Here is a 144,179-nt window from a genome sequence, read left to right as displayed (position 1 = left end):
AAAGGAAACCAAAAACAAGACCAAAAGACAACCCTCAGAATGGGAGAAAATATTTGCAAATAAAGCAACTGACAAAGGATTAATCTCCAAAATTTATAAGCAGCTCATGCAGCTTAATAAGAAAAAAAACAAACAACCCAATCCAAAAATGCCCAGACTTCTAATCTATCAAACTCTGGAGATAATAAATGGGTGCTTAAACCGTTAAATTTGAGGATATTTTTAAACACAGCAATAGGAAACCAATAAAGACAAGACAGAGGATTTTGTTCTACCAGGTATCATATTACAGATCTATTGAAGTTAAACTGAAATTTGTGTCAGAAAATAAGATTTTACTGGAACAAGATAAAGATCACTAAGCAAACCTGTGCATATATGAAAACTTGGTGTTTGAAGTGGCAAGCAAGATCAGTGGAAGAATAATGATTTATTCGGTAAATGGTTTTGAACTAATCAGTAATCTGAATAAAAAAGAAAAAAAAAAGTACTGCATTCCTCTCTTACATCACACCTATAAATATTCTGGATTAACAACTTAAGTATGAAAAGCAAACCTTAAAATTTTAGAAGTATAGAAAGAATAGTTTTATGTCCTGGGGAATGAATAGATATCTTAAGATATGTAAAGCATAAACAATAAAGAACAAAATTATAAAGTGGAAAAGCCAGATATGTGAACTAATTATTTGCAAGGCAGAAGACTAAAAATTCAAATTAACACAAATTAGAGAGCATTTTGGTGTGGTCTAGAAAAGTAGAAAATGTGGGCATTTATTATCCAGCAATCTATTCCCACATATATCTTCCAGAGAACCTCTTTGACAGGTACACTTGGATATGCATAAAAATATATAGCAGCATTGTTTATAATAATAAAACAATTAAAATAAACTAAATGACCATCAATCTTAGCAAAAATAAAGGTCAGCTTATGTACCAAAAGGAATAATAAGCTTTGAACATAAATGAATTTGAATTCTGCAAATCAACAGGATGGGGCTCACAATACATCATATAACATATCACATTATAGAAGAATACATGTAATATAATATGTTCCATTTAACAAAAATTAAAAACATGTGAGATAACATCTATGGGAAAATGCATATGTACTGCAGTATAGAGAATTTCATGATAACAATGAATATCAAATTAGGCCAGTAGTTATTTGTGTAGGGGTGAGGGGGGTTGTGAGTAATTGGTGTGGGGACAGGAAAGATACCCATGTGGTTGGTTCTCATTACAGTATTATTTTTAATTTCTGAAGGTGAATTATTGGCACATAGGTACTTTACATTTTATAAATTGGTATGCCTTACATATTTTTATATCTGAAATATGCCATTATTTTTAATAAAATAATTCAGATTGCTTTTATCCTACATAGGTTTTGAAAAACTTTAAAATTCATTATCATATTTAACCATCATAAATCTTAGCATGATCTGTCAGTCAGATACTCTTACTACCTATTTTTTAGATAGAGAAAAGACAGTTTAAAATGGCGGTATCCAGCAGAATTTTCTGATTGGAAAGTATACATACAATTCAACGTACTGAGGTACTTCTTTTAAAAGGAAAGAAAACAAATATTACTGAATGTCTACAAAGTGCCAGGATACTTACATATTATGTCAATAAATCATGACAGCAATCCAATGAACTAAGTATCACTAAACCACCATAAAAATAAGGAACCTGAGATTTGGAAAAGTGAAGTCACTTGCCCCAGAATTCTTCCCCAGTGGCAAAGCTATATTTGCCAAGTTGTTTGTACGACTACAAACTCTGCATTCATTTTACATATTACTGACTCTCTAAAGCACCTGGCTTCTTGGGTAGTAATCGAATTATTGTATTTCATAAAATAAAGAGCCCATGATTTGCTTTCCTGCAAACAGACAATCTCTAAATTCTTTTGAGACTTTTCAAAATAGTCTGTTCTCTGTATGAACACAAAATCATCTATAATTACAAAATATACTTTTCTATCCTCAAAAATAACACTCTTAGATAATTTTTTCCTCCAATTTCACTATTCCTTGCAGTGGCAGTACTTTAACTTTGAAAATGTCCACATTGAGAGTCATTTCCTCACAGACCATAAATCCATAGGGCTGGAGAGTAATTCTGTTTTCTTACTTATGTAACATCCAGCTCCATGCTGAGTGCTGGCTACTCTTTTGGTTCCGTAAGGCTGCATACGGATCCTAAGCTTGGTTTCCTTGAAAGGTAGACCTTTCATGTCAGATTTAGTAATTGACCCAAGTACTATAAAAAGAACGTTTTAAATCATTTGCATACTAGTTAAATTAAGGCCGCCAAACACCTCCTGTCTGTTGACCTTCATTCTCCTTCAGTTGAGGAGCTCTCCCTTTGCTTTGATAGAAGAGGCACAGAGAAATATCAAAGTCGTTATTTTGACTTCAGCTATTCAACTCTGTGTCTTAATCCTTATAAGCCTGCCATTCAAGAGCTTCCTGGAAAGTCAAATAAAATCCTTTTGAACTAAAGAATTGAAGTTCTAACATCATAATGTCCTTGAAAAACTGGAGAAACAGAGAAGACCTCCCTCGAATTATTACCTACTGTTCCAGATATTCTCAGATAATAGTGATAAGAAAAATGATTCTAAATGGTTACCAAGATTTCAAATTGGTGGTATTTTTCACAAGATATACTTCTTTTCCTAGTTCATTATCTATATTCTTCAACGAATCCTGTCATTTTGTTCCTCTCTGTGGAACATCTATGCAAATTACAAGAGAGAAAATTCTACTAATAAACAATGAATTAATTTTTAGATTTTTTGCAATGTATTTTTACAAAGCAACAACAATGTATATTAATCAATTGTGTGATACTGTAAATAATGATACATTCCCTGACGTTTCTTTATGTGTATAAGGGGCAAAACCCGAGTATAGTGTTTTCTCTAACCTCTGTGTAAAGTCAAAAGATTGATTTATTACTTTCAAATATTTAACAGCATCCTGCAATTAGATACTAAGAGAATAAACTACACAATTTATTTAGTTAATCTCCCTGGAGTTATCTTAATGTTATGTGAAAGGTAAAGTTTCCAGGTCTCAGTGATGTGTTTTAAGTACTGTTTCGCCATAGAAAACTGATCATATATTTTTCATGATATTTTGCTCTTTATAGAATGTCACAAAAGTGAAAATATAGTAGGTAATAACGGAATGCCTTTCAAGGCCTCTGGTTTTACCTGAGTTGCAGGTCTCTTTCTACCTCTTTGAAATGTTTCTAAATACACATACAGAGGTGCACACACATTCCCTATACACACAACTCTAAAAATAAAACTTGAAGATAGCATACCTCATTCATTTTAAGTTACACCATTCTAAACATGACTCTCAAATTTGTGAAGAAGTATATTGCTTGCTGCTTCCCCACTGGGGTACAAAAAGGAACAGATAAGCAGAGGAAATTACTTGAAACTAATAATTAACTGCCTTCAAATGGCTAAATCTAATATAGTCAAACTTGTTGTCTGTGAGGTGTTCAATATCACTGACCACTTTGGCTTTCTTGAAATCATCCTCCCTTGGATTCCTTGGCTCTGAGATACTTTACAAGTTTTCCTTTCAAATTTCTTTAACAAATGTCCTTACGTTCCTTCATCGGTTATTCCCCTTCTATCTGTTCCTAACAGAATGCTGTTCTCTACCATTTCTTGTTCTTTTATTTTCCTTTTTTCACTCTACAGATCTCCCAAGAAAATCTCATCCATTAACAGTTATTGATGTTGTACACTGTGCTCATAACTCCAATTTCTCCTCCTATTATTCTTACCCACACTCCTACGCCGCAGCCAAACTGGCCCTGTTTCCATCCCTGGAATGCCTTGGAATCAGGTTCTACCAAAGGGCTTTTCTAGTAGCTCTCTGGGACAGTGTCCTAATGCTGCCTAACAAACTACAACACACATAGCAGCTTTCAACAATACCCATTTATGAGCTCACACTATTCATTCTAAATAAAGCCCCTCCCTGCCCAGTCACTATTTTAACAAATTATCTGCTTTTTAGAATTTTAATGACTTCAAAATTTCTCCTGTATTTATATTTTCATTTGTATATTTATGAGTTTCAAATCGCGAGAGTCAGAGGAGAATCCTTGTCAAACCTCAATGCAGTTTTATCCCTAGACTATAGAATGGCAGTGAAATTTAATAGAGCCTTAGGACCAAATATGCAATTCCCAAATTTAACATTTACGAGAGAAAATTCTATCCTGAACTGCAAGCCAATGTTTTTAACTGCTGCCTGTGCAGATCTACCTATGTGTTCTCCACCCACTTCAAATGTAATCTGTCAGAATAAAAGTAATTGTATATAATTCCAACACTCTCACCTCTACTTACACTTTAATTAATGGCCTCAGAATTGGCAGCGTTGGAGGGAGCACAGACTAATCTATAGCAAATTAAAAAGATATTTAATCTCTTAACACAAAGCCTCTCTTTTCATAAATGCTGAGTTTTCCAATTTTTCTAATTTTATAAATACGATGAAATATTTGACCTTGGACAACTAAGTCATCACATACTGCTTCCTTCATTAGTTCCAAAATGTTTAAAATGACTATCACTCACTCAAAGTAGGAGTTTCATAGAAAACTTGAAGATAGACTACCTATATGGTTACTGTAAAAAATCATATTCTAGTTCTGCTTAGAGAGCTGGATTTGATGATTTTATAAATATGTTCTATTCTGGAATTACAGTCAAATAATAGTTTCCAAATTGGCTGGGTAAGGAGAAGTGGAAACTATGGAAGGCAGAGTTACTAAAAATAGGGAAGGAAAATTAAAAATAAAATTATAAAACATATACAGTTGACCCTTGAACAACACATGTTTGAACTGCTTGGGTCCACTTACATGCAGATTTTTTTCATTAAATACAGTACTGTATGAGCCACGGTTGTTTGAATCCACAGATGTGGAACCTTGGATACGTAGGGCTATCTATGGGACTTGAGAATCCAGGGATTTGGGTGTCCATAGCGGGTCCTAGAATCAATCCACTCCAGATACCAAAGGACTACCATATATTATTTTTTCAATATTCAACATAAAGTCACAACTTTTACAAATGAAAAGTAATTTCCTACAATAATATGATCAAAGCTGCATTCTCAACAACACACAAATTACTTTTAACTTATAAAATAATATATACTACACCTAAATATAGAAATAGAGGTATAGATAGATATCTTTATCTACATATTTGTAATAGGTGCATGTTCTTCCTTTGAGGCACAATAAATTGTTTTTATATATTTGATATTTTAAAAATTTTCAACATAGAATTTAAATCCTAAATTTACCTTAAATTTAGTAAAGTTAAATGCCTGTTTAAATAGATAATTAAATGAGTCTAAAAAGTTATTAATTAGCTGGAATCCTACCACCAAATGCTTCATTTCCCTCTTTTTTTCTCCGTTTCTCTTCATTTAAGTTGTTTTTTTTACATTAATTTTGGCATCACTCTTATTGAAGATACTTTATAATTCCATAGTTTATTGGCCATGCACAACTTCTGGAGGACGACAGTAAAATATTTCAAAAGAAAAAAGCACAACACAATGGCATGCTCCTGAGCACATGATTCAACTTTTAGATTGCAGTTTGAATATAAACTTATGCTTGACATTCTTTTCTGTATAACCTGAAGAAGTAATTTCCTGTTGCTAATCTTTATACATAGCCATGCATCAATGATTGCTTCTCTATCCCAGATAAAACGTAGATATGAACCTCTCTTATTATTTGTAGCAAGGCACAATAATCGTAGTTAACATCTTAAACTTAGGATCCCAGAATTTTTTTATTTTGTTGTCAGAATACTGACAGAGTACCTGCTTTTGTGCCCAAACCTCCCATTTATTCTAAAAAAAAAGCTAGGCCCACAAATTATATGGGTTACATCATGGAAATAACACTATAGGGAACCATATGCTATGGGCCTGATAAACAATTTCATCACCTACCACATTTTGAGCTGTTCCACAAAAACTTTTTATGACTTATTCTATGTCTGTTTTGTATGTAAATGTATTAAACAACAATCAGAAACTGGAATGGTGTCCATTAGTTATCCTAAAATTACACAAGGAAGTGGAAAGTGAAGAAATTCACCTTTGTTGGTTCTATATACAGGTAAAAATTGGAGCAGCGCTAATTTATTTATCCTACAATGAAAGTGCAAAGTGATAGGATTTAGGGATACATGCCTCAACAAAGACCAAGGATAATTTGATATGTTTTTCTCTGTGGTATGATTTGAACAGAACAAATTGAAGACCCCATTTCTAAGAAATCTCACTTGTTCAAATTCCTGAAATTCCATCCAGTAAGGATGGAATTCATAGGATCACTCATTTGGATTTAAGAATTATAGCTCTCATTGTCTCCCGTTAAATTTTAGTCAATTCCTGCCATGTGATTATTAGATCACGCTTCAGGACTCCGAGGGATGAGATGGCAGGAGTATCCAGATGAAGGGCTAGATCCAAACCACCCTACCAACTGAGGATGAGGTATCACAGAGGGGTCTGTCAGGCAGCCAGGAAACAGTATTGCTGCACCATGTGCTGGCGGCATGCAGTCTCTATCGCTTGATCATGGGGACAAAACACGTGGCCAAGTGCCAAAAGAGTATATGTGCTTAATAATTCTACTTAGCAGTGGCTTGGCAAGACCCATTCCAACAATGCAGGCAGTATGGTGAACAGATCAGAAACTGAAAATTCCGCCTAGTGTTTTAGAATGTACAAATGCTTCTAATAAATATCATCACATTTGAGGCAGTATAAAATGAAGCTATGCAATAAGACTTATGTTAAAATTCTAGTATCAACATTATATATGTAGTCTTTGCTAAATAACTATATTTCTTTTATATGCTGTTTCCTAGATGATATAAATAAGGATAATAACAACAGCACTGTGTATACCAAATAAAAACAAACCTGGACTTAGGTAAGGAGAGTCTTTTGGAAAAAAACTTTTGTAATAGGAAGAGATCTCTGACCACAAGACCTGCAAGCATCTCAAAATTAAACAGAAGAAAAAATCTTATTTATGTATTAATTATTGTGAGAGGTAAGTAGGACCAGCAGAATTTTGTTAGGGAGGTAGTAAATAGTGGGGATGAACAGAAAATATGACTGGGTATATTAGCAGATGTTTCTCTCTTTGGTCAGCTAGTTCTTGGAATGAGTTGTTAAGAGTGCATTGCTATATACCTTAGTGCTTATTGAAGCTTAGCGGCAAGCCAAAGTTTCAGGCTCTGTGGGGAGATGAGAAGCTTGACTAAAATCTGCTCAAACCAAGTAAGTGGGTAAGTAATGGGCAGTTGTAAACACTCGGTCAGGTAGCTGGAAAGACTAAATGAGATATTTTGCTGTGTTTGCTTGGTTAGCGATTGTTATCTGATACTTATGGATATCATGTGAGTATAAAGATATGTTTGACCCAATTTTAAAAAGTAAAAATTTATAATATAGGATTAAGATAGATAACTAATAAGAACCCACTGTATAGCACAGGCAACTCTACACCATACTCTATAATGACCTATATGGGAATAGAATCTAAAAAAGAATGGATATATATACGTATAACTGATTCACTTTGCTGTACAGCAGAAACTAACGTAACATTGTAAATCAGCTATCCGCCAACAAAAATTAATTTTTTTAAAAAAGAGGGTATCACTTTAATTATTTATGTTTGTTCTGCTATGCACAGAATCAAAGTTTCTCATTTTTTATGGCACAAAGACAATGATTCAGTTGAGCTGATTATAGTGTAAGCCAAAGGAAAAAGTTATCAAAATCCTTTTAAATACTTGGTTTAACTGCAGGACAGACCCTGCTTAAGAATAAATTTTACAAGTCTTTTGAAAGTTGAGATTTTATTAAGTCCATAAAAATATCATTCCTTTTTATGGCAACATATGAGATATTATTTTAAGCGTCTTCACTTTTAAACATGTTTTCTCCACTTTTAGGTATAAAATATCTTCATGTTGAAAATGAAGCTATCACAACATCTAATTTGAAGGAACATTTCACATTTTCTTTTCTGTATAAATGTTCTTTCTATACCTCCATTCTGCATCCATGTTATGTTAAAGATAAAGCAATTATTTTCTGCTAAATAGAACATCCTCTGACTATTGTGTTTATGTAATTACAGTCTTCTAAATGAAACACTGTAGATGCAAGAGGATGTCATTTATTTTAAAATTTCAAGAACAACATTGAAAGGAGAAACCAAATATATATGCCAAATATAGTAAAAGAAGTATAGTAGTAAAAAATAAACCAGCTTGAAAAATTTTATAGCAGGAATATACTTGGTTCCTAGGCCAAATGCTGTTCAGAAATAATCATAAGCATAATATGGCAAATCCAATATTTTTAAAAAGTGTTCTTTGAGTGCCATCATTTCAACACTAATACTGTTCAAAATATATTTGGTATAAATTTATGAGATTGTCACTAAAAATTAACCTATGAACTCCACTGGTATCAAAACAGTTCCCTAATATGTGAGGGGCTACTGAAGAGTTATACAATAGAATTGTTGAGATAGGATTGTATCGTATTGAAATTCAAACTGCTAAGGCAGAGGAGCTCATTTAACTTGTTTCTTAGAAAGTTTTGTGGTTTCCATGGTTCTATCAGATACAAGGCCAGTTTTTAGCAAAAGCCATTCTCTAAAATCAGTGAGGGAAAAAATAATTCTCTCATCATAGAATCACCAGGGAACATTCAGAGGAGGAAGAACTAAAAAAGACACACCATATAGGATTCTACTAATAGGAAAATAAGTCATTCAAGTCAATAACTGGTGGAAAACAATTTTCTTTGAATTGGTGAAAGTCAAATATTCCCTGGAGATATTTTGATGAACATGCTATTTCTTAAAATCTAATTTTTAGGCAATTACAGACTGATACTGAAAATATCTTCTTTTAGAAGTACTTTATTCCTTTAAAAATTTAAACAAATCTCTGATTAATTTAGTCAGGCATAAAAGAGTGAAGCCACGGGCTTCCCTGGTGGCGCAGTGGTTGAGAGTCCGCCTGCCAATGCAGGCAACACGGGTTCGTGCCCCGGTCCGGGAAGATCCCACATGCCACGGAGCGGCTGGGCCCATGAGCCATGGCCGCTGAGTCTGCGCGTCCGGAGCCTGTGCTCCGCAACGGGAGAGGCCACAACAGTGAGAGGCCCGCGTACCACAAAGAAAAAAAAAAAAAAAAGTGAAGCCACAAATGAAGTGAAAAGTAGGAAAGGAAATGCAAAACAATTATATCAAAATATAAAATCAGATCACAGAGTTGAGTATTGCTATACTTGTAAATTTATGTTACAGGTAATGTTGAGGGGCCGAGATGTTTAATGGAGTACTACTAAATAATACTAAGGCACGTCAACAACTTTAATATCCAACCTAGCCAATTGGTTAAGTAAAATATCTCTAGCATAGTTAATAACTTTTTAATATAATCTACTCACCAACCTTGAATTCATAAAAATGCTAAATAATAGGTGAAAACTACAGAATACAACATTGGTAATTTTCTTAACTATTTATTAGGATTTATGTATGGAATTGTTATGAAAACACTTTCATATTTTGATATCAGCAGTCATTAGTGATTAGTTTTCTTTCTTCACTTTTTTCTGTATTTTAAACAGTTTTATTTTAAGTTAGCATATAGTTTGTTAAATGTGTTTATTAAAACTGAGAGAAGAAAGGATAACTGAGTGCTTATGATCATGGTCTTTAGAGTCAGACACGCGTGGTTTCTAGAAATGCTGTTACAGTAACATTATTAATCATCACCAATAACTAGTTGTCTTCTCTTCCATGCGTACAAAGGACTACACTTTCTAGTGCTCTTAGGTGGGGTTATTTGATTAACTCTGGCCAATGGGTTGTGATGAAAATGGCAGATGTCACTTATGGAACAAAATATAGAACTGCAAATATAAGCTATCCATGTTCCCTCTTTCCTTGCAGGGGTGAATCTTGAAGCCATGTGTTAAGAAGAAAATGTTGTTTTAAGGTATTGACAGTTTGGGGGCTGTATGTTAGCTCAATATAAGTTTAATCTATACTAGCCTATATAAAAATTAGTAATGGAAGTATGATCCTATTGTTAACTCTAAAATAGGTAGCATTGATGTAGCATCCTGGCTAAATGCATAACTTATTTTCACGAACTCTAAGTTTTCTTATACATAAAATGATGTTAAAATTATTACTTAAATCATAGTATTTTGACTGTCTAAATATGTCATGTAAAGTACTTAACATGGTTCCTGACATTATAAGCATTAGATTAATTTTAACTATTATTAATATATAATAGGTGCAACAGCCTCGTATATCTCAGTTTTGTTACAGTTCAGTGCCTGGGAAATTGGATGACAGAGTTTGAAAAAAGTAACTGAGTAAAATAAGGATTATAGAGTATAAGACAAAGACCTAAAAGTGACTCTAAACTCCTATAAACAGAACTCAGGAAATAGATATATTTGGACTCCTGCTCATCATGGTTTTAGTTACCTGAATCCGCTTCTCTTTTTAAAATTAATTTTTATTGGAGTATAGTTGTTTTACAATGTTGTGTTAGTTTCTACTGTACAACAAAATGAATCAGCTACACATATACATATATCCTCTCTTTTTTGGATTTCCTTCCCATTTAGGTCACCACAGTGCATTAAGTAGAGTTCCCTGTGCTGTACATTATGTTTTCATTAGTTATATATTTTATACATATTATCATATTGAGTGAGGAGAAGTCACGCCAAGAAGGTGTCCTTTAAGACAGGGATATTGATTGTCTCCATGATGGCCAAATTAGATAAAGTAAACATAAAGCTTAATTGGTAGGAGACAGAGGGGTCAGTTGACACACAGTCTTTCTAGGGAGCCATGTTTCAAGCCAAATACATGAAATCTATGCACAATTTCCAAAAGACAAGAGTACCAACACAAATGAGAGGCAGATCCAAGATTCAGGATATAGTCAGAATCTACAGCTGAATGAGAAGATATCCATCTAGTCAAATTAAAGAGGACCCACGTTTAGTCTTTCCTAGCAAGGAAATCTGGGATGAATAGAAAGTTTATAGTTCCTACCTTTGAAAGTAGTTGGCAAAAAGATGGAATTTATATTAGCTTATAACAATAAGCAAAGTAACTAAGTTTTACAAGAAAATAGGAAAAAAGCCAACATCCTTCAAATCAAAGGAGGGAAGAAAGCTAGAAAACAAGCAGAGAAAAGAGACTCGATTAATGATAAATGTTACAAAAGACCAGATTATTAGAGTTTCAGAAAGCTGAAGAAGCACAAGATATAACAGGGCTTGTTACCAATTTGGAAATGTTATCAAATTGAAAAAAATAAATGCAGTCTAGGGCCTGTTATGGCAGCCTGAAGTGCAGGAGGATAAAACAGAAGACAGATTAATTAAATGACTGAAAATCCCCACAGACCTAGAGGAATCATCAAGCTGAAGCCATCACAAAACAGACAGTCACATTTGATGCAAAATATGCTCTAGATCCGACATAGCCTCTTAATATACACTGAATTTCATTTGTACAGGTCATCACTATCTTACCTGATTTAATGAACTATGAATCCACTTGGAATCTTTCCTTCTATTCTGCCCCCATCCAACCCATTTCCATATATTAATTACAGATTCCTTTTTTAAAAAGTAAACATTGATTCCAATTCAAGATAATGGACTGGGCACACAGATGCTTATATTTAATTTCTACTAAAACTGTGTTAAAATAATGGCAAAATAGTTTTTAATTCTGCATTAAAAAGGAAGACATTCAGGAGATACGATATTTTTAAAAATAAAAAAAAAATTGAAAACACAGTATATTTGTCGGTTCTCAGAGAAAAAGAGCCAGTAGGATATGTAAATATATACAGAGAAATTTACTGTAAGGAACTGGCTCACATGATTACAGAGGCCAGAGAGTATAAACTTTGCAGTGTGGGCTGGCAAGCTTGAGACATAGGAGAGCTAATGATGCAGCTCTAGTCTGAAGAACGGCAAGCTGGAGACCTAGGAAAACTGATGGTTCAGATGAAGTCCAAAGGCAGTCAGCCAGAGAATTCCCTCTTGCTTGCAGAAGCCAGACATTTTGTTTAGTCAGGCCTTCACCTGATTTGATAAGGCCCACCCACAATATGGCGAGCAATCTGCTTACTCAAGGTTCATTGATTTAAATGCTTATCCCATCCAAAAAACCCTTCATGCTGGCACATAAAATTATTACATATAATAAAAACAAGTACAATAAATATAAATAAGTACATTGGTAGATGAATCAAAGCAGGGGATCCGGCAATCCATTCCTCATGAGAAGTCTTACAATTTATGAAGATACCCAAAAGAAACTCAAAATATGTATCTAAAAGAGTGAACAATGGGTGAACATCAGAAAAACCTATACAAATTACGTGTATGAGGCAATGGGTATGTTTCCCCTTCTTTTCTCAAAAGGTAACATGTAGAATGCAGCTACCATGTACTTACTCTCTAGAAAATAAAAAAACAAATCTAAAATATATAATGAGAAAGATTTTTTGTTCTTTACTCATGAGATTTGAATAAACTGTATAGCATGTAATGGAGGAAATGAGAGAGACCCAAAGAGACCCCATGCCTTCAGGAATTTGGAGGTTTTTAAAATAATGGCCAGTTCTTTGCTCACTCACCTAATAACAGGCCTGACATTGATGAACACAGACCTACTCAAAGAGTTTCCAGCAGCTCTACTGTACATTTTAAATGGACAAATAAGGATTCATATGCATGTGTAGAATGTCAGCAACATAATAAATTTCAACAACCAACTGACAACAACAAAAATGATAAGAGAAGAAAAGAAACATTATCCAAGAAGAATAGAACTGAACTGTTAAAGACATAAATTATGGCCTCCTGAGATATAAAATAAAACAAATCATAAAATATACATAGAGAATCAATTCAATACATAATCATCCTACTAACAAGAGTTTCAGAAAGGAAAAACAAACAAACAAACGAAGGAAATTAAGGAAAAAGAATAGTAGAACAGCATTTCCCAACTCTTCAAGCTTTAAGTATTCATCAAGATATTTGAGGGGTGAAAAAAAATCAAACAAAACTTAAAACTAGATACAACCCTATGAAATTTAAAACAGCCAGAATAAAGAGAAGTTTATAAGAGATTGTAAAGAGGAAAAAAAAAAAGAAATGACATATATTCAATACAAAGTCACAAGAATCACGATGGCCTCAGGTTTTTAATCAATGATATCAGGTGCTGAATGCAATGCAGCAAAGACTTAAAAAGTTCTTACAGGCAATACTGAACCTAGACTTCTATGCACAAATTATTAACCAAATTTGAGGAAAATGTAAAGCAGCATATGTCTGTGTGTGTGAAATTTAAAGTCTCAGAAGTTTAACATCCTGCAACTCCCTTCTTAGGATGTTATTTGAGAATATGCTCTTCCCAATACTGAAGAATACACAAAGCACAAAGGAGGAAGAGGAAGACAGAAGACATGGAACACTGTTGACATGACCCAGGACTTGTAACTGGCCTAAAAAGCAACTGATCCAGATTGCTCTAGGAAGGAAGTCGCTGGGATAAGAGCAGATTACAGAAAACAGCAGATGAATGTACAGACATGATAAACAGACAAATCAGGGAAAACATAATAAAGGTGATGAAAACACCATTTAAAAATTTACAAAATGATTGTCAAGAAAGAAAATATAACCACAGCATGGTTTTGAGTATTTAGAAATGAATATTTAGATATTCATTACAACTTAAACTGAGTTACTACTCATAGAAAAAGCAAGTCAAACAGATACAGCTTTGTGTCTGAAAATCAAGATCATCATGTCACTTGCACTTGGCAACTTACAGATAACAGATGATGGAACATAAAATAAGGAGGTAGAGGGAAAAGGAGGTAAAGGAGAATTTATGAACAGATCAGTGGGGATTCAAGGTATAATTGCTATAATTCATAAAACATGAACTACCTTTTAAGCATATTATTTACAGTTTCAAAGATAACCAACAGAGAACAAATTGGAGAGGGGGAAGAGAAAGGGGGTGGTATAAGCTAGCCAATTATTTATCAATAGATAGAAAAATGAATAAATAATGTTTTAAGTCAATATATATCATGCTATAATATTTATAAACTGTCATCGTTTTGTAAGGTTAAATTTGACTAGATTGAACTACATTTTCCAAAATTTTCTTTCTCGTGTATTTTCTATTTAGGGTGTGCCAAAAGAAAGACACTTGGGATAAAACTGGATGGAGGAAGGGAAGCAGCAGCCATTTTGCAACTCATACACATCGTTAAAGATCTGCTGCCTCACCTCACTGGTGTGAGGCAACAGCTGGCCTATGATGCTCTACTTGTCTCTGGATCTTCTTTCAGCATCTTTGACTCCTGGGTCAGGAGTGTATGTTTAGCTCTGTGATGGGTGGTTTAAGCTGCTTAGGATGCCCACACAACCACTTAACGTACTTTCTGTTTGTCCTCACGAGCTCCAGTCTGCTCTTGATCTCTCCAACCTTCCATTCATGCTTTTATCCTGACTTCCTACCCTGTGGACTTCAGGCTCCAACATCAGACATGAAACAACAGCCTTATTGACGGAGATTGCCTAACCATTACCACAACTTCATACGGTCAAACTCTATTAGAAATCAATGCACATGTATTTGTACATATCTCCAAGTGATTCTGCTTCTCTTGATGAACTTTGATTGATATAATAATCCAATCAAGAGGTATAACCAATTACTATGATATCTGTGATTTACTTTTAAATAAACAATGGGAAATTACATATGCCTTAGTTTTAAGCTACATTATGGGCCAGTTATTTTTCCTAATTAATAATTAATTCATATTAGTAATTAATGAATATTCCAAGAATGGTCATTTAGCATTAAATAAGAGAAACTATACCCTAGAAGTACTTACTACAGTTTGATTCAGTGTCCTTCACCTTCAAGAAATATACAATTGCATTTACAGATTTTCACATTGGTCAAATTTAATGGCATATTAATTTACAAAATGTGTATTAGAAACATATTCTCATTGGTGAAATCAGTTATATTTGAGATATTTGCCGTGGTTAAAATCTTTAAGACATACTCCCTTTTCCTGATAAATTAGGTACAAAACTCTCATAAGTATTCCACTCTTCCCCTCCTATAATGTGCCTGAAGCACGATACTGTGTCTAAGTAAAAGTTTGAAGTATTTGTTTTTCATGACGTTGAACATAAAGTTGATTGAATCTTTCCTTTATACCAGTGCTTTGTAAGCACTGGTATAAGTGCTTACAAAGAAAGCCCTCGCACAGAAACGAAGACCCAACACAGCCAAAAATAAATTAATTAATTAATAAACACAGCCAAAAATAAATTAATTAATTAATAAACCCCTACGCCCAACATCTTCTTTAAAAAAAAAAGAAATTTCTCTCCATAGGGGAAAAAACCTCAGAAGATTCTTACAATTAGTTAGCATAGTTCTAAGACTATTTATTGCACACAGAAAAAGAAATCAACACAAAATTTAGGTCAGAAAACAGAAAAGGAGAAAAAATACAACACAAAAAAGTTATGAACATACTCAAGTATGTATGCATATAGATTCCTAATTCTAAATTTTGAGACCCTGGAGAAGAGAGAGAGTTTGTATTTCTTTATATTTCTATATTAATACAGTCAGTGATTGATAAAAAATATTTTTTCATAAGTTATTTAAAAGAGACAGCCGTTAACTGACAATAATGTACTAGTGGGTATTGCATAACATTGTGGTTAAAAGCATGGACTTTAAATCCAGATACCAGAATTGAAGTGGGTTTCATAAGAGATCCTACCTCACGTGGTTGTTATGAACATTAAGTAAGCCACTGTTTGTGAAGCGCCTGAAGATATTCACACAACATAGCATATGTTTATAAGTATTGTTATGATTATTGTTATTAGTAATACTGAGTGAATGACCTAGGCTTTATCCTCAATTTTTTCTTTGGATAGTGGAAGAGACAAACAGGTAAATCTACTAGGATGGATTAGAAGAATTTTGAGCCATAAATATTTCTATTTAGCAATAAATGTCATGATAGTTGCTCAGTAATACCGTGCTCACAGTATCACTGATTTAGATCCAGGAGTGTGTTTGATTGTCTTTCATTTTCCATATCATTCAAGTAATTCTGTTAACTTAAAGAACAAATAAAAATGTTTCTTATTAGGGTCTAAGAATTCAGAGTTTCATTGAACTTAATTTTTTTTAACTTCCTGCTAATAAAAAGAGTCCCTTTCAGTTCATTATTTTTATAACCACGGTTTGATGGAAGAGTCTAAAGTAGTGGATACTGTGAATCACTCAATTCCAAATGTAATGTAAAAACAAATGAGTACATTAGCAGTAAGAAGACATTCAGTCTGTCAAAAGAATAATACATTACTTTAGGCTTGTAATACATTTTTAAATGACTTGGTGGTTTAGTTTCCTCAAAGGAGTGAAAATGAAAAAAAAATCTAGGCTCAAAATACAAGATATCGACTTGCCCATTGGCTGTGATATTAAAATGCTCAATTTCACCATATGAATACACAACCTTATTTGTCTAAACCGTCTATTTTCTATGGTTTTATTCCTGAGTAATACATCATAATTACATAGGATTCAATAATAATGATGATAATAATAATAACAATAGTAATAAATAATACCTTCTAGTAAGACTTCTTATGCCTGCAACTGTAAAGGGTCACACAATTTTAAAATAAAACATTTTAGAAGACCATTCATTATATTGCTGTTGATGCAATTCACATTCAAGGATCTCTGGATGTCTGAACACTTTCCACATGGCTCATATAAAAAGGGAAACCATATTTATCTATAGTTATGTTATTTCCTCCAGAATTCTAATTTGATCTTTATATCATAGTATTCCCTATCACATGTTATTTCAAGTAGTTATAATGCATTTCTTATTTCAGATTTCAAACTTCATGAAAGCAGGTACTTAATCTATTGTTTTCATGTATTACATATTTAATAAATCCTCAAGGCTAGCCAGGTTTACCTCTGTAATAACTTTTACACTATATTTCTCCTTTGGACATTTCCAGGCTCTTTTTGATTGACATACGGACACCAACAGGGCAAAATGGCTCTGATCCCAGGTTCACGATCTGGATTCCTGTCATCCTCTAGGATTCAGTAATCCCTCACTGCTATTATAATTTCAGTGCTTTTCAAAAAATTTTTTCTTTCAAGTTTTTACTTGTCTTTTGAAGGAGGACTCTTACAAAATATGAACTTGCTATTTACAATTGTATAGGTTTCTATGTGTATTTTAACTTAATGTAGGTGATTAAAATTTTTACCTGCAATATTATACAAAATTGTAAAATACTCGAATATACTGTTGGCAATGGTGGGGCAAAAAGAGTTATTTACTGGTTTTGCTTTATAAATTGATAGAGGACAATTCTTATATATGTATATATCTGTAATTTATTTACTTTTTTTCACTTTGAATATGTATTTCACATTTGGTAATTTATTTCAGGGACACAATAATAAATGTATACAAAGAATCTAGTACAGGGACTTCCCTGGTGGTCAGTGGGTAAAACTCTGTGCTCCCAATGCAGGGGGCCCAGGTTCAATACCTGGTTGGGAACTAGATCCTATATGAATGCCACAACTAAGAAGTCCACATGCCGCAACTAAGAAGTCTTTGTGCTGCAACTAAAAGATCCCACATGCCACAGTTAAAGATCCCGTGTGCCACAACTAAGACCCAGCTCGGCCAAAATAAATAAACATTAAAAATTTTTTTAAAAATAAATAAAAAGAATCTAGTACATTATAAAATATAAAAATAAAATCAGTGTTCATATCTAATGAATCCAAAGATTAGGATATTTAGAAACATAAATAGGGGGAGTATTGTGCGTGTGGTGAAACAGCCAATTTTGCTATTACTCTTACTAAAATAAAAATCAGTTAATTTTGCCAATGTTTATCAAAGTTAAGACTGTTATTCTAAGAGAGTTTATCAATTTTAGGTTGAACTAAAGAATTGAGGCAAAAGTATAAACAAGGACAATACCAGGAACATCTGAGTTACATGATTTGGTAGAGATATATACCTTTGCTTTATCCTCATTAAAACATTTATTTACTTGTTTGTTTAAAACATGTGAGTAAAAGAAGTGATCTTAAAGTCTATGGATAGTGATTATATCACTGTTTCCCTGTTACCCATTCATAACACACTTTCAACAAATGTTCTCTTCTGCCCTTCTCTAGTTGTTTAATCTCAATATCTTATTCATGGAACAGTCAGATCTTGTTGACTCCTTGTAGACTTACTTGACTGGTTCACCTTCAACAAATATGATCTAAACCATCATTATAACTGACTACTGTTATTAGTTTTTCCCAATATGTGGATAAAGAATGACCAATAATTTCCCTGAAACAACTGTTGTTAACTTGCACAAATTTTTAAGCCTTCTATGCATATAATCCATTTTTTATTAATACTCTTATCTCTAGGATAATTGAGAAAAACTTAAAAATATGTATTTTAATATGACTTTGATAAGATGATAAAGTTTAGTAGTCAACTTCATTCACTCATATTTATTGTCAAGGTGAAATATACTTATTAAGCAACAGCAGGAGACATCATGTACCAAGCATAGGATTGACAGTGAGAATACAGGGAAGAGAATTACTTTAGGCGTGGTTACTACATTCATGGATCTATGAGTATAGCAGAGACTAAATCACCATGAGTTGTTGATCATAAAAGCAGTTTCTACCTCAGGTTCATCTATGACCTAAGCAACATTATGCTGCTACAGAATTTGAATAAAAGGTAGAGAGAGAGGAAAAGAAAAGTCTATTTACAGTCTTTAATATTTTTAGGAAACAACTACTTTGATTAGGGTCTCTTGTATTTGATTACATCAAAAATCAGAAGTCTAATAAAATATCATGCAAGGTCTATAGTGTTTAAAATTGAATTAACTTCTATCTTCTGAGATATTCTTTTCGGTAATACATTTCTATTTCTGATTCTACAGAATAAGTGATCTAGCCAAAGATACTGATAACATTTGCTAACCTCAAACCCAGGGATGTTCTGTGAATGCCATTACTTGGATTATTTAGCCTCAGTAAGTTGCACTTTAGGACTTAAAATAATGCTGATCTCACTACTATAATATGCTTCCCATTCCCATAAGTTCTTGCACTTATAGAATAATACCACAGGGAGACTCATAATTGTTTGTCTCTTTAATGTAATTACCATAAGAACTGCCTTGCTTGGAACACTGAGAGGATAGTTTCAGAACTTGTTGGCCTCAATGGTTATAGGGTCTGTGTACTTAATTGTTTAAATACACATCACTCTATATTTTGACTCAGGACTAAAACTATACCAAGGCCAGTAGAAGATGGTTAAAAATTTCTGGACAATCATTAGAAAATAAAACAAATCTAGTTTAAGATATTAACATCAAAGTTTGTACATGATTCATTAAATGAAACCAAAAGAGGATATTATAAAATGATAAAAAAAATAAAATCCACATTGAGGATTGAAATGCCATGAACCCTTAAAAACTAAATTACTGTTATAAAATATAGGAAATATAAAAACAAATTCTGAAGAAACACAATGGAAATAAAAAAACTTACTTGCCTCTATTATGTTAGAGAATATATACCTTAAAGAAAGGATATTGAAGAATTAAATGATATTTAACCAATAATGTAGGTTTAAAAATATATATTGAATTCTATGCCCTGAAATACAAAACTCCCTATCAAATCCTCATTAAACATTTTTAAATGTTGTCTATATATTATTCTGCAAAGGAAATCTCAATTTCAAAAATTATCAAATAACATAGGCCATGTACTTTGAACAATATAAATAAATGTAGTACAACTATAAAAGCATAAAAAGAATATCAAAACAAAAATACAAAAACTATTAAAAAGTCAAAAATAATGTTGGTGCCCAAAATGGAAATTACCACCAAAATTGCTAATTATCTAGAAAAATGTTTTAATATAAAGATTACATAGCTAAATTTACAGATATTTAAATTTTTTCCTAAAAAAAAAAGTCACTTTTAACCTGTTTCAAGGCTACATGAGAGAATAAAATTGAATTACTCATCTACTTTAAGAATTGAGACATAATATTAAAGAAAAAATAGTGGATTAAGAAATGGAGACTGGGGACTTCCCTGGTGGTCCAGTGAAAAAGAATTTGCCATCCAATGCAGGGAACACGGGTTCGATCCCTGGTTGGGGAACTAAGATCCCACACGCTGCAAGGCAATTAAGCCCGTGAGCCACAACTATTGAGCTCGCGCACCTCAACGAGAGAGCCTACGTGCGTCAAACTAAAGAGCCCATGCACCCTGAAGCCTACATGCCACAACTAGAGAGAGAAAACCTGCACACCACAGCTAGCGAGAAGCCTGGACACTGCAACGAAGAGCCCACGCACCAAAACGAAATATCCCGCATGCCTCAATGAAGGTCCCGTGTGCCGCAACTAACACTCAGTGCAACCAAACAATAAATTAATTTTTTAAAAACAGCACTGACCATCAAAGAAAAAGATACAAGTAAATCTGACCTAATCAAAAAAAAAATTTTTAATGGAGAATAAGTAGAATAAAAATATACAAGAAATAATCCTATCTAAAAAGAATATATTCTAAAAAAAAATAAGACACGGAGAAGCCACACAATGCAGTGAAATAAGAATAAAAAAAATCACAACATATGCAAAGTAACTTGAAAGGGCCAATGAGTGCTCTGTAAAACTCATGCAAATAATTTGAAGCATTAGATATAACATAAAGTGCAATTTTTAAAATGTCCTTATGTGACAGGAAACCTAAACAGTCAAATATCTTGGAAGAAATTGGTAAAACTGTCAGAGTAGTACCATTAATAAAACTAATTAACATTTACTGAATGCCAAACATTTCAAGCTCTGATTAAAGAGGTTTACACAGCTTATCAAATTTGCTTCTAGGGCTTCCCTGGTGGCGCAGTGGTTGAGAGTCGCCTGCCAATGCAGGGGACACGGGTTCGTGCCCCAGTCCAGGAAGATCCCACATGCCACGGAGCGGCTGGGCCCGTGAGCCATGGCCGCTGAGCCTGCGCGTCCAGAGCCTGTGCTCCGCAACAGGAGAGGCCACAACAGTGAGAGGCCCGCGTAAAAAAAAAAAAAAAAAAAAAATTTGCTTCTAATAGGGTTTCTATGAGGAAGTTACATGATTTTTTCAAGTTGTAATGAACAAAATAATATACAGTGTAATTTTTTAAGATTAGAAAAAAATACTTTGTCATTTATTTTGTAAATTAGTTGATCTAGCATTAGTACCAAATTAGTGAAAGATGGAATGAAGATGAAAATTGCCAATCAATTTAACTGAAAAAAGTCCATGCAAAAAACTGAAAGTACTAGCTTATTAAATTCAGTGTGTACATATCCGTATACTGCACGTAAATGAGGTTTCTCTTTGGGTTACAATCTCATCTCAAGGCCTGACTGAGGAAGGATCTTTTTGAAGATCACTTGGTATTGGCAGAATTTATTTCCTTTGGACTTTTGGACTAAAAGCATCAGTTTTTCTCTGGCTATCCAATAGAGGTCACATTCAGTTCATTGCTATATGGGCCTTTACATAGAGTATTGCACATATCAATTTGTTTTATCAAAGCAGGCAAGGGAGAGGGTCTTCTAACATGGTAGAAATTACAACCTTATGAAGCATAATCATGGAAATGCTATTCCATCACCTGTGAAATATTCTCTTGGTTAGAAGAAAGCTGTAGGTCCCACCCATACTAAAGGAGAGGGAATTACAAAAGAATGTAAATACCAGAAGATGGGGGGGGGCATCTTATCACTTCCCATCCTTTGAAAAACAATATATAAGCAATGTTTATGGGTTAAAATACTAAATATTTAAAAGCATCAATTCTCCCAAAAAATACCAATATTTTGGACTTAATACCAACTAAAATAACCTTTTACTTTTTTCTTGGAAACTGACAAAACTATCCTAAAGTTGCCTGAAAATTAAGCATGTAAAAAGAATCAGGACATGGTCAGGATAAAGGCAAATAATAGAGTAATAAAAGACCTGCCAGCTACTAAAATATTTATTATTATTGACAAAAAATAAGTTTGTCACTAGAGAAAAAATGGAGTCTGTAAACAGTCCCAAATATGTACTGGGTTTTACTACATGATTAAGAGGACATTTTAATACCAACATAAATTCTAAGTGGCTAAAAAATCTATGGTGAAAATATGATAGGGAAGTATAAACTATTAGAAGAAAGTCTTGTTAAATAATTTTATAAATTTGAAGTATAGAAGACCTTTCTATGCTTGACCTAAAACCAGAAGATCATAAAGTAAAAAGTTGACAAATGAGATTCTATAAAATTTTATAAAATTATTTATAAAAATTTTATAAAAATTTTAATAAAAATACCAATAACAAAAAAGAAATCTAGTAAACTAGGGAAGTATTTGCAAAACATGTATTAAATGAGGTACTTGTTTCCTCAAATAACAACGGTTTTATATAAAAAAAACAGGAAACAACTTGACAGAGAGCAAAATTGTTAAACGTTTGTTTGAAAAGATTCTAAAACTCAAACATAATTTAAGACATGCAAACTAACCAAGCACTAAAAAAAACCCAGCTGAATTTGAAAAAAACATTAAAATAAGCTGACATCCACTATATGTAAAGCAATCCAAAAGTAAAAACTTTACCTTATTCAAAATATACAATTTGCAATTCCTAACTTATAATTAGATGATTTTTCCTCAGTGCCATACTTGTCACTGTGTAGGGTCCTGAAAGTACCCAGGGAGCCATAAACAGATGTGAAAGCCTATGCTTGGCAGCCAGATGGAATCAATAAAAGGCAGGTTCACTGAATCCTTAAACTGGGATAATCTCATAGGAAGAAGTTAACAAGATTTATGAAAGGAAAAGCTTGCCTAACACCACTCAAGTATTTGAGTTGATATATAATGTTGTAATGGATCAAAATAATGAATAAAAATTTGTAGATTTTTAAAAGAATTGTGAAAGGTATATATTAAGCATATGTTTTTATTTTCTGTAATTTTCATGCTCTGACATCTGGGGCCTAGCTGACACTGGAGGAAATGCCTCTTGCAGGATCAGCTACTTCTTAGATCAAAAGACTTGCCTGTGATTGTGACTTTCATATGCAAACCAACCTTTCCAGAACCTGCACCCCAAGCACCAACTCTACTATGTGGTGTTAGGCATTTTTCTATGTGCTAGTCCATTACAAATTATTTTAAATTAGTACAATTTTTGCAAAGTAATGTGAAATATAATTAGGCCATATTTACCGTTATTCCTAATCAGGGAAAATCAGTTTTCTAATAAACATGCCAAAACTACAGTGTGAAAAGAATGTAGGAACTGTCTCTTAATATAAAAAGAAATAAAACAAAACAAACAAAAAAACCCAATTTAAAAATGGGCAGAAGAAGGACTTCCCTGTTGGCGCAGTGGTTAAGAATCCTCCTGCCCGTGCAGGGGACACGAGTTTGATCCCTGGTCCAGGAAGATCCCACATGCCGCGGAACAACTAAGCCCATGTGCCACAACTACTGAGCCTATGATCTAGAGCCCGCGAGCCACAACTACTGAAACCCGCGTGCCTAGAGCCTGTGCTCCACAAGAGAAGCCACTGCAGTGAGAAGCCCACACACCACAACATAGAGTAGCCCCCACTTGCCGCAACTAGAGAAAGCCCATGCACGGCGATGAAGACCCAATACAGCCAAGAATAAATAAATAAATTTATTAAAAAAAAAAAATGAGAAGAACTGAATAGGTATCTTTCCAAAGAGGAAACACAGAGGCCAACAGGCTCGTAAGATGCTCAGCACCACTAATCATTAGGGAAACGCAAATCAAAACCATAATGAGATATCACCTCATACCTGTCAGAATGGCCATCATCAAAAAGAACACAAATAACACATGTTGGTGAGGATGTGGAGGAAAGGGAACCCTTGTACAGTGTTGGTGGGAATGTAAACTGGTGTAGCCACTGTGGAAAACAGTATGGAGGTTTCTCAAAACACTAAAAATAGAAAGACTATATGACCCAGCAATTCCACTCCAGGGTATACATCTGAAAAAAACAAACACACTAATTTGAAAAGAGACATGTACCCCAATGTTCATAGCAGCATTATTTGCAATTGCCAAGATAGGAAAGCAACCTAAGTGCTCATCAATAGATGAATGGATAAAGAAGATGTACACACACACACACACACAGACACACACAGACACACACATATACATACAATGGAATACTACTCAGCCATAAAAAAGATTGAAATTTTGCCATTTGCAGCAACATGGATGGACTTGGAGGGAGTTATGCTAAGTGAAATAAGTCAGACAGAGAAAGACAAACACTGTATGTCACTTATATGTGGAATCTAAAAAATACAACAAACTAAATATAACAATAAAGAAGCAGACTCACAGATGTAGAGAGCAAACTAGTGGCTACCAATGGGGACGGGGCGGGGGGAGTGGGAGCACAAACTATTGGGTGTAAGATAGGCACAAGGATATATTGTACAACATGGGGAATATAACCAATATTTTGTAATAACTGCAAATGAAAAGTAAACTTTAAAAATTATATAAAAATTAGAAAGAAAAAACATCAGCAGAACTGCCCATAAAAATGTGATACTTTAAAATTTATAGGTTAAATATTGTTAGTGACCAGACTCACTACAGGAAGAACACAAGAATCTACACAAACTGAATTATATTTCTAATAATACCAAGCTAAAGCAAAACCAGTTTTTGGCGATGCTATTTTTTTTCATACTTTTAAAAATACTATGGCTTAAGAATGAAGACTACCATAGACCTGGAGGTAAAATCAACACCAAAGTATTAAAGTTCACTTGAACTTTAATACTTCAAAATATGCTTATCCTGTTTGGGGGATGGTAAAGAGACATGTCATAATTCACCAGTAACTAATCTTATTTCTACAACTATACAATATAGAACAAAAAGTTTATGTGATTCTAGCAGTGTTTTCATCTTGTAAATGAATCTGTGAATGAGCTTCTGCCTTATGCCTCTTCTAATGGCACTGTTGTTAGATTTTCGTTAACTGTTTCTGATCCAGAAGCATGTGGGTTTTATGTAAATTGTACTAGAAAATCCTATGAGATTTATATCTTATGAGATGTAATATATTATAGTAACTTTCCCTGGTGGAGGATGGGGAAATTTAACGTATAGGTTTCCAAGTAATACAGTAACTTGAAAAACTTAGGTTTACTTACGGTTTCCAAGATTGACAGTGTAATGACTAAGAGAGTAAAAATAATGAGCAAACTTGGGATTGGTCCCCGAAACACTTTAAACTCCAAATTCCATGTGACTACTTTAGAAATTCTGCTATCAACAGTACATATAGGAAAAGATTGAAAGGAAGCTTAACTTGGGTTACATCTCTCTTTAGTCTACATTTGAAGTTAATGGAAGTGGTTTCAATAAAACACTCCCTCACCCAGAGAAAGAATGAAGACAAATTTGAGGACATGAATGTGGGCACAAGTTTTCAGTGGTCGTTTTCTGAGCTCTGACAACCACACCCTACCTAAATATGCTCCTTTTGTTATTTTATTTCTTTTTGTATTTAAATTTAAAATAGTTTATTATCATCGTCTTCATCACCCTATCATCATCATCATCACATACATCAGTCATTTGGAAACTCCTATTGAAGCACATTTTAGTTTAGACGGAATATCCTTCTTTACTTTCTTATATCTGGAGACCAAGAATTATAAACACTCAGTGAACATTTGATGATATGTCCCTCATTCCCACCATGCCAAAAAGAGGAAACCCTTGAAAGTCTAAACATTCATATTCAACTTGGCATTACAAAACCACAAGACAACTTCATGTATCACCTTGGAGTGTCTCAAGTCTACTTCACCAACTTTACACTGACTTAGTTTTATGTGAAATGCCAGAAAAGTGTAGGTGACTGCATTTTAAGTATCTGGAGTGACTCTTCTACCAGCTTTAAATTAGTGGCTATTGCTAACCCACAGAGTTCATAACACACACACAGTCCACTTGGTAGGCAGATTAATAAGGATGTCCCCAGGGTTGGCATTATCAACGGCTCCTATTGAGTTCAATTCTGTGGGATCCTCAAAATAATGTGCTGTTTAAATAGATTTGTCTCTGTGTGTTTCCACCCAGGATCTTTCTTAGAAGTAACTTCACTTTAAGTTTTACGTTAAAATGCCAATTATAATCTCAATTAGCTAATCAAAATGGGAATGAAGCTCATGCAAAATCAGTTACTTAAAGAATGACATTACAGATGCTATACTGCAAGATTCAAGGAAATGCTATAAATTTGGAAAACTTAGCCTGATAATTCCAAATCTAGAATTTTAAATTAATAAAATCTTTATTTTACTGATAAATCCCCAAATGATAATTTTAACCAATGATTAATTTCTATATACCACATTTATATAATACTATTTTCATTAGCTGCTATAAACTTTAATAGATCAATACTAATAACAGTATCACTATAGAACCATCTATAAAATTCAGCATGTGACTCCGTGAGCTTAATTTTCTGCATGTTTTAACAGGCACTGGTGTCATTTAAATAACAATCTACCAATCGCATAAAAATGTAGCACTGGAAAATGCAGCCAAATCAAAACACAAAATGAAAATATCCAATAATTCCTGATAGTATTATTTGATAATTTAGCAACTGGTAGTATGATTTCAACTATGGCTTAAAGAATGAAAATGCTGATTTTGGAGGTCAGGGAGAAATATATTTACTGTATGCATTAATAAGTATTTGTTCTCTATTGATAGTGTCTTTAAAAATAAATATTATCTTATTAAAGATTTTTTTAATGTCACCCAAAGAAGCAGAAAGGGTATTATAAAACCACAGAGATAATTTGAAACTATCAATTTTAAGGACAAACTTAGGATAGGAAAGGAATATAAAAATATTCTAAATGATTTTTCACTGCTCTCCAATTCTAAGATATATATTAAAAAGCAGTCTACTGCCTTATTAAAAATATATCTTGGATATCTCACTCTTTTGTAGAGTGCAACTAATTGAGTAGCCACAAAATTAAGTGGAGGAGTTTATGGATTATTTTAAGGGGAGTCAAGAATAGGGATCTATGAGCTTTTTTAAGAATGAGCTTCATAGTTTATAATGCCTAACAATAGAATTCAGGTTTAATGCATTACCAAATCAATTGTACTTTGAGTAAAATATCCCGAGAACATTTGGAAGAATAAAGAGTAATGGAAAGATTATTGAACTTGGAATCAAGAGAGCTGGATTCACTCCAAATTTTGGCATGAAAGGTATTTAAAGCTACCCCCAGTTTTGATAATTATTAATAAAATATTTGAATCTAAAGAAAAGTAGAGATCTTTTTAAAGAGTTTTTAGAACTAACTTTAGACTTGGAGAATAGTTTAAAAATTCTACAGAGAGTTTTCATATATCCTTCCTTCTCCTTTCTCTAATACTTCCATTTGACATAGCCACAGTGTTATTGTCAGAACCAGAAAATGAACACTGGTACAATACTATGAACTAAACTAAAAGTTTTATTCAAATTTCACCAGTTTTTGCACTAACATTTTCCTTTTGCTCCAATATCAAATCCAGGATCCCACATTGCATTTAGTTATTATTTCGCTTTAGTTTCTTTTAGTCTGTAAGTTCAGACTTTCCTTGTCTTTCATGACCTCGACACTTTCAAAGAATATTGATAAATTACTGTAACGAATGTCAGTCAATTTGGTTGAGTGTGAGACTTCTTCATTACTCTGTATTTTTGTCAAGAATATCACAGGGCTGATGTTGAGTTCTTAAAGCATCACTTCACAAGGTTCATATTGCTGTTATGTGTTATTACTGTTGATGTCGTCCCTCCTATTTGTTTCACTCTAAAGCTATTGTCTTTCTTTTTTGGTTAATATCTATTTTAAGAGTGGTATTTTTATATTTACGGATCCACTATTATTTTGGCTTTATGGGTAAGAATCAACTTCTATCATATATTTTTTTTGCTCAAATTGGTCATAGCTACTTCAATTTGGCACCTGTGTTTTCAACAAGCCTGCATCTTTTTTTGAGAATGTATTTTCTGGCATTGATGGAAGGATAAACCAGAAACTAAAGGGTTTAGTTTCCTATCAGAGGTGGATAGGAATGGAATGGAAAAAAGCAGGTATTGGTAATATAATAGCCAAGATTAGGAGGAAGTGACATTTCTCATTATCTTTTGTATTAGAACCATAGCCATATTTCACATGCCATTAACATACCCCCAAAATAAATGAACAATTAAAATCAACCTGGATGTGGGAAAACTAAAAATAAAATACCAACAATAATAAACCTAACTGTTACCATGCTGTTCAGTACAACAGAAAAAGCAATTTTAAGTAACTTCAGGAAACAGTACCTTGACTGAAAACTGAATAAATATGTTTCAAGCAGAAGCATGGAAATATGGGTAGCAATTCTTAAATTGCTTTGTAAGTACACTGTAGTTAATCAAACAAGTATATTGTAGCAAATAAGAACCAGGTTTCTCACTGTTGGAGAAATAATTCACAAATAAAGGAAGGAGGCAGGCTACATTAACTCTGTGATGTTGGATTTGGATTCGACTTAACTAGTACAAAGTTATATATATATATACACACATATATATATGTATATATATATACACACACATATGTATATATATTTTATATATATGGTGAACTTATGACTCATAAAATGCATTGTGTGTATACAGTTGACCCTTGAACAACACGAGTTTGAAATGCATGGGTCCACTTAAATGCAGATTTCTTTCAGTAAATATTATGGTACTACATGATCTATCATTGGTTGAATACATGGATGTGGAATTGCTGATACGGAGGAGCTGAGTGCAGAGGGCCAACTGTAAGCTATACGTGGATTTTTGACTGCATTGAGGGTTAGCTCCCCAACCCACGTGCTGAAAGGTCAACTGTGGGGATATATATTTATATCCACACACAAATAATTAGATATAGACATGTTTATTTATATGGGTTAGTATATGTACTTATATTCCCTAACACTATACACTGAGAGGACCTAGAAGCAATAGCACCCACGTGGTACAGAGCACACCCAGAGCCCAGATGTTGGATTCTAAATGCCATTCTCCATTTAGATACATTTAGAATGTACCAAGACTCCTTGTGGTTTCTAGGTTGTAGCAGGAGAAATACTTAAAGGTATTTTAATAACGTAGCTCAAACATATTGCTTTATTCACCAGTGTAAAAGCATCTGTACATCAAGCAAATGCTTTTCTACTAATTTTAAAGAAATTTAGGAAAACATCTCCTCAATATCAGCGGTTTAGAGCAGAGGTTTTCTAATCACAGTAAAGGAACTTGATGTTGATGGCAAGTCAAAACCAGCTAAGGAGCTCTCAGCTCTGTAAGTCAAAGAGCCCAAGACTGCTCTGTAATGTATTTAATTTATGCTTATATTTGCTCGTATAATAATTGACGTATTTCCCCATCTTACCCCTCTAATAGAGCAATAATAGGCTTCTATTTTTGATTAGGACTCCCCAATACATTGCTTAATATATATTTATTCATTGCAAAAATATTTATGAAATATTAAAAATAACCAATATCCAGATTCTAAAAACTAAGAATAGTGACATAAATGTGATACAAACCACTCTTCAGAGGTAGAATCCAGAAGTAGATATATGAAAAATACACAGATATAATACAAGGTATGATTTATTAGTGTTGTAAAACAACACAAAAATTGTGCTCGGGGAAACAGATATAAGTTGATAAATAATTGATGCTTTCAGAGAAATGTGTCATTTGAAGAGGACCATGAAAGATAAGCTTTAAAAAGGTATGAGGATGCTAGGCTAAGGAAATCTAATGTGTCAAGACATTGTAAAAAAGATGAATGTTTCAGTGTGTCTTGAATTCAGTGCTATCAGTTAGCTATTGCCATATAAAGGCAGCAAAATTCTTAAAGGTCATTGTGTTAAAACCACTGCCATTTATTCAGAATAGATTTAGGCTAGGAAAAGATAGGAATAATGATTTCTGCCCCCAAAGTTTATATCTTTCTCCTGGGCTCAGTAGTCAACATGGACATGATTTTCTCATGGTTGTGAAAGAGATGTGAGAGCAACTCTCAGCTTTTGTCACATCTGCCAACATCCAATCATTCAAAGCAAGTTATATGACCAAGTCCAGCATCAAAGAGTAGCAAATATTACTTAACCCATGTAAGTAGTAGGCAGAGTGAGTATTTACAAAAATAATATAGTGCAAAAACCACATCATTACTAGTTTTCTTTCAATAAAATATCCTCCGTGCATTCTACTGAAATTCTTATGGCTTTCTCTTATCTGAATATGTTTCTGCATTAAAGAACACTTATTAAATTATATTTTTGTACCAGTTATCACAGTCCACTACCTTGATTTCTAATATTTTAGCTGCTCATAGAGCAGATGTTTGTAATAATGTAAGTTTACCTTATTTGCAGTAACTCAAGGCAGTATATCAAGTGCTCACTTGCACAGCACATATGCTAAAATTAGAATACAGATTAGCATGGTCCCTGAACAAGGATGACATGCAAATTCATGAAGCTTTCTTTTGTTTGTAACAAGTAGTAAATAAACTATAGAATAATAAATATATAGAGTAACATTATACTACAGTCAAATAATATGATAAATGTTGCTTCAATGGCAACCATGTTACAATATACAAATGTATCAAAGTAGCATGTTATATACCAACTTACAAAATGTAACATGTTAAATATGTCAAATTTTTTTAAAAAGACAAGGTATTGTTTTTACATTTCATTGTTTTTTCTTTATTTTGAAATGTTTTCTTTATTTTTCTTTATTTTGAAATGTTTTTCTTTATTTTGAAATGTAAAACTGAAACTGAACAATGACCAGTGGGAGAAACTTATTTAAATGATTCATTTTACCTAGAAAATACCATGATAGCTGAATATGGTTCTAAACAACATTTTCCACTCAGTTCTTAGAGAGAACTGTAACTTCAATTAAAAATACACCTGAAAAAAAGAATACTTTTTGATATAATAGGAAGCAGTTAGGCAAAGTAATATAGTCCAATCTTAGCATATCTAATAGCTTGAAACACAAGGTGCATCTTCTAAGAAGAAACTCTATATCCCAAAGTCAGTGTCTATGTGCAGGATTTCAAACTTGTGTCTAGTTATTGATGTTCAGAGAATCATATTCCACTGATAGAAACTTCTGGCTTTCCTAATATGTTTCCATGGAACATAATTCCATGCATACTCTCAGGTACTTTCCAGGGAGAATATCGGTAGGTTTAAAAATGTGGTATGTTAAAATATATTGCACTGATGTGCAGGTTCATCTTTCTGTTAGGTTGCCATTATTTGCTCAGGGGAGACTTCAAATGCTAACATAAGGTGCTTTGAACTTGTAAGATCTGTAAGGTTGAGATTTCTCACACAAATCATAAGAAAAATAAGCTATCTGGCTCCAAATATATGTAAATGATGGAAATCATCAATCTCTCTAAAAGATATATTATGTTTTCTAATAATAACTCCAGAATGTGGTTTTTTTGTTTGTTTGTTTGTTTGTTTTGCGGTACGCGGGCCTCTCACTGTTGTGGCCTCTCCCGTTGTGGAGCATAGGCTCCGGACATGCAGGCTCAGTGGCCATGGCTCATGGGCTTAGCTGCTCCGTGGCATGTGGGATCTTCCCAGACCGGGGCATGAACCCGTGTCCCCTGCATCGGCAGGCAGACTCTCAACCACTGTACCACCAAGTAAGCCCCGTTGGAAGATTTTTAATCACAGCTTCAATTTCATTACTTGTAATTGCTCTGTTCATATTTTCTATTTCTTCCTGCTTCAGTCTTGGAAGGTTATACCTTTCTAAGAATTTGTCCATTTCTTTCAGTTTGTTCATTTTACTGGCATAGAGTTGCTTGGAGTAGCTCTTAGGATGCTTTGTATTTCTGTGGTGACTTTTGTAACTTCTCCTTTTTCATTTCTAATTTTATTGATTTGAATCCTCTCCCTCTTTTTCTTGATGAGTCTGGCTAATGGTTTATGAAGTTTGTTTATCTTCTCAAAGAACCAGCTTTTAGTTTTATTGATCTTTGTATTGTTTTCTTTGTTTCTATATCATTTATTTCTGCTCTGATCTTTATGATTTCTTTCCTTCTACTAACTTTGGGTTTTGTTTGTTCTTCTTTCTCTAGTTCCTTTAGGTGTACGGTTAGATTGTTTGAGATTTTTCTTGTTTCTTGAGGTAGGCTTGTACTGCTATAAACTTCCCTCTTAGAACTGCTTTTGCTGCATCCCATAGGTTTTGGATCTACGTGTTTTCATTGTAATTTGTCAATAGGTATTTTTTAATTTCCTTTTTGATTTCTACAGTGATCTCTTGGTTATTTAGTAACATATTATTTAGCCTCCATGTGTTTGTGTTTCATACGTTTTTTCCCCTGTAATTGATTTCTAATCTCAGAGCATTATAGTCAGAAAAGATGCTTGATATGATTTCAATTTTCTTAAATTTACTGAGGCTTGATTTGTGACCCAAGATGTGATCTATCATGTAGAATTTTCCATGTGCACTTGAGAAGAAAGTGTAATCTGCTGTTTTGGGATGGAATGTCCTGTAAATATCAGTTAAATCTATCTGGTCTATTGTGCCTTTTAAAGCTTGTGTTTTGTTATTAGTTTTCTGTTTGGATGATATGTCCCTTGGTGTAAATAGGGTGTTGAAGTCCCCCACTATTATTGTGCTACTGTCGATTTCCTCTTTTATAGCTGTTACCAGTTGCCTTATGTATTGAGGTACTCCTATATTGGGTGCATATATATTTATAATTGTTATATCTTTTTCTTGGATTGATCTCTTGATCAGTATGTAGTGTCCTTCCTTGTCTCTTGTAACATTCTTTGTTTTAAAGTCTATTTTATCTGATATGAGTATTGTTACTCCAGCTTTCTTTTGATTTCCATTTGCATGGAATATCTTTTTCCATCCCGTCACTTTCAGTCTGTATATGTCCATAGGTCTGAACTGGGTCTCCTGTGGACAGCATATAGATGGGTCTTGTTTTTGTATCCATTCAGCAAGCCTGTGTGTTTTTGTTGGAGCATTTAATCCATTCACATTTAAGGTAATTATCGATATGTATGTTCCTATTACCATTTTCTTCATTGTTACGGGGGTTTTTTTGTAGGTCCTTTTCTTCTCTTGTGTTTCCCACTTAGAGAAATTCCTTTAGCATTTGTTGTAGAACTGGTTTGGTGGTGCTGAATTCTCTTAGCTTTTGCTTGCCTGTAAAGCTTTTGATTTCTCCATCGAATTTGTATGAGCTCCTTGCTGGGTAGAGTACTCATGGTCATAGGTTCTTCCCTTTCATCACTTTAAATATATCATGGCACTTTCTTCTGGCTTGTAGAGTTTCTGCTGAGAAATCACCTGTTAACTTTATACTTGCTTTATATATATATATATATATATATATATATATATATAGCAACAACTGGTAAAAAATATATGTATATATATGTATGTATATATATTGCAACATATATATGTATATATATTGCAAAAACTGGTAAAAATCTGAGAACTTTGAAAGTACACAAATAATTTTACATTTGTATGTATGATATTTCGACTCAATACATATTAAATCCATAGTAGATATATGTCAGTAATAGGTGTTGTGAATGTGAGCATTTATCTTTCATCTGTATTTCAGTGGTGTTGGAAGTTTCTCATTTCGTATGAGATTGTACTATATTGATTTCAAAAGAAAGATTTTGTGAATGTTGTTGTGCAAAATTATATAAGAATCGCCTTAAAATAGGAGTCTCCTTTAATATATATTTTGCCCCGAAAAATGAATCATGTATGAAACATGAAAAATGAATGTTTCACGAATTATCAATTTACATGCAAATTTCATCAACTTTCCTATTATAATCATGACTCATTCTGTAAAGCCAGTAGCCCAGAATAGATTATCTATGACAGTGTATCTGTGAACTTCTATGCATTCACAAAAGGTTTTTTAAATGATTGCTGATCCCTGGATATTACAGACACACTTTAGAATGTAAGAAGTAAAATGTGGTACACAACACACTGATTGTTTCTTGTTGAAAATATAGTATTTTTACTCCTTGAATTTAAGTATTAAAAAATCGTACCTTGAGTAAATGGCCAGCATACAAGGCAAAACATTAGATTCTGAGCCATTAAATTATTTTATCAAAAAACAGCTCTTATTATATTTCTAGTATGTCCAGGCTATGCAAAAGACATATATTATCCTTGTTACCTAAACACTGTGATTATTTTCCTTACCATCAAAACCATGTTTTCCTTGGCACCCCCATGCACTCATGTTAGCTTGAATATCCTTGCCCTGATTCCTGATAGTCAATAAACATGAATTCTGTGTAACTTCTACAGTATTGATTTTAAGCATAAGAGCTTTTGTTGACAATTATTTTAAAAAACTAAAACATTAACTCTTATGAGTATGGAATTTATTGCATTTCACCCAAAACAGTCTCTCTTATGAATAGGTCTTTTTTCCTTCCTTGTGAATTCTAACTTTTAAAAGAACATTTGGGTTTTCTCCTCAACCTTCATCTCAAATTCTCTTCAAAGCTTTGAGGATGAATAAATGCTGTCATGGTTACTTAGATCCTGAAGTGGTGAACAGCAGGGGGGAGAGCAGACCTGACTTCCTCTTCATGGTTATAACCACATGACAAACACAACTGTATTTCCCGTAGTGTGCAAGGGAAATCAAAGAGAAATATTTCTTCTTCATTCCTTTATGTCCCACAGAGATGGAAATCCAAATTTAATGTCACTTCTGTTTATGAAATACCTTTGTTGTGTGTGAGTCAATAGTTCCATGGTTAATAGCACTCCCATTCAGTGGGCTCTGGCTTCTCATGTATGTCCCAGCTAAGGGTCCTTTAAGAACAAAGAACCTGAGAACTTTCTCTCTTTACATAATTTAGGCCTAATTTATAGCAGCATCGCACCTGGACTTTGAGGTTTCTGTTGCAGGAGGATGAAGCAATCTCTTTTGTGTGTGTGTGATTATGGGAAAAGCCATCTCCGTGTATCTCCCCAATCTTCTTCCCCATTCTGCCTGTTCACAGTCGTTTTTTTGGTCATTGTTTTTGTTAAGGCAAAATAAAGGGATTAATATATTAAGCCATATTAGTCATGAATGCACTAAAAATTGTTTTTTTAATTCATTTAGCAAGTAATTTATTCAATTCACATCTATCTTGAACTAATAATGGTAAGCACTTAATCTAATTTCTGGAATTACATCAGTGAGAAAGACAAACCTACTCCTTGCTCTCATGGAGCTTATGTCTACTGAAAGAGATAAGACACACCAGTTTAATCAACAAACAAAATACAGGGGCTTCCCTGGTGTTGCAGTGGTTGAGAGTCTGCCTGCCAATGCAGGGGACACGGGTTCGAGCCCTAGTCTGGGAGGATCCCACATGCCACGGAGCAACTGGGCCCGTGAGCCACAACTACTGAGCCTGCGCGTCTGGAGCCCGTGCTCCGCAGCAAGAGAGGCCGCGATAGTGAGAGGCCCATGCACCGCGATGAAGAGTGGCTCCCGCTTGCTGCAAGTAGAGAAAGCCCTCGCACAGAAACAACGACACAACACAGCCAAAAATAAATTATTAATTAAAAAAAAATACAGTTAAAATTATATAATTGAATAGTGTAGAGGAAACAAGATGGATGAGAAGGATATGGCCAATGAGAAAGGCAAAGGGATTAGATTACAGAGAGAAGAACCAATATATTAAAATTCCTCGATGTGTGACAGAACTTGGCAAATTTTTGGGATAGAAAGAGGGCTACTTGGTGGAAGGTGGAATTACTTCCCAAATTAGAGAAAGCCTCTAATGTACTTATAGGTTACTTTTAACTTATATGAGTATATATATCTAAAACAGATCTCTGTAGACAAAATACACAGTCACCCCTCCCCATCTGTGGGGAGGATTGGCTCCAGGACTCTCCGTGGATATCAAAATCCACCCATGCTCCAGTCCCTTACATAAAATGGCCTAATACAGTTGCCCCTCCGTAACCATGGATCCACCTGTGGTTCACTGAATCCGTGGTGGCAGGAATCCATGAATATGGAGGGCCAATGGTAATTGGTTCTTCTTTGTTAATTCAATCTGACAAATTATAAATTTTAATTATATTTGCACCATTCACATTTATAGTGATTATTAATACATTGATATCTCTTATGTTTGCCAATATTTCTGCCTTTTTTGGTGTAAATTGAGCATTTTAAATGGTCCCTTTTTATGTTCTTTCTTAGCATACCAATTATTATTAAATTTTTACTACATGCCCTAGAGTTCACTATATAACTACTGTAAATCAACCTACAAATAACACTGTCATTTCACCTGAATTTCAGGAAACTAAGAATAAAATATCCCCAATTCCTCTTGCCCATGTATTGTGGCATTGCTGTCATTCATTTCACCTGAACAAATGCTATTGCAATGCAATGCATTTTTACAATTATTACTTTAACTAGACAGTTATCTTTTAAATCCGTTAAGAAAATAAAGGATTCTATTTTACCTTGATTTATTCCTTCTCTGGCCTTCTTTCTTTCTTTATATAGATCCAAGTACCTAACCTATAACATGTTCTTCTGCATGCAATATACAAGCTCTTTACTTCACAGAACTGAAACCTTACTTGCATATTTTTAATTAATGAGACTGTGAAAAAATATAAAAGGTATCATGAAATTATTGACTTGCTTAATGCTACACATTATAAATATGATATGAAGGCACAAGAACACCATAATCAATATCATTTCATATAAGAGTATTCAATAAATATTGACTTATATTTTAAACTTTTATTAAATGCTGTAGCTGTTATAATTTGAGCTTTTAAATTCATCAACAAATCCGTATTTGCCACATTCTCTTGCCCTTAGTACCTGTGTGTTATTCCCTTACCTGTAACTTCCTTTCATCATATTTACCACTTGCCACAAAATTAATATAACTCAAGAGTAGTGCCAAATTGACAGAGGGGTGTCCACCAAAGCTATTCATCTACTTTTTAAACTAATTTGCACCTCAATTTAATAAGTCCTTAAATAAGCCTCTATCATCTGCAACATAGCACCTTCTCAAATTTTAGATGATGCAGTATATATTTTTATTACATTTTGACCTGCAGACCCACTTCCAGCACAGAAAGAAGAGAATATAACCTCTGATATAGGTCTGGTACTTTAATCACTTTGGCAAAATCAGAAACTACTTGGAACAGCACACTGACCAATTTGCTACTAAGTAACCAGTTAGTGCTCATGGAAAATAAAAATATGCTTTGTTATATTATGTTTACAGAATTTTTTGGCCTTCAGAAGGTTTGTTTCCCCTCAAACTTTATTTTAATATAAACAAAGAGAGACTCAGAAAATAAACATTAGCAAAACAGTAAAAAAAAAAAAAAAATCCCTTTATAGGAAACGTCTTATCCTGAAAGAAAGAACCACATCAAACCCAGCAAAAGGCCAAACTCCACCTTTCTGTTTGCTACAGTGATTCCATCTGCAAAAGGCAGACATGTGGCGATTTTGAGGCGATGGTGAGGAAAACAGATTTAAGAGGCTAGGTCTTCTCAACAAATTGACCAAATGCTGTATACAGACAGGAAAATTGTATTAAATTCTTACTAGAAAAACCACAGTATACTTAATAGAGAGAATTGAGACAAGTAAGATTATAGATATATTTAATGAGAGTAACATAATCCATAATTATTAACTGGGAAACATTATGAATGAAATCAAAAAGAACAGCCAAAAATGACTGTAGGCATGATTGTAGGCTGTCTGGGTTTAAAAGTCTCAAGTGCCCATGATTCCACCACATTCATTTTATGTGAAAATAACCTTTTCTGAACCTTTTATATATCTTTCAGAATGCCAGAGGAAAAATTATTTTAATTACACACTTTTGCTATTATTTAAAAAATAGCACTTTTCATTTTTATTTTCCTCGTTATCCCTCAATATCATGGAAGTCTCACCATTCGTCTTAATCTCGAAAATTATAATTCATATGCTTGAAAAACAGGAAATTGAAGGCTAATTGATGAGATCAGTCCTTTTTAGTTCCTATGGCTCTATTTCATAAATATAAAATTTTTAATTGGTCATAAGACTAGAGGGTTTTAATTTAGAATTTATAAAGGAAAAGGAAAGAAAAATAGATATTCCTTAGGATTGAATAACTAAATTTCTGGGTAAAACTTAGTAGGAATAAGGGTTCTAAATTCCTTAATTCACAGTTGAAGACACCAAGACCTAAAGAAGGGAAGTTATGGATTAATAACTCAAATCCCCATGTGCTGACTCCCAATTCAGTGCTCCTATTGTCATAAAACTGTGGTGCATTTTTTACTCTCTTTGGCCATTCTTTTCTCCTTTCTGCCTTTAATTATGTCCTTCAACTGAGGTACAAGACATTGAACACAATACATTGACCACTATTTTCCCTGTTTATTTTGCATGGGTGTATCTGAAATAAGTTTACCTGAAAATTATGAACTGTAACATTTTGACCACATCATAAAATGGAAATTGCTAAAGTTTTCCAATTTTTTTTCGAAAATCCTATACTCTCCAATACAAGAATATGATTTAGCTCACTGAACCAGCAGCTTTTCATAATAAGTTGCTCTTCTTCTCTCTTCATTCTGCTAAAATTTCTCAGAATTCCCTAAATCTGTGTATTGGAACAGTCTACACAGGCTAGAGTATACTTATGAAGGGCAGCAGGGATGGAGATCTTGGAAGGCACTGAATTGTTCTGAAATTAAATAGCCAATATCTTGGAAATTGAGTCCATAATATACTAAAGAAAAATGCATTTGAAATGTCACTGCCCTCCAATAAACACTCATTGTGCTAAATTCTAGCTTGGTGCTGATTTTTAACAGGCAATCATAAACCTTTTGAAAATAGGGTTTGTATTTAAAATGCTTACATTTAATTATTTAAAAAACTCAGGTGTCTGAATAGAGAGAAGATACATATTTCCTTTTGTTTTTCCAAGAGAGTAGGGAACTTCAGTGATTGTTTTTGTATGATACAATAATTTTGACTCATTTTCTTTAAAAAATGTTATTAAATACAAAAAAAGAAAATAAATGTATTAAGAGTGCACTTATATGCATTAAATTTCAACAACAATAATTGCTGGAACTGGGTCTTTTTACTTAGCTTCTGGGCTACTTGTCATCCACACGCAGAAACTCCAAATGTCTTTTCACTCCTTTCTTCTTCTTATGCCTTTTAAAAAGAAATGAGGCTAGCTAGATTTGTGTGTACCATCCAAAAAGCTTCCTATGTCTAACTGGTTTCCACAGACAGAGTGGCAGAAGTTTTATACAGCAGAATTGCCCATAGATAGCAACACAATGCAATGAACTATTTTTAGATCCCCTCCTCTATTCTCTGTTATAGCATAGTCTATCCATAATAGCAAAGTCTCACAAAGTGAGATGTCCATTACTGTGAATTTCAAATTGCACACTGCTGCAGTCTCTATATCCTAAAGTACTATGTAACCTATCCTAGGTAATCATTTATATTTTCCCATTCCTTTTTGTTTTTAAATCTGGCCTGTTACCAAGAGAGCAAAGCACAATTGAAGCATGACTACGTGTTTTACTGATCAAGCTGTTGCTTGAAGTTCCCTGAACCATCCAGCTATAAATCCATAGCTTAAAAAATCTGGCATATAAACAACAGATCACTGTCCAATGGAACAGAGATTGTTACTGCAGAGGAGGAAAGAGGTTGAAAGGTTGGGAGAAAGCATTTGATTCAGCAAAGGAATTGAACCTGAGAATAGCTAAGGGACGCTAGGCTTGCTGCATAGTTGAATACTATATTAAGCATACTGTAAGAGTAACTGCAGTGAATAAGAACTACAATCTTCATTTCTTCTTTATCATTCATAGGCAGAAATTCTGTTTGGGCTGACAGGACCAATAAAGTAGACACAAGAAATCATTTACTAGTGAGATATGAAATCAAAAGCATAGTGACCTAATAAATAGCTAAAATATGGGCATTTTTAGCTGTAAACACATTATTAACTCTGACACATATATAATATTTTATAATTTGGGGGAATTTATTGTTATATTCCTCAAGACTCTCAATATGCTGGGATGATTATGGGATAACATAATTGCTATGAGAAAATAGAATATAATATTTTTAACAAGTTCAGAAGAGTATATAGCAAATAAAGATTGGAGAATACAAACTGGGTTTCACTGTTTCCCATTTATGTTTCCAATGAGTTTTACAAAACCCTGTTTTCTTCTTTAATTTCTTTTTGTGAGAATTCAGGACTTCGCGTGCACATGTGAGTGTCACTTTCATGTGCGTGCTTGCTGAGGCTTTGCAAATGTGCACAAGGATGAAACGGGATTGACTGACAGGAAGTGTAAAGAGAAAAGAGATTAAATATTGGGGGAGTATAGAATAGTTTATAACTGGTGAGATTTGGGCAGGGAAGGAAAACAGAATTCATAGAATACAAGCTTTACACAAACACTTAACACTTAAGCCCCGACTTAAGAATCTGTGCTTGAAAGGTGGGGCAAGATCCAAACATGCTGAATGTTTTTCAATGTACTTAACAGTCTCATTCAATAAAATAGTGTTTAACCAATAACTGCTGCTTCCAACCCTGAGAAATTCTTAGTTTGGAGAATGTGTGGCTCCTACTGCAACCCAAGAACTTTGCAAATAATTATCTTCACTCATTGACATTGAAGTAAATGTTCCAATGTCAACTAAATGTTCTAATCACTACCGTTGTTTCTACGCTCTGGCCAACTTTATAATTTCTAGTAGCAGGTGGCCCCCATCCCCCCAGCACTTTTAGTGCTTTCCTGACTGCCAGCCCCTAAAAACTATACTCTTCCAGGAAACCTGTCTTGGCATAAGGAGTATATAGGTTCCTTTTTCTCTTTCTAGTAAATGCTGAAATATAAAACAACTATGTCCTTTAATTTAGTTTAAGTATAAACTTCCAATTCCTTTCCGTGCCACCTAATTTCCAGAAGAATTCCTGGGTTACACTCCCTAACACACTGGCATTGTATTGCATACACTTGGCTTCTACAGGAAACATCTAGTTTTGAAAGGGACATCACACATTGTTGCAAGACTAAACTCAGCAGTTTTTACAACATGCCCTGAGATTGAAGTTGTAACCATGTCAGATAAGTTTTTACTCTCTTGTAATATTATAATTAATATTAATGTTATATAAATGCTATTGAGGATATTTTCTACTATTATATTTATTCCTAATCTAGGCTGTTCATCAAAGTTAACAGAGTAGTATATTTTAAAATATGGGTTTTGGAAGAATAAGTGATCTGGAAGATAGAATAATGGAAATCAATCAATCAGGGCAGCAGACAGAAAGGCAAGTGAAAAAAAAAAAAATGAAAGCAATATATGAGACCTGTGGGATAATATAAAGCATCCCAACTGACACATAATAGGGATCCCAGAAGGAGAAGAAAGAGAAAAGGGTATCAAAAAGGTATTTGAAAAAATTATGGATGAAAATTTACCAAACCTAAAAATGGAAACAAATATCCGGGTACAGGATTCACAGAGGGCCCCAAACTAGATGAACCGAAAGAGACCTATACCTAGACATATTATAATTAAAATGCCAAAAGTTAAAGAGAGGATTCTAAAAGCAGCAAGAGAAAAGCAAAGTGTTAATTACAAGGGAAACTCCATAAGGCTATCAGCTGATTCTCTACACAAATAGAGCTTGCAGGCCAGCAGGGAGAGGCAAGATATATTCAAAGTCCTGAAAGGGAAAAACCTGAAATTTAGGATACTCCACCCAGCAAGATTATCATTTAAAATAGAAGGAGAAAGAAACAATTTCGCAGACAAGCAAAAATTAAAAGAATACAGCACCACAACTGAAAAGTAAATGACTTAAATAAGCCAGTATGCAGTTAAAAAAAAAATCAAAAATGTTATGGTGAAAGTGATGATAACTACAATAAACAGCAAAAGGATAAACTTGAAGGTGTAAAAGGGACATCAAAAATTATAAAATGTGATGGAGGAGAGCAAGAAAATGTAGATTGTTTTAAAAAAATTGTTTGACGATTGGTATGGAAACACAAAAGACCCTGAATACCCAAAACAATCTTTAGAACGAAAAATGGAGCTGGAGGAATCAGGCTCCCTGACTTCAGACTATACTACAAAGCTACAGTAATCAAGACAGTATGGTACTGGCACAAAAACAGAAATATAGATCAATGGAACAGGATAGAAAGCCCAGAGATAAACCCAAGCACATATGGTCACCTTATCTTTGATAAAGGAGGCAAGAATATACAGTGGAGAAAAGACAGCTTCTTCAATAACTGGTGCTGGGAAAACTGGACAGCTACATGCAAAAGTATGAAATTAGAACAGTCCCTAACACCATACACAAAAATAAATTCAAAATGGATTAAAGACCTAAATGTAAGGTCAGACACTATCAAACTCTTAGAGGAAAACATAGGCAGAACACTCTATGACATAAATCACAGCAAGATCCTTTTTGACCCACCTCCTACAGAAATGGAAATCAAAAACAAAAATAAACAAATGGGACCTAATGAAACTTAAAAGCTCTTGCACAGCAAAGGAAACCATAAACAAGACCAAAAGACAACCCTCAGAATGGGAGAAAATATTTGCAAATGAAGCAACTGACAAAGGATTAATCTCCAAAATTTACAAGCAGCTCATGCAGCTCAATAACAAAAAAACAAACAACCCAATCCAAAAATGGACAGAAGACCTAAATAGACATTTCTCCAAAGAAGATATACAGATTGCCAACAAACACATGAAAGAATGCTCAACATCATTAATCATTAGAGAAATGCAAATCAAAACCGCAATGAGATATCATCTCACACCGGTCAGAATGGCCATCAACAAAAAATCTAGAAACAATAAATGCTGGAGAGGGTGTGGAGAAAAGGGAACACTCTTGCACTGTTGGTGGGAATGTAAATTGATACAGCCACTATGGAGAACAGTATGGAGGTTCCATAAAAAACTACAAATAGAACTACTATACGACCCAGCAATCCCACTACTGGGCATACACCCTGAGAAAACCATAATTCTAAAAGAGTCATGTACCACAATGTTCATTGCAGCTCTATTTACAATAGCCAGGACATGGAAGCAACCTCAGTGTCCATCAACAGATGAATGGATAAAGAAGATGTGGTACATATATACAATGGAATATTACTCAGCCATAAAAAGAAACAAAATTGAATTATTTGTAGTGAGGTGGATGGACCTAGAGTCTGTCATACAGAGTGAAGTAAGTCAGAAAGAGAAAAACGAATACCGTATGCTAACACATATATATGGAATCTAAGAAAAAAAAAAAGTCATGAGGAAACTAAGGGTAACATGGGAATAAAGACACAGACCTACTAGAGCATGGACTTGAGGATATGGGGAGGGGGAAGGGTAAACTGTGACAAAATGAGAGAGTGGCATGGACATATATAAACTACCAAACATAAAATAGATAGCTAGTGGGAAGCAGCTGCATAGCACAGGGAGATCAGCTAGGTGGTTTGTGACCACCTAGAGGGGTGCAATAGGGAGGGTGGTAGGGAGGGAGACGCATGAGAGGAGATATGGGAACATATGTATATGTATAACGGATTCACTGTGTTATAAAGCAGAAACTAACACACCATTGTAAAGCAATTATACTCCAATAAAGATGTTAAAAAAAGAAAAAAATGTGTTTGAGCCTATATGACTACCAGTCTAAAGCAAGTAGATATAGGAATGGGTTAATATATTTGAAAAACAAGGTAACCAAAAATCAGAAACATACAAAAGATTCACAGAAACCAAGAAGAACACAAGCATACTACAAAATAAAACCAGCAAACCACAAAAGAAAAAGAAAGGAACAAAGAAGAAATACAAAATCAACTGGAAGACGAGGTTTAAAATGGCAATAAATGCATATCTATCAATAATTACCTTAAGTGTCAACGGGGTAAATGCTCCAATCAAAAGAAGATGATTCAAAGAAATAGAAAGATATCTCATTCTTGTGGATTGATAGACTTAATATTATGAAAATGGCCATACTACCCAAAGCAATCTAAAGATTTCATGTGATCCCTATCAAATTACCCATGACATTTTTCACAGAACTAGAATAAATAATCCTAAAATGTATATGGAACCATAAAAGACCCAGAATTGTCAAAGCAATCCTGAGGAAAAAGAACAAAGCTGGAGGTGTAACCCTCCCAGACTTCAGACAATACTGCGAAGCTACAGTAATCAAAATAGCATGGTTCTGGCACAAAAACAGACATATGGTTCAATGGAACAGAATAGAGAGCCCAGAAGTAAACCGATAAACCAATGGTCAATTAATCTTTGACAAAGATATATTGGCAAGAATATACAATGGAGACAATACAATCTCTTCAGCAAGTGGTGTTGGGAATGCTGGACAGCCACATGTAAATCAATGTAGTTAGAACACACCCTCACACTATATACAAAAATAAACTCAAAATGGCTTAAAAACTTAAATATAAGATATAACACCATAAAAGTCCTAGAAGAAAACATAGGCAAAACATTCTCTGATGTAAATCTTACTGATATTTTCCTAGGTCAGTCTCCCAAGGCAATAGAAATAAAAACAAAAATGAACAAATGGGACCCAACCAAAATCTTAAGTTTTGCACAGCAAAGGAAACCATAAACAAAACAAAACAAAAACAACCTACAGAATGGGAGAAAATATTTGCAAATGATGGGACTGACAAAGGCTTAATCTCCAAAATATACTTACAGCTCATACAACTCAACAACAACAACAACAAACTCAATCAAAAAATGGGCAGAAGACCTCAATAGACATTTCTCCAAAGAAGACATACAGATGGCCAACAGGCACATGAAAAGATGCTCAACATCGCTAATTATTAGAGAAATGCAAATCAAAAGCTCAATGAGGTACCACTTCACACTGGTCAGAATGGCCATCATTGAAAAATCTACAAATATCAAATTCTGGAGAGGGTGTGGAGAAAAGGGAACCCTCCTACACTGTTGGTGGGAAGGTAAATTGGTGCATCCGCAATGGAAAACAGTATGGAGGTTCCTCAAAAAACTAAAATAGAGTTTCCATGTGATCCAGCAATTCCACCTCTGGGCATATATCTGGAAAACACTATAATTTGAAAATATACATGCACCGCAATGTTCATAGCAGCACTATTAGAGAAATGCAAATCAAAAGTATAATGTGAGTATAGTGTGGGAAGATGCTCTTTTTTCCTGATTAGCTTTGATTCCATTTTCCTTAGATTTCCTCTTAGCTAAATTAGCTAAGAGTTTATAAATATATTTTGAATAAGTCAATTTCAAGCCCTGTACAAATCAGTGGAAGAGACATTTCATGTAATTTTATCTCATTGTGTAGTCAGCTACTTAGCACTGCTAAAAATAGTAACTACATGTGTTTCATGTTGTCAAGAAGGTACTATGAACTCTTTTTGATATTCTGGATGATGTGTTTATTTTATATTGTCATTTTCTTAAACTAGTAAAAGGATTAAAAATGCAACAGAGTTTATTTTTAAAATGCCCATTGTTTTCATTTATACCACATTTCCAGCAAGTAACTTCCTATCTAAGCTAAAACAGTTTTATGGAAAAATCCATGAATTTCAAGTATTTAATATTCAAGTTACATGGAGATAGCTAAATTATTAAGTTTTATATAAATATGTGAGAATAGTTTAATCAATTATTGCATAATAATTTAAGCAAATAAAATGTTCTATAAATCAACAAAAATTGTACTTAGATGAAGCTATAGAAAAATGAAAAGGAAAATCCTGTTAATCTACTAATTATCTATATTTTGCAACTTAAGGTTACTAGTCACATTGTTTCCTTCAAACCCATGATTATTAAATGGGTAATGATCAGTAAAGTCTTTTAGAACCTGTATAGCAAGTCACATTATTTACAGACTGAGTATGTTTTCTATATAAGAAATCTTACATGGTTTGAATACTTAGCATTAAAAGTTTTACATCTTCATTCATGCAGGGCTTATCTGCCTCACTTTGTTATTTTAGTGAACAAATCTTTGTGTATAAATCTGTCATGAAACTAGACATAGAGTTGGTCCTTTTAAAAGCTTCATTTTAAATTCCCTGCTATGTGATAGTACTACTACTATTAGGCGAATATATAAGCAGAAACAATTTTGATATTCAATTAAAATTATATATGTTTGTATGTGTGTGCATATATATATATACATATACATATATATATATGTATATGTATATAGTTTCTTGGAAAGCTTCCAACCAGCAGAAATGAATGTATGCTCAGAGATCCTGAGAAACCCTGACAAACTGTAGAAAATAAATGGGAGGAGTTACCTAAGCCAACAGAAAAAACTATTTTCAGGAATAACACATAGAAATAGGAAGATACACAGCCATGGGGAAGAAGACATCACTTTAATAACTTTAATAACCACAAATTATAATATACTATTTCCAGACAATATTATTTAGGATTTCAAAGTCTTTTAAAATCTTCAGTAGACAAGGAGCTAGCAGTTTTGTTAAACACTTTAGACATGTTTTAAAACTAACTGTGCCATGAAAATTATTTTAGCACTCACACTGTACATGTTTCCACAATCTTAAGTATTTTATCTACTTCCGCTTCTTTCGTATGAAGTTTTTAATTTATATGTATGCAATGAATGTAATATTGATAGAACACTAGGAAGAACTATCAGATTTGTAGTTTACCCATCAGTATTGTAATGAATGATCTCTGTATATGTCATGATAAGAAATGCTGGTATAACAATGTAAACAGTAATTCTACAATTATTACTTTCTAAGAAGGATGATGCTGAATAATTTCAGTATTTAAGCCTATCTATTTAGAAATAAAATTTTACCACATAAAAAGAAGAGGGCCACAGGAAAACAAATTTTTTTAACTCTCTTTTAAATATGCACTGAAGACCATTATTTTCTTGGTAGATTAAACTTTCTCACAAAGCAATGTACAATAGATTTTAGCTCTCGATACATTTCATATAGCATGCCAGTAAGTAATTAATACTTAACATTTATCATGAGATGGAAGGTATATCTAAAATATTGTGATGGGCATATCTTGAACTCTGAACATTTATCATTTTCAAAGTTTAAAGTTTGTAAGTTGGGTGTTGGGTTTCCTTCTATCATAAAAATGAAGTTTTCTCCATCTGAAAAATAGTATATTCTTGTTTTTTTTAGTATTAACATCATTACATTTAATATTATTTTGTATTAGTTCTTGTCCAGTTGCTCATAGATTAGATTCCCCACCCACCCAGCAGACGTTTTCTGATTTTTACTGGTTCAGAATTTTTAGAATAAAAATGATATTTTAGGAGGCCAGGAAGACTGATAACCCTGTGATTAACGTTTTATATGATTCCTTTGCCACAGATAAGGAAAGACTGAAGGAAGATTTGGGCTATGTAGTATCTAAACTTGGATGTTATAATTTCCTTGAACATTTCATTTACAAAATATTTGAATAAAATCTTTGTCAATCATATTTGATCTCCACTTCAGTACAGAATAGTCTGAAACATGTTTCAGATACAAGCAAAGAATTTTTATTCAAAAATTATATTTGCTAATATTTTAACAAACCACTGAAAGATTTTAACATGAGGATAATATGAAATGAATATTAATTTGTAATTATAAGATTATATATGCTAATTCAAATCAATTTCTTTCATAAGTAATATCATTATTTACGTTAATAGAACCAAACAAAGCAAATATATGCTTACTTATTCATTGTAATTAATACCCAGCTTCAAGAACAGTTCTACTACTAAGTATTATTCAAGTTCTTATCCCTGTCTTTATTACATCTTCATATGCCATCACGTTTATCTAACTAAGTGGTGATTCTTATTAGATAACACAGATTCTACGGACCAAGCCCATTGAAAATATTTTTTTAGTTCTAAAAATTTCTGTTTTGAATTTTGTCAAGGGTCTCTCATAATGAAAAATCTGATTTCAGTATCCCAAAATATTCTAAATATAAAGCTAAACTACCAGAATTGGAAAATGTGGCTAAATACATATCTATATCTACAGCATTTGTACATATCTATATACACATGCACAGCATTTATCCAAAATGTAACACTATAATAAATCACTATTACTCTTCCGCTTATAACATTAAGGGAATACAATAAAATTCATTTACTACATTAAAAATTATAAATTGTAGCCTTTGTTGATAATTCTTATAATATTTAAACATCAGTCTGTGACTGAAGACATATTTTAAATATCAAAATGACAAATGCTCAAGACTGGTTTCCAGATACTTTCTCTCTTCCTTTCCCCTAATACAGAGCCTCGAAAGTGAAAGATACTCAAGTTTACAGCCTCCCTGCAGATACGTTTGACCTTGTCACACACTTCTCTTACATGAGATACAGGCACAAGTCTGTCATACTTTTCAGTATTGACCACATGTAAATAATGCTTTTTACTGGAGTATCCAGAGTTTTCAATACCTTAACATACTTACCTACCTAGCCTGAAGGAAAATTTCAAAAAGCCAGAAAGAGTAAGTACCTCTGTCATTTTAGGCAGTGATATATTGGTGAAGTGAGCAGGGAGAAACTATCCTTTTAAGAGTTTATCTTCTGCAAGTTTTGTTCTTTCCCTTCTGTGGTGCCCTTCAAAAGAAGGCTCAGCCCATCCCTATTGTAAATAAGAGTAGTTATAAGTATATACTCTTCAATTCCTAGGAGGGAATGCCATCTTGAAGTTCTTCTTTGGTTAATTATCAAATCTTCTTATCTCATGTTTCTCTCCATGGAGTGGCTTAACACTTTTTTTTTCTAGTGTCTTTTTATTAATTCATGTTATTAAATATTTTATTGTTTATTTTCCTATCCTCTCTGTAGCTCGTTATTTACTTACAAATTTCTTTAGAAAGTGGTATTACTAGTGGTGCTCAAACTTTGATTTATATGACTCACTGCCCCATCCAACTTATTCTCCATGGATTCCGATTTAGCTATTCTGGGGAAAACCCAGGAATCTGTTTCTAATCTAAGTGAGCTCTTGACCAAACTTCAGAAAACACTTTCTATCCTTAGAATGTAACATCCTCTGTATTAATTTCCTTGTTGACACTGATCAATGGATACCAGTGGTCCTCTGATCAGTAAATTAATAATTCTTGTTTTTTATTTCCCTGAACAATTTAACACTCTTTTCCTTCACCTAATTTATACATACTTTTCTTATCATTGTAGGATTCCTGAACTAGCCCTTTTTCATTAAACTCCTTAGGGCTGTGCCTTAGTTTCCATTAATACCTCTTCCTCTTTACCTTTGCTGTTTTTCTATACTCTTCCCTGATTCTTCTATTTTTCTTCCTATCTTGGCTATCTTAGTGACTTAACCTCCCATAATTTCAACTATAAAATCAAAGTAAATTCATAACAACTCTTCCTTTTTTCTTTAAAAATTTTCTCACCTCTTGTGAACACTAGTCATATTTTTAATACTCTGTTGTAATTTTGATTTATAAATTCCTCCAGAATCTCAAAATCAACTCATCATATCCTCCTACAAACTGTTCTTATTCTAACTTTATTATTGCTCTGACTTTACCATTCTGTTATTCAAACTTCAAGCTTCTTGTTATCCATTAATTATTCCTATTTTTAAACCCTCATATCCAATCAGATGTGAAGTTGTAACAATCGTATATTTTAAAATTGCTTTCGCATCCATTATTTGTATTAATATTGCCAAACTGTACTATCTTTCATCAGTGACAAAACTTTGATCTGGAAACTCATCTCAGTTTCCTCTCTCTCCTTTTTGTATTGTCCCTGGAGAAATGCCAGTGAGATCTGCCTTCAGCAGAAACTTTTGTGAAGAACATAGTTGAATGATGACCATCAGCTGTCTTACATTTAGATTTATTCAAACATTCACAATATGGCCACACTTCACCCAGGCTGCTCCCAACCAAAGGCTGAGAGGTTTCTGCCAAACTAAAGACACCTCTAATGAGCCATTTTTGCTTAGACCATTTGCCGAGATAGGATTTCCTCAGAACTGCACTGGATACTCAGTCTCTTGCTAGCAATCCTCCTTCCTTTCCTCTCTTCCTACAAGTATCAGATATGTATTGTGGGCCAAAGGCTCTCTTGGCCAGCCCCAGTTCTCTTTCCCAAGTCAATGCCCCACAGTCAAAAACCACCAAGAACATACCTGTAGTTGAAAATTCAGATTTTTACTCATTCCAGCAAGAAAAAGTACGTATCACAGGAAACTGAGGGGTGTCCCAATTATGAGGTATTAGAAAGAACTTGTTATAGGATCTAGACTTGTGTTAGGTGATTCAAGGGAGGTTGTAAGTATGGCTTAGATCTGTAGTGAATGTTGTCAGGAAGTGGGGGTAATTGTATCATTGAATTTTAATAAATTTTATCTACAGGGAGGGCAGACTAGGGAAAGGATAAAGCTATAATTTGTAAAGAAATAATGACTACTCAGGTTAGCTGAAAGAGAGGGATTGTAAGAAACAAAAAAAAAAGCAAAAAACACCTGTTTCTTCTACATTCTTACACAGCAATTCTGGCACCAGATTTGTGGGTGTTTTACCCATGCCATCTAATTCTCCAACTCTCTTGACACCAACTGGATGTCCTATAATTTAACTTAATTCTGACACTACCTACCCAGAATTAGTGCTAACTCCACAGGATAAGGGCTCAATCCCACAAGACTGTTCTACCCCACAACAGATACCAGTTGCAAGTCCAGGTGGTCCCCTGTGTTTCTAAAACCAACTGGCTATACATAGATTTCAACAATCTTCTCCTCAGGTTTGATAATTTGCTAGAACAGCTCACAGAACTCAGGACAATAGTTTACTTCCTAGATTACTGTCTTATTATAAAATGATACAACTCAGGATCAGCCAGATGGAAGAGGTGCATAGGACGAGGTATGGGGAAAGGTCACATAGTTTCCATATCCTCTCTAGGTGTACCACCTTTCCAGAATCTTCATGTGCTCACCAGTGTGGAGGTTCTCCTAATTCTCTTCAGACAGGGCATGTTATGGCAGCTGAATTAGTCATGGTCGATTACATTATTGGTTATTGGTGATGAACTCAACCTGGGGGTTGGGGGCTGGTGGTAGTAAATTTCTAATCACACGGTTAGTCCCCTGGCATCCACCCCCCACCCCCCCACCCCTGCATCCTTAGGCCATCCAGGAAACCACTGCCAAACAGCCATCTCATCAGCATACAAAGAGACACTTATCACTTCAGAGATCCCCAGGACACCAAATATATACTTCTTATTAAGACAGAGATGTTTGGTACTTTTGGCTTGGACAATTTTCATGTTTTTTATGTGTAGGTCTATAGAAAGTTATGGATTGCACTGTGTTTCCCCAAAAATCATATGTTGAAGCCCAACTCTAATGTTACTGTTTTTAGAGATAGGGCCTTTAGGGAGGTAATTCAGGTTAAATGAGGTCATAAGGGTTGGGTTCTAATCTGATAGGACTGGTGCCCTCACAAAAAGAAATTCCAGAGAGCTATCCACAGTGTGCACACAGTAAAGGGCAGTGGGGACAGTGAAATGGCACTGTCTACAAGCCAGGAGGAGAGACCTCACCAGAACCGAATCTGCCAGCACCTCTACCTGGGACTTATGGCCTCCACAAGTGTGGAAAATAAATTTCTGTTGCTTAAGCTTGCCCAGTCTGTGCTATTTCGTCATGGCAGCCCAAGCAGACTATTACATGGAGCGATCTTGTTTTTACGTTAATCAATCATAGTCCCAGAGTAGACTTGACTGATATTGATGTTCTGTGAAATGTTCATTTCAGTAAGGGAACAACCAACTATTCGTGACTGCCAGGCCAGTTTATAGCAACACTAAGTTCTGACTGATACTATGAGGCAAGCTCCAGGATATTTACGGGTTGCTTTTCTCTCTTTCATCTATTATCTTTCACAAATGTTTCCTTAAAAAAAATTGTGTATATCTAATCTCCTCTCGGAGCGTGCCTCTCGGAGGATCTGAACTAATACAGGTGATCATGGGAGTGGTCCGAGAAAATTAAGTTTTCTAAGATGAAGTTTGAAGGCTATCTCCAGCAGGGAAGACTCCATCCTGAGTGGAATATGGAACACTGTTGACAAGGTTGCAGGTCTATTTCTGGAAGATTTTATCGATGATAACCTGGGAAACAACCCAGTGGTGGAAGGTGCCTTGACTGATTGGTGAGATAATGTAGGCATTTGAAAGTTATAGGGGAAATAATGACTACAAGGGCAGTACAGTTGCCTGTTTACTAAGTACCAATGTACTAAGTTACACTGATGTCCTGCAGTGGGATGATTAACAAGAAACTGAAGGCAGTTAACAAACAGAGGTCAGAGTAAAAACTTAAGATCCTATTTAGTAGTATGTAAAAAAGGCCTTTATCTCCTCCAGTGGGAGAGAGACTCAGAAGAGTATAAAACTCAGGATCTGATAATCATGGCCATAGAGCTCTGGAGATGTTTAAATGCTGCCACTGCTTGTTGGCATGCTAAAGTCAGGCATAATCTGTAAAACCTGGGCCCCTGAAAATGTATGGTGTGCAGACCACTCAGAGATTGAAGAGGTGACCCATCTCTGTGTGGTATGATGTAGCACTCCCCCACACAAAAGAAGATGCTTAAGGATTTTCCTCTATAAGAGGTAATTCTCCCAAGGCCTACTTTTCTAAATACCAGGCCCCAAACAACTGCTATACTGTCACATAAGCACACTGGAATATGTCGAACTTGATAAGGATGAAAATAAGTACACCCAAAAGTAACTGCAAGATGTTGCCAGCATATCACAGTAGGAGCCAGGGAATGTCCCTGAGATTCTACTGGAGGGGTCAAGGGGACTAAAACATAAGACTGAATAAGTAAGAATTAATTGCCATAGGGCATTTTCTTGGGGAAATAATAGCTTGTCAAAGACTTCAAGGGATGGGGCAAACCTTCTTCTAGGGTGGCTCTTAAAAACCTGGAGAAGGTAATCTCACAGGTGAAGCAAAGTGTAAATGCCAGTGTGAAAAAAATGCCAAAATTTCAGACCAGGTTAGGAGAATGAGTAAGAGGGCTTGACCTGCAGGCAGTTGTGGAGATGTTTAATAGAACATGGCATCCAAACAGACAGGTTACCAACAAGGGTTCTGCTCTGTGGGAAAGTAAATCCAAAGAAAGCAAAAATAGAGAAGGAGGAAGCTTAATGGCAGGAATGCAAAGAAAAAGTCTTCATGCCTTGTTCAGTACCCAAACTTAAGCCTATTTTCTCATCTGGAACCCAATGATGGAGGAGGTGGCCCGGCGTTTAATAGGAAGATGCAGACAATAGGAATAGTTTAATAGGAAGAAGCTATGAAAAGTATAGACCATAATGATTTTTACCAGTCCTTCACCAAAGAGACATACAACCCTTTACTCAAGTGACAGAACACAGAGGAAAGGAGACTATCCAGATGTTTTGAAGACTCTTGGACACCGAGTTTGGCTTGACATTGATGTCTGTTGGCAATCCTGTTAGAATGACTCATAATGGCCAGGTAATATATGGATACCTGGCTGAAGTTTAACACATAGTGGGCCCATGGAGCCATGGATCCACTCAGTGTTCATTTCCCCAGTCCTTGAAGGTATAATTGAGATTGACGTATTTGACAGTTGGAGTAACTCCCACATTTGGATCTTGGTTTACAGACTAAGTGTTATCATGGTGTGGAAAGCCAAACTGAAGCCTTTGAAACTGTCCTTCTACTTTGGCCAACACAGTAAATCAAAAGTAATGTGTTTCAAAGAGAGGTGTCAGACACTAGTGATCCTATTAAAGACCTAAATGATCCAAGGGTGGTGGTCCTAATCATAAACACTGAAGAATTACTGCAGAATGACTCTAGCTCAATGACTCTAGCGTTAGCCTTATTGTAGCTGTTGTACCAGATATGGTATCAATGCCAAATGAATTCCAGAATGTAGCAAGTCCTTCCTAGTAGAGAAGAGACTAATACTGCTTTCAGCTTTGGTGAATTGGCAGAAAGAGGAAGGATATGCCAAAGAGAACGGGAAGAAATGAGCTATATTTAGAAATTGGGTAAGTTATCTGTCCTATTTCAGCTGGCATGATTTACTAAAATCTTAAATTTAAGTTTTGAGGACCCCAAAACACACAGCAAATCTTTACCTGCCCTACAACTCTTTACAGGTCTTCATCAAAATGCAAGGAGGTAATACATAGAAGGCTGAGGATAGGGCAAGAGAACTGAGGAAGGTCACTCTTAAGATACATTGGACTTCCCAGAGTGTTTATGCTGCATAACAAACTACCTAAAACGTGGTGGCTTAAAACAACATATTTATTATCTCATGGTTTCTGTGGTGCTAGCATCCAGGAATGGCTCACTTCGGCCCTCTGCAGAGGGCCACATAAAACTGTAATTAAGGTTTACCCCAGTTCTGGGATCTCATCAGAAGCCTGACTGAGAAAGAATCTACTTCCAAGCTCCCTCCAGTCATTGGCATAATTCATTCCCTTGTGCCTGTAGGCTTTATAGCAAATGGTTTATAGAAAGCCAGTTAGGGCAAGTGGAGGGGAGAGCGGAAGGGATGGGCGGAAGGAGGGAGACAGGGCAACTGATTCCAAAGATGGGGGCTCTCTGGAGCCTCTTTTATTAGAGCACTAATCCCATTCATAAGGGCTCCACCCTCATGACCTTACCACCTCACAAAGGCCCCGCCTCCTAATACCATCACCTTTGGGATTAGGTTTCAACATATGAATTTGCGGGAGACACATTCAAACTATAGCAGAGTGGAAAGAGTACAAAACAATAGAAAAGAATATGTTAGTTATTATGTATGTATTACATATATATGCATATACTTAATTATATATATACAATGTATATAATATACATAGTAATATACATTATAAGTTTTATATATATATAAAATTAGCTTTCTATCATTATATAACAAATTACCAGCCCTTTAAGCAATATAAATTTATTATCTCACAATTTCTGAAGGTTGGAAGCCTGGCATGTAATGGATAGATCTTCTGCTCAGAATCTCACTAGGCTAAAATCAAGTTATAAGCCTGGGCTACAAGTATCGTCTAGGCTCGTGACCCACTTCTAAATTCACTGATTGCTGCCAGAATTAATTTCTCTCTCATACTTTGCACATTGCCCCTCCATCCTCAAGCCAGCAATGGATGGTCAAATTCTTTTTGTGTTTCTCATCTGACTTCCTTTTCTACAGTCATCTTCTAGTTTTATGGGCTCACATGATTACACTGAACCCAGTTTAATAATCTAGGAAATCTTAGTCAAGTGATTAGTAACCTTAGTAACATCTAGAAAGCCCCTTTTTTCATTTAATGGAACTTATTCTTCGGCATAACACCAGGAGTCAAGGGTTATGGGGGGCCAAAATTCTGCTGTATATTCAAAGGATACTATTAACTGACTATTTTAAAGAAAATGCATGCATTTATGAAATTTACAGTATATGTAGAAATAAAATATATAGCATCAAGAAAACAAAGTATGAAGGACTTCCCTGGTGGGGCAGTGGTTAAGAATCCACCTGCCAATGCAGGGGATACAGGTTTAATCCCTGGTCCAGGAAGATCTCACATGCCACGGAACAGCTAAGCCCGTGTGCTACAACTACTGAAGCCCGTGTACCTAGAGCCCATGCTCCGCAACAAGAGAAGCCACTACAATTAGAAGGCTGTGCACCGCAACGAAGAGTAGCCTCCACTCACCCCAACTAGAGAAAGCCTGCTCGCAACAACAAAGACCAAACACAGCCAAAAGAAAGCAAAGTATGAGAGAAAAGTAAATGGAATTATGTAAGTCACTTATATTATTTGTGAAACAGTATAAGGTTATTTAAAGACAAAATCTAATAAGAGAAGATAGATATTGTTATTTCTAGAACAACTACTAGAAAGCAAGATGGAAAAATAAATCTAAGAAGTCCTCATGGTAGGAGAGTCAGAGGAACTAATTTGTTTTACTTTGGAAGGGATTTCCCAGAATGCTAAGAGCATTGGACCTTAGCCATTTCACCAATGTTGCAGGTCTCTGAATCTTTAGTTCCCATCCTCTGGAGTCCTTGATGTCTAGACAGTCTAGATCTCTTTGGTTGACAGGAAAGAGAACAAGGGAATTGACATAGCCCTGTGTAAACTGTAAATATATACCATTATCTCTTCCAAGTGAATGTGAGCTCATTCTGATTCTCTGTCCTAATAGAGATATAAACAAATGAATTTGATAAATCTATGGACTCATGCATGTTTCTGAGATAATGTTAATTTTCTCTAGTGCAGATACTGCATCTGGTAGAGTGTCTGAAATTAAAGTTACCACTTGCTTGAGATAACAGTATTTAATTTTCATGCTCCATATTCTATCTGATTTTTGCAAGGTCTAGATTTATGAATTAAACTGATGAATGTTGGGACCACCACTTCTCCATCCATTAGTTCTTTAAGGTGACATCAATTTCTGCTATTCCCTCAAAGATGTGACTTTTTAAAATTGAAATCCTGGTTGTGGAAGAGCAGTTTCAGAGGTGCCATATAGACTTCTAAACTACAATATAGCCTACCACATGGGCTAACTGCCAAATATAGTGTCTATGCCTTATGCCAAGCAGATGGATTCTGATTACACATTTAGAGGTTAGAGAGATGACTAACAGGTAGGTCTATGTCTGAACTCAACTTAATACCTGCTCACTTTATGTTCCGAATCTCTAAGGGGTTGTGGAGTAATTGTCAAGAACTACAAAGTATCTGGAATTTCCTCTATTTGCAAGCTAACAAGTTAACCTGCCACAAGTTCATGGATGGTAGCAGAAGACATGAGACTCCTGGGTCATAGACAAAGGACTTTTATTACTCATGGCACAGGAAGAATCTCATGTTTGCATTAGTTCCACCTGCTCTACAAGTCCCATTGGGGTCCATGTGGGGTGATACAAGTGGATACTGCACAAAAGAGTGGGTTTGAACCTCAGCTGAGGGACCACAAGCTTACAAAACTCAAATCTGTGATAAGGAAGCTGTTAGAAAACTTGCTTAAATTTCTCCCCAGAGCTAGACATTATCTTTATTATCATAGTTAATAAACAAATCTGACCTCTGCTCTGGAAGGGAACATTATGACTATCTTCTAAGGTTGCTTGCTCACCTTCCTCAGAAAAAAAGTTGATTTAAAAACATGCAAAAAAAATGCAAAACCAGAGAGGACCATGGGAAATTGTCTATCAAAAGTTATGAAGCCACTTCATGTCTCCAGATACACATGTGAAACCATACCTTGTGGACAGTCCTCAAAGTATTTAAGTATCTCCTCCGTTCCCCTCACCAACAGTGCAGAGTTATAAGAGTAGTCATTTTTCAGTTCCTTTAGTGAAGGACTGAGGTAGTCATTACTGTGTGTAGTTTCAATGTAGAGTCCTTCCTTCTGGTTACCTAACCATTATTTCAGTCAGTTTGCTCTGAGTTTAAAAACTAATGTAGGTCTAGAAATTGAACAAAGTATCATGATGTTTTAATGGAACAACTGCCCTCAGATTCATGATCATCCATCCTTGATTTCTTCTGATGGTACAAAGTTAGAATTACCCTTACTGACTGTCCACATATTTTGCCCTCATGATACTGTGCTCTACTAAATATCCCACAATGCTCTTTTGGTCTTGGCTGTCATTTTAACATTGTTGTTCATTATGATAATTGAACACTTGCCTTCTGACAGCAAAGCATCAACACCTGGTCAATAGAGTTTTGCAAGCCTAGAATCCTTACTGCTGTCAGTGGATCTAGTTTTATAACAGAATCTTCTACAGTGAGCTCTGGTTTTCAGAGGAAATATACCAGTGAACTGCCAAGATGCTGGTGTTTGCCGCACTCACCTGTATATCCCTCATCACTTTAGTAAATAGAATGACCTTTAAATCCTCCCCTGGAACATGACCATCTGGTGGGTTTTGGAGAATTCCTTCACTTAGACATGCTCATTACAGGCATCTCCACCTCACTAAGCATAGATTATTACTTTAAAAAAATGGTCCTAGGAGCCATCACTGCAACAGGTTTGTGATAGCTCCAGGGATAGAAAGTAAATATACCCCTTGCATGACTAAACAAGAGGAGAGAAAACAAACTAAAAATACCAGCAATGAAAGCTGAGACAACAGTACAGGTATTATAGCAATTAAATGGATAAGAGGGAAACATAATGAATATTATGCCACTGAATTTGAAAATTTAGATCAACCACAAAATTTTTGTAAGAAAAGAAAATTTACCTAAACTCATCCAAAACCAAATAGGAAATGAAAATAGCTTTATATCAATCAACAGGATTGAAAACATAATTTTTTAAAAACACTATGGAAAAAAAACCCTCTAGGCTCAGAATGCTTTCCTGGTGAATTTTCCTTTTAAAAAAACAAACATTGTATATAAGATCTTTTAGAAAATCTAGCAGAATGGAACATTCCCAATTCATTCTATGAGACCAGTATAATTGGATTTGAAAATCTGATAAGACTATTATACAAAATAAAATCACAGAATAATCTCATCATGATACATGCAAAAGTCCTTAACAAAATATTAGCACAGTGTATCCAGTGATATACCAAAAGGGTAGTACTTCATGATCAAGTGAGAATTCTCAGTAATGAAAAACTGATTTTACACTTAAAAATCAATTTATGGTATTAACAATTGAAAGGAGAAAAGCATATGATCATCTTAATAAAAGCAAAATAAACTGTTTGATAATATCCAACATGCATTTATAATAAAAACTCATTAATTTAGAAATAAGAGCATACTTCTATCTGATAATGTGAATCTTCAAAAATAATATCAGTATATAAAAATGCATTAGTTTGAGCAAAAGAAATCAGATTCTGTCTTTACTCATAATCATTACTTTATTTGTATTAAGTCCCAAAATAAGCAAAATAATCCATGGTAATATAAATCAGAAAGTGATTTCATCAATGTACAGAGAAAGACAGGAAATGGACTGGAAAAAAAAATTGGAAACTTTCCTGATGATGGAACTATTTTATGTTTGATTTTCGATGGTGGTAAGTAGGTAAACAGAGTTTCAAAGCTCAAAGTAAAAATGTGGGAACTCTTTATTATGTGTAAATTATACCATTAATATTAAAGAAAAATACTAGGTATGCTTGTAATATTTTATTTTTACAGCTGAGTTCTGAAATAGCCAATTAAATGGGCTTATTTGTTTTGGTTTTGCTGGCCTTGTGCAAACATGACTCATGATAATGATTTACTGTCTTGTTTGCAGTGTGCCCAATGCATATTTAAGTAACTTTGATAATAGCACATTATCAGACAAACTGTAAAAGGGCCATTTATTATGTTTTATCCATTTCATGAGTTTTCACAACAAATTGATCTATTTGCAGCCAAAAGGTCTAGTAATGAAAATAAAAACAAAAATAAAAAAATAAGACCTAATTAAACTTAAATCTTTTGCACAGCAAAGGAAGCTATAAACAAAACAAAAAGAAAACCTACAGAATGGGAGAAAATATTTGCAAACTATGTGAGTGACAAGGGTTTATCTCTAAAATTGAGCTGTATGAGCTGTTTGTATATACCAAAAAGCAAAAAATGGGCAGAAGATCTAAAAAGACATTTCTCCAAAGAAGACATATAGATGGCCAAAAGGCACATGAAAAGTTGTTCAAGATCACTATTGATTAGAGCAATGCAAATCAAAACAACAGTGAGGCATCACCTCACACTGGTCAGAATGGCCAACATCAAAAAGTCTACAAGTAGTAAATGCTGGAGAGGGTGTGGAGAAAAAGAAACCCTAGCACAATGTTGGTGAGAATATCACTATGGAGAACAGTATGGAGGTTCCTTAAAAAACGAAAATAAGAGCTACCATATGATCCTGCAATCCCACTCCTGGACATATATCTGAAGAAAACCATAATTCAAAAAAATACATGCACCCCAATGTTCATAGCAGCACTATTTACAATAGCCAAGTCATGGAAGCAACCTAAGTGTCCACTGACGGATAAATGGATAAAGAAGATGTGGTATATATACACAATGGAATACTACTCAGCCATAAAAAAGAATGAAATAATGCCACTTGCAGCAACATGGATGGACCAAAAGATTATCATACTAAGTGAAGCAAGCCAGATAGATAGATAGATAGATAGACAAATATCATGTGATATCACTTGTATGTAGAATCTATAAAAAAAATTATATTTACAAATGAACTTATTTACAAAACAGAAATAGACTCACAGATAGAAAACAAACTTATGGGGGCTTCCCTGGTGGTGCAGTGGTTAAGAATCCGCCTGCCAATACAGGGGACACGGGTTCGTGCTCTGGTCCAGGAAGATCCCACATGCTGTGGAGCAGCTAAGCCTGTGCGCCACAACTACTGAACCTGTGCTCTAGAGCCGGCGAGCCACAACTACTGAAGCCTATGTGCCTAAAGCCCTTGCTCTGCAACGAGAGAAGCCACCACAATGAGAAGCTTGCACACCACAACAAAGAGGAGCCCCTGCTCGCTGCAACTAGAGAAAGCCCACATGCAGCCACAAAGACCCAACGCAGACAAAAATAAATTAATTAAAAAAAAAAAAAGAAAAGAAACTTATGGTTTCCAAAGATGGGGCGGGGGAGTGTAAATGAGGTGTTTGGGATTAAAATTTATACATTATTATATATAAAATAGATAACCAATAAGGACCTACTGTATAGCAAGCACAGTATTAAGATATTAAGCTATTAATATAGTTAGTATAAAGATATTAAGATACTTAATATCTTGTAATAACCTATAATGGAAGACAATGTAAAAAAACAATTATATATGCATAACTGAATTACCTTGCCGTACACCTGAAACACATTATAAATCAACTATATTTCAATAAAAAATTTTTTTAATTAAAAAATCATTTAATAGAATATTTATTGAGTGCCTACTATGTGCTAACCATGCTTTGAGGAGCCCAGGATATGTTAATAAATCAAACAGACAAAATTCTCTGCTTCTGTGGAGCTCACATTCTTTCATTTTCTCTGCTAAGTACAGTTAGTCTCCTTTATGCTATTACCTTTGCATCTTAAACTCTAAAAATTAGACTTATTCAGAGCTCTTTCTTCAATCTCTTATTCTTTCTACATTAATTCTCTTGGTGGTGATATTTACTCTCATGGCTTTACATATCATCCATTCACTGATTACTTCCAAAATCATACCTCCATTTGATCTCTTCACAGAGCACTGGAATCACTTATCCAACTCCCAACTTGACTTCTACAAGTGAATAGCTAATAAGCACCTCAAATACCTAAAACCGTGATGATCATGGGTTCCAGTTTAGCCAAGACAATCTGTATTTACACTTATAGTCTTATTGTCTTTGTACAACTACTAATATATTCCCCTTCAATCTCAAAGGGATCTTGACATGGATAATATGGACATTCTATCCAAACAGCCCTCTTGATTCCCCTTCCCAATTTAGTTTTAGCCATCATAATAATGGCAAATCAATTCGCCTAAGCATTCCGTCCAAAATAATGTTTTATTCTCGAATACTCGTTTGCTTGTACTCTATCAGCTAGAAACTTCTATTGTTTCTGATTTCAAAACATACCAAATCTAACCAATATATAAAATGCCACAGTTATTTTGGATTTATAATACTTTATTTTCCTTAAAAGGTACTCCTTCAAATTTTAAAACCACATAGCATCCAGGGTGAACTTACTAAAATCTAAATTAAATCTTGCCATTCTATTTCTCAAACTCTTAAGTAGCTTCTCATGAATCTCAACATGAGGTCCAAATTAAAACTGATAATATTCTTTATAATTTTCCCAAGCCTACCTCCCTGAGTTAATCTCCTACCACTATGAGTTTATATACTCTGCTTTTGTCAAACATAACATCTCATTGCTCTTTAAAGGTGCCGTTCTTTGTTGACTCCAGAGCTTTCAATTTATTGTCCTTAAATATTGGAGAACTTTTCTCTTAGGTTTTTTGATGCTTCCTCTCTTTCATTCATATGTGTGCTCAAGAGTTCTCTTAGTTGGGAGAAAATATTTTCAATGAATCTCTCACATTTCTGCATGCCTAGGTATTCAAAGCATATTTATTCAAGTTTATTTTTTATATTCCAGGATAGCAAAGATAGAGAATGTTTCTTTCCCTAAACATATACACCAAGATTACACAGATAAAGACCTCAATCCTCTATCCTGAGAAAACTTGCTCACATTTCAGGGTAATAATGTATCTTTCTGGAGGGAAGATGAACAAGTTTCCTAGAGGTTGCTTTTTAAGACTGGGACTATCCTAAGCATTTCTCAGCTGTGACACAACATATACAACATCCATTTGGGCACACCTCTGCATCACCCCCATGGGACTCAGGAGGGTAAGTAATGATGAAAACATGGAGCTCATGCTACCTGCTGTATTCTGTGAGTAATCTACTTAGGTTCATTGTCTTCTCATCAGCTGAATCTATGTAGTTGTAGTGAGTCTGCCTAGAACCTATAAGTTGCCCCTGCACTGCTGGTTGGGAACCACGTGGCCGCTAACAGTTAAAAGTTCTGATCACTCAATTTCTACATGGGAGGGGAGGTTTACCTATGCCAGCAACAATCCTCGGACACCAGCTGGGTGTCCTACAATTCATCTCAAATCTGAGGCTATCTCTCCAGAGATAGGCTCAGATTCCACAGGTTAAGGCTTCAGTTCCCCACGAGACTGCTCCTCTCTCTTGACTTTAGATATGAGTTGAAAACCCAGGTTATTACTGGTGTTTCTGACCAACAGGTTATAGATTGGAAGTTTCAATGACCCTCTCCTCAGGTTTGATTAATTTGCTAGTGTAGCTCAGAACTCAGAGGAACATTTTACTTACTAGATTATTATAAAAGATTATTTATGTATTATAAAAAAATATAACTCAACAACAGCCAGATGGAAGAAACATATAGGACAAGATATGGTGAAAGGGCACCTAGCCTTCATGTCCCCTCCAGGAAAGCCACTCTCTCCAAATCTCCACACGTTCATCAAACTGGAAGCTCTCTGAACCCAGTCCTTTTGGGTTTATATAGAGGCTTTATTTGATAGGGATAGTTGATGAAACCATTGGTCATTGGCTATTCATTCAAATTCTGGTCCCTCTCCCCTCCCTCCCTGGAGATCAGGGGGATAGGACTGAAAGTTCCTGCCCTCTAATCACATGGTTTGTTCTCCTACCAACCAGCTCCCCTACTTAGATTGGCTCCAAATCACCTCATTGACATAAGACAGTTTATGTCTCTTAACACTTAGGAAATTCCAGTGGTTTAAGGAGCTATGTGCCAGAAAAGGGGACAAAGAACAAAAATATATTTCTTATTATAAATCACAACAGTTTTCCAGAGATTAGATAATTCCCTTGTTCAAAACCTTCATCTGTTTTCTGTCTCAGTAAAAATAAAGTCATATTTCTTATTGTGTCTCATAAGGTATTGTCCCTACCTGCATCTAAAAACACATTTACCCCCTCCCTCCTCTCTTCCTCTTCTCCACCTCCACTCAATGTTTAATTAAGGCTGATAAACTGCTATTCAGTCTAAGATCATTATACCAACTCTCATTGCTTCTTATTCTCTACCATTCTTCCTGTTCATAGAATACATTTCGACCCATATCCATCAGGTGAAAACCTATGGATTTTTCAAAATTCCGTTAAATTGTCTCATATTGTAAATAATTCCTCTTTCAGAAGTACTGGTTACTCCCTTCTTTTGTGACAACTCTATGAATATAAGGCTCTTATTATTCTGCATATAACCTTGCTATTTCACTCATATTTATAGGTCCAACTTTCCCTTATATGCCCAACTTTTCCACCAAGCTCTTTAATAGATACTATTTATTTAGTTCCTACTGTGTGCCAGAAAGTGCACCTTTCACTCTAGATGCATATAACGTAGATGTTATTCCTATTTCAGGTTTATAGGTCAAAATACTGCTCAAAGACTTACAGTTGTTAAGAAGAAGAGGCAGGATGCTAACCAAAGTCTTTGAATTCCCAAGGCTCTAACTTGCATCACTGTGTAAACTTCATAACACCTATTAGAACAAGACAATATCATTCCCTTTAAACAGGTGATAAATCTGAGCCTCAGAAATGTTAAAACTTTTTCATGTTCAGAGATAAGGTTTGATTTTTTTTAAATTCTAGGACTTTATACATAGTTACTGCAGAATAAGAGATTTACAGAGAAAATGAATGAGTAGGTATTTCTATGACTACATGGGTTTATTGGGAAAAAAAATCAACAGGAGGAACCTATTCATTTGGCAGGTCTTGTTTCAATTATTCTAAGTGTGAGATGATGAGGAGGGTTTTATCGAAGATTTTTAACAGGCAACTTGAGATAAATTCAGTACAAACTCCTAATCTGTTTATGGCAAATGGTTCCTGGGCTAACTTAATTGGTAGAAAGCCTGTTTAATTTCTCACATTTTGACCCACATCTGTCAATCAAAGTACTCTTTAACACCAGGCACTGAAAAGTGAGGCAAAGTTTTATTTATTGGGTGTAGTTGTGAAGACTGCAGGAGATCAGTGGCACTATTTATTCATTAATTTAATAAGTAATTATTGATCTTCTGTGATGTGCAGGATGCTGGGATAGGCAACTACTACACATTGAGAAGATGTCATAATTTCTAATGAAAATTCATTTTTCCCCTTTTATTTCCATTTTGACATCTTAGTGTATTCATTCTATCCACTTTTGAAATCACTACACATGCTAAGTACAGTGATATTGATATAAGATAATTTACATTTTTATAAATACTCTTCTCATTAATATGCTTCTGCAGCCAAGGAAGAGGCAGTCTTAACCCAAAGGGGAATTTTTTTCACAACAAAAGGAGACAAATATTCCTTCTAACTTAAAATAACTGAAGGTAAAAGAAACTTGATACAAACAAATGCATGCCCATGGATGGATAGGAGTATGTCCTTCTAAAAGGAAAAGAAATCTGTTTTTCCTCTGATCTGGGGTAAAATTCCACAGTGCCTTTAGCTGCTTTCTGATGGTAGGTTTCCTTCAGTTCTGATTTTCAATGCCAGTTACTTATATGATTAAAAAATATATATATTCTTGGTCTTCCCTGGTTGTTCAGTGGTTAAGAATCTGCCTGCCAATGAAGGGAACACGGGTTCAAGCCCTGGTCTGGGAAGATCCCGCATGCTGCGAAGCAACTAAGCCCATGTGCCACAACTACTGAGCCCGTGTGCCACAACTGCTGAAGCCTGAGCACCTAGAGCCCACGCTCTGCAACAAGAGAAGCCACCACAATAAGAAGCCCGCGCACCGCAGGGGTAGCTGGTAGCTCCCGCTCGCCGCAACTAGAGAAAGCCTGCATGCAGCAATGAAGACCCATTGCAGCCATAAATAAATAAAGAAAAATAAATAAATAAATTTATTTTAAAAATATACACTCTTAATGCATTAACCAATTTGTCTGAAATCTTCCTTAATGTCTCCAAATTATTTTCTCCTACATTATATTTGCTGGATAGGTTGAAATAGATAACTAAGAAAAGTGTTTATGATATTTTATTGTCTAATTTAAATATATGTTAAAAGTTCACATGTAGTAAGTTCTTAAAACGTTTCAAAAACTGTACCAGAAACTGTTATAAGCAATTTGCACATATTAAATCTTTTAAATATCAATATCCTATGAGCTAGGAATTTTTATCTCCAGGCAAAAAGAGGAAAATAAATCACAGATAAGTAACTTGTGCAAGGTCACATGCTTAGTAAGGAGTGGACCTAAAAACTGTAGTTAATTAGTTTAATTGCAGACCCCATGCTCTCAACCATTATGCTATAATAAATCAAGCTCTGTTAAAAAACTATTTCCAACTGAAAAATTAAATAGCTGGAAAACACAACTAAATATGTGATGCAAGGAAAACAAATTTTGAAATATTTAGACCACTATTATCATCCAAAATTAAAATTAATAGTTATTTTACTTTATATATATTTATTAAATAATGACATTTAAAATAATTCTGCTTTATAGTTATAAAACACTCAAGTCTTTAAATGCCTAAGCTTTGCAAGCGTATAACCAATAATGTGCTTTATTTATTCTATGATAAACTCTGTTGTAATGCTCTTTTGTGGATCACTGAAATGGGCATGGAATTTTAAAAACTGTTTATCCTTACACACTGTGGGTTAAGTCAATACCAGTGAAGAAACTGGGCTGCTTATAATGTGGCTACATAAAAAATGCTGGGAAAAGAAAATTGAGTCATTTTGGCTCTTTCTAGTGCCCTGCCAGAATAGAAATGTCCTTAATATTTTTATTCAGTCATATATGTATGCAGTCATTCCAAAAAACATTTTCTGAGCCTATGAAACACAATAAGAACAAAAAAAATCTATTATTCTATGTCAAATACAAGGAATAGAATGATGAAGAAAAGAATCACACTGTTCCAGCCTTAGGTTTTTCAGAGTCCAGAAAAGTTGATCTTAGTCTGTATATAAACTGCTTATATGTATAGAGTGTGAGGAAATAATCATGTCAATTTTAGGTTCTAGACCAGGGGTCAGCAAAGGACAGCCCAAATGACTAATGTGGCCTTCTGTCTGTTTTGGTTCATTTTGCATGTTGAGGTAAGGAAGTATTTTTCATCCCCAATACTGAAAACAATCAAAATTATGATATTGTGTGACACATAAAAATCATAGGAAATCAAATTTTAGTGTCTGTAAATAAGTTTGTTTGTTTGTTTTTAACACATCCATGCTCTTTCATTTATGTATTGGCTATGGCTGTTTTTGCACTACAAGGACTGATTTGAGTAGCTATGAAAGATGATATGAACAGCAAAGTCTAAAATATTTGCTATCTGTACCTTTCTAGATATGTTTGTTGCCCCTCACCCATATATGAAATGTTTACTGAAAAATTCTCATTGTATGAATGGAGCTACTCACACTGAAATAATCCTCTTCTGAAAAACTGTTAACTCTTTATTAGAAATTCAGATGCTGCCCATTTTTAACAGTGATTGTGACTGATTATTGCAATCTTTTAAAAATACAAGTAATATGTTTGTTTTCAAATATAGAATATTTGGTATTATATATGTGATATTACTCTATTTAATTATGTCAATTTTTTAAAAAAATCTAAAGTGGAGCCCCTATCCACAAATAACTAATATTAAAATAGGAAGAAATCATTAATTACTTATTTGTCAAAACATGGGCTGTTTCTTTGGATGTAGCTATGTTTCTTAAATCTCTAATGTTGGGATAGATTAAGTTTGGGAATAAGGCTAATGTCAGGTGATATAACTATACCTCAGATTTCCCAAGAGCAATTTTATTTTTGTCCCTGATTATATTTTGGGATTCTCTTGGCTTATTTTCTTAGAAGAGTTTAATTTTCTTGCAGCTGATGATATTAAAAAACAAATTCAAAAACAAAACATAAAAAACCCACCTCACACTGAAGACCTAGATTAAAAACAACGTTGATTCTGAGATCGCTTACTGTTCTACAATATAAATGATAACTTTGGATTCTATACTATTAGAACCAAGTTTTCCCTCCAGACTTAGTCTTCCATCAGAAAAATTTTTGGAACTACTATAAGAAAACTTCTCTAATAGTAAAGTTAAGGTACACACCTAAGAAAGAGTGATTTAAACTTCATTCAGTTCTTTACTGTGAATAATCTTTTTCATTGACTCAGTTTATGATGTAATTTCACTAGAAATACTATTAATAAATTGTCTACCTTTTCCCTATATTTTTATTTCTTAGGACCCTATTTATACCCAGAATTTCTTTTATCACTTCCATAAATCTTTGGCTATCCCAAATCTGCATCAGCAGTGCCGAATTTCCCCTTGAGAACCAAACCTGTGTCTCTAAATGTCTGCTGAATATGGCCTTGTATGTTTCATGGACAACTTGATTTCATAATGTCCAAACTGAATGTATATAGTTTTCCTTCTCCAAGTTCACTTCATGGTCAGTTCTTTCTTTTTTTTTAAATAGATCTTTATTGGAGTATAATTGCTTCACAATACTGTGTTAGTTTCTGTTGTACAACAAAGTGAATCAGCCATATGCATACATATATCCCCATATCCCCTCCCTCTTGAGCCTCCCTCCCACCTTTCCTATCCCACCACTCTAGGTCATCGGAAAGCACCGAGCTGATCTCCCTGTGCTATGCTGCTTCTTCCCACTAGCTAACTATTTTACATTCAGTAGTGTATATATGTCAATGATACTCTTACTTTGCCCCAGCTTCCCCCTCCCCTCTGTGTCCTCAAGTCCATTTTCTATGTCGACGTCTTTATTCCTGCCCTGCCACTAGGTTCATCAGTCATGGTCAGTATTCTTAATTTCAGTGAATGGTATCAGTTTCCTCTCATGTTTCCAAAGCCAAAATATCGGAATCATTCTAGACATTTTCCCCACCCTTCCTTCTTATTGTCATGCCTTCCCTCTCCCCTCTCATTGAAACAACTGGAGATGAATATTTACATATTTTAGCTCCTAGGTATCTTCCTCTCTAAGTACTAAATATGTAAACATTCTCTCCATTTCAACAGTCACATCCTTAATTTGGTTCATCATCTCTTATGCTTTTGACTTTTATATTAGCCTCTTTACTAGATTCCTTGCCTAAGTTTATTCTCAAGCTATCCATCCTCTGCAATGTTTACAGAAATGATTTAACAAATCTGCATTAAATGATTAAGTCCACATTGCCCAAATTAAGTCCAAATATTGTATTATGGCATAAGGAGCTCTCAGTCTCCATCCTATCTCCTGTAAAATGCATGTCTTTTTACTTTTAATTGCACCCTATCATTTAGTCTCGCAGAATTAGGGCCATTTCCCAGCACACACCATTCTCCTTTGCTTCTGGGCCTTTTAACACAACGCTCTCTCTACCTGGTTTGTTTCTCTTACCTTTCCTACCTAATTCCTGCTGGTTCAAATGCAGCTTAGTTGTAATATTATTATAAAAGTTTTTTCTAGTGTTGTGAGCAAAAATGGCAAAGAAATCCTGAAATTCTTCCTTCCATAAAGGCAATGAAAAATGTGTAAAAACTGTCAGAATCTACCTTTAAGGAACTTGGGAAAATTACCAAAAGCTTGCAGCAATGAGGATAATACTTAAGTAATAAAAGCCATCAGAAACTTGGAAAGAACCTGTGACATTTTAATCTACCCTGTTTCTACTTCACATTCCCCAGTTATGCAATGCCTTTGAAGATAACAACCCAAAACCCTTGTTCAGGTACCAGTACCAGATGGAACAAAATTATGGTTTGTTTGACCTTTTTAATGGCTCCCTAGATGACCAGTTCCAAAGGATTTGCCTTTGTCTTGCCCAATAGAAACTCTCCCAGTGCTGAAGCTATCTGGGCATTTGTCAAAAACTTTATAGGGAGATGTAATAGCCATTGCCGTCTGGGACAATGAATAACATTTGGAACAAATCATTGACTAAACAAAATGCTTGGGAGAAAAGCCTGGAGAATGAGATGCTTTTTTAGGTAATAGGTGTTTTTAAAGCTCCAAGTTATTCTTGGGAATCTAGAAGGCAATGTGAATTCCCAGAGTAGGGCACATGCTCGAGAAAGAAAGAAGGCTCTAAGCTGTCACCTCTGACTGACCTTTATGCTCTACATGGGGAGGAAGTACAGACTAAGGAAGAGTTGTAAACTGCCTGGCTGAGCGTTAAAGGCATGCCCAACATGCAGAGGCCATCAGCAGACTGGGAGTTTATTGTTTCTAGGTATTTAAGCAAATCTCACCACTAAACCACCCAAATAGAGAAATTAGTAGCCACACATGACAAAGAATAAAGACTTTACAAAATTAATTATTCAGAATTGTATTCAATGTATTCAATATATAAATTGTATATAAATTATATAGGTGTATATAAGTGATAAAAGAAACTCTGGGTATAAATGGGGTCCTAAGAAATAAAAATATAGTGGGATGGGGGCATTATCTGATTTCCAGAGTTGTCACATTATCATATTAAAAATGATCAGTTTTCTACAACAAATATGATGCATACAAATAAACAAGAAAGTATGACCCATATACAGAAGAGAAAAAAGCAACAGATAGAAACTGTCCCTAAGGAAGCTCAAACACTGAGCTTACTAGACAAAGATTAATGTATTTGTATGTTTTTATTTATATGAAATGTCCAGATTAAGCAAATCCATTGAGACAAAAAATAGATTTTGGTTTCCGAGGGGGTAGGGGGAGGGGGAAGTGAGCAATGGCTTCTTAATGGGTATGGAGTTTCCTTGGGTTGATTAAAATTTTCTGGAATTAGATAACAGTGATAGTTGTACAACTTTGTGAATTTACTACACACCATTGGATTCTACAGTTAAAATGGTTAAAATGGTGAATTTTTTGTTACATGAATTTATCTCAATAAAAATGAGTCCCTCCCCCTGCCAAAAGGCTTTCAAGACATTTCCACATTAGGTTTGGTATTCCTTATAGATATCATAGGACCCATGATGTACATCTATCAGATTCTCTTGAAATTGCTATTTCCTTGCATGTTTTTCACTTTAACTGTGAGTTCATGGGGATTAGTGATAATGTACCTCAGTCTAATAGCTAGAACTATTCTTGAAATACATATTCACTGCACTGGAGAAACTTAAAATAGAACCTTACAAACACCTACTAGGGATTTCTGTATGATCATGGGCTGCTTCAAAATGAGAGTGGTAATTGCCCCCAAGAATGTAGCAAAAGGAAATGCTGCAGTTATTCACTTTTCAGCGGTGGCCAGAGAGAGCCCTTAGTCTGAGACATCAGAGAGCTTACTATTTCTGAGGAAATGTAAGCACAAGTGAAACAATTCAACTACAACACCAGATGTAAAATATAGGACATGTGCACTACTAGATAACAGAAAAAAAGGAAAATATGAGAATGAATGCTACAGAAAGAGCTAATGAGGAAAGTGGAAATAAATCTGGGCCTGAACAATGGTTACTTAAACATTTCTTGGGGAAGTCACTCACCATCTTCCCATCTATAGACTGAGTTCTACCATGTGTAATTGGGTTGTTATCAAAATAAATGTGTTCAACAAGGTACTCAAAGTCTAAGACAATTAATCAGATATGATGGAGCAAGAAGACATTTGAAAATTACCTTACGTTTGCAGGTTTTGATGGCTAGAAAAATTGTAGTGCCTCAATAGTATGAGGAAGACAAGAGGGACAAACTATTTTGAGCAAAATATGATGATCTTAAGATTGGACATGTTATGTTTGAAGACTAAGTGGAACGTAGATATAAAAACGTCAGAATTCAGGGGTAAAGAGTGAACCTTTCTTAATATAAACCTAGAGTTCTTTCAAATAAATATAAGTAGATGCTCTTCAAATTGGGTTTTGTTGCTTTACATGACATCCAGAAGTTCAGGTAACAAGGAATACATATTTAGCAACTTATCTTCAAATTCATATTTCAAATCACTGACATAATAATTGATCCATTAATCCATTTAGTCAATATTAATCACTAATGCATGCCAAGAATAGATGCTGAGGATAGATGAGTGAACACTATCTACAAAGTTCTTACCTTTACAGAGCATACTTCATAGTAAAGTTAAATATATGTCAGTCAAGTAAGGTCTTCAACTTTGACTTTAAAATATCAGTATGCATGTGCATTACAAAGCTGTCATCACATAACTTTTTCTTTTCTGTCCTGTTCCTCAGCAGATTAGTTCACTGCTATTATTAACTTCATGGCAAGCCCCATATGCTGCCGCCAAGAGGAAGCATTTTTACCAGGCTTCAGTTCTGAACTGTCCCGACTGCTTCCTTAGTTCACTTTCAGTACCAAAGTTGTGCTGAGTAAAAACAAAGTGCTTATTGCTGGGTCACAGCTGAGAGGACGCAAATACCAACGTATATATCATACCCCTGCCCCAGAATGGTATTTACAGTCTAGAGGCTGAAGCAGAAATTTCTACAAGTATGAAACTATGAGATGTATAGATTGTTAGCTACATATCAAACTTGTCAAATTCAGTGTTTTATTCAGAATTCTGAGAGTACATTATGAGTTCAATACCTGTGTCCCAGGATCCTGATCAGTATCAGAGTGTAGTGAGTAGTGAAAGTGAGAAGAGGTATCTACACTCCATTCCAGTAGCATAGTTGAGGGTAGATCCTTCATTCTCTAAAGCCAAGATGGTAGCATTTCATTTGTTTAAAACTGTTATTTATAATCACATATTTAAACGTATTTCAAATGTAATCCCTTTAAAAATATCAGCATTAATTACAAATGATATTTTTTAAATGTAAATGATGATATGTTTTACATTAGACCTGAAAGCCCATAAACAGTAGTTAGAAATGATTTTTTTTTAAAAAGAAAGCAAGCCTATAAACAGAAAATACATTCATTTTAAATAAGCTTGGAGAAGTTATAAAAAAATGATCATGCAACTAAGTCAGAGAGACGTTTTTACTAAATGCCAAAAGAGGAATTTAATTTGCATGACCAAGGTAAAATTATTCTAAGAATTTATTTTGAAGCAAAGACATTCTCTTGACAGGCAAGTTCAACTCAGATCATTGGAGAATGGATAAGATTGGATATAAAAAGGGGAGTACATTTCAGTGAAACAAACTGAGCAAAGATACAAAAGTATAAGAGATGTGTTTGGTAAATAGCATATATATAGATAGATAGATATACAGTCAGCCAGAATTTAGTGATTAGGAAGGATATACTAGGACAGGATAAGAGGCCCAATATTTAGTCTTTGTATTAGGCATATTATAATATGCCATATAAGAAATCATATTTCTTATGCAGCTATGGAATTCTAAGGTGTGCAACTGATCAGAAGCTCTTTATACATAGCTATATAGACGAAATAATATTTTCAGATTTTCTCTCTTTGCAGGTAGCTTGATGACTGGCATAGAAAGCTTTAGCAGAAAAACATCTAACTGCTCTAGTAAAAATATCTTAAAAAGAATTTTGATCAACTCGGCTTGATTCACATGTCCATCTCTAAATCTTTTCTTCTCTGGCTAAGGTAATTTTATTTGGTTTGACATAGGTTATATAACTACACCACACTACCTTGCTATTAAAATTGTTTGAATGGCTTGTATTTCCACTGCTAAATAAAAAACTTACCACAGATTTAGAAGCTTAAAACAACACATGGTTATTCTTTCATAGTTTCCATGGTCAGGAGTACAGGCATAGTTCAGCTGTCTTTTTCTCAGCTTAGTCACAGCAATCTAGAGGCTAGACCAAGACTGATATCAAGACTTCCATCAGGCTGCAGTATAATCTATGTTGAGAGTTTAGCTCAGCTACTCCATGATATTGCTACCTTGGCATCCATTTTTGTGGCGAAGTAGCCTGCAGGGACCTTGAACTGATATAAGCCCCTCCCTGGAGCACATACCTTAGCTAACAGCCCCCCAGAGTCCCAAGTAATTGTAAGTTCCTGATAAACTCTCCAGACTTCTTTGTGGTAAGAACTCTACCCCATCTCCCAGGACTTCCCCTTGTCCACTCCTTTGATAAAGCCCTATCAATGCTTACCAAAACCCCACTCTTTTTGGTTTGAGGTGACTATTCCAGCCTTAGCAGGCGAACCCCAAAACACTCCACCCCATGGACCCTGACAGAGTGTGTGCCCCAGGTCCTGAGGTGCTCCCTCTGCCTGCACCATGCCTTGACCTCCCTTTATGGCCCCTGGAGGTGTGCTGTGTACCTTCTCCAGAACCTGTAAATAATAAACTTCTCTATTTCACTTTCCCTTGTAGTCTTTTGTTGACCCATGGCTCATTGTCAACACCCCAGGGCTCTACCTAACAAAAGTTAATTTAAGAAAGTCACAACCATCTGAAATCTAGACCAAGGATCTTCAAGGTCCCTCAGGTTGTTGGCTGAATTTATTTCTTGTGATTGTAGGACTGAGGTCTCTGCTTTCTTCATGACCATCAGCCAGGCATCTACAGACTGCTTGTAGTTTCTTTCCATGGGGCCCTTTCTAGACATGGAAATCTGCAACTTTTTTCTTCAGTTTGCTACTCATTGTTGGACTTCATGCCATTCCTGAAAGTTCTGTAATAATTTTCCATTTTACCATGAATTCATTTGAAATCTTTACTTTAAAAATTAAAAATAGGGACTTCCCTGGTGGTGCAGTAGTTAAGAATCTGCCTGCCAATGCAGGGGACACGGGTTTGAGCCCTGGTCTGGGAAGATCCCTCATGCCGCAGAGCAACTAAGCCCGTGTACCACAACTTCTGAAACTGCGTGCCACAACTACTGAAGCCTGTGCGCCTAGAGCCTGTGCTCCACAACAAAGAGAAGCCACTGCAATGAGAAGCCTGTGCACCACAAGGAAGAGTAGCCCCAGCCCCCTGCAACTAAAGAAAACCTGCATGCAGCAACAAAGACACAACTCAGCCAAAAATAGATAAACAGTTTAAAAAAATAAATAAAAATAGTCTCCAAAGTGCTCTTACGCAATCTTCCACCCAGATTTACTTGTTTTATTTTTCTTTGAATTATCACCTCGAAGTCCTCTCTTAGTGATCTTCATTGTCTTACTTCCACACCTTTTCCCAAAGCAATGCCTTATGTGTGGAGATAAACTTTCACAACACTTTTCCTACTGGGCTTGTCTAGCAAATCCCAATTTATTAACTAAAAGCAATGTCTAGACCTGAATGGCATAAATACCTCTCTCTTGACCAGCCTAAAAAGACCAGTGAGGAAATGGACACTTCTGAGATTCTAAATCAAGACTATTATCTGTATCAAATGTATGTGGGAGACCGTATGTAAAGTTTTAAATCTTCCTCTAGGGTTACTGTTCCTTTCTAGATTAACATCAATATTTTAGTGCCCCCTTACAATACCTTTCTTAACATTGAACATACTGTTTCTGACATAATAAACACTACAAAAAACAATGACTGAATTATTTTCTTCAGTAGAGCAAATCCTAATTTAATGTAACTATCTTTTATCCCAATATGAACTCTGTAGGAGATTGAGCTTGTGGTCAATCAAAGATTTATAGTACTTTATTTTATTTTAATTATTTTTTATTTTTTGCGGTACGCGGGCCTCTCACTGTTGTGGCCTCTCCCGTTGTGGAGCAGAGGCTCCGGACGCGCAGGCTCAGCAGCCATGGCTCACGGGCACAGCCGCTCCGCAGCATGTGGGATCTTCCCGGACCGGGGCATGAACCTGTGTCCCCTGCATCGGCAGGCGGACTCTCAACCACTGTGCCACCAGGGAAGCCGAAAAATTTCTAGTATTTTAAATAAAGTTTCTGTTTAGCCAGGTCCCAATACTCCTGCACTTATAAAACTGATACTCTCACCAAATACAAGATCTAATATTCATGTTTGCCAAGTTCATTTCTGTTGGAGTAGACAAATTTTCTTTAGAAGTAAAATTTATCCATGTAGGATTAACTAACCTTACCATTTTCTACTTGTCTACATATTTGAGAAGTATGCTTTCAATATCCTGATTTCAATTATTGACTACTGAAGAGTACAGATTGGAGGGCAGAATCTTTGGTATGCACTGTACTACAAGCTGACATCATTTCATTAACACTTTGAGAGTATATATTTCATTTATAATTATAACCATTTAATCATCTTAAATATCTAAACTTTATATGAGACTTTACTGAAAGCAGCACTAAAATCAAGGTAAAGTACATGTATGAGTCCTTTCTAATGGTCTTCTCCTAGATATCTACCTCAATTCCTTTCTCTCTTCCTTCAGTTCTTTGAAACCCTCTTTACAGTAGGGTTTCCACGGTTACCCTATTTAAATTATAACTTCCACCACCCCAGGCATGCCTTACGACCTTCTATTTTTCTTTGTTTTTATGTTTTAGTTATTTGTCAATTACTCCCCCTAGCTAGAATGTAAACCCCATGAGGACAAAGATTTCAATTTCTTTGTTTTTTGTTTTATACCTGTGTTCACAGAAGCTAAGAAAGTTCTTGGAATAATGGACACCAATAATTATTTATAAGTGAACATGTGCATTACTCTTATTTATTATTCAACTTGTGTCATATTACCATGTGTTTTAAATAAAATCTTGTCTATATTTAATGATTACCATTATTTTTCAAGATGGCATTTCTTTAATCATTCCTTCTAGAACTTTCCTCAAAGCTTAGAATTATTTTAATTTTTTGAAGCTTCTATTCTCAGTCTTTCTCTTTTTTCCAGATGTTTTCTTTTATCCTTCAACAGGTTTTGAATTCCTTTAGAAAATCATACAAAGTCTAAATCAAAGTATGTTTTTCACCTATAAAATTGATTATAAATAATATAAATCTCAAAATAGTGGTTTATAATATTTCTCAAACTGGATTTTGCAGAAGTACTCAATGTCATGTCACCTTGTCTAATAAGTTTTCAAGCTTATTGTAGGCATAGAATCTGAATATTTTACCTAAATATTAGACTTCTGAATTCTCTTGTTTTAATATCAACTGCATTTTTTTCAAATCTACAAATAGTGCTTGCTCATGGGTTTTCTTGTAAATGACAAACAAGAATTCCATAATCTGGAATTAATTCCATAATTAGTCATGAATTAATTCTGCTTTTAAAGAGGTATTGACAGTCTTTGCTTACTTTTGGATTAATATGTAACAAAGCTATTCCCTGAGGATACATATCTTTATTAAATATTGGCTGTGCAACAATGTGCTCTCTCTTAGCCCCTAAAGTACCATCGTATACCAGCATACAGCTTCTTTTCATCCATTAGGAAAGCAGTAATCAAAAGAAGAATATATTCACAAAATGTATGACTCTTGGCTTGCCTAGAACTTGAGATGACTCTGCTGAATACACTTGATTGACAGAACACTTGGCTACTTTCATTACTGCTCTAAAAAATGAATCATCCTCAGTGGAACAATTCTAAGTAGACATCTTACTATTTCCTCCTTCTTAATTTGAATATCTAGCTGGAGACAAATTTTCAGTTACTCTTGATCTTCAAATCTGGGGTCCCTCTTCTTTTACTTCCCTATTCATTTGTTAAAAATATCTAGGACAGATTTTTCCCAAAGAGCTTTTTGTAAAATAGTAACTTGGGTTGAAATTGCTGAAAATAAAGCTGATAATTTCTGAAAATACTAAACTTATAAAGGAACAAATATTTAAATTAAATATGTGATTCTGAATAGCCACAAGAGGATATGGTATAGAGTAATCCTAAATTATACTAACTATATTTTATTTTTTTTTTTACTTTTCTCAAAAACTTCATTACTTTTTGATGGAACAATTTTGGAAGTGGAGCGATAATAACTTCAACATTCATGATTTCTATATTTCATTTTAATTTCAAATGTAATTCCTAAACAGATGAAGACTAAATTTAGTCTACAGCATGCCACTCACAACTACATCTTGGGTTAACTACAGTTCATTGACGACAAATTTCTTCTTTGAATGTTTGGAAGACTTACCCACAAATTCAGTTAAAATAGTCCATGGCACCTAACTCTACTAAATCACTAGACTGGCAGACCTACTATATTTTGCTAATCTTCCTTAGGTCACTTTCTCTCTCTGAAATAATAAAAGGAACATCACATTTAATGTTTTGCAGTTTGCAAGCGTTATCATATGCATTATTCCATTTTCATTTGATTCCTCAAAATAACTATGTGATATAAAAAGAGTTGTATAAGCCACATTTTAGAGGATAATTAAAGCTTCAAGAGAAATGAAATACCTAATTTCTCATTGCTTGTACATGAAAAAGAAAGAATTTATTTAGGTCTTCTCATTTCAAGTTTAGTATCCTTTTATAAAATATCCAAATTTAAAATATTCTACTCATAATTCCAGTCATCTAAGGACAAAAACAATGATATTCTCATCATCCATCCAGATTTGGCCTTTGCCTTTATAAATAGGATTGTGAAGAAAGCTAATGCCTTTTATTTTAGTTCAATATTTATTCAGCACCTATTATGTACCAGACAATGTTCTAGGCACTAGGAATTCATATACAAGTATACTATGGCATAATCTCTGAAGAAGCCAACACATTAGAAAATTTATATATACATATAAATATACAAAAGTTGCATACATACTAAGTACAGAGAACACAGAAGGTACAAAGGTTAAATAGAGAGCAAATGACCCTTTGAGGAGAATGGTGTTGGTCAGCAAGGGATTTGGGGGGAATCTTTAATATGATGATACTTTTTTAAGAAAAATAGTTTACCAGGTATTTAAAAGTAGAAGGAACTTCAATAAAAACTAAAAAAAAAAAAAAAAAGAGAGAAAATGAGTAATGTATGAAAGGTATAAAGAGAGAGTAGGTAAGAAACACCATGGAATTTTCAGAAAACTGGTCTATTTTTATACTGCTTTAGTGGAAAGTGAGTTGGGAATGAAAAATAGTAAGGTATGATACTGAACAGAAAAGCAGTTTGGTAGAGAGAGAAGGGCCTTAAGTTTGAAGCCAAAATTTCCTACATTCAAATTCTAACTCTCCCATGTATTAAACATGCTACCTTGGGAAAGTTACCCAATTTCTCTGAAACTCACTTTTTTCCCCTATGCAATTGGGATAAAAATGCCTATCTGTTATCATTATGAGTGTAATGAACCTACCATAGGATGTGGCAATAAGTAAGTGCTACATAAATGAGTTAGTGGTATGAAAGAGTTTAAGCAGGAAAACGTCAAATCTTAAACTTTCAATTTTGCTACGGATCACAGATTCTATCATAAATCACCCTCAAATGCTTTTAAATTATAAAGTAAATTGTAGGTAAATACATTCTGAACCATCTAAAATCAGTTTCGTTTTCTCTGAAGAAATTAAAATGACTGCTTTTAGCACTTGATCAAAGATCCATTTTCCAAATATGTTTTATTTATTTTGTCTCATTTTTCTAGCTTGGTGACTTATTTCAATTATATAACTTTAGCTAACCTAGTTCAGTGTTTTTCCATTTCATTTAATGCATACATTTTATCATAAATAATTGTGATGGTGTCATATTCTTGTATTTGGAGAGATCTAAAATACAGTTCAAATTTTAAATTTCATAACCAAATAGCACATGATTTTAAAAACAAAGCAATGTTTTTAATATTTAGTGCTCATTTCAGAGGAAAATAAAAGTCTGATAGACAAAACCCATTGTATCCAAAGTGTTTCAAAATGTACTAAAAGTGAAAATTTATAAACTTTAATTATATGAAATTATACATCACAATAGATATGAACCTCAGACTTGCTTCATAATTGAATTAATGATTTATACAAATATTTTTTATTATAATAGTTTTCCAGTGAAATTTTAGAATACCAGTGGTAATTCCTGGTAATTCTTTGGCATACCAGCTATGATTAATGTGTAAACAATGATTTCATTTGGTTTAGAGGAACCCTTAGACATTTAATCCTAATTCTAGGAGAGAGAGCACCAGTTTGACTCTTTCCTTTTGCTTTTCTAATGGTATGTTGATACACCAGACAGAACAGTTAAAAAAAAAAACCAAAAAAACCAAGTAAACATCAATCCAGTATTGCATTCATAATATATACATACATGAGGATATATATTTAAATTTTTATATTAGATTTAAGTATATTTCTGTATTTAATCTCATGAAACTATAGTGACTTTCAGTTGCTTGGGCTGTTTCCAACAGTTTTCTCTGAAAGGTTAAGTATGAAATTGATCCTAATCCTAAAGAAGCAATTTAAAATATTGATATATCATTTGTCTTTACAAAAGTCCTCCTGGGTTTACCTATCTCTACATCTGAATTCCAGATTTTCTCTACAGCCAGTTTTGGGAGTCCCTTTATTCTTTGAAGTTGGTCATGTCAATACCCTAAGTGAGTTTCAAAGATTTTTTCTCCTACTCTATCAGATTTTATGTCCACATCTGGGTCTGAAGAATCTCCAGAACCTTCTGAGTTATTTTCTAATTTAGAATCTGAGGCAATTGGATCTTATCTTAATTCTGAACTGGTTGACATATGTATCCTCCAAATATAGACTAAGTAACTCATTCTCACACTTAAAATTTTTTTTCTTCTGAATAAATTAATTCATTTAATTGCTTAGTCATTCTTTTAGGGAACATGTACTGAGTGTCTACCATAGGCCAGAAACTGAACTATTATGGGTCTCAGCTACTACTCTTAAGGAAAAAAAGGCCAATGTTATGTGATAAAAGCCATGCTAGAGAGAAACACTTTGGTAGGGTAGCTCAAAAGAGAATGAAACATTCTACAGGTCGGGGAAGATTTCTTGGAAGAGGTGAAGTCTAACCTGATCCTAAGACAGCAGGCCAGTTAGGGTATTTTGGACTGTAAGTGTGCTAGATTAGCAAGCAGGGAGGGATCTAACTGTTCAAGCCTTGGAGTCACTAATGGCTCATTTTGGAGAAGTTTCACATATGTTTACCCATTAAGTTCTCTGTGATTTTGAGGTCATAAGTTCAAGTTCTGGGACAAGTGTTTTGGAGGCATTCTTTTTATTTTCTAATATCTTTTTCATATTGGCTTTGTACAATGTATTGGCAATTATAACCAGTGTATTAGATCTTAGTCCAGTCGTCTGGCAAGATGCTCTCAGGATCAGAGAGTATATTCCCCAGAATGCCATGAAAAAATTCAAATTTGCTTGCCTTTTCTCTTCTGCTACAAGATTAAAGTTGATCTATTCACTTTTGACTCATTATCATATATGTTCTCCTAAATCAAATTAGACAATTTGACAGTATCACTATTGTACATACCAGTTATGATGTATTTTAAACAAACCACCAAAATCTAGTTGTTAGTTTTCTAAAGGTCTTTCAAAATTTATTTACTAGAAAAACATTAGAGGTAGGGGAACGAGGATGATACGGTTCTTATCCAGTCCCTTCATATCTTTGAATAAATCACTGTGCAAAATCTAAGTAAATCACTTAAATAAAACACTGATGTTCAGTTTGCCTATCAGTAAAAATGTGGTAATGACAACCTGTATAAATTTGATAGCTTGAGAAACTGCTATAAACAATACTGTAAGGCAAAGTTAGGGTCAATAGAATTGTAAAAAAAGATAATTCAGACACTTATGTAGATTTTTTAATGCCAAATAAAGCAATTCTGATTGATTTATCTGAGCAGTCTCTGATTCTGAAGACATAAAATGTGGATTTAATTGATAGATATTATACTTACTGAATACTGACTGTGAAACTCAGTTTGATTCCTCTTTATTTGTGCTTAGGATCAGACTATGCAAAGAGAATACAATTTTATCCAGATCAAATAAAACAAAATATTAACTGTATACCAGTTTATTGAAAGTCGAAGAAAAAAAATATATAAGATCAGATTGACTAAATTGACTAAATTTTGGCATCAAAACTTTTTAAAATTCAAATTTCTAAGAAAACAGTTTTAGTTTTAAAATCACTCTTTTACATGAGTCAGATTATTTCTGTATAGCACAATTTTTAAATACTAAACACTGAGTAGCTTCTTCCTTCACTTAATCTTCTGAAAATAATAAAAGCTCAGAGTGGTTGTTAAATTTATTGTAATTAAAGTTGATTCACTTTGTTATCCAGCAGAAACTAACACACCATTGTAAACCAATTATACTCCAATAAAGATGTTTAAAAAAAAAGAATAGACATTATGCTAATTAAAGGTAGTAAGGATGCAAATTTCATTTAGCTAATGCTGTAGTGAAAGTGTATCCATCCTTTCTAATGGAGTCACCTATAGGCATCTGGTATTTAATGTACCAAAGCAGCTGGAGCATCATAGTTGATGTTGGTTTCAATAATTAATCCCTGTACTAATATTTGGCCGAATGGAAAATTGAAATATCACACCAAATAGTATATAAGTAACATTAAATATCTACAGCTTTTAAATCTTTGTTCAGATGCCTGTGGGGTATATAGCTAAAGAAAGTTTTGTCATCATGTTTGTTTCTTTATAAGTTTGTATAAAGAATAGCAAAAACCAAAGTTATCATTGTATAAAATATATTTTGACTATAAGGTATGCAATAATATATTAGTAGGGTGTCGTATATGGCAAGTAATATTCAGATTATCAATAGTAAATTGTTCAATTCATTCACACAATTAATATTCGAATAGCTGTAAAGTATCAAGCACCACATTAGGTATTCACATGATAGACATAATCCCTGGTCTTAAATTGTACAGTCTGGTTGAAATGCAAAAATTAGCCAGAACAAATAAGTAAGTGCAAATGTAAAAGAGATGAAAAGGGTGCTGCAATGGAGGATAATAGGGTCTATGAGGTATGTAAACTAGTTAATGGTATATAACTAATATTTTAAGAAATCATAGATTAAGGCAGCAGCATGTCTGAAATTTTAAAAATCAAGTAAATAATGTTGCTTAACATTGCCAGGTCTTAATTTGTTTGAAATTCTGTTCACTAATAGTCTGGTTCATCCTGCTTTAATATTTGCTTTAATGGAAGGTATCTGGTCCAGCCGTTGCCTCTTTTCACTGATCTCTTTATAATTTACAAGCGTAAGACATATTTCCTATGATCTAATCCAATCAAACCATGAATTGAACATCAAGAATTATGTTTATTATATTTCATTGTGAAATTGTCCTTCAATCACATTTTGTTGACTGGTTTCAGTACAGATATTTTAAGTCAACCAAGCATGTGTTCATAAGGAGATTTATTCTTTATTACTTCAACCATTTGCTCTTCTACTACATATTGCTTATGCCTTCCAAGTTACAATTCTAGAGTGAACCATTCTTTTTTTTTTTTTAACATCTTTATTGGGGTATAATTGCTTTACAATGGTGTGTTAGTTTCTGCTTTATAACAAAGTGAATCAGTTATACATATACATATGTTCCCATATCTCTTCCCTCTTGCGTCTCCCTCCCTCCCACCCTCCCTATCCCACCCCTCCAGGCTGTCACAAAGCACCAAGCCAATATCCCTGTGCCATGGGGCTGCTTCCAACTAGCTACCTACCTTACTACGTTTGTTAGTGTGTATATGTCCATGACTCTCTCTCGCCCTGTCACAGCTCACCCTTCCCCTCCCCATAACCTCAAGTCCGTTCTCTAGGAGGTCTGCGTCTTTATTCCTGCCTTACTAGAGTGAACCATTCTTCATGCTCTCTCTGTTACTTAATACTCTACATTAATAACTGCTTGAAATAGTCACTTTTATTTGACTCCCAAACTCCTCTGGCCTTACAGATAGACCTTATTTCTGTAACTGCAGAATATGTGATATTGATAACTATCTCTTTGATAACAATAATAGTAATAATGACAACATGAAGAACAAATGTGTACTAGTTACATTTACCAATGAAATGGTAAATGACATATCTGACATATAAATATATGACAAATAAATATAAGGACATAAAAATAAAATGTAATCCATCAAAACAAGGATCAACAACATCATTTAGATACCATAGTGATAATATTAACAACAATAACTTCAAAAGATATACCAAAGATTTAACCATAGGTCTTCTGACTCTAGCACTTTTTCCATCTGTGATACTGTCCCAAAATTACATAAAAACTTGGTTTAATGAATATATATGATGAAAGAATTATATGAAGCAGAGTATGTATAAATTATTTATGAAATGTCATCTAGACAAGTAAATAAGCATGAATTAAGGAACCAAATTCATATTTAATATACTTTTGTTTAATTACAAATAAATAAATTACTGAAGAAAAATTGTGAAAGCAAAAGTTATGAGTTTAACCAAAAGCTTGTTACAAATATAAATCATATATCCAAATAAAATGAAAGTAAAATTTATGTTAAAGAGAATATAATAAGATGAAAATTATAATATTTTCTATAAAAGTCACTGAGGGAGAGTACATAAACTATGGAATTAAGGCTTGGCAACAATTCTTTAACATGTATATGTCTACTTGCTTTTTGTTTTCTAATTTTAGGAGAGATTAAAAAAAAGCAAAGTCTCCTTGAAAGATCAATTTAAGTTACATTTGAAAAGTTAAAAACAAAACAAAACAAAAATACAGACAGCAGCTGACCCATCCCATTGGTAGTCATGGATTAAATTTGTTGCAAGATTTCTGACTGACTAATATAAGAATTACAGTGAAATTACATGGCTTCAGATCCCTGAGCAGAGAATCGTTCAGAAAAAGATTCTATGTCACATTCTTTCAAACAGGTAATAAAATTATCAAAAAAAAAAAAACAAAACATGATATCATAAGCAAAGTATTAGTGTTTCCATTTATTGTAACTAAAATGTTAGGTTTCACTATTATTTTTTAAAACAAGTCTTAAAATGTTAGGGACTCTAAAAGATTTTAAGATGCTTCTTTTTAAATATATCATGGAGTTACCACTGAATAAATATACACAGGTAAAACTGCCTTGCCAAAATTCAATGGATCAAAAAAAGGAAATTTCACACTCATATTTAGAATCACTAAAAAGCAATACTATTCAATATGTTTCCTTTTTTTTCTTTGCACTTACTCCTAATGACAACTTGAAATATTACAAGTGGGAAAAATAGATTTCTAATAATCAGAGCTATTATGACAACAGAAAAAATAATTTTAAAAAAATCCTAGAAATGAAAACCATCAACATAACTATACTTTCTATAAAAATGTAAAATTATTCAAAAGAGAAAATATTTAAGATTAATCAATAGGTCTCAAATTATGTTCCTTTAGAGATACGAAATTATGTTCTTTCAGTAAGAAACTGCTAAACTGTCAATTGACTTCATCCAAATATTTTTCTAGAATTTACCATCTTACTACTAGGCTCTTGATGCATACGGAGTCTTAGAAATTATATGTACACTGTAGTTATACATTCTACCAATTAACGAAATCTTCTCTATTAATGTAGCACTTTGTGCTATACTGATTCTTTTCTGTTTTAAACTTTTCAGGTTTTGTGCAACTATAGTCAAAATCATATTTTGCAACTACTTTTGCATTTCAAAGTTTGAATCACAGGTCGTTTTTATAACTCAAATAATTACATAGTACATTGCATGTAGTAGTTACTCAATATATCCTGTTGAGTTCATGGACAGAGAATTTGTATGTAATATGAAAGCTAGTTTGGTATTGCTTGTATTGGCGTTGCTTTCTAGATGTTATAATACTGGTTTTCAGAAGATGTAATAATTGTGTTAGAATGAAAGGCATCCTCCCTCCTAAAGACCATACCTAGATATTGTCTGTTTGCCAATTCTAGTCTCCAATTCTTTGAATATAAAATTTGAGGAATCTACAGAATATATAGAGTTGTACACCTTATAATTCACAAGAAGAACAATGGAAGTAAATAGAAAATGTTAAAAAATCATAATGGAGAAATTAAGGGGGTATCAAAAGGGAGTAATCTGACAATTTATCTCAATAATTAGAAGATGACATTTAAAAACAGTGCTCTTACCTGGCACAAAATGTCAAGAACAGATTCGATGCTTAGAGACCACCCACACAGAAAGAATATATGACAACTTTTTTAATTGCATTGTGGTAGCTGTTCTCCGTGGTGCAATTTTTAGGTTTGCAACTTGACATTATTATTTTCCAGGTATTTAGAACAGAGAAAAAAGGTACATTCTTTGAACCTTGTCATATGAACCAAAGGGTCATGCATTAGCTGGATGTAAATGATTACTGTATCTTCATTGTTTTGAGCATTTAAGTATATTTTTAAGATTTTTAATCATTTTTTGTAATGTACACACCATTAACTCTACAAATATTTAGAAAATTATGCTAGTTTGAGAAAAGTTTTCTTTTTAGGCAGAAGATATACTTAGAGACAAGATGAAGGTCATGAATCTCCTCTTCCCAATCTATTTAAGTTATGACAGTGTAAAGTAATTGTTTCTGAGCCAAATAGGATTGTATACCTACATTCTGAGTTTTTCTAAACTCTTCTTATTAAAACAAAATAAAAGACCATCCACAGATTATAGAAATATTCTATTCCTATGGCAGGGTCCTGAATTTCATGATTTTCTTGTTACATCCCAATTATTGAATGTAAAAATCTACAAATATTCTGTCATTTGGTTCTACTCTGGAGGCATTACTGGTTAAATGTAAATATATCTGCTCAACTATTAAATACCACTAGAAAAAAAAATTATCGATAGAAATCAACACGGGGGTTTAAAGAACAAGGAAATGAAACTGTCGAAAGAGATTAAGGCAGAAAAGAGGAAAGAGAAGAGAAAGAAACCATTGTAAAGACTAAAAATATAAAGTCAGAAAGAGTAATTCCAAGTATATCAATAATCCATATAAATCAGAATGAGTTTGACTCTCAGAGGAAAATAAAAATTGTTTTAAAATGGTGTTCTTATAAGAGACACATCTAAAATAAAAGGCATGAAAACTATGTACCATATACATGCTAGCAAATATAAGTCACTATGGCAGTATTATCATATAAATTAAAATTCTGTGTCAGTATTGTTACACTAGGATGTGGCAGTCATGAGAATATGCCTTGCTGACCTTCTTTTGTAGGGAGTATAAATGACAAAGGCCATTCCAGCTTTGAAATCCATCACCCGTTTGCACACAAACTGTGTCATATTGGAATACATCAGAGATACAAAGGCAGACCAGTTCTTGGGAAAGAAAGGATCACTTTGTCTTTTGCCTTTTGTTCAAGGACTCACTGACGGCTTTGCAGAATTTTCTTTACACTGCTGGGCAGTCTAAGATACTTTCACCCAACATTATCCCCCTTTCTGACCTCTCACCCACCCTTTTACATCTCATCCTCTATTTCCTGTAACAAAGGCATTTCCCCTCATATAATTCTCATACATTTCATTCTGCCTTGGTGTTTGCTTCTTGGAAGACAGGATACAGAATAAAGGAAATGTGCTTAATTAACATTTAAATTCTAAGAGTCTCTCACTAGATTTGACTTTTCGATGCTCACAATTGTAATGTCCATGAATAATGAAAGTTTTATTTCTCTTTTAAATCTACATGAGCTGTATTCTATTTTATTTTCTTTTTTGTACTTCTAGGGGTTTTAGTACAACAACAAATACAAGTAGTGCTATGAGACCATCTGCGTAATATTTGATGATAATTTTCAATAAATACTAGGATGAAATGTAGAAAATTCTCTACTGGAACTAGGAAAACTGGAAAACTAGGAAGTTTTCAAAGATGGATTGAGATTATAGAGCTCTCTTTAATCACCCTACACTCTTAACGTGGTGATTTACAATAGTGGATCTTGAAAAAAATACTGAAACCTCTCACTTCTGGAATTAGTCTCCACTTTTTTATGACACATTATCTGAAACCTTTTCATTTCTTATTTATCTATATTTTTCTTTGTATCATTATTCCGAATAACATATATGCATATATAATGGGATATATTCATAAATTTTACCTTTATTTTTGAAAGACTTAAGATATGTAATTTTTCTTCCTTGTAATTCATAATCTATAAAAATCGGTCAATTGTATTTCATCAAAATTTAAAACTTTCACTCTTCAAAAAGCACTATTAGGAATAATAATAAACAAAAGAAACTATAGACTGTGAGCAAATAATTGCAAGGCATATATCTGATAAAGAACTTGTATTGATCTCAAACCTCAGTTATAAGTAAGCATACAACTCAACAAATAAATGCACAAAAGTTTAAACAGATATTTCATCCAAATGTATGTATTTATGGATAAAAAGTAAGGTTATAAAAATATTCAAATTTATTAGTCATTAGCCAAATCCAAATTAAAACCACAATAAAATACAAGTAGGAATAGCTAAAATTAAAAAGAACAGTCAACTCAAAATGGATCAAACGCTTAAATATAAGACCTGAAACCACAAAACTCCTAAAAGTAAACATAGGGGAAAAGCTCCATGACATAGGTCTTGGCAGTATTTTCTTAGATATGACACCCAAAGAACAGGGAACAAAAGCAAACACAAACAAGTGGACCTACATAGAATTAAAAAGCTTCTGCACATCAAGAAAAATAAACAACATAGTGGAAAGGCAATCTATGGAATGGGAGAAAATATTTGCAAACCGTATAACAGCTAAGGGGTTCAAATATATATAAGGATCTCATAAAACTTAATAACAAAAAATCTAAATAAAAAATGGGCAAACGACCTCAATAGACATTTTTACAAAGAAGACGTACAATGACCAATAGGTATATGAAAAAGTGTTCGACATCACTAGTCATCAGGGAAATGCAAATCAAAACCACAGTAAGATATCAACTCACACCTGTTACGAAGACTATTATCAAAAAGCCAAAGGAGAAGTGTTGGCAAGGATCTGGAGAAAAGGGAATCTTTGTGCAATGTTGGCAGGAAAGTAAATTGTTACAGCCATTAGGATAAACAGTAAAATATATGACCCAGCAGTCCCACTTTTGGGTATACCTCCAAAGGAAATAAACTCACTATCTCAAAGCACTCATGTTCATTGCAACATTATGCGTGATAGCCAAGTAAGAGTCCATCAACAGAAGAATTGATAAAGAAGATATCATACACACACACTCAAAGGAATATAGTTCAGCCATAATAAAAGAAGAAAATTCTGCCATTTGCAACAATGTGGATGAATTTTGTGGACATTATGCTAAGTGAAATAAGCCAGACACATGAAGACAAACACTGCATGATCTCATTTATATGTGGAATCAAATAAAGTTGAACTCATATAAACAGAGTAGAATGCTGATTACCAGGGTCAAGGGGGGTAGGAGAAATGGGGAGCTGTTGGTCAAAGGATGTAAACTTTCAGTTATAAGATCAGTAAGTTCTGGAGAACTAATGTACAAGTGGTGACTATAGTTAATAGTACTGTATTGTATAACTGAAATCTGCTAAGAGAGTAGAACTTAAGTGCTCTCATCACCAAAGGAAAAAAAGATAATTATATGAGGTGATGCATATGTTAATTATTTTGGTGGTGGTAATCATTTCACAATATATACATGTATCGAAATATTACATTGTACAGTTTAAATATACTTAAATTTTTGTCAATCACACCTCAATAAAGCTGGAAAAAAAATAAAAGGTATAACTACATCCAATGGTGAAGAGGATGAGGAATTGTTAGTAGGAATGTAAAATGATATGGCCATTTTGAGAAATAGTTTGTCTATTGCTTAAAAACCTAAGCATACAACTGCCATATGACTCAACCTTTCCATGCAGTTTTTCACCCTAAAGAAAAGAAAGCTTATGTCCATAGAAAGACTTACACATATACAGTATAGTGGCTGTACTTGTAATAACCAAAAGCTGAAAACCTACATATTTATTAGATGAATGTTCCACAGGACAATTTTTTTAAAAACAGACTACTTAATACATATCACAACATGAATAAATCTCAAAATAATTATGAAGTGAAAAAAATAGGATAAAATACATACTGTTTTTGGTTCCATTTATATGAAACTCTGTATGTGCAAAGTAGTGTAACCAAAAAGTAAAGTAACCAAAAGTGGGACAGGCTTTATTTCTGGGAAGAGAGGGAGTGAAGGTTGGGGAGAGGAGGGAGAAGGAATTGCAAAGGCAAAGTAGGAAATTTTGGGGGTTATGGATATGTTTACTATCTTGATTTTACTGATAGCTTTAAAAGCTATCAAACTGTGTTCTTAAATATCTGCAGTTTATATCAATTAACCTCAATATAGCTGTTACAAAAAGTAACAGGAATATCTAAAATTAAAAGGAACAGTCAACTGTTCCTAAAGTATTAGGAAACTAATACCTTAAAGTAATAATTTTCAAATTAATATCCAACAGAATCATCAAATAACTTTTCAAAAGATTACTGGGGGGCTTCCCTGGTGGCGCAGTGGTTGAGAGTCTGCCTGCCGATGCAGGGGACACGGGTTCGTGCCCCGGTCCAGGAAGATCCCACATGCCGCAGAGCGGCTGGGCCCGTGAGCCACGGCCGCTGGGCCTCTGCGTCCAGAGCCTGTGCTCCGCAGCAGGAGAGGCCACAGTGGTGAGGGGCCCATTTACCGAAAAAAAAAAAAAAAAAAAAAAAAGATTACTGGGCCCTAACCTTCAAAGAGTCTGTTATAAAACGTCTGGCATAGGGCCTGAGAATTTGGATTTCTGACACACTCGCAGGCACTGTTCATGCTGCTGGTACTAAGACTGCAGTGTAATTAAGCAGTAAGACTGCTTTAAGTCCTGGTTAGTCAAGGTATCCTCAGACTGACATCTTCAGCATCACCTAGGAGCTTGTTAGATATGATCATCTTAGACTAGAGCCCAGACCTCCTGTATCAAAAACTTCATTTATATAAGAAATATTAAATATCACATATGGGGAAAATGATACCTTAAATAGGATTCACATCACTAAAGAATATTTTTCTAAATTGTGTAAGAAAAAATATGTTTAAGGCTCATGCACTGAGAGAGCAAGGAAATTTGAACAATTTTTTCCTCTAGATTGTACATATGATATTTAAATGAACCTCTTGATAGGTAACTCTCATAGTTTAAATTTATGAATTGTGGATTCTGGACAACTTGCACACTTGTACTCTTCCAGACAAGGCTGAAATCAAGAATTGTTTCTTCTCTTTCTCTCTACCTCATTCCATCTGAGATGACTAATTCACTGCTATGGTCTTTGACTGGAAATATAAAGTGAGCCTGGAAAGATTATTAGCTGTGTTAAGGAGTCGGGACTTTGTATTTGCAAGACTTTCTGTTTGAAGGCTAGTGTATAAAAACATTAAATTATCTAATAAATCCTTTAGGGTTGAAAATTACACATTAGAGATTTGGTGATAAGATCATCTTCAGAGCTCTTACAAGATTATATATATTACAAGAGATTAAGGAAATTCCAATTCGACCCAGGCATCTCAGTGAGATTCTTTTGGCTGAAATTGAATAGGATAAAAAATTAAGATCTTAATTCATTTAAATGCTTGTTTACATGTGTGAACTTTTATTTCTTTAACTTACAAAAAGACGATATTTTATTCCTTGAACTCTGATTTCTCCAAGAGACCTTAATATTTTTAGAGGACTCGATGATTTCATTATTCTTTAACACTGATAAGTTTTAAATATTTGTAGAATTTTTATGCTGCCATTTACACTTGTCATATAACTTCTGTTTGGGACTCATTCAAAATAGTAGATAGAAGAGAGAATATATTTTCTGTTTGGGAAACAGTATATCCTCAATCCATGTCACAGCCTACCAAGGACAAAATAAAAAAACTACCTCTCTTGGTTCCAGAAAGATACACAAAAGAGCAGTGGTCGATACTGGCAGAGTAGAGTTATAAACATGGATTTCGACTACTGGTCTCTTCTCAGGAATGCAGCTACAATAGTGGTTGGTTGATTGTAACTTAACTGATAAGCCCAATGTAGTAAGCAATACTGACCACACTCTACAATTACTTAGTAAGCATTTATAACCTAAAGGTCTCTGAGAACCACTCTCAGAAATTCTGATCTAACTGGTCAGTGGTGGACCCAGGTACTGGCATATTTTAAAATACACTTGAGATGATTCTAATGTGCTGCCACATTTAAGAACCACTGAGTTAAAAAAAACAAAAACAAAAAAAAAACCTGGAAACTGGAATTCCTTTCTTCATTTTTTTCCCAGTTTATTTCCATTATTTTTAGCTACTCACTAATAACATACTCCTCTCTCTTCATGGGAAAGGTATAACCTATATGATTGGGGAGCTAAAATGAGGCAATTGAGAAATCTTAATGCAGCTCCTGCTACATTTTCTCATCTTTTGAATAACCTGTCTTAAGAATTCAAAAGTTCTGGTATTCTATGTGAAAATTGCCAGGGCAGGTCTTACTCTGCAAGAGATTTATGTGTAGGAGAAGGGGAGAAGAAATGAAAGATTTTAGATCTGGGTATATGGAACAAAATTATAGTCAAACTATTTCACCATGGGTCCTGCAGCAAATACTGTGGTTTACCACTCAGATACTCCCTCCAGGACTGAAGGTGTTACCTGTTAATTGATCACAGGTGAATTCCTGCAGAAGTTATTCTTAGGCAAAGGGAGTTGCTTGCCCAAAGTTCTTCTTCCTCCCCAGGGGTGGACTGCTTCCAATGACGGCTTAATACAAGGGAACAAGGCCTCCTCTTCCCTTCTATCCCTCAGATTCAGTGCAGGATATCTCTGAAGAGCTATCCATAGGACTGGCTGAGAATTTTGATGCTACTGCACTGCAGGTTGATTTTTCCTTCTGCGCAATCCTGTTTCTTTCAACCTCTTAAAAGGTATTGTTCCCAAAAGTATTTCCCAATATTCCTAAAACTCAGTTTTCTGCAGAACCAGGTTAATAACTGATGGTGTTAGGAGGAGGAAGCAGTTTATAAAAATGGGATTTTGAAGATGGATTATTCATTGGCCTGTTTATTGGCAATTAGAACCCCATTGCTGGGATAGGTGAAGTGCTGATAGCCTCTGGAATGAGACAGCTGTGTAATTGTTAATACTCTCACCAATGGTGACCTTGAATGGTATACAGTGAAACGAAGGCACTGAACCATCAACATCTTAGGTATCTGACAGGTTCAGGGGAAGTAGTATTTATGAGAAACATAATTGCCAGAGGTGTTGCTAGGGGTGATCAATGAACTGGAGAAAGACAGCAAAAGCTTGTGTTAATTCATCACTAATATAAGACCATGTGCTTAAAAGCCATAGAGCCTCCTTGGCAACAGAAATGGAAACTTTTATCTCCTGCAGCTGGAAGGCAGAAGCTGAAGCTTAAGGTCATCTCTTAGTTATAATGGAAATGCAGCTCCAGAGAAGACTGAATCCTCATATATAACAATTCCATTACACCATCATGGGGCTCTAACTGGGAAGGAGTGAGACCCTTATACTTGGGATGGAGACATCTGTGACAATGCACGTGAACATCTGAAATCTCCATGTGCTCTTAAACATTCTCAGACCGCAGAATCTCCTAAATCCCCATCCCCTAAATCTCCGTACTCCCCAGAATCCTCCAGGATACCTCCATGTTAAAAGCTTGCACCTTGTCTGAAGAAAATCTACCAGTTGCTGCATTAAGAGATAACATGTGTCCTCCACAGAATGTCTACCTCTCCTCCAGTTTTGTCTATGAGAGCAATAACCAGTATTAAGTGGCAACATAACTCAGCTTGGATGGCACGTGATGTACTAAGGGAGTGAAAGGAATATAGAGCTTATGTAAGGGATTTAATGCAGAAAATCTGATGTCAAGGGTATCGTGACATAAAGTTAGGTAAGAGACACTTTATAAAATTGGGAACAATTTCTTATGAAACTCTATTTCAAACACTGTCTAAGATACAAGAGATAGTTTTAACCTGGTAGAATGGAGTAGAAAGCCCAGAGAAGACAATGTCTCACACTAAGTAAAAAATAAAAGCCATAACTACTACAGCAGGCAGTGTAAAAAGGAATTGAGAATCTCGGCCAAATGGAATGTTGAAGTGGGTATCTATTATGTAAAGCTGGAAACCACTAGTCAACTATATTTTAAAGGACACCTAAAGAACACTTCATTTACCCAGTCAATAAGGCATGCACTGGTGAGAAATTGAGCACAAGTTTCTCTGTAAGACTGTAGTTCAGGTCTGACCATTGGAAAAGCTGTTACAGAACTGGGTTCCCTGATAGCAATGTGGATGGTAATGGGTGTTTCCTGACAGAAAGAAGGTCATGTGATAAATTATTGCAATAAACAACAATGTCATAGTAAAAGTGGGGTGAAGGCTGACATCAAGCCATAGAGGTTTTTAATTGGATACAGCATCCTTAGGGGAAAGATATGTAGGGCAAGACTGATGGCTCAATTTGTATAATCAATCTTAAAAATCAAGGTAAATTAAGGAGGCATGATCAGGAAGCTAAGGACAGTCACTCAAAAATTCATGATGCTCTGCCTGCTTTCAGGTCCTGGACCAGTTTTCAGGCCCAAAACTATTTGCCTGAAGGAAGGTCCAAGTTCCCAGAAGGAAGGACACTGAAATGCAATAATATGTGTAAATACTAATAATTCACCTAGCCTCTTCCCAAAAAAGATCCAGGACCCTTTACTCTGGAAATGATATACTAGGGACTGGGAATACATAAATATTTGGAGGATTGATGGACAGAGCCCTAGATGACACTGATATATGGTACCTGCAGCATCATCACTCCTGCTAGACTGACAGAATGTGGGGACTAAGTAGTAAGGAAAGAACTGACCCAGGTCTGGCTTATAGCAGGTTCCACTAACCTCACAGACTCACTATCACAGAATCCTCATTTCCCCAATCCCTAAGTGTAAGTTTAACTGAACATTCTTCTCAGTAAACCAATACCCAAATTGGATCCTTAGTCTATGTAGTAAGAACTTTTTGCAGGTAAGGCCTGCAAAACTACCCATCCCCCCCCATACCAGGCAAGATATTAAAATGATATCACAAGCCAGAGGAAACAGGAGAGGTCAGTGCCACCTTTAACTAAAGAATTCCAAGACTGTGGTCTCTATTGTATCCTCAGTTATTCATCATGTCAGCCCTTTCAAAAGCAAGATGGATCCTAGTGAATGACAATTCCCTCAAATTTAAGCGAGTTGTATCTACACTGTGGCTGTACAAGAGGAGTTATCTCTTCAAGAGCTTAGTAACATTGCCTTGGGTACGAGGTATGTAGTAATTGATCTGCTCAATGTATTCTTCTCAAGCCTTACTGCGAAAAAGGACCAGAATCAGTTTACATGGAACAGGACTATGTTAACTCTCTCTCCTTCCCTCATAAAATACTCTCAAGAATTCTAGACCGTTAATATATTCTGCAAACTATCAGACTGGTCCACTGTATCAATGGCATGATAATCAAACCAACTGAGCAAAAAGAGCAAGTATGTTTGAGGATTGGTAAGGTCCATGTGTCCCAGAGGAAAACTCTAAAAAGCTATGGGATGTGTCACACCAGTGAAGTTCTTAGTTGTCGAATGGACTGGGGTATGCTTTTCTCAAAAGTAAAGAACTATAGATTGCATCTTGCACTACTCACAACTACAAAGGAAGCACATAACCTGGGAGACATTTTGTATTCTGGATATAGCATATCTCACACTGGGAATTATTGTTTTGCCTCATTTGCCAGGTGATTTGGAAGGCTGAGAACTTTTGGTGGGACCCAGAGCCAGAAAAAGTATCAGCGGCAGACATAGGTTATGATTCTTCTACTTGGGCCCTTCTACTTGGGTTAAATGACTCTGAAGGAATAATACCCCTTAGAATGTATGTCAAGATCCTGTGAGAGCATCATCTTGGTAAAGCTTCAATTTTCTAAAGTCACGCCATCATGTGAAAACAACACCTGGCATTCTACTGTGCACTTGTAAAGATGGAACAGTTGATTAAGAGATATCAAGTGAATTTCAGTTAAGAATGCCAGTCAGGGCTTCCCTGGTGGCGCAGTGGTTGAGAGTCTGCCTGCCGATGCAAGGGACACGGGTTCGTGCCCCAGTACGGGAAGATCCCACATGCCGCGGAGCGGCTGGGCCCGTGAGCCATGGCCGCTGAGCCTGAGCGTCCGGAGCCTGTGCTCCACAACCAGAGAGGCCACAACAGTGAGAGGCCCGCGTACCGAAAGAAAAAAAAAAAAAAAAAAAAGAATGCCAATCATGAGTATGCAAAATGGGTGAAAGGGATCAAAATGTACATACTTCCAGTTATAAAATAAGTCATGGGGATATAATGTACAGCATGGTGACTATAGTCAGTAATATTGTTTTGCAAATTTAAAAGTTCTAAGAAAGTAAATCTTAAAAATGTTCATCACAAGAAAAAATATTTTAACTTTGTATGGTGACAGACAGTAACTAGACATTGTGGTGATAATTTTGCAATGCATATAAATCTCAAATTATTACATTGTAACCTAAATGCTATACCAATTATAATTCAATTAAAAAAAAAGAATGCCCATCATGAATAGGCATTCTATCAGACCTAACAAGTTACCAGGTCAAAAGATTGGGGAGGCCCAGCAGCAATTCATCACAAGACAGAAGTGTTCTAGGAAGCATACGGTACAGGTAGGTCCAGAGAGCAGAAATTAACTTCACAAGCAAGGGATTCAGACTCCCATGTCCTCCAATGTTGTCCCAATACTTCTCCCTCATGTCACACCTATGGGTGCCAGGGGAGCACTTAAAACAGATGATGAGCAGGGGAAACAGGAGAAAGAGCAAGGATGAGTTTGGTTTGTATGTGGGTCAGCTCACATATGAATGCAAACTGAAGATACACTCCTTCTATACTACAGCCACACTCAGGTATGACCCTGAAAGCCAGCAGTGAGGTGAAATCTCCCTATTGGTAAAGCTTTGATTCAACAAATTCAGGTCAGTCAGCCTGTCTTCAGCAACAGCAGTGCTGTTACAATGGGCCCATGAAGAGAGCAATAGAGCTACACCCACTTACCAAGGCTAATCTAGCTGCTGATGCCTCTGAATATCCAACAGAATCCAGTGCATAAGATCTGTTATGGATCATGCCTAGAAGATACTAGTGAGCGACTTGGTAGTACGGTGATTACATGGGACTCCTTTCAGCAGTGGACTCCTTTCATGATGATTAGAACTGATGCCCATTCTGAATATGGATTTGCCTTTCTTTCTTATAGGACCTTAGCCAACATCACTATCTAAAGATTTATATAGTGATCCACTAACATAAGATCCCTTGTTACTCCACATGGAACCAAGCAGAAGATGTGCATAAGTGAGCACATGATCATGATGTCCACTTACTCCATTACCTCCCATACACTCTCCAACCATGAGCTCAATGAGGAAGAACACACTTCTGAAAATCCACCCAGGACTCCAGCTTGGAGATGGTAACAAGACACTAATTCAATCACAGTATCATTTACTGAAATGAATTCTGGAGATCAAACAGGTTAGAAAAATAAACAAATAGTTTTATACAATGACTATTTCTGACATAAAAATTATTTTTATACAATTAGAAAATTTTATTAGGATTTAGTTCACTTGCTTGATTATATAACTATCAAAATCTTATTTGAAAGCTTTCATTAAAAAATTACTAGTGACTTTATTACATAAATTAGAACGAATTATTTTTTTCTCATCAGCATCAACATCATAGTCAACAACATCAAAAAGTCATAAAAGTCAGCCGTAGTGTTTTGATAATAGGATTAAGTTACAAACTAGAAGCAATAAACGATTGACACTATGTGGGACAAAACTGATTTCAAAAATTATACTGGAGAAAGGCAGTTTTTCAGAATAATTTGAAAATACTTAAAAATCATCAAAATATTATTTTACAATCTTCATTTCATCAGAATCTCATTTGGTTAAATGATTTTCTTTGATTTGTCTCACAAGTGACTGGACATAATGTACATGGAAAAATTATGCAGGTGTCTAAATGTCACAAGGGCTTGGTATCCTAGGTAATACCACAAGGTTATGAAAACTCATCTCCCAACTAGAAAATGAGTTGGGTCAATGCTCAATCTATGCTTAAGGTTAAAAAGTAAAGAAGCAACCTCTATTTTACAAAAACAAAATCCCTTCTAGATCCCTTGGTTTCTCTAAATGTTGTTGATGGATTAGCTTTAGCAAAGTAATTGCTAAAACTGACCATTATTATATATTTAGACTGTGAGGATTAAAGTGAGATCAAGTAGGTGCTGGAGGAAAATGATCACAATTAGGCAGTGATGCTGACATTTATTCTAATTAGCTCCTCTTTAGACTTTGTATCCTTGGGAGCTTTCCAGATAACTTTCATGGCTGAACCTCTTATTCAACAACTAAGTACATCCATCTCTATTTCCTCTCTACTTTGATCCACTCTTTCCGCCTTTAGACATTTAACTGTCATCCTTTACTAAAAGAAATGTTGAACATATGCTTCTTTTTAAGATTCATTTTTGAGAATGAGAACAATGCTCTCATGAGTAAAATGAGAGAAGGCCATTAGATTTCCGAATAACACCCTGAAACGATGGCAGATATCGTTTGAGATAAACCTATGATAGAGTTACTTATAATAATACAAAGTAAAATTACAGATCTTACAGAAACCTAACAAAATGCATGTTATCATTACTATTGATTAAAATAAAATCACATATTTTCTTGTAGTCTTATAAAAGGGAAGAAAAGGAGAGGGGATTAGGGTTACATAAGTGACATTAAGGTCTGGTTGCATTCTATGCTGGTTCTTAAAGTGTAGTAAGTGCCTATGTTTGAAGCTATGTAAAAGAAATCAAGTCAGCCCTACTGCATTGTTTTCCAAGGAAGTCAGAAACCAATCAAATTTGAATTTCAGCAATGTTTACAGTAAATGGTAAGACACTTTTCAAAAATGAATATTTGTATAAGATGTAAAAATTTCCACTTACACACTACAATTTTCTTCCCACAGATTTATTTCTCATTACAGATTGAAACTCCATATTCTCTACTGATGTGACATGTGATTTATGCGTTAGGTGCCTATTCTAGACAAGTTATATTGCATGAAAGCATGAACATTGTGTTGACAAAAAAGTAAAGGGCTAAAGGGAGGGAAGGGGAGGGGATGTCCAGGTTTGTGGGCAGCAAAGTATGAGAATAGAAAACTGGCTAAAGGATTTTATATAGCAACAGTTCCCTGTTAAAGTTGGTAACATAATGATTCATGTTCTATATGAATCCATGTTTAATAAAAAACCAAGAGCTTTATGAAAAAAATTCCGTTCATATATTTGAAGGTCAGAGTTTTGATTTATATTACCTTGATGATTTGGAAAAGAAAATAATACTATGCAAGAATATGTAGCAATATTAACAGCAAATGAAAACTATAGTGACCAAAACTTTGAATGTCAAAATTGAGCCCAAAGTGAAATATTTGTCATCAGTACAGTTGTAAACTTTAAATTGTAAACCTTAAAATGACATGGAAAAATCGAAGGGGTTATGGGAGGTATAGCAGATATATTTAGTGGGTAAATCTTGGATTTGAATACATCCCTGGCATGAGTCATTGTTTTTCCATTTTTTAATTAAGTGATATTGTGTAAGTTATTTTTCTACCTCCAGAAATGCTGTGAGAATTACCTAGAATAAAAGAGAAAGTAACCTGCCATCTATAAATATTTAAGCAATTAACATTTAGTGATTATTTTTCTTCTTGTCTAGATAGATAAATCTGTTTTTATTTCCTTTTCAAATGTAAATGTTTCACCATACATAAAAAAATGGTTAGGAATTAGAAATTCAAAAAGCATGACTAAAAAGTTTTTTTTAAAAAAAAAGCTTTTAATAAATTATTTGACCATAACTCCAGAAGAAATTTTTGGAATTTATGATATAATAAATTAAATCTAAAAAAATGAAATATTTTAATGATAAGAAAACACTGTGGAAAAACCAAAAAGAAGTTTATTAACAAGCTAAAGCAATAAAAATTTTAATAACAAATATCTTAACTGACAGATATTGGAAAAATTGGTATCTTTTATTACATAATAGAAATACATTTGTCTCAGAAATGCTATTATTTGTTTCTGTCTGAAGGCATGGAATAAACCAGCCCAATATTCTCTGGAGTCTCCTTCATAGTCTGTGGCTATAAATATTCCACAATATCAGAAAATTTCTTCTTCCCTATCCCCCTCCCATTTTTAAAAAGTGAATTTTGTGATTTTTTTTACCTTTCATGAAGCAGAACCTTAACAGTAAATCTGGAGAGATCATTTGATAGACTTCCAGCTACTGTATATAAGTCTAACACTTATCTTCATTTAAAATTTACAGATAGAAACACAGGCATATTTAGATATGTTTTCAGAATTGGCTGTTATAAATTTTTCAGCATAGTTGTTTTAGCACCTTGACTGTCGGCACAAGAAACATGATTTTAAAAGAATTCACATTCTCCACAGAACCAATTTTCTATCAGTCAATACATGTATCTTTTCCTACATTCTGAAAATAGAGCTCCTTTTGTACATAGAGCACTTTTTTTTAAACCATGTAAAATCTTTTATACTAAAAAAACATGATTCCCTCAGGATGAGATTTTATGTAAAAACTAAGAATGACATATGTATTAAGCATTACTGTGTGCCAGAAACTTTACATAAGTTATTTCTAATTCTCAAAATTTCTGTGAGGTACAGACAAGAAAAACCAAAACCATAGAGAGGTTAACTTATATGCCTACATTCGTATGACTTGGAGAAATCAAGACCAAAACCAAGGTTATCTAACAGCAAAATCTGTGTTGTCTACTCATCATTCCCTAAAGGTCTGCAGATAGGAAAATTTACATCTTAAAGATGGTTCACTGCTCTGGGTGTGATTTTCCTGACGATTTAATGTTATGGTCCTTTTGTAGGAGCTTTTAATACCAAAAATACATCTCATAAATCTTTTCCTAAGCACCACTGACTACTTAGCTTTAGACATATCTGGATGAATAGAATATTTTTTCAGCAAAAAAATTATGTTCCAAACTCTAAGCAAGGAGTTGATGTATCTAATCTAAATAAGACAGGGATCCTACTCTCAGAAAATTCAGTATTTTATTAGGGCACACAGACACAAATGATTTAAAGTTAAAATTTTGCCATAGCAAGAGAAAGAAACAAATAGAACTATCATATGATCCAACAATCCCACTCCTGGGCCATATATGCAGAGAAAGCCATAATTTGAAAAGATACATGCACCCCAATGTTCACTGCAGCTCTGTGTACAATAGCCAGACATGGAAGCAACCTAAATATCCATCAACAGAGGAATGGATAAAGAAGATGTGGTACATATATACAATGGAGTGTTACTCAGCCATAAAAAAAGAATGAAATAATGTCATTTGCAGCAACATGGATGGACCTAGAGATTATCATACTAAGTGAAGTAAATCAGACAGAGAAAGACAAATATCATATGATACCATTCATATGTGGAATCTTTTTTTTAATGATATAAATGAGCTTATTTACAAAACAGAAACGAACTCACAGATTTTGCAAACAAACTTGTGGTCACCAAAGGTGAAATATGGTGGCGGGGGTGTGATCAATTTCTGGTTGACATACACACAGTACTATATATAAAATAGATAACCAAACAAGGACCTACTGTATAGCACAGGGAAAAGAATCTGAGAAAGAATATATGCATATGTATAATTGAATCACTATGCCGTACACTTGAAACTAACAATACTGTAAGTCAACTATACTCCAAACAATTTTAAAATTAAAAATTAAAAAATGTTTAAAATATTTAATGGGTGCTTTCTTTGCCCTAGATTTTTATATTCCTTGTAGTAATTTAAGTCTCATGATAGCTCTACAAGGTTAGTATCAGCTTCCTCTTGGTGTTGATCAGAAGTCAAGTTATCTACATAGATACATGTATATGTAAAGGGAAGAAATGGTACTTGAACCAACTATATGGATTCTAAAATATAAGAAATTTCAACTCTATACACAGCTTCCTATAAACTTTATGTTCAAAATAGTTCCATAGGGAAATTTTAGTTTCAGCTCAGAGATACTGAGAGCCGGAAAGTAGTATTTCTACACTCACAGCTGAAAACTACTTACATGAGGGAACTGTGATTGCAAAAGGCAAAGAACTAACCTCAAATCTAGAGAAAAACAGGTGACTGAAGGGAAAAACAAGATTTCGGCATTTCTGTGTATGGTGTCAGGGAGTGTTCTAGTTTTATTCTTTTACATGTAGCTGTCCAGTTTTCCCAGCACCACTTATTGACTCAAAATGGATTAAAGACCTAAATGTAAGGCCAGACACTATCAAACTCTTAGAGGAAAACATAGGGAGAATACTGTATGACATAAATCACAGCAAGATCCTTTTTGACCCACCTCCTACAGAAATGGAAATAAAAACAAAAAGAAACAAGTGGGACCTAATGAAACTTAAAAGCTTTTGCACAGCAAAGGAAACCATAAACAAGACCAAAAGACAACCCTCAGAATGGGAGAAAATATTTGCAAATGAAGCAACTGACAAAGCATTAATCTCCAAAATTTACAAGCAGCTCATGCAGCTCAATAACAAAAAAACAAACAACCCAATCCAAAAATGGGCAGAAGACCTAAATAGACATTTCTCCAAAGAAGATATACAGATTGCCAAGAAACACATGAAAGAATGCTCAACATCATTAATCATTAGAGAAATGCAAATCAAAACTACAATGGCGTATCACCTCACACCAGTCAGAATGGCCATCATCAAAAAATCTACAAACAATAAATGCTGGAGAGAGTGTGGACAAAAGGGAACCCTCATACACTGTTGGTGGGAAAGTAAATTGATACAGCCACTATGGAGAACAGTATGGAGGTTCCTTAAAAATCTACAAATAGTAGTACCATATGACCCAGCAATCCCACTACCGGGCATACACCCTGAAAAAACCATAATTCAAAAAGAGTCATGTACCACAATATTCATTGCAGCTCTGTTTACAGTAGCCAGGACATGGAAGCAACCTAAGTGTCCATCGACAGATGAATGGATAAAGAAGATGTGGCACATATATACAATGGAATATTACTCAGCCATAAAAAGAAACGAAATTGAGTTATTTGTAGTGAGGTGGATGGACCTAGAGTCTGTCATACCGAGTGAAGTAAGTCAGAAAGAGAAAAACAAATACTGTATGCTAACACATATATATGGAATCTAAAAAAAAAAAAAAAGACAGATGTAGAGAATGGACTTGAGGACATGGGGAGGGGGAAGGGTAAGCTGAGACGAAGTGAGAGAGTAACACTGACATATTACACTACCAAATGTAAAATAGATAGCTAGTGGGTAGCAGCTGCATAGCACAGGGAGATCAGCTCGGTGCTCTGCGACCACCTAGAGGGGTGGGATAGGGAGGGTGGCAGGGAGATGCAAGAAGGAGGGGATATGGGGATATATGTATGCATATAGCTGATTCACTTTGTTATACAGCAGAAACTAACACAAGATTGTAAAGCAATTATATTCCAGTAAAGATGTTAAAGGAAAAAAGAAAAAAAAAAGAATAGCAAGGAAATATTGTGAACAAATCTCTCCATACACTGGACATTTTATATGGAATTGACTAGGAAAGTCACTTAAGAAACAATGACTCTGAATTTTCCCATCTATCAAAATGGTTCAAGAATACTGAGAAAGTTGATTGCTGGAAGCTCATGGGTTTTGTAGGACTGGAAAATAGGTGAGTGTGTGGGAAGTTAAGGATATGAATTTGTAATGTCAAGACAACTGAATTTAATTATGCATTTATTGGGAGTGATATGTATCGCTACGTATCAAGGGAGTGATATGATCAAACACCCAGTTCAGAAACACACTCATCTTAGTTGTTTCATCTTAATTACCTCTCACCAAGAACAATGGATTTTTTTCCCTTGTTATACATAATGGAAGACCCATGGGTATTCTATGATTTTGTTGTTGCTTATTCCAAACAATAATTTAGATTTTGAGTGTACATTTCCAAGTGTGTTAGTTTTAATCCTTGCCTTTTTTTCTTTTTAACAAATGTATCATCCTAACCAGTGTGTTATGTTGAGACAACTGATGGAAAAACAGTAACCGAAACTGTTATTTTTCCCCATGAAAAATCTCTCAAATTCATCCTATATACTACTTCTGATATATTACTTTAAAAATAACACTAATTGATTCATTAGTATTATCTTGCCAATAAATTAAACACAAACATCTCAATCTGTTTTTTTAAAATCTGTCCACATTGTGATTATTACCAACAATTCCAATTTTTATATCCCATTATTCCTTTTAACGTACTCACACTGTAACTATACAGTACAACTTACAGTTTCACAAAAAAATGTTCTATGCATACCATTCTTATATTCATTCATGTGTACATCCTTCAAACATTTATTGAGTTTAAGCCATGCATTAGTCACTAAGCCTATCCTGTATCACTGGGAATAAGATGATAAATACAATCGTGTTTTCTGCTCCCTGAAGACGTTGTAGTCTAGTAAAGAGGTATGCAAGTGCACCTGCCAGAAAGTTAATCTAACAAGTTTAAGCCAAAAAAGGACTTATTGGCAGAACATCAGATTGAACTAAGATTTAGGAAACAGGCAAGTTCCAAGCAAGCGCTAAAAGGTGAGACAGTAAGAACAGCAGCAAAGGGTTTGTCTGGTCCACCTGAATGCTGTGGCATAGATAAAAGTGACCTCTATCTAGTTCCATGTTGTCCTAGAGGAGAAAATCTGATTGTTAATACTTGTTCTATATTGCAATCTGACAATCCTATGCTATTATTTCAACAGCCTTTCTTTATGCAAGATACAATATAATGCATTACGTTTTATCTTTTTAAATTATAGGTACTTTAATCATATTTCATCCAGTTTGCAAGGTTTAGAATTTTGTAAGTTCTCATACTCTCAGACACATACTTCGCACACAATCTGCGGTTTGCACCATCTAATGATTAACCTCATACACTGTATAAAGAGTAAATTAGGAGAAGCTTATTTTGATTTCATTATTTTCAAGTTATGTTAAAGTATGACATTACTGTAGCCATTAAGATGTCTAACAAAAAATTTTTTAAATACAACTAAAAGTTGAGGTATCCTTTTTTCTACTTCACTGTATTTCTATTTTTATAAAATATTATTCACTGGAAAAGGTATAGTTTTGTGTAAAGACACAAAACATGATTGGGTGGTTTGGGATTTCAATAGTGGGAAAACGAAATTTGAAAGCACTAAATTACATTTCCAGTTGAAAGTTAACAATAGTTAATGTTACAAATGGATTTCAAGTATCATTAAGTGACTTCAATAGCACCCATTCATCAACTTTCAGTAATTCCATTATTTCACAAAAATCAACCAATATTTCTGTTTCTTACTTGACTGGAGTAAAAATTTCATTTTGTTTAACCGTTTATTTTAAATAAACTCTGAGGTATAATTTACATAGAATAATATTCAGTGATTTTAAGTGTATATCTCAAAGAATTATCACAAATATATACTTGTGTATGCATGTCCATTCCCCCCAAATTTCTTGTGTCTCATTGCAGTCAATCACCAGGAAACCATTCTTTTTCTTTCTGTCCTTACGTTCTAGTTTTGTCTGTTCTAAAATTTAATATGAAATCATATCAACCACTTAATTTAAATGAAATAATACAGTATGTGCAAATTTACATTTGGCCTCTTTAGCTCAGAATATTTTTGAGATTTATCTTTGTTGTTGTGGGTATCAGTATTTGTTGTTGTTGAGTAATATTCCATTTTACTGATATACCTTAATGTTTATCAGTTTACCTGTTGACAAACATTTGAGTTGGAACATAAATTAAGGTAGTGTAAGTACGAACTTTGCTCTTATTTTTCCTAATTATTTTGGCTATTTCAGGTCCAATGCATTTTCATATAAATTTTGTATCAACTTGTCAATTTTGGTGGGAAAAAAACTATTATTTTAATTGGAATTTTGAATTCTAAAGATCAATTGCAGAGAATAACTTAAAATTATGTTATCCAATTCATGTGCATAATAAACTCCACTATTTAATTTCTCTTTAATTTCTCTTTGCAATGTTTGATAGTGTTCCTTGTATTGGTCCTTCACATATATTCAATATTTTTATGTTATATTCATTAGTATTTTTTATTTCATTACCCAATAGTGTATTTCTAGTTATAAAAATACAGATGATTTCTAAATATCCCTATATCCACTGACTTTGCGAAATCTGCTTATTAGTTATTACAGATCTTTCTATAGATTCCTTAGGATCTTCCATGTATACAATTTTATTTTCTATGAATAAAGGCAGTTTTATTACCTCCTTTCCAATTTGTGCTGACTAGGGTCTCCAATGTAATGTTACGTTACATAGAAATGATGAGAGTAGATTTCCAGAAGGCATTCATATGTTCCCCAACTTTAGCATTCTACACTTCAATTCTCCTATAGTGGTAGACATCTGTAGGCTACTGCTGTCCTTCTCACGTAACAAATAACTACATCTGATTCTCTTACCTATGTATTTCCTAAATCAATAAAGCATACAACATACCAGGGACTGTACTGATTTTTTCTGATAAAATTATCACATTAAGCACAGTGTCTGTGATGGAGGCAACCACTTGCTAAGATTACATAGTCACAGTGTCATTAGCCGGAATTCATCTGAATTTTGAAGGGGTCAAAAAGGCCAACTGAGAGGGATAGGGTCTATCACATCTTCTTTCAGTTTTTGAGAACAGCATTCATATCTGCAGTGCTACTTAGGGTTTTACATTGTTTCTGATTTACTTTTTTAGCCAGGAATGGGTAAATTCAAGGCCTTCTTGTATTTTGGTTCTATTCTAAGTCCAGGTAATCATTCTAAAAGCAATGCCAGTTGCTAAGTATGTCCAGCATAAATATATATGTAAGAGTCAAGAAAATAACCACAGGTTGGGTCTGTGTATTTTATGGACTTGGACTAGAACTCTATAGAGCACCTGGCCTCTATAAGACCCAACTTTAAACAGGGGCCGTGATTTCATTTAGGTCTCACTGATATCAGTGTTTGCTCAGACCCTATATTTAACAGTCTAAAGGAATTCTCCTTTCCCGGAGGTACCATTACTCTTTTAAATAGCTGCAAGCCCTTTATGCAAGTACTGGGAAAATACTAATATCATATACATGTAGTAACATTTCAGGATCCATCCTCAAGAGTATCTAGACTTACTTTTAATCAGTGGGCTCTGGCTCTAAGTGGTTCAAATCTGGAAATTGAGCAAGGTATCACAAATTCCCATAGAAACAACTAATATCAACTTATTCTGGATAAGTAAGTCAAGCAATGGCTTGTTCTACTGCCTATCTCTCTCCTCTCTTGGACCACCGTGGTCTAATAGCCATAGCCACAGATTGCTTTGAGTAAAGATACCCTACCACTCTGCTTTATTTTTACTTTTACCATTATGTGTGTCTTGCCTTTAAGTGCCATCACCTGTGTTCTGCGAGGCCAGGCTTCTATGACACCAAGAAATATGGAAGTATCACTCCCTGTTAATTCTGGCCCAAGGAAAATAGCCAACATTAACTTTCTCAAATACCTCTCTCTTGAATTGCATATCACTTTAGTGTTCTCTGGGCCTTCTAAAGGACAAAGGTTAAGAGAACTCCAGTCTCAAATAATAAGCCTATTTTCTCAGGCCCACCACTTTGTCCTCTTCTTTAGAATTTTGCCAGAGAGATCCTGGCATCTCCACATCATTTATTGTAAACCACTACTGCTTCAAGCTTTAAGTAGTCCTCTCAGCATCATATTAAAACCAGCTCTAAGTGTTCACACAGAGTGTACTTTATGTCTCTAAATTATGCCTCCAGGTAAATAAAGCTGTACTTCTTCAGCCTTATATTATGTACTTATCCAGTGAAATATTATCAATATTCACTCCTATATAGGTTTCTGAGTTTCTGTTAGTGTATATTTACCTATTATCCCAGTCCTGAAGCTTGTCTGATGAGATATCTTACTAGTAGCAGAGACTATAATTCCCTTCTTGGACTATACTGAGAGTTGAGAATATTTACAGATTTGAGTGAAATACTGAAGATGTGAATGACCTTCAGAGGAAAAAAACACATTTCAAGGGACTCACCTCAGGTAATTTCTTTACGTTGTCCTCTGTGAAGGGAAGACGCTGCTCCCAAAGTCCAGAGATATCAGGAAAATCTGGAGGTGCAAAATTCTCAGGTCAATTCTTTCCAGCCATCCAAGTTCTCAGAGTCTCACTTACTCACTACCACAGCACTGATGTCAGGAAACCTCCAGAAGCTGAATGTTCCACATGTATTTTGCAATTGTTCAACACTTGTAATTAAATCCTGGACCTGCTTTTTCAGTGTTATCGCTCCTCCAGTTGCAGGTAATAAACAGTGCAAGAAGGCCTTCTTAATTTTCTAGCATGTTCTGAGCTGATAGCTGGCTGAACTGAGCCTGCCATCCTTCCACCTCAAGACTTCTGGAACAACTGAAACAAGTAAGCCGCCTCCACAATGCTTATAAAGGGTTTGCCCTGATAGCTTTCACGTGTTAGAGCTATTACACAAACCTGTGTGCCTCCCTCCACCTGATTCTCATTCAACTCTCCACAATTGAGTCTTTAAAAACATGGTGGTAAAGCACATAAACGAGGAGTTTTCAGCATCCCATTTATCACCAGTAACGGGGTCTTTCTTGCCATTTGACCTATGAGGGAACCAATTTCAGAATCCCATCTAAAGAGGCTATTTACTATTGCTACTTCCAGTATCAACTGTTTTGGTTTAGGTTCCTTCCTGAGAGCAGGTCCTGAAACAAGCACTTGGAAGTTTGGGGGTGGGGGGAGGAAGAATGGAGTAACAAAAACGGAGAGAATGGTGAACAGGTGAAAAAGAAAGTCTGTGATTGAGCACTTATGATCTGGTTACTGTTGTGAACAAGAGCTAAATCCACTCTCAGGGAATCATTTGAGAAACTACTCTGAATGTATCTTATTTTATCCTTCCAGAGAACATGGGGGATGAAACATTTATCCACTCACCACTGGTTAAGACTCCCTTTGAAGGACATTAAATTTCCTTTACTTTCTAATTCCTCTAATTGTAACTGAGTGGCATTCTAGAGCAGAGAGACATCAGAGTGAGCACTTGACATAGGAAACTGGCAAAGATGTGTGACTATCTATCCCAGATGCCTGTGCTGAAATTAGAGGAGCTGAGAGCCTGGCTTGGAGCCCCACATGCAACTATTGTAACAGCACAGCACCTGTGTTTCTACACGATGCCTGGCACTTACTAGGATTTCAATAATTATTTTTAAATTTTTAAATGAATAAATTAATATAGTTAAATTCTAATGACACCATGATTTTAAGATATTAATCTAGAATAAACTACTAAATTCTTGAAAAAAGTCCTTTATTTCTTATTCCCATAAATGGGTAAAAAGCTTTTCTTTCTCCATCATTTCTTTAGCTGTAAAGTCTTAGCAGACAAGAGCTATCTTTCTTATATTATCAATGAACACTTCTCATATCTGTGTTGCGCTTTCTTATGCATTGGGTGTGCTTTGTGCCCTTTATTTCAGTAGTGTGTTTGTCAGTAGGGAGGGTGTCTGAATTCTGGTGTGCACTAATGTGAAACGTTCACAGTATTTTCATCTTTTTGAGGCAAGTGCCTGTGATATATCTTTTGACATTGATGTTCTAATGTAGCTCATTCATGTCAGAGTTCTTTTAATCCCATCTACCTTGACTGGAAAACCATTTGAGGAAGGCAGGTGAAGGTGGGGGAACCATCATTATGCTTGCTCATGCTATAATTATTTCAGAAGCTGAGGAAATGTAACAGTGTGCTACACTTTAAGCACTTTGTGACAGTCATCATTTTGATCAATGTTTTAAAGCTTCACTGCTGATAGAAAGGATGAAAAGCAATTATACAGCATTACTGTTGAGCTGTTATTCAAGGTCCATCATGTTTTTCATTCTTTTCCCCCCTCTGCTCTTAAGAAGAATATGTTTTGTAACATTGACACAGTCATAATATTTTGAGTGGTTGCAAACCTCCTTTCTTCCAATTAAAGCCATTGATAAAACATCTATGTCTTGGATTGAACTATTCATTCTAAATAGGTTATGATTATACTCACTGTTAGACTTTTTTTTTTTGCATGTGTGTTTGCTATTCCATTTAGATCTGGCTCTAAAATACAATCAACAAGCTCTGAAGTTGTTTTGCCTTAGATAACCATTCATTATTTGAAATAGAGAAATGCCTAAATTTTTATTATATTAGAGTAATGGTCCCTGGGACATTTCATTTATTTTGAATTAAATAAAAGTAAAAATGCATTAAACACCAAATATTATACATAGAACACACATTTTACTATTAGAGTATAATGAGATGTTTTGAGTAAGAAAATTAGCCAAACATTTAATTATTAGAACAAATTTAAACATAGTAAAGGATTTTTTTGACTTTAATACCATACCCCAATCAAAAAATTAACATAGTAGTGATGAAAATAATTTTTGCTTTAGGCATAGTAAGCCACAAATGCAGTACACTAATTCAGAAATATGGACTAATTAGCTTAGTGACAAATTTATTAAATGTTACTTTTAAAGAAAATGATAATGTTATAGGGCACTTACACCTTAGTATTAGAAAGAAAATAAAATTTATTTTAGTGCTTAACAAAATGCTTTAGGAAAACACAAGGCTTATGCTTTGAATCCCACTGTAGGAAAGCAATTGTCACAACATTCAGTTTTCTTTGGTTTAGAAACATGTCATTGGTATTTACACTTATTTTTATTCAGTTACTGGGTCCTAATCTTCCTAATTTCTTTCCCCCAAATGGAAGAGTCTGATTTTCTAAGCCTCCTTAAGCACAATTAACATATGCTTTTATCTCTCTATCACCTACACCTGGCACATACACTGTGTTCAGTAAACATTAATTAAACCAACAGTACAAATGAATCAGAATACCATTTGTTATATGATTAATACATCTGGCATTTGGCATTCTAGAATTTATGACCATCTCTAGTTCTTTTTAAGATTTAATCACCACTGTTGGTTGACTTTGTCACCATTGTCTTCATCATCATCTTCATCATCTTCACCAGCTAGGTTAACCAGAGACTTTCTGTATATTGATCCTCTCTCTCTCTTCCTTCTTTCTTCCCTTTCTTGTTTCCCTTCCTTCTATTCAACACTATTCAGTAAGTATTTTTGAGAAACCTACTATTTTCTTAGCACCATACTTGGTACTAAGAACACAATGTTAAACAAAACAAGCAAAATCACTAAATATTGTAGCTAACTACCCAGAGGAAAAGGCTAGATAAATACATAAACATTATCAAAATAGAGGAAATAATCCTAAAATTCACGTGGAACCACAAAAGACACCAAATAGCCAAAGCAATCTTAAAAAACAACAAAGTGGGAAGCATCATGCTTTCTGATTTCAAAAAATATTACAAAGCTACAGTAATAAAAAATAGTATAGTACTGGCATAAAAACAGACATAGAGACCAATGTAACAGAATCAAAAGCCCAGAATTATACTCAACCATATACAGTTACATGATGTTCAACAAGAGTATTAAGAATCCACAATGGAGAAAGGATAGTCTCTCAACAAATAGTGCAGGGAAAACTGAATATCCACATGCAAAAGATTGAAATTTGACCCTTATCTTACACAGTACACAAAAACAACTCAAAGTGGATTAAAAACTTGATTATAAGACCTGAAATTGTAAAAGTCCTAGAAGAAAACAAAGAGAAAAATTTAAGGACAGTTGTCTTGGCAATGATTTCTTGGAAATAACACCAAAAGCACAAGCAACAAAAGCAAAAATAGCCAAGTAAGACTACATCAAACTAAAAAGCTTCTACACAGCAAAATAAACAATCAAAATAATGAAAAGACAATCTACGGAATGGGAGAAAATATTTGCAAACCATATATTTGATAAGGGGTTAATATCCAAAATATATAAGGAACTCAAACAACTTAATAAAAAACAAAAACCACATAACCCAATTTAGAAATGGGCTAAGGACTTCAATAGATGTTTCACCTGTTGCAAATTGTCAACAGGTATATGAAAAGATGTTCAACATCACTAATCACCAAGGAAATGCTAATTAAAGTCAGGATGAGATCTAACCTCATACCTGTCAGGATAGCTATTATAAATTTAAAAAGAAAAATGTGTTGATGAAGATATGGGAGAAATTAGAACCTGTACAATGAAAACAGGAATGGAAAATGGTGCAGCTCCTACGGAAAACAATCTGGAAGCTCACAAAAAAATTAAAAAAATAGAACTACCATATGATCAAACAATCCCTCTTCTGGGTATTTATTCTAAAAATTGAAATCAGCATCTCAAAGAGATATCTGCACTCTAATGTTAATTGTAGTACTATTCACGATAGCCAAGATATGGAAACAACCTAAATGTGCATCAAGAGATGAATGGATAATGAAAATGTGAAAAAAAAAATATGTATGCAATGACATATTATCCAGCCTTGAAAAAGAAGGAAATCCTACCATAGACGACAACATGAATGTGTGGAGGACATTATGCTAACAATATAAGCCAGTTATAGAAGGGCAAATGTTGCATGATTTCACTTATATGAGGTATCTAAATTAGCCAAACTCATAGAAACAGAGAGTAGAATGGTGGTTGTCAGGGGCTGGGGAGGGGTAAATGAGGAGTTGCTGTTCAAAGGGTATAAAGTTTCCATTATGCAAGATGATTAAGTTGTACAGATATACTGTACATTGTCTTTGGTTAACAATAATGTACTGTGCACTTAAAATTGTGTTAGGAAGTAAATCTCATGTTAACTGTTCTTACCACAATTTAAAAAGAAAGAAAATCAGTGAACAATACATTTTATGAATATGAACACAATAATCCACAACCAAAATCTAACAAAGTGAATTTATGGATATACAAAGGAACTATATATCATTATCAAGTGATCAGTCCCAGGAATGCTAGGTTGGTTTAATCATTGAAAATTAATTAAAGTAATACATTATATCAATATAACTAAAAAGAAAAATCACAGGATCATCTCAATAGACACAGAAAAAGCATTTGACAAAAACCAAAATCCTTTCATGATCAAAACACTCAAAAAAACTAGGAACAGAAAGGAACTTCCTCAACTTGTTAAAGAGCATCTATGAAAAACTCATAGCTAACATCTTACTTAATGGTGAAAGAATAGATCCCTTTTTCCAAAAATGAATAAAGGATAAGCATGTCTACTCTTGCCACTTTTATTCATATTGTACTGAATGCTATAGCTAGGAAAATTTAGCAAGAAAAAGAAAAAAAGGTATCCAGATGGGAAAGGAAGAACTTTCCTCAACATAATAAAGGCCATATATGACAAACCCACAGCCAACATTATCCTCAATGGTGAAAAACTGAAACCATTTCCACTAAGATCAGGAACAAGACAAGGTTGCCCACTCTCACCATTATTATTCAACATAGTTTTGGAAGTTTTAGCCACAGTATTAAGAGAAGAAAAAGAAATAAAAGGAATCCAAATCGGAAAAGAAGAAGTAAAGCTGTCACTGTTTGCAGATGACATGATACTATACATAGAGAATCCTAAAGATGCTACCAGAAAACTACTAGAGCTAATCAATGAATTTGGTAAAGTAGCAGGATACAAAATTACTGCACAGAAATCTCTTGCATTCCTATACACTAAATATGAAAAATCTGAACGTGAAATCAAGAAAACATTCCCACTTACCATTGCAACAAAAAGAATAAAATATTTAGGAATAAACCTACCTAAGGAGATGAAAGACCTGTATGAAGAAAATTATAAGACACTGATGAAAGAAATTAAAGATGATACAAATAGATGGAGAGAAATACCATGTTCTTGGATTGGAAGAATCAACATTGTGAAAATGACCCTACTACCCAAAGCAATCTACAGATTCAATGCAATCCCTATCAAACTACCACTGGCATTTTTCACAGAACTAGAATAAAAAATTTCACAATTTGTACGGAAACACAAAGACCCCAAATAGCCAAAGCAATATTGAAAAAGAAAAATGTAGCTGGAGGAATCAGGCTCCCTGACTTCAGACTATACTATAAAGCTACAGTAATCAAGACAGTATGGTACTGGCACAAAAACAGAAATATAGATCAATGGAACAGGATAGAAAGCCCAGAGATAAACCCACACACATATGGTCAACTTATCTTTGATAAAGGAGGCACGAATATACAGTGGAGAAAAGACAGCCTCTTCAATAAGTGATGCTGGGAAAACTGGACAGTTACATGTAAAAGTATGAAATTAGAACACTCCCTAACACCATACACAAAAATAAGCTCAAAATGGATTAAAGACCAAAATGTAAGGCCAGACACTATCAAACTCTTAGAGGAAAACATAAGCAGAACACTCTATGACATAAATCACAGCAAGATCCTTTTTCACCCACCTTCTAGAGAAATGGAAATAAAAACAAAAATAAACAAATGGGACCTAGTGAAACTTAAAAAGGAAACCATAAACAAGACCAAAAGACAACCCTCAGAATGGGAGAAAATATTTGCAAATGAAGCAACTGACAAAGGATTAATCTCCAAAATTTACAAGCAGTTCATGCAGCTCAATAACAAAAAAACAAACAACCCAATCCAAAAATGGGCAGAAGACCTAAATAGACATTTCTCCAAAGAAGATATACAGGTTGCCAACAAACACATGAAAGAATGCTCAACATCATTAATCATTAGATAAATGCAAGTCAAAACTACAATGAGATATCATCTCACACCGGTCAGAATGGCCATCATCAAAAAAATCTAGAAACAATAAATGCTGGAGAGGGTGTGGGGAAAAGGGAACACTGTTGCACTGTTCATGGGAATGCAAATTGATACAAGCCACTATGGAGAACAGTATGGAGGTTCCTTAAAAAATTAAAAATAGGACTACCATACGACCCAGCAATCCCACTACTTGGCATATACCCTGAGAAAACCATAATTCAAAAAAAGTCATGTACCAAAATGTTCATTGCAGCTCTATTTACAATAGCCAGGACATGGAAGCAACCTAAGTGTCCATCAACAGATGAATGGATAAAGAAGATGTGGCACATATATACAATGGAATATTACTCAGCCATAAAAATAAACGAAATTGAGTTATTTGTAGTGAGGTGGATGGACCTCTAGTCTGTCATACAGAGTGAAGTAAGTCAGAAAGAGAAAAACAAATACCGCATGCTAACATATATATGGAATCTAAGGGAAAAAAAAAAAACGGTCATGAAGAACCTAGGGGTAAGATGGGAATAAGGACGCAGACCTGCTAGAGAATGGACTTGAGGATATGGGGAGGGGAAGGGGAAGCTGTGAAAAAGTGAGAGAGTGGCATGGACATATATACACTACCAAATGTAAAATAGATAGCTAGTGGGAAGCAGCTGCATAGCACAGGGAGATCAGCTAGATGGTTTGTGACCACCTAGAGGGGTGGGATGGGGAGGGTGGGAGGGAGGGAGATGCAAGAGGGAAGAGATATGGGAACATATGTATATGTATAACTGATTCACTTTGTTGTAAAGCAGAAACTAACACACCATTTTAAATCAATTATACGCCAATAAAGATGTTAAAAAAATAAAAAAGTCTCTTCATCCCCAAGATGATGGGATAGGGGAGTTAAAACTGAACGACACATGGTTTCTTTTGGAGGTGATAAAATATTCTAAAATTGGCTGTGATGATGATGATACACATATATGTAAATATACTAAAAAACATAGAGTCTTAGAGCTTAAATGGATAAATTGTATGGTATGTGGATTACAACTCAGAAAAACTGATTTTTAAAAGAAAAAAAAGTATGTAAACAGAGTAATGTGTCTATTAATGAGGAAGGGTATTTTAGATGGGGTGGTTATGGAAGGCCTCTCTAAGAAGGTGAGGGCTTTGCTAAGACCTAAATAACAATATACAAATTTACTACTCAGCTTTTGAGTGTGGTTATCAAGTGGTTAGGAAGTCACTAAGTAATTTATACTTAAATTATTCAATATAGGTCAATTTATACTTAGATATATTTACACATCTAAGAATTTTGCCTTTTTTTTTTTTTTTTGCTCACAAATGGAATTGCTCTATCTCAACAGAACTGTCCCCAGTCTGGGTTAAAAACTCTCTATGAATTTATCAGGTCTCTCTTTTTTTGTTACATATTTCTTTACTAAATACAGACATCCATGATAAGCTTATGTAGAATTTTTTACCCAGTATTTAATTAAAGGTTAACCCATGTCCTCTTTTAAAAAATGAATTCAGACAAAATATCTTTAATGCTAGCTTTTGGATTCCATTACTGTTTTTATCTTTCACCAAAGGATTTAAAAATAGCTGTTTCACGTAATGGTAGTAACTACATGTTCTCTTAATACCTCCTCACTTACCAAGGGTCTCTTTATTCTTATATTGATATATAATCTATTTTTTCCTTTTTTTTTTCTCATCACAACAAAAAAAACTTTTTGTAACTCTGTGGTGACAGATGGTAACTAGGATTATTGTGGTGATTATTTCCCAATGGATACAAATGTTGAATCATTATATTGTACACCCAAAACTAGTATAATGTATATGTCAATTATACTTCAATAAGGAGATATATCTAGAATCTGACTTTTCTTATAATGTCCACTTCAACCACTGTGTCTAAGCACACAATGTTAGAATATTGCCAGTGTTCTTTTTTTTATCTTTCACACACACACACTGTATTTTATTTTTACAAGAGATAAATACACTGACACCAAGCATTGTAAATGGATGACCACAACAAAAGCAACAATGATTGCAATTACCAAACACGAAGCACACTCATACTATGTCATAATATTGACATTCAATCCAGTAATCCTCCACTGTAACAGCTCCTTTACTTTTCAGTGAAAATTGATTTGTATATTTTTTGCCTCTGAGTCCTTGTGGGATTTTTTTTTTTATTCAAACAGAAAGTCACAAAAATTATAATCATCCTCATCAGTTCACTCAGTCTCATGTAACTAATATTTTTTTATCTTGATCTTTTGTTAGCACTTTTATGAATTCATCAGTTTTCCATTAGAGTTCTGAAAATGCTTATTCATTCAGTTCAGCGGTATAGTCAGTTACCAGAAACCTGTACTTGTCAGTCTTTTCCATGAATTCCTTGAAGATGAAACCCTTTTATAAGAACATTTTTGCAAAAGCATCATAGTACACCCAGAACTGTCATTCTAAAGGTAAGTTGTCATGGTTGGAAAGAGAATCATGTGACTGGGAATCATAAGGAGGGGTAAGAATGAGTGACCAAGAATGTGTGAACTGGGAATGGTGGGGCAGAAAGACAAAAAAAAAAAAAAAAAGAATATCGACTGACAAATTTGAGAGTTTAAAAGATGTCCTTCCAATCAAAAATAAATTAAACACTATGTGACATAAAACCCATGTTTTGTTGGAATCTTTTTGCCATGATTTGAATAGAATAATGTAAACTCATCAAGAAAAATGTCTCAGAGAATATGTCCTAGTTTTTCTTTTCATAACTTTTAGTTCAACAAAGCAAACCAAGACAAAGAAAATGAAACTGAAGTAAGGAATGTATTTTTAATACTCAAATTAAGAATATGTCAAGGTCAAAATATTGATTTCTAAGAGAGATTTTAAAAGTACGAGAATCAATAAGCATGGAACAGTGGGAAGACTATTTTAGACAACAGATAAAAAAGGTCTACTGTCTTCCGTGATTATGTTAAAAGCAGAGACCATGTGGAGCCCTAGGAGGTAGCAGAAAATAAAAGGAATTCACATAAAAGCAATAAAATAATGTTGCTTTGGTGCTTATCCATGCATAATATCTATTAATAAGTTTGAAAATAGGAAAGCATTTGCCTCTAAAATGAATCAGACATTGTTCGGAGATCTCACAGAATAACAGTAATTTGGCCATGTCTCTAAATTCAGGAAAGATAATACTTAAATGAGCTTAGTAATCATAATTTTAAAGACTGGAAAGCATGGAAGCACTTAGGAATCAAAAATTGAAATAACCAAAAAGGAGACCAGAAACATCTGCATAGGTGTATTTTCTTACCCTAAAAACCTGACTCAAAATCCAGAGGTAGGAAAATGGAAGAAAAGTCCTCTAGATAATTTTTTTTTTTGGTAACTTTACATTTATTTGTCATGGATCAATTAGTCTACCTACATACTAGGTTCATTCATTCATTCATATATTCATTCATTCTTTCATATATTCATCTGTTATTTATGGTCCATGGTTTATCTGACAATTTAGGTATTGCAAATACTGATAAATCTCTCATATATCATACTTCAAGGTACAATATTGTCATTCATCCTGTCTAAACTCTTGACAAACTGTTTCATCACACAATAAACTTTTTTCTTTTTTTGTTCTATTGTCTCCTACTATATTTATGGGAAAAGTTTAAGAACTATAAACTAGAAAGTTTTGCGTTTGGATGGATACCTAACATGTTGAATAGCCTAACTCAGAAAGTACTAACTAATTGGCCTCTGTAAACCTAAGGCAAATTTACGGCAAATTCTGAATTTTAGTAAGAAATTTTTGACAAAAATTTAGAGTAGGTATTGATGGAAAGTGATTTAATTTTCAGATGACATATACTTTTGAAGAACGGAAGATAGAATCTAGATATAAACAAATTTTAACAGGCTGGAAACTCGTGCTGAATCTAAAATGATGAACCTTAATAGGAACAAATGACACATTCTGCCCTTAGTTTCAAATACCTCATCGAATAAACTGTCTACAGAGAACTGTGGCTTTGTAGCTATAAACTTTAAATTGACTTTTTAATTAATGTGAAATAATGTAGCAGCCAAAATAACAAATGAGATCTGAAGTTGTATGGAATACTAGAAATAGAATGCCTAGAGTAACTTGTGTGACAATAGCATTAATTTATTACATGCCCTTTCTTCCTGGTTAGAAAACAAGCAATATGAGAGCAGAAATCTAGTCACTTAATAGTAAACTCCTAATGTTTAAATGCTCATTTTTTGAAAGACAAACAAAAAACTATGCCATGAAGAAAACAAAAATTGCTACCATTAAGAAATAATAGTGGGACTTCCCTGGGTGGTGCAGTGGTTAAGAATCCTCCTGTCAATGCAGGGGACACGGGTTCAATCCCTGGTCTGGGAAGATCCCACATGCCGTGGAGCAGCTAAGCCCGTGCACTGCAACTACTGAGCCTGTGCTCTGGAGCCCGCGAGCCACAATTACTGAGCCCGCGTGCCACAACTACTGAAGCCCGTGCACCACAACAACTGAAGCCCACGCGCCTAGAGCCCGTGCTCCGCGACAAGAGAAGCCGCCACAATGAGAAGCCCATGCACCACAACGAAGAGGAGCCCCCGCTCGCCGCAACTAAAGAAAGCCCGCATGCAGCAACGAAGACCCAACACAGCCAAAAATAAATAAATTTTTTAAAAAAAGAAATAATAGTATACATTTTTAAAATTTTGGCATATCTCCCTCTATGCATAATGCTTTTAACATAAATAAAATCACATTGGATATTTTATCTTATGCACAGTATCTTTAGCCTAAATAAAAATGTATTGGATTTTTAAATTCCATTTATTTCCTAAAATATTGAAAACATTTTGACATTAATACTACTACTTTATAAACATCATTGCATGATAAATAATGACTGCATAATATTCTATGACTGTGCCATAATATTGACGTTTAGGGCTCCTATACTAACATGTTCCTAATTTTCTCATATCATTTACTTTAGTTTTATTACCAAAAACTGTCAAAGGAAACAAATTGTTTTAATCATTATACCTATTCTCATATTTCATAATGACTTGAGGAAAAAAAATTTACATTGATTTGCTAACTCAGTCATAAGCTAGGAAAAAGCCTCTCTTATTCTGCTCTAGTGTCACAAATTCTCTCTCCAGAAGCAGACACTGAGATGAAATTTAAGGTGTAAATTCTTTATTGGAAATCAACACCTGTGAAAAGAAGAAGCTGGATTGGGCAAAAGAAGAAATCAAACTGCAATTCAGGATTGACAAAGCCTCAGCCAATATGGTGGGGAGCTCTGGAGTATGTGTTGCCTGTTGAAATGACAAGACTTTTATATCACCACCTGACTCAGTAGCTGTTTGTGGGCTGCCACAGGAAGGACATGACTTTGGGGGAGCTGAAGCTGGCATGAAGGAGCTGCCACCTGGAGGCCATGTGCCCCCTGCACTCCCTGCTGGTGGGCATCAAGCCCTTTTATGAAGCAGGAATTGGGCTGTGCCTGTACGTCTACCACATCTTGCCATCTAACTGGGTAGGGTTCTTTTAGTTGGACTTTTTGCCCTTGAGTTAAATCTTAAGACTCTCCCCCTTTGCAAATATTATTCTTGATTGCCTACTTTGTTACAAATTTTAGAATCTTCCAATGGGGCTATCTATGTTACTCTCACTTCTAGCAAGAAAATTCCATTGTGTGTCCACTCTTAAGATTTAGGGGCAGAGTAGAAAGAAGATAGGATATTCAACATGTCATTAATTCATAAATAATGTAACACTATACAGTTATCTGATAGTTTCTCTTCATATTAAAACATCAGAAATTATTTGGGGACTTCCCTGTTTGCACAGTGGTTAAGAATCCTCCTGCCAATGCAGGGGACAGGGGTTCGAGCCCTGGTCTGGGAAGATCCCACATGTCGCGGAGCAACTGAGCCCACGTGTCACAATTACTGAGCCTGCGCTCTAGAGCCCACAAGCCTCAACTACTGAGCCCATGTGACACAACTACTGAAGCCCGTGTGCCTAGAGCACATGCTCTGCAATAAGAGAAGCCATCGCAATGAGAAGCCCACGCACCGCAATGAATAGCCCCAGCTCACTGCAACTAGAGAAAGCCTGTGTGCAGCAGTGAAGACCCAACACAGCCAAAAATAAATAAATAAATAAATTTATGGAAAAAATTAAATTAAAAAAAAAGAAATTATTTGTTTCCTGATCCACATAATGACCTTGCCCTATTATCTTTGTCTGGTACAATACATAGAGATCAACTACTCCAAAGTAATTAACTGAGGGGTTGTTTTCAGTCTGATACTAATAAAATGATAAATTAATATTGAACAGATATTAATAATATACAAATTGATTTTATGAACATTATCCAGCATTCACCAAAAAAATCCATAGGGGTAACAATAATAAAAATAACATTTACTGACATCTAATATGAGCCAGATACAATGTAAAGTGCTTCATGTAGAATATCTCATTTAATATTCCTGGCAATTTTTGAATTAGGCATTAGTAATATTGTCTTCATTTTACAAGTGAAAAGATTGGAACTCAAAGAGGAGCACCTTGCACTCAATGAATCAGTAGATGTGTGACTTAGAGCCAGAGCCTTTAACCATTACTCTTTTGTCTGGGTAAGACCATGTACATAGTTACAACCCTCACTTCCCAAGTGAGAAACCTACATTTTTCAGAAAAGTGTCTCAGACCTTTTGGCTAAATGTAGTGACTAGAAGTCTTAATAGTTGATAGTGGAACAATAAGTACAATTTATTAAATAATTACTGTGATGGTTGTTAATAAGAAATTAATAATATTGTCACCCATGCAACCCAGGGCCCAGGCGCAGAAACTTAAGATAACGGGCAAAGTAGGCCAAAGGTCACCACTTTCCTTGCCTTGATTTTTCTCTCTGTTTCTATACCAACCCCTGAGAGCTGAAGGAGACTTGCCCTGATTATCTCTGTGTTTGTTTCAAAAGTACCTGGTATATGGCAGAGATGCTTTGCAGCTGTACTTTGAGAGATACATGCTTTGAGAGGTATACAGTGGTCAACCACCTCGAACCAGCACAGACTTGACCTCAGGAACCCACCTGGAGGAATCTGAGAGTTACCTTTGCTTCATTATCATACTAAGATCTCCGCCCAAAGGAGGGATTTGTACTCAGCTAGGCATAATCTATGCCTCATGCAAAGGGGCATGGAAGACTGTGCATGCCCTGGCAGCACCTGGAAATTTCCACCCCTTTCCTAGAGGCCCAGAAGACCTGTCTGCCTTCTAACCGTTAAATTCCTTTACTCCCATCCCTTCAGGGAGAAGGTGCCTTTAGAGCCTGAGTTCCCTTGCTCCATTCTCTGGCCATTGAATAAGAGCCTGTCTTGCTTGAACAAACTCAGTTTCATTATTGGTAGCACGAACCTGAGTGGGAAAGAACTCCCTGACCGAGTCAGGAGTTAGGCTTGGTCCCGAAGAGGGAGCCTCGCGTCTAATTCGGTAACAATATTTAAAAATAAAAGTTAATTTTACCTCTCTTGATAGGAAATATGATTGAAACTTAAATATACTGAAAATAATTAAATGTATTTTATATATATATATATATATATATATATATATATATATATATATACACTAAGCAGATTACAGGTGACCCTTGAACACTGCTGGCATTAGGAGTATCAACTCCCCTGGTACCTGCATATAACTTATAGTTGGCCCTCCCTATCCTAAGTTTCTCTGTATCCCTATTCCTGCATCCTCTTATGCAACCAACCTCGGTCTGTATAGTACTATATTATTTACTATTGAAAAAAATCTGCCTATAAGAGGACCCATGCAGTTCAAACCCGTGTTGTTCAAGGGTCAACTGTATTTTAAAAATACTATCTTTCACATTTGTGTTAAAAATTTTCTACTGAAAGCAGCTTAATATAATGATGTGTATTTGATTCAAATCTCACCAGCGCCACATTTGATCTCCAGAAAATAATATGAAAAACAATGCAAAAATGCTTAATCTGATTCTTCATTTTGAAGTAGGAGACATTCCCCAGTTTCTTGGGTGTGTCTTTCACTGTGCAAATGCTGAAAGAAAGAGAATGACCTTACCCTTTCGGGAAGGGATTCTCCCACTTCTCCTTTCAGTGAAAGGTAACCACTTGCTGGTTCAAACCTCAGTTCCTTAGGGGTTCCCAGGGTGAAATTTGAAACTGGCCCTCTTTATGCAGAGGTCAAAGAGAGACTGAAGGAAGAAAGACCACTCCAGATTGGTAGGCAGCTGTGTTAACAATCAAGGGACCTTACGTAGGAGGCTTGTCATGCGTAGTAGCAAGATGAGTAGATCTCCTCACCTGCCACCAGAATCTTAAGAGTTTATATAGAAGCCTTAAGTTCAGTCACGCACTGTCCAGATGGTCTCAGTAACACTTTACTCTAAAGATTGTATCCTTGAAGTAGCAATTAGTAAGGAAATGGACCGCAGAATGTACATTCTGAAAACACCAGAGGCAGGTAAGTTGCAGCTTGCATGTCATCCAGTGGTCATGCCCTTTCCGTGAACTCCTCCAACACCACTATATACAGTTTTGCAAAATAGGACTGTCCTTTTCATGACACTTAGAAAGTATGCCAGGCTGCCACGCTTTCATATCTGTGATCAATGAGTTAATGAGTCATAATTTATTCATAGCTCATTGAGCACTTCTCTTTTGCAATGCATAAATATGAATATATACAATTTTTATTATAAAGCCCACAGTTAAGAACTTGAATAACTATTATGTCTGAATATGTGATCAAATAGACACAATATATTATTTTAGAGAAAAAAAGAAAGTTTAAAATGTAGTATTAAATTCTTTTGATTCATCTTATAAATTTTATAAAATATACAAAATTATGAATTGGACCATTAAGAAAATTTGAAATAGGTAAAATGACATGGAAATATGAGGAAATTATGAGATTCTTTCACTTGTTTTTATTTTAAGTGATATCCGTATCCTTTTTATGATCAATGTAAGTTGGTGGCAAGGCTTCTAACGTATTAATTAACTTTCTGAGGATGAAATATGCTTATAGCATTTTCCATGAAAATTATGCTTCACTGAATATCACGGAGTACAGCTAAAGTGACTTCTATCCAAAGGTCTAATGGGATATTACACCAAAATATTAATATAGATTTACCCATAATAAAAACTTGCTGTGGTGGTGAAACTGGATTGTAATTATATAAATATTCCTATTCATTCTAACAAATGTTGTAAATGTAAGATAAAGTAGAGAATTAAGTAAAATCCCTATAGAAGTAAATAACCAGCATAAACGTCTATTATTAAAAATTCACATAAAACTATATAATAGGGGAAAACTATATATCATGAACTACTACCTTCACGTAAATTCTTTGATGGATTTCATATTCAAAAGATTCTAGATGGTTATTATTACATCAATATTAAGGTATTTGGGGTTGCTTTGAGGCTATCATTAAGACTAACACCTAGTTTCCTCTAAAATGTATGTTTATCATACCTTAATTCTTATTCTTCAGTTATGTCTGAAAAGAAACTGGTAAAGAACCACAAATTTATTTTACAAACTTAGAAATATATTAGTTTCCATATATTCCAAGGCATTAACAACCATTAAAAGTCACTGGCAGATGTATTGCTGTGATAGCTGTGTATACACATAAAGTCTCATATAGTCAGACTTTACCCAAATCTCAATGGTTTTGACATCCTAAAATATTTCCTTTATTTTTTTTTCCCCAAAGGGAGCAAGAGCCTATTAATAGAGTGGCTATTGGAGTCTCTGTGCTGCTTCTTTTCATGTCTTCTCCTGGAACGTCCAGAAAAAGAGACAATTGAGAAAGTGGGGAAAGAAATTGGTCAGGCTCCTAGACTGTGCCTTCTCTATCAAGTTCTTTAGATTTTTTTATGCCAAAAAATAATAAAAACAGTTTATCTAGAATTCTGATGTCAATAAAACTATTACTCTAGTGTTCTGACTCTAATAGCCTGGCACCCAGAGAAAGGAAGTCAAATGCATAACTCAGATAACTTTTCATACATGTGATATTATTAATTACAGTTTGAACTAGAAAGTTACATATTGAAAGGACTATAAACACCTTGAGTCTGATAGTAACAGGTTTTTGTAAATTAGCTAAACATTTATATTGACCCTGAAATCTATTAGGCTTCAAGGAAAACATTAGAGCTTTGGGTTTGAAAAGATTTCCCTCAGACTTTGTTTTTTGTTTTTCTTTCTGGTTTCTGCTGGTGGTCAGGACTACAGCTTTCCTGAGATGAATAACCAGGGTAGAAACTTGGGCAAACAGCCCATAGTAAAGATGGGGATATTTCATTTTTTAGGTACTTTGTATATAGGATATTTCAGGGACCCTGCTGTCCTTGTTTGGGTTCCCCCAGTAAAACAGGTTTTAGACAAGGACTCTTATGCAGTTGTTTATTTTTAGAAGTGACATTAAGGCACCAAAATGTAGGCAATAACTGAAAAACGAAAGAGGGAAAGTTGTCTTAAGTAGCATTATTAGGCTGTTTCCACTATGGGCCATTGGGACCCAATCCCACTAGGGACTCTATGAGGAATCCAGAAAATGCATATCAGCCTGAGACGCGAATAGGGGTATTTGTTTACCCAGTCTGCCCCACAGATATATGTGCATGCATGCATCATCCTAGCCGATTCAGCTTCAACAGCCTTCCAATGGAGCTGTAGCAGAGAAACACCATTCAGAAAGCAAGACAAGTGTTGTGTATTCATGTTAAAGTGCTGTCATGCTAGAGCAAAAACCTACAGTAAAGTTTGAGGTAAATATAAGAAATATCTGATAGGGACCACCTCTCCTTGCACGGCTCAAGATCTCCTGTGCCCTACGTTAACTCCAGTACATCACAGTTGTAGTGGCCCGCCTCAGACTCTACACAAAGCTTAATACAAGAGTGTTAATTGAATAACTTAACATACCCAGAATTGTAACTTGTCCCTAGGATTTAACTGATATTCATCATCTCTCTCTTTTACTGTATAGTCTTAGATTACTCTTATCCTCAGCTGGTCTCAGTTTCTTGGCTGATGAGAAGACCCAGACCTTGATCCCTGAAGAATTACAGCCTTCAGTTGCTGTACTTGTCAGGTTAAGGTTGTTGCGACTGTACACATAGTTATCACTATGTCTGGATCATCAAGATTTACTCCAGTGAATCTCCTGAATTCCAGATATAGTCCTTTCTGACCTATTGTGTTGCCAAAACTCTAGCAATCTCCAACAATCTCCTTTCACTGTCTACTGAACCAACAGCATTATAAGCCCAGTACAACCATGTGAGAGTCATATTGAAGCTATGCGAGTCATAGCTTCATGTTCTGTATTCCCTGGTAGAAACCTCCACCACCTCACTCCAGACCAGGACTTTTAATCTTGCCAAGCCTACGGGTGAGGAGATACAAAGTGAAAATTTGGCAAGTGACTTACAGGATGTAACACGGCAACTGACTAATTCTACATCTACCCCTAAGTGGAAAAGGACATCTCGGCCTAGCAAGGGAACTGGGCAGGATGGTATGACTAAGAAGGAATGAGTAAAAGGGAGTCCTTCGATATGACATGGGAGTGGACCGGTCTGGAGTGGGAAGGATGGTTAGCCATCAATACCCATGACCGAGATCTGGGAAGGAGAAACTGGCCCGGAATAAGTAGGCAGGACCGAATAGGTAGCCCCCATGTCCACCAGAAATGAGATGGACTTACCCGCTACCTGTAGTGTTAGCCTGGGCTCGGCAAGAGTGATGGGGGTCCTCGAGTCCAGGCGCCGTCAGTCGTCAGCCAATCCCAGCAGTTCGAGTGGTAATGCCGTTGGGTCGGCCTGCCCCCCGCGTGGAGACGCTGAGGGAGGGCAAGTCGTAGGGCAGTCACTCTTCCAGTGGCCCGTCAGCCCGCAGCTGGGACAGGGCTTAGAAGGAGGTCGGGGATTGGGACATTGGCGAGCCCAGTGGCCTTCTTTTCCGCATTTGAAGCAGGTCCCCGGCGGGGTTGCCTTTTGCAGACCCCGTGGATGCTGTGATCCACGGGAGATGGCCGGCCTTAGGGCGGCTACAAGAGCTTGGGTTTGGAGGGCCACCTTCTGGTGCATCCGAGCCTGTCGGCTGGATTCTGCCAAATCCTCACGGCCATTGTAGACTCTAAAGGCCATCTTCACCAGATCTCGAATAGGGGTTTGAGGGCCGTCTTTCGCCCGTTTTAATTTCTTTCGGATGTCCGGGGCTGATTGGGTGATAAAATGGGTGGCTAGGACCGCTGCCCCTGCCGGGGTGTCGGGATCCAGCCGGGTGTAGAGAGTTAAGGCCTCTGTAAGGCGATTGAGAAAGATAGCTGGATTTTCGTTAGGTTTTTGGGTTATCTCTTTTAGTTTTTCAAAATTGACTACCTTATGAGCGGCAGCCTGCATGCCAGCCAGGAGGCATTGGATCATGAGGTCGCGTTTACGACGGCCATCTTGGCCATCCTGATAAGTCCAGCCTGGATCGGTGCCAGGTACGGCAGTCGCTCCGACAGTCATGGAGTTGTCGGTAAGGTGAACCTGATCTGCATGGTTTCGGGCAGCAGTTTGAATTCTTTCCCTTTCGTCAGGGGTCAGAGTAGAAGATAGGATCACAAAGGTATTGTGCCAGGTTAGATCGTAAGCTTGAGAGAGCGAAATTCTTTGAGGTAGCGGGAAGAGTCGGCAGAAAAGGAGCCTAATCGCTTTTCTATTTGAGAGATATCTTGGAGACAAAAAGGGACATGGACTCTGACCAGTCCTTCCGCTCCTGCTACCTCCCTCAGAGGGCAGTGGAGATTTGGATCTTGGGAGTCGTGAGAGCGTGTATGTGCACTAATTGGCGAAGCAAGGGGCGTGGGAGGAGAAACCGTTGAGGGAGGCGGAGGAATGGTTGGAGGGGCCGGAGCGGGTTCAGGAGGAGGAGGGACCGCTTCAGGGTAGCGTGGAGGTTAGAGAGGAGTTCTGAAGGGGGGAGTGGTAAGAGATTCGGGAGGGTCGGCTAGTGGGGAGGAATCCAAGGGGACTGAGGTTTTGGATGGAGGATCTGAGAGGTAGAACAATTGACGCAAAGGGAGGGGCGGGAGCGCAAATACCAGAAAACCTGGACGTAGGGGACCTCAGATCATTTGCCCGTCCTGCGGCAGTAATTATCTAGATCACGGAGGATGTTAAAATCGAAAGTCCCTTCAGGACTGATTGTCTAGAGGATATTGTGGCCAGGCCACAGTGTAATAAAAAATAAGCCGTCGGCAACGGAGATCTGGGGAGAAACCGAGGGCTGTAAAATTGGCTAGGAGGCACCCCAGGGGCGTCTTAGGATCTGGTTTCGATTGTGAGGTTTCCATGACCCCCAGTCTGTCCCTGAGTGAATGGAGAGGGAGAGAGGCGTCCCTGGTCTCAGTCTCCAATTCACGGCAGGTCGGAGGGCGGTCAGGCGATTGGCACGTCTCCACAATCACCCGAGGTCCGGCAGGTCGGAGAGCGGTCAGGCAATTGGGACGTCTCCACAGTTGCCCGAGGCCCGGAGAGAGGACGGAGGAATCCCTGACGCAGCCGCGATTAAGGACAGGGAGTCCGGTGGGCAGGGACTCTGCGGGTCGGAGGGAACAAGGGTGGGGGACTTACCCCGTTTTCTGCCGGATCGGGTAGATGAGTAGAGGTTCCGTAACCTGCGGGGCTTGGTACCCCTCCTGGGTTTCGGCACCAAATGTAAGGTCGGATCTTAACAAACGGCACCGCGAAACGGAGGAAAGCTTCAAGTGAGCTTTATTAAGGACCGCTCCCAGGGGAGGTTCACTGTCCGAGAGAAAGGGGCCAGAGAAGTCGCACCCGGGCGAGGGTTGGGCAAGATTTTATAGGGGAAGAAGGGAAAGGGGTGTGGTGAATCTGGGAGAGCGAAGGTTATTCCTTATTTGGTGGTCTCTTCGGGTATCGTGGGGGACCGTTAGTCCCGCCCCTCGAAAGGCGGGAAGGCTGGGCTGGGTTCAAAGTCCCCAGGGTCAGTTCCTGGACCTGGGTGGTCCGGAATGTCTCCAGGGCAGTTTCTGCAACTTCGTGGTCCGGTGAATTTCGGTCTGATGCAACCTGTGAAACTGATTGTGTTCCCCTGCCTCGGGCCAGTTGGCCTTACACTCTGGAAGTCCCCTTAGACAATTCTGCTCATTGTAATTTGGTTCAACCCCCTGATTCAGGTGCTCATACCATACATCCAAGACAAGAATAAAAAGAGGAGTTATTTATCATTCTACCTGACCCCAAATACTTATTTGCTTTTTGGAGAATATTATATGTATGTCAAGTCAACTGTGGTGGGTCATTTCCCCTCAGGAGTGAAATAGATAGATAGGCTGCTATACTACTATTATCTTTCCACAGAGCCTCAGAAATTGTTTCATCCAGGTATAAATGTCTATCTGCTGAAGCTGAAGTAGAAAAACGGAAGAATGAACATTGTGGTATATGACTCTTTTTGAATTATGGTTTTCTCAGGGTATATGCCCAGTAGTGGGATTGCTGGGTCATATGGTAGTTTTATTTTTAGATTTTTAAGGAACCTCCATACTGTTCTTCATAGTGGCTGTATAAATGTACATTCTCAGTAACAGTGCAAGAGGGTTCCCTTTTCTCCACACCCTCTCCAGCATTTACTGTTTGTAGATTTTTTGCTGATGGCCATTCTGACCAGTATGAGGTGATACATCACTGTAGTTTTGATTTGCATTTCTCTAATGATTAGTGATGTTGAGCATCCTTTCATGTGACTACCAAATGTAAAATAGATAGCTAGTGGGAAGCAGCCACATAGCACAGGGAGATCAGCTCAGTGCTTTGTGACCACCTAGAAGGGTGGCATAGGGAGGGTGGGAGAGGGATGCAAGAGGGAGGGGATATGGAGATATATGTATATGTATAGCTGATTCACTTTGTTATACAGCAAAAACTAACACAACAATGTAAAGCAATTATACTCCAATAAAGTTGTTAAAAAAAAATGAAAAAGGGAAGAAGTTCATTGTCACTTCCTATTTCTACACTCTTGTCTTCCTGGAAGTCTTGATTTCCTGTTAAAAGCTATGATTATTGTGTAGAGACATCTTTCCCATATCAGCATTCCACCCTGCAACAAACTCTGATTTGATCCATCCCTCACTATGAAAGCCATCAGCCAGCGTTAGTGAGCAAGCTGAACAGTGCTAGCTTTATTCGGTTGAGGCTAAAGGAATGGCAGTTCCATCAAGTGAGCCAAAACTCAGTTTCCAGGGCTTTGGAGTCCCCTTGACTTAGAAATGCTAAGGATATTCTCTCCTTTCAGCAAGCAACTGTATAGGGAGGCACTGTTGCCTTCCAGGCTTTGTTCTCCCCTTGTCTGAGCAGATTCAGAGAAACTCAATGGCAGGGGAGCAATCGAAATAGTGGATAGGTTTTTTTGTTGTTGTTTTAAGTAATTTTTAGGCAAGACAGACAATTCTCCTCTACTGTATATTTGAGAACTCAGAGGCTGTGTGCTGTGGTAGTGAGAATGAATAGGCCAGATATCTAGAGGATGGTAGTCTAACACAGGCATTCCTCCCACAATGCCTTCTTTTTTTTTAATTTTTTAAAAATTGTTTATTATTTATTTTTTCTTATTAGTCATCCATTTGATACACATCAGTGTATACATATCAATCCCAATCGCCCAATACATCACACCACCACCACCACCCCCCGCCACTTTCCCCCCTTGGTGTCCATACCTTTGTTCTCTACATCTGTGTCTCAATTTCTGACCTGCAAACCAGTTCATCTATACCATTTTCTAGGTTTCACATATATGCATTAATATACGATATTTGTTTTTCCCTTTCTGACTTACTTCACTCTGTATGACAGTCTCTAGATGCATCCACATCTCTACAAATGACCCAATTTCATTCCTTTTTATGGCTGAGTAATATTCCATTGTATATATGTACCACATCTTCTTTATCCATATGTCTGTCAATGGGCATTTGGTTGTTTCCATGACCTGGCTATTGTAAATAGTGCTGCAATGAACATTGGGGTGCATGTGTCTTTTTGAATTATGGTTTTCTCTGGGTATATGCCCAGTAGTGGGATTGCTGGGTCATATGGTAATTCTATTTTTAAGGAACCTCCATACTGTTCTCCATAGTGTCTGTATCAATTTACATTCCCACCAACAGTGCAAGAGGGTTCCCTTTTCTCTACACCCTCTCCATCATTTGTTGTTTGTAGATTTTCTGATGATGCCCATTCTAACTGGTGTGAGGTGATACCTCATTGTAGTTTTGATTTGCATTGCTCTAATAATTAGTGATGTTGAGCAGCTTTTCATGTGCTTCTTGGCCATCTGTATATCTTCTTTGGAGAAATGTATATTTAGGTCTTCTGCCCATTTTTGGATTGGGTTGTTTGTTATTTTAATATTGAGCTTCATGAGCTGTTTATATATTTTGGAGATTAATCCTTGGTCCAATGATTCATTTGCAAATATTTTCTCCCATTCTGAAGGCTGTCTTTTCATCTTGTTTATGGTTTCCTTTGCTGTGCAAAAGCTTTAAAGTTTCATTAGGTCCCATTTGTTTATTTTTGTTTTTATTTCCATTACTCAAGGAGGTGGGTCAAAAAAGATGTTGCTGTGATTTATGTCAAAGAGTGTTCTTCCTGTTTTCCTCTAAGAGTTTTATGGTATCCGGTCTTACATTTAGGTCTCTAATCCATTTTGAGTTCATTTTTCTGCAAGGTATTAGGGAGTGTTCTAATGTTATTCTTTTACATGAAGTTGTCCAGTTTTCCCAGCACCACTTATTGAAGAGACTGTCTTTTCTCCATTGTATATCCTTGTCTCCTTTGTCATAGATTAGTTGACCATAGGTGTGTGTGTTTATCTCTGGGCTTTCTATCCTGTTCCATTGATCTATGTTTCTGTTTTTGTACCAGTACCATACTGTCTTAATTACTGTAGCTTTGTAGTATAGTCTGAAGTCAGGGAGCCTGATTCCTCCAGCTCTGTTTTTTTTCCCTCAAGACTGCTTTGGCTATTTGGGGTCTTTTGTGTCTCCATACAAATTTTAAGATTTTTTGTTCTAGTTCTGTAAAAAATGACATTGGTAATTTGATAGGGATTGCATTGAATCTGTAGATTGCTTTGGGCAGTATAGTCATTTTCACAATATTGTGAAAATATTTTAACCATTGAGAATGATGTTTGCTGTGGGTCTGTCACATATGGCCTTTATTATGTTGACATAGGTTCCCTCTATGCCCACTCTCTGGAGAGTTTTTATCATAAGTGGGTGTTGAATTTTGTCAAAACCTTTTTCTGCATCTGTTAAGATGATCATATGGTTTTTCTTCTTCAATTTGTTAATATGGTGTATAACATTGATTGATTTGCATATATTGAAAAATCCTTGCATCTCTGGGATAAATTTCACTTGATCATGGTGTCTGATCCTTTTAATGTGTTGTTAGATTCTCTTTGCTAGTATTTTGTTGAGGATTTCTGCATCGTATTCATCAGTGATATTGGTCTGTAATTTTCTTTTTTTGTAGTATCTTTGTCTAGTTTTGGTATCAGGGTGATGGTGGCCTCATAGAATGAGTTTGGGAGTGTTCCTTCCTCTGCAATTTTTTGGAAGAATTTGGAAAGGATGGGTGTTAGCTCTTCTCTAAATGTTTGATAGAATTCACCTGTAAAGCCATCTGGTCCTGGACTTTTGTTTGTTGGAAGATTTTTAATCACAGTTTCCATTTCATTACTTGTGATTTGTCTGTTCATATTTTCTATTTCTTCCTGGTTCAGTGTTTGAAGGTTATACCTTTCTAAGAATTTGTCCATTTCTTCCAGGTTGTCCATTTTATTGGCATAGAGTTGCTTGTAGTAGTCTCTTAGGATGTTTTGTATTTCTGCAGTGTCTGTTGTAACTTCTCCTTTTTCATTTCTAATTTTATTGATTTAAGTACTCTCCCTCTTTTTCTTGTTGAGTCTGGCTAATGGTTTATGATTTTTTTTTTTGTTCTCAAAGAACCAGCTTTTAGTTTTATTGATCTTTGCTATTGTTTCCTTTGTTTCTATTTCATTTATTTCTGCTCTGATCTTTATGATTTCTTTCCTTCTGCTAACTTTGGGGTTTTTTTTGTTCTTCTTTCTCTAGTTCCTTTAGGCATAATGTTAAATTTTATATTTGCGATTTTTCTTGTTTCTTGAGGTAGGCTATTATAGCTATAAACTTCCCTCTTAGAACTACTTTTGCTGCATCCCATATGTTTTGGATCATCATGTTTTCATTGTCATTTGTCTCTAGGTATTTTCAGATTTCCTCTTAGATTTCTTCAGTGGTCTCTTGGATATTTAGTAAGGTACTGTTTAGCCTCCATGTGTTTGTGTTTTTTACATTTTCTTCCCTGTAATTGATTTCTAATCTCATAGCATTGTGGTCAGAAAAGATGCTTGATATGATTTCAATTTTCTTAAATTTACTGAGGCTTCATTTGTGACTCAAGATGTGATGTATCATGTAGAATTTTCCATGTGCACTTGAGAAGAAAGTGTAATCTGCTGTTTTGGGATGGAATGTCCTATAAATATCAATTAAATCTATCTGGTCTATTGTGTCTCTATTGTGTTTCCTTATTAATTTCTTTTTGGGTGATCTGTCCATTGGTGTAAGTGAGGTGTTAAAGTCCCCCACTATTATTGTGATACTGTCCATTTCCTCTTTTAGAGCTGTTAGCAGTTGCCTTATGTATTGAGGTGCTCCTATGTTGGGTGCATAAATATTTATAATTGTTACTTCTCCTTCTTGGATTGATCCCTTGATCATTACGTAGTGTCCATCCTTGTCTCTTGTAACATTCTTTATTTTAAAGTCTATTTTATCTGATATGAGTATTGCCACTCCAGCTTGCTTTTGATTTCTTTTTGCATGGAATATCTTTTTCCATCCCCTCACTTTCAGTCTGTATGTGTCCCTAGGTCGGAAGTGGGTCTCTTGTAGACAGCATATATATGGGTCTTGTTTTTGTATCCATTCAGCAAGCCTGTTTCTTTTGTTTGGAGCGTTTATTCCATTCACATTTAAGGTAATAATTGATATGTATGTTCTTATTACCATTTTCTTAATTGTTTGGGGTTTGTTTTTGTAGGTCCTTTTCTTCTCTTGTGTTTCCCACTTGGAGAACTTCCTTTAGCATTTGTTGTAGAGCTGGTTTTGTGGTGCTGAATTCTCTTAGCTTTTGCTTGTCTGTAAAGCTTTTGATTTCTCTGTCAAATCTGAATGAGAACCTTGCTGGGTAGAGTAATCTTGGTTGTAGTTTCTTCCCTTTCATTACTTTAAGTATATCATGCCACTCCCTTTTGGCTTGTAGAGTTTCTGCTGAGAAATCACCTGTTAACCTTATGGGAGTCCACTTGTATGTCATTTGTCAGTTTTTCCTTGCTGTTTTCAATAATCACTCTTTGTCTTTAATTTTTGCCAATTTGATTACTATGTGTCTCAGCATGTTTCTCCTTGGGTTTATCCTGTATGGGACTCATTGCGCTTCCTGGACTTGGGTGGCTATTTCCTTTCCCATGTTAGGGATGTTTTCAACTATAGTATCTTGAAATATTTTCTCTGGTCCTTTCTCTCTCTCTTCTCCTTCTGAGACCCCCATAATGTGAATGTTGTTGTGTTTAATGTTGTTCCAGAAATCTCTTAGGCTGTCTTCATTTCTTTTCATTCTTTTTTCTTTATTCTGTTCTGCATCAGTGAATTCCACCATTCTGTTTTCCAGGTCACTTCTCCATTCTTCTGCCTCAGTTTTTCTGCTATTGATTCCTTCTAGTGTAGTTTTCATTTCAGTTATTGTATTGTTCATCTCTGTTTGTTTGTTCCTTAATTCTTCTAGATCTTTGTTAAACATTTCTTGTATTTTCTCGATCTTTGCCTCCATTCTTTTTCCGAGGTCCTGGATCATCTTCACTATCATTATTCTGAATTCTTTTTCTGGAAGATTGCCTATCTCCATTTCATTTAGTTGTTTTTCTGGGATTTTATCTTATTCCTTCATCTGGTACATTGCCCTCTGCCTTTTCATCTTGTCTATCTTTCTTTGAATGTGGTTTTTGTTCCACAGGCTGCTGGATTGTAGTTCTTCTTGCTTCTGCTGTCTGTCCTGTGGTGGATGAGGCTATCAGAGAGGCTTGTGCAAGTTTCCTGATGGGAGGGACTGGTGGTGGGTAGAGCTGGCTGTTGCTCTTGTGGGCAGAGCTCAGGAAAACCTTAATCCACTTGTCTGCTGATTGGTGGGGCTAGGTTCCCTCCTGTTGGTTTTTTGGCCTTAGGCCTCCCAACACTGGAGCTTACCCAGGCTCTTTGGTGGGGCTAATGGCAGGCTCTTGGAGGGCTCATGCCAAGAAGTACTTCCCAGAACTTCTACTGCCAGTGTCGTTGTCCCTTGGTGAGCCATAGCTGCCCCCGGCCTCTGCAGGAGACCCTCCAACACTAGTAGGTAGGTCTGGTTCAGTCTCCTATGGGGTCACTGCTCCTTCCCCTGGGTCCCAATGTGCACACTACTTTGTGTGTGCCCTCCAAGAGTGGAGTCTCTGTTTCCCCCAGTCCTGCCAAAGTCCTGCAATCAAATCCCGCTAGCCTTCAAAGTCTGATTCTCTAGGAATTCCTCCTCCCGTTGCCGGACCCCCAGGTTGGGAAGCCTGACATGTGGCTCACAACCTTCATTCCAGTGGGTGGATTTCTGTGGTATAAGTGTTCTCCAGTTTGTGAGTCACCCACCCAGCAGTTCTGGGATTTGATTTTATTGTGATAGTTCCCCTCCTACCATCTCATTGTGGCTTCTTCTTTGTCTTTGCACTTGGGGTATCTTTTTTGGTGAGCTCCAGCGTCTTCCTGTCGATGATTGTTCAGCAGTTAGTTGTGATTCCTGTGTTCTCGAAAGAGGGAGTGAGAGCATGTCCTTCTACTCTGCCATCTTGAACCAGTCTCACCCTCAACTATTTTAATTTGCATCTTATTAATGCTTCCCAGCTTTCAAAGTTCCACAATGCCTTCTTAATAATATTCTCTCATCCTCCTTTATTTCCAGATGTCTCTTCCCCTAGAATTATTTTAGCTTCCTGTCCTTAACCCAGTTTTTCCACTCCTGACAATTTTCTCCCTGACAGTTCTTTCAGAGTCACTCTGGTTTTTGTATTAGCCACAGAGCTTCAGTTGCTGGCAAACTTCCCAGGAGTCTGGCCCAGAACCAACAGCATTCAGCTCTTAGACATTCCTGCAATTCAAGAGGGGAACTTTCCTAATACAATGGGCTGTCCCCAAATGGAATCAGAGTCTAAGGAAGTATTTTTTGCTCCCTGAGTTCAGCAGCTCTCTTTTCCCCTTCTGATGGGTCAGTCTAGTGCCTTAGTTAGAAGTGAGTCTCCTATGTAAACCACATCCTACTGTCTGCCAGCATTCACAAGTTGAAATCAACATTTAAATTTCTAGCAATTTCTCCAGGCTTGGATGCTCTTGCTTTTGAGGGGGATTAGTTATCTTTCCAGGTATTGTTAAATATGTTTTGGTCCTGAAATTTTCCCCAAAGATCCTGGTGTTCTCTGTAATATTAGGATGCTTTAGCACCCCCATTATAGGATGGTGGGCTCTTTTATCTTTTGTTCTCTCTCGTTAACCTTAAAGCTCATAAGGGTGAGAGATTCATGAGCGGGAGCCAATGGACTGAATTACAAGCAGGTTTATATCCCTATAAACAACAATAGAAAATGTACCTAATTACTGGTTACTAGAAATTTTTGTTTCAGTCTCTCATTTCAAGATCAATGTACATCACAAGGTTTCCTGGGGGATCTACCTTCTGTGGACACTGCATCTATTCATGGTAAGTTGGGGCTTGCAGGCAAACAATGCAACAACTAGACAACTAGCCCTTTCTGTGACCTAGGGTCTTGACTCTCAGTGGATCTGGTGACCCTCAGGCAGGAATATGACCACTAACAGCACCTGTGACCTACTTTTATGCCCACAGGGTATGTCTCCCCTATCCAAGGTGGTCCAGCTGACCATGATCTCTGCCCCTCCAGGTAGCCTAAATTCAATGCAAGAGATATGTGCCCCAGCCTCAGGGTGATCCAAATGAATCCATCTGCTGTATTCCAAAGGCCATTTCTGGTATAGGAAAAATGTGTTCTTTGTGAGAATATAACAAATTTAATTTTTACCATTGATTATTAAGATTGATTTGTAATGTTCCAGTTCGAGCAGTCATGTTTATGGCCCAATACTAGCATGCACAGTAAGAATTGCATGCATAATAATTTATATTTCTATATACTAGCCATAAATAGTAGGAAATTTTTAAAAAATAAAGTTTGTCAATTGTAATAAATGTACCACTCTGGTAGTAGATTTTGATAAAGGGGGAGGCTGTGCATGTGTGGAGTAGGAGGTATATGGGAAACTTCTGTGCTTTACTCTTAATTTTTCTGTGAACCTAAAACTGCTCTTAGAACAGAATTGCGGTTGCCAAGGGGGAAAGAGGGTTGGGGAGGGAAGGACTGGGAGTTTGGGATTAGCAGATACAAACTATTGTATATAGGATGGATAAATAACAAGGTCCTACTATATAGCACAGGGAACTATATTCAATATCCTGTGATAAACCATAATGGAAAAGAATATGAAAAAGAAAATATATATGTATCTGAATCACTTTCCTGTACAGCAGAAATTAACACAACATTGTAAATCAACTATACTTCAGTAAATTTTTTTTAAAAATAAATAAAACTGCTCTTAAGTCTTTGAAAAAAAAATATTTCAGGTATTCAAGGCTGGCTCAACATTCAAAATCAAAATCAATCAATGTAATCTACCACGTCAACAGGCTAAAGAAGAAAAATTATATGATCACAGAATTGGCACAGAAAAACAATGGACAATATCTAATATCTATTCACGATTTAAAAACAAAACCTCTCAGAAAAGCTGCAATACAGGAAAACAACTTCAATTTGATAAGGAACACTTACCCCAAAACCTTCCAGTAGCATCATACTTAATAGTAAGAAAGTAGACACTTTACCTCAAAACTGGGGGAAAAAATTCTCTAGAAAGGGTAACCAAGGTTCAGGACAAGGAGGTCCTCTTCCAACACTACAGTTTGTTTGCTGGATGTCTTTGCTAGTGAAATAAGAAAAGAAAAGGAAATAAAAGGTGTATGGATTGGAAATGAAGAAATAAACCTGTCTCTATTTGCAAATGACAAGATTGTCTACATAGAAAATCCCAAAGAATGGACAAAAAAACTTCTATAACTAATCAGTGAGCATAGCAAATTCACTGGACCAACACTTGATATATATGAGTTGAATAGGTGATTCCCAGGGGATTATTTTTAGGGTAGAGAAATGATGATATTCTATATGATACTGTAATGATGGATACAAGATGGTGGGCATTTGTCAAAGTCTCTAGAACTTTACAGCACAAAGAATAAACCTTATGATATGCAAATTTTGAAAAATCATTTAGGAGTTCAGGTGATCTCAGGATGGAATATAGAATGTAACAAAATATTATAAATGTATTACAACTGTATGACATAACCTCACTGAAGGGGCTGGGGGAGTGTGATGCTGACCTAAGCACCTTTGGAAATGAGTGGAGTTTGTAAGACTAAAGGCAAAAAGAGCTGTACATAAGACTTTTACCCTAGTTGATAAAGTTTTTTCCCATGGATTTACAGGTTAACAATTCTGGAACAACTATACATGTCTACTAGAGTTGAACAAATAAGTAAATGGATAGTGGATGGTGGGAACAAGGTTTCTTTCTCTTTTTTCTCCTTTAAAGATTTTTTTTTTTTGATGTGGACCATTTTTAAAGTCTTTATTGAATTTGTTACAATATTCCCCCTGTTTTATGTTTTGGCTCTTTGGCCGCGAAGCATGTGGGATCTTAGCTCCCCGACCAGGGATCAAACCCTCATCCCTTGCATTGGAAGGCAAATGGACCACGACCACCAGGGAAGTCCTGGGAACCAGGTTTCTTTCTGTTGAGTGGAGAGTTACAGATATACAAGGGGAGGAAGATAGAATAATAAATGTGGTAATGGATTAGAATTGGAAACATCAGTATGAACTCATATTTACCTTCATATAAATACAGGTTGTTACACATCGAAATATTTATAGATATGTATGTACACACAGGTTAGTATTATATATTCATATATATCTCTATGCTTTTTCAGCTGAGAAGGCCTGGAAGTGATGATAGGCTGGTGGTAATTAGTACCCCTACAATTCATATCTTGTTTCCTAATACCACTTACTAATAAAAGGAACCAGTGCTCCTTGGAGAAATGATTGATTCTAATACTGGATAGGAAATACACAAGATGATCCTGGAGTATCTTATGGTGTCATAAAATAAGAAAAATCTCAAAAAACAAAAACAAAACCCCTATCCACAATAATGGAGATATTTCAAAAGGACATAGAGGTCAATAGAAAGAGGTCTCCATGGCCAAAGTTGGAAAAATTTGAGCAACATGATTTATAAAGTAGTATTAGATTATAACCCAAATTATAAAATATCTATGTGTCCATATAGATATAAAAATGATTGATGAAATAAATAAATATGAGAATAAATACATTCTATGTTCAGAATAATTTCAAGTAATTTATATACTTACTCTTCCCTTAAGGAGGAAGAGTATTACTTCCCCTTCCTTAATCATGGCAGTAAATAGTGACTATCTTCCAAAACTATAAAATGAGAGTGAAAAAAAGCATAACTTCACAGTGAAGAAGACTGACAAACATTACCTCAAGCCAGGTGATCAAGGTTAACATCAAGAGTGATGTGACATATTGAGACATACTGATAGTATATACCCCTGATATAATGTGAAGATCATAGCACTTTATGCCTCTGGTCTTCCTCTCTGAAACACATTCCCTCAACCTAATCATGAGAAAACCATTAGGCAAATCCCAATTGGGGGACATTCTACAAGACCCCTTACCAGTGTTCCTCAAAACTTTCAAGTTCATCAAAAACAAAGAAAGTCAAAGAAACTTTAACAATCAAAGCAACCTAAGAAGATATTAGTTGACTGTGTTTTTTTTTAAGGTTTTATTTATTTATTTATTTATTAACATCTTTATTGGAGTATAATTGCTTTACAATGGTGTGTTAGTTTCAGTTGTATAAAAAAGTGAATCAGCTATATGTATACATATATCCCCATATTCCCTCCCTCTTGCATCTCACTCTTGAACAACATGGGGGTTAGGGATGCCAACTCCATACACTCGAAAATCCTCATATAATTTATAGTCAGCCCTCCGTATACACCATTCCTCCATATCCACTGTTCTGCATCCTCAGATTCAACCAAGATGGATCATATAGTACTGTAGTATGTATTTAGTGAAAGAAATATATGTATAAGTGGACCCACACAGTTCAAATTCATGTTGTTCAATGGTCAATTGTATACTAAATGTAATGCGGTATCATGGTGGGATCCTGAACAGAGAAAGATATTGGGAAAAAACTAGGGCAATCAGAATGAGGTATATACTTTTAAAGTAGTTATTAATAACAAAATAAAGTAATAATATATCAGTACTTATGGTTTGTTAATTGTTACAAATGTACTATAACAATGGAAGATGTTACTAATAGGAAAACTGAATGAGGAGTATATAGGAATTCTCTGTATAATCTTTGCAATAATTTTGTAAATATAAAACTGTTCTAAAATTTTAAAGTTTATTAAATATTTTAAAAAGAAGAAAAACTATTTACTATAACATCAAGATCAAGCAAAACTTATAAATATTTTAACATATTATTTGGGAGACCTGTATCCTGAAAATTACAAAATATTACTGAAGAAAATAAAACAAGACTAAATAAATGTAGAGAGGTACAATATTAATGGAGTAGAAGATGCAGTATTTTTATGATATCAGTTAGTTCTCCCCAAATTCATGTATGGGTTTAATGTAATCCTATTGAATAATATATTTTAGAAACATACATACTGATTCTTAAATTTATATGGAAACACAAAGGACACAGAAGGGTCAAATTTTGAAAGAAAGGAATTAAGATGGAGAACATACACTATCTGATTTCAAAGCTTAGTCTAAAACTACAGTAAACAAGATAGTTCAGCAATAAGAAAATATAGGCATATAGATCAATAGAAAAAAATGAGGGTGTAGAAATAAATCCACCTTATATGAATAATCAATTCTTAATGAAGCTGCCAAGATAATTCTATTGTAAAAGAATGATTTTATCAACAAATTGTGCAGGAACAAACAAATATCCCTATGCAAAATGAATTTTGTCCCTTTCCTCACACCATATACAAAAGTAACACATAATAGATCATAGACTTAAATTTAATAGCTGAATCTATAAAGCCTTAGAAGTAAATAAGATAAAATGTATTTTGATAGAAGCTAGTATTTTTGCTAAAATTACAAATTCACTAACATTTTCTTCTATAGACTTAATACTTTATTAATGCCATCCAGTGTATTTTTCTTCTGAGGCATTGTATTTTTATCTCTAGAAGTTTGCTTTGGGTCTTTTTATATTGTCCATAACTCTCCTTATTAGGCTCATGCTTTCCTCTACCATAATTTCTTAAATGTATGGAATATATTTGTAATAGCTCTTTTATCTGCTAATTCCATTATCTGTCATTTCTGGATCTATCACTATTGATTGGTTTTCTCCTTATTATGGATCATATTTTTCTGCTTATCAGCATGCTTGGAAATTTTTGATTGGATGCTAGTCATTATATTTGTGATATTTTTATGTCAGAGCCTGATTTTGTTTTGTTCTGTTTTTATATTTTTTTAAATATGTTTGGGCTTGGTTCCAGGATTCATTTAAGTAAACTGGAATCAATTAGTTATTCCTCAGGATTGAGTTTAAGCTCTGTTAGGCAGGACCAGAGCAGCCTTTAATCTACAGTAAACTTGGCCCCATTTTTGAGGCCGTTCCTTTTAGAGTCCTCTACTTGCTACTCCATATGTTGAGGAGGTATTTCCACTCTGCCTAAAGAGAAAATAAATTATAGTTGGCCTTCTGATGTTTCTAGTGATTTTACTGCTTGCTCTCTTTTTTGTGCTTCTTTTTCTGGGCTTGGATGGTTTCCCTGTGTCCAACTTTGATCATTATTCAGATGAAGACTCAAGGGAAATACTCTGTAGATATCCAGATCTCTCTCTTTACGTAGATTACTTCTCTCCAGTGTTCTGTTCTATGGATTATAGATGCCTTGGCTACCCCAAATCTTAAATTCTATATTATCAACTTAGGGAGGCCACCAGGCTCTATTTGGTTTCCTGTTCTTATTTATTTTGTCTTCTCAGAAATCACTAATTTATGCTATATTTGATTCAAGTCTGAAAATTATGCTTCTTATATTTTGGCTGAATTATTGATTGTTTAAGGCAAATGGACAAACAGGTTATTCCATCACATCTGGAAGTGCAAATGCAAATTTGATGAGCTTTAAAAAATATTCACTATCATGTAACAATCATCAAAGTCAAGTTATAGACTAACAATAAATAACAAATACAATTTTTAAAGTGAGTATCTCTTCATGGTATGATCATGGCTGATTATTTTTTTCTTTTTTCTGTGTACATTGCAGTTTTTCTTTAATGACTCCATCAATTTTGTAATTTTGAGAAAAATTTAAATGTAATTATAAAACAAAAAATACTATGTTTCACAGTTTATATGCTTTCTCTGCCTTGTTAGAACCTTCATTTTACAAGATATTTTCTATACACTTTGTCAACAAAGCCTATTTAAACATTAAAAATGCCAAAAAATGGGGTTTCCCTGGTGGCGCAGTGGTTGAGAGTCCGCCTGCCGATGCAAGGGACACGGGTTCGTGCCCTGGTCTGGGAAGATCCCACATGCCGCAGAGCAGCTAGGCCCGTGAGCCATGGCCGCTGAGCCTGTGCGTCCGGAGCCTGTGCTCCGCAACAAGAGAGGCCATAGCAGTGAGACGCCTCCGTACCCCCCCCCAAAAAAAAATGCCAAAAAATATCATTTGAATTCTCCAATTTTGTATTTTACAAATAATATTTTGCACAATTAAATTTCTGTATTAGCTTTTCATATATTAAAATTTAATGTGATTTCCATTTGTGTCTAATTTTATTGTTTAAGTAATAAAAGCATTCATTAATTTTTCTGCAATCATGTTTCTGTCCTATTTCTGGAATTCTGAATAAAGAATTTTCTGAAATGAAAACATTTCCTTTAATAGAATTATTTTTTAAGTGCAAGAAACAGAAGAATGTTGGGCAAAATCTTTATTTAAGAGAATCCAGAAATAACAAGAACAAAGAAAGCTATTTATCATTGTAGAACTGTGGTAATTGCATACTATCTTAATGATTAAACTAATGATTTAATGTTTGGAATTTAAAGGCTTGGCAGAACTCCTCAAGCAAATAAAAAAAGAAAGAAAGACTGGCTATGGGTTGTACTTGTCAA

General features: G+C 35.2%; 1 long non-coding RNA gene and 1 pseudogene across 1 annotated transcript; one reads left to right on the top strand and one right to left on the bottom strand.

Moving 5' to 3' along the window:
* The first annotated feature begins 30,914 nt into the window (after positions 1-30,914).
* LOC117308782 (U6 spliceosomal RNA) lies at positions 30,915-31,013 on the top strand (annotated as a pseudogene).
* Positions 31,014-64,881: 33,868 nt separating this feature from the next.
* LOC141276863 (uncharacterized) lies at positions 64,882-129,430 on the bottom strand. The gene is made up of 3 exons (XR_012327113.1): positions 129,250-129,430; positions 108,738-108,811; positions 64,882-64,923 (listed from the first exon to the last, which is right to left on the bottom strand). It is a non-coding gene; the product is annotated as an uncharacterized lncRNA (long non-coding RNA).
* Positions 129,431-144,179: the final 14,749 nt, after the last annotated feature.

Source organism: Tursiops truncatus, chromosome 17 (assembly GCF_011762595.2).
Source record: "Tursiops truncatus isolate mTurTru1 chromosome 17, mTurTru1.mat.Y, whole genome shotgun sequence".
NCBI classification, from domain to species: domain Eukaryota; kingdom Metazoa; phylum Chordata; class Mammalia; order Artiodactyla; family Delphinidae; genus Tursiops; species Tursiops truncatus.
This window is presented reverse-complemented; position numbering and strand designations above follow the sequence as displayed.